Source organism: Pristiophorus japonicus, chromosome 9, assembly GCF_044704955.1.
Source record: "Pristiophorus japonicus isolate sPriJap1 chromosome 9, sPriJap1.hap1, whole genome shotgun sequence".
Classification (NCBI taxonomy): domain Eukaryota; kingdom Metazoa; phylum Chordata; class Chondrichthyes; family Pristiophoridae; genus Pristiophorus; species Pristiophorus japonicus.
Genome location: NC_091985.1, coordinates 21,149,048 through 21,293,226, shown reverse-complemented (window position 1 = coordinate 21,293,226; position 144,179 = coordinate 21,149,048). Strand labels below are relative to the sequence as shown.

Genomic DNA, 144,179 nt, shown 5'->3' with positions numbered 1-144,179 from the left:
AGCCACTGCACATACTGCTCAGAAAAGACGACAACTGGGTTTGGGGTTTATCTCAAGACAGGGCCTTCGAGAAGGCGAGAAATCTGTTTTGTTCCAACAAATTGCTGGTACATTACGTCCTGTGCAAGCGTTTAGTATTGGCCTGTGACGCTTCATCACCTGGGGTTGGTTGCGTGCTCCAACAATCCAATGAGTCGGGCAAACTACAACTCGTTGCGTACATGTCGAGAAGCATCTCTAAAGCAGAAAGAGCCTACGGCATGGTAGAGAAAGAAGCTTTAGCCTGCGTATATGGGGTTAAGAAGATGCACCAATGTCTGTTTAGGCTTCGTTTCGAGCTTGAAACCGATCACAAGCCGCTCATATCTTTGTTTTTAGAGAATAGAGGTATCAATATCAATGCGTCGTCCCGCATCCAGAGGTGGGCGCTGACATTATTTGCCTATGATTATGTCATTCGCCATAGACCTGGCGCCGAGAATTGTGCCGATGCATTGAGCCGTTTACCGTTGCCCACGCCGGAGGTGGAAACGCCAGAGCCTGCAGACCTATTGTTGGTCATGGATGCCTTTGAGAGTGAAGGGTCGCCTGTCACTGCTCAACAAGTTAGGACCTGGACCAGCCAGGATCCGATCTTATCGGTTGTAAAATGTTGTGTCCTTAGTGGTGATTGGTTGACCATTGCCAGGGAAGTGTGTAATGAGACCAGGCTCTCGCTTGTCCACCCTGATCTTAACGATCACGTTGAAAACAGATGTCAACATCAGCAGTGGTATCATGATCGCACTGCCGTGTCACGCGACATCTCTATTAATGATCCTATGTATGTGCTAGATTATGGTCAATGCCCCAAGTAGGTCACTGGCACTGTTACGGCCAAGGAGGGTAACAGGGTGCTTATTGTCAGGCTCACTGATGGGCAAACATGCAGGAGGCACATTGATCAGACGAAATTGCGGCACACAGAATAACCGGAACAGCTTGAAGAAGACACCATCAATGACCAACCGATTCATATTCAGCCATCAGAAGACCCTGCTGTTGTCAATGAATCTGGACCTCAATCCCCGACACGGACAGTGCCACTCCCATTAGATCGGTTACCCAGCCTCAAGTCATGAAGGAATTGGAGAACTCACCCAGATCTGGAATTGAACTGAGACGATCAACTAGGGAGCGGAAAGCCCCGGACAGTCTCAATTTGTAAATAGGACTGATACCTAGATCTTAGGGGGGAAGGATGTAATATATGTATGCCTGGGTTTACCTGCCACCGGGGGGAGCGACCGTCAGAGGTCATTGGGCCACAGACACACACGTGCAGCCCTTGTATATAAAGAAAGCCTCCATGTTTAATCCTCACTTTGAGAGCTAATAAAGTAGAGTCAGGTCGCACCTGATTGAGTTCATGGTACTAAGCCTATTGAGTTATTGCATACGCAACAACAACCCTCTGGTTTGGTTGAGCAATACTGTGTCACATTTACAAACAGGAATATATCTGCCAAAATTAGCAGATATAATTTGCAGCAGATAAATAACAATCACGTGCCAGTAACCCTTTGGCAGCAGGGAGCGGGGCAGCCTGTTTATGCATCATTTTATGGCAGCATTAGATGCAAAACAAAGGCTACATTGTTTCCATGATTGTCACTTTTGCATCGAAATTTATGCTGTTTTCAACAAATTAGCGGCCCATGTCCTACGTTATTAGGAATCTAATGTTTCCCACATTACAACAGTGACTACACTTCAAAAGTACTTCATTGGCTTTAAAGCGCTTTGGGACAGGTATAAATCACTGGTTCGGCCTCAACTGGAATATTGAGTCCAATTCTGGACACTACACTTTAGGAAGGATGTGAAGGCCTTAGAGAAGGTGTGGAAAACATTTACGAGAATGATTCCTGGGATGAGGGACTTCAGATACGTGGATGGACTGGAGAAGCTGGGGATGTTCTCCTTAAAGCAGAGAAGGTTGAGAATGTGCAAAAATGTATAGCAATAGAGACAGTGAAGTGAACAAAGGATTCATGGAAGAATAACCAAAAGAATGTCAGACTGCAAATGTTACAACATTGGCACAAATAGCAGACTTGCTCAAGGTTTTGGTTACTAGTCACGCCAGTAAAATTGTAACAATAACAAGGGTGAAAGGCTCTTTGTGTAAAAACAGTTGCTATTACACATAACCACTTGCCCGTACTTAATTGGGCAAGGAAGGCCAGGTGTCGGCTCATGAGTGGACAAAGGGATGGAGGGATCACAAAAGGATAGGGTGAACTGAATGTCACTCAATTGTATTACGTACCGAGAGTGTATAACCGTTGCGCCCCTACATTGTAACGGGGCTTGTCTGAGGGGAGTGAGCGCACTCTGAGGGAGCGCGTTCCTTTGTTCTGATAAGTCCCAGCCGGTGAAACAATTAATAAAGTCTGCTTTGTTATAAGCGGCTACGGTGTTCGACTCAGTGTATTCGCTGAACCAGATTGAGGGAAAAGAATCCGTATTAACATTTGGTGTCAGAAGTGGGATCTCAACAGACGACTGCCGAAAACTTGCGAATTAAGAGCCAGACTAGCCTTGGACGAGACGGGAGGAAAGTGGCCACTGGAGTGAGTATACTTTAAATACCACTTCAGTTTCCTTCAGTTCTAAAAGTCTGAGGAAAGTTTGGCCACTCGCTGGTTCTCAGGTAGCATCTGAATGAGATCCAGGTCAATCTGGCGAATACCTTCTAAACTTAGGATAGGGAAGGATAGATAATCGCGCGGCGACGTGAATCGCGCGGCAACGCGGAAGAATAGGGAAATCTGGAACCTAGAACAAATTAAGTAAGGCTTAGGTTAGGGAAATCTGGAACCTAGAACAAATTAAGTAAGGCTTATCGAGCGGCGACATGAACAGGAAAACCGCGGGGCGACGCGGAAGAAAAAGGAAATAGACAATCGCGCGACCACGCGGTGACACGGAGGATAGGTAATTAGGTAAATTAAGCCGCGGGGCAACGCGGGACTGTGTAAATTTAAAATTGTACTTATGCCAGGTACGGCGCGATCTTGTATATCACTTGGTCCGCCTAGGCTCTGGATAAGATAACTTAAACCACCGCGGGGTGACGCGGGGACAATTGGGACTAATTAGGACCCTGATCCTATGCGGGGCGACGCGAGGAATCGGGATTAATTAGGACATCCTACGCGGGGCGACGTGAGGATGGGTAATCATTTAGATAAAACTACGGATACCGGTAGTCCACTACAAAAGTTATGTGAAGAATTCCCTGAAAGAGCTGGACAATTTAGACTGTTATCTGGAACCTTGAACAAATTACTAGAGAATGATCAATGGCCACTAGGGGGCACTAAAAGCGTGGAGGTAGCAAAACGGGCACAGGGATTGATTTGGAAAAGGGGACGAGGTAAAGGGGATAGGGATCTAATAGCCGCATGGAGGCATTATTGCCAAAAGCTAAAAGATGCATCACTTCTGTCGAGTTGGAAGGAGACCGCCACTAAATTAGGATTCTCATTGACAGAAGGAGGACATGTTAAAACTGTAGACGTCTTAAAGAAAGAGTGCGCGCACGAGAAACGTACTAAGAGTTCCACTGGGACCTCTGTGAAAGGTATTGACCAACTACGTAGTCAAATGGTTGGCTTTGCATTGACCGAGGCTGATGAGGAAATTGATGAATGGTCACTGACTCGGCACCCAACGGTGCCTCCCACAGCCCCTGGCCCCTTACCACAGTCCTCTTCCCGTAAACCTCCACCTTACACTCCGGCAGTAGGAGGTAAGGATAACCATAACCCCACACCAACGAACCGACAAGCCCAGACGGACCCTTCATCCTCGGATAGCGACTCAGATCCCCAGTTCACGAGCCATGTAGCCGAGAGGACCAGATCTCACACCTGGAAGGGCAGATCTACATCTCGAAAGCACAGGCAGTCCCGTGAATCCGCTAGACAGAATACCAGTCGTGAAAGGCAAAACAGACCCTCCCGCCGATCGGGATGCGGAGGTGCTGCGCAGTCAGACAGCTCCGAGCCACCCTCCAACCAAGAAACGTCTTCCGAGGTTGACGCCCCCATCCCAAAGCCCCGGCAACAATTCCCAGTCCGACCAATGCCAAACCCTGATGCACAACAAGCTGCAAACCACCCCACCATAGATGGCTATGTGCCTTGGAAACCAAACGAAATTATGGCCATTCTGGCCACCATGCCAGATCGAAAGAGAGAACTGTCAAGTTTATAGATCATCTTCGAACTACCATCGCAGTTTATAATGCAGAGTCAAGGGACCTGTGGGCCCTGGTACAGCAGACCCTGAGCCCAACTGAGCATGCCCGATTTCTAACTCACCTAAGACGTGCAACCCATGATGCATTGCTGGCTGCACACCCGAACAATGCCCAGGACCGCCTAAACGCTGTTTTTACCGCTCTCGGCACGACCCTTCAGAAGCCCATCAGTATGGCCGCAGTATTAGAAACTAAACCCAAACGAGACGAAACTGCCGACGAATTCATGGAAAGATTTATTGAAATATACGGAGGTCAATCAGGAGATAATGCCTTCAGGGTGGGAGATGATTCACCTCAATTCTGCGCTATCCTACTTCAGTGCCTGCCCCATTCGATTGCTCACGCTATCCGGACCAATAATATGAATTGGGCAGATAACAGTAAGGCTCAGATGGAAAGGGCGGTGAAATATTATTGGCAGGAAAGGAAAGGAGAGGAGGGAGGTGCGCCCCCAACCCGGGTCAAGGCTGAATACGTGACTAGAAACGAAGAGCCTCCTCGAGGGGAAAGACCGACACCCGACCCAAGAGGATATCAAATGGAACCGCAGTACTGTGTAAGGGGTTGGGTAGATAACCAGGGATATGGGTATACCCAACACCCCAACGGTCCCGGCCCTGCAAACTATGGACCATCACATGGTCCTCCCCGATTAGGAAGGGGAAGCGGTCAGGGCTGGGGAAGGAGGGGGCAATGCTTCAATTGTGGGCAAGACGGACATTGGACTAGAGAGTGCCCCTCCGATCGGCACGAAAGAGGAAGAGGAGGAAGAGGAGGGGGGCAAGGGGGGAAGAGGACGGGGATCTTACACTAACTTCTCCCAGAACAACTCCTTTGGCCAACCGTCCCCCGATTTGTATTGACCACGTAGCTTGATTGTACAGGGAACCTCCCCGGATCATGAACCGATGATATCGTTAAAAATTCGGAATGAGTGGCAACCCTTCTTGATAGATACGGGAGCCTCTATGTCTTCTGTACAGTCAAAGCTTAAACTCCCCACCTCCACTGAGATACAGGGACTGTCAGGATTCCTGGGACAAGTCTCGACATTCCCGGTGTCAGAACCAGTTAAAGTAGGTTACCAGGAAGAATCGGTGGAACATCGATTTGTTATCACAACCAATCTGGACTGTAACTTGATGGCTAGAGACCTCCTCTGCAAATTCCAGTTGCATTTGGAGTGCGGAGATGATGGGATTATTGTAAAACAGGAAACTCTTAAGCGATATTATTATACCACTAGGACCCCTCAATGATGGTCTCTGGACCTGCCGCAGGCACCTTATCATGTGACCCTAGCATACGATCCCAGCGGCAAGAATCAGGATCTCCAGAACCTTTATCAGAATCACGAAGGGGAAGAGAAGGAAATTCTCTTAAGGGCCAGAGTGACTGGACCGGAAGGGAAGGCAGATTTTGTGGAAATGGATAAGAATCTGTGTAGACAGCCTCCGACGGTGGCACCACATGTTACTCGTGAAGTATTACCTCCCCACCACGCTAAAGATTTAGGAATTATGGTGCGCCAAGCTATAGACGAGGCTGACCGTACCAGCCTGGATTTGCAGATTGTGGGACATGGCCGGATGGTCCAATTTCACAGGCATTCCCAAAAAGGTCCTGATGGTACTATGCCACCACACCGGTACCAATACACCCGATTACGTGGATCCTCACATATGGGCAGAGGACTCCTCCCAAGTGGGCTATACTTCAATTGATCCGATTGAGATCCTAGTACAGGACAATGTGGACTGGCCCTCCATCCGTCAGTACCCACTGAAACCACAGGCAATACCAAGTATCCACCGATTGATTAAGGGACTAGTGGAACAGGGGATTTTAGTCCAATGCCAGTCCCCGTGTAATACCCCTATACTGGCAGTCCCCAAGCCGGGCAAGCCAAACGAGTACCACTTAGTCCAAAACTTTCGAGCTATCAATGCTATTGTCCAGCCCCTGCACGCTCTGGTTCCCAACCCAGCACAGATACTGTCATTAATCCCAGCAAACGGCAAGATCTTCGCAATAATAGACCTCCAACACGCCTTCTTTGCTTTGCCGCTAGCCCAGGCGAGTCAGTACCTATTTGCCTTCACTTACCAGGGACAGCAATATACCTGGACTAGACTTCCCCAAGGGTTCATCCACTCCCCGACCTTATTCTCAAGATGCCTGCAGAGACAGTTACAGTCCCTCACGCTGACTAAGGGATCCACTTTGATTCAGTATGTGGACGATTTACTGGTAGCCAGCGCAGATGAACCAAGTAATCGGGAGGATGCTAATCAGTTACTTGTCCTCCCTGGGATACATAGTTTCCCCATCAAAGGTCAAAATTGGCCAGTCTCAAGTCAAGTTTCTTGGGATCATTTTATCAGGCACCCACCGAGCCTTGGAGGCTAGCCGAGTCGAACCCATTTGCCAGTTTCCAGTCCCTAGCACGGCTAAACAAATGCGGCAGTGGTTGGGGATGATCAATTACTGTAGATCCTGGATCCCTAATGTTGCCCTGATGATTAAGCACCTCACACTGTACACAAACAAGGAAGGCAGCTTTAAAATAAAAACCGCAGACGTCCAAGCCTTTAAGGAACTAAAGACAGCCCTGCTGCAAGCTCCGGCTTTGGGCCGGCCCCTCTATGACCGGCCCTTTCAACTGTATTGTACGATCCTGAAAGACTGTGCTACCGCTGTCTTAACTCAGAAACACGAGGATAATCATAGGCCTGTTGCTTACTACTCTTCCAAAATAGACCCCGTTGCCTTGGGGCACCCTGTATGTACTCAAATATTAACCGCCATCTACAATAGCCTTCAATCCGCCACCAACCTTACCCTCCAGCAGGATATTGTTGTATATACCTCTCACTCCGTAGCTGCCCTCCTGGGTCAACTGCAGACTCAACACCTTACCATGGCCAAGCAAAGCAGATATGAGATCTACCTACTAAATAATCCTAAGCTGATCTTTCGGCACGGTACTGCCATTAATCCGGCCTGTTTTCATACCGAGCCACCCCAAGATGAGGAAGAACCAAGTCATGACTGTTTATCTTTAATTCAAGAGGCCACCTCGGTTAGGGAAGATTTAGTTGATGTACCAATGGAGGACCCCGACTGTATTATGTATGTTGACGGAAGCTCTTCCATTGACCCAGAAGGCGGATGAATTTCGGGATACGCCATAGTAAACCAGGAGAATCAGGTCTTGGAATTTGCCGCCTTTGAAACCGCCTATTCCGCCCAACAAGCTGAACTATTCGCCCTCATCCGAGCCTGTATCTTGGCTAAAGACCTCAAGGTCAATATCTATACCGACTCTAGGCATGCCTTTGGGGTAGCCCATGATTTTGGACAATTATGGAAAAATAGGGGATTCCTAACCTCACATGGGAATGAGATATCCCATAGGCAACTAGTATCTGACTTGTTGCAAGCCCTCATGCTCCCCAAGCACATTGCCATTGTTAAATGTACCGCCCATACCACCGGAAAATCTCCGGTTGATATAGGAAACTACTGTGCTGACAGAGGCTAAACAGGCCTCTCGGACAACAAATGGTAGTGCCCAGAATGATGAGTCAAACTAAAAATCCTGCAAAGGATAAGTTAGCCTCGGAAAAACCAATGCCAACCATCCAAGATGTCATTAAAGCACAGGAGGACACTCCTGAAAAAGATAAACTGTTGTGGAAAGATTATGGATGTACTTATGACAATGTTTCTAAACTCTGGACCACTCCCGCGGAACAGACTTGCATGTCTGACGAGTTGGTCCAATGGGTTATTGAATGTATGCACTTTGCTACTCATTGTGGAGCAAGGACAACAAGTGACACGCTTTTGGCCACTTGGTGGCACCCTAGACTCCAGGCGCTGGCCCAGAACATTAGTAGTCGCTGCTTTGTTTGCCAACAGCATAATCCAGGGAAGGGAGTCCCCTGTGATTGGGGTAAGACGGCCCTATCAGAAGGTCCCTTTGAGACCTTGCGTTGGACTACATTGAGTTGCAAAGAGTTCAGTGTTACAAATATGTGTTAGTAATAGTAGATGTGTTTAGCAAATGGATCGAAGCCTACCCTACCCTGGACAATAAGGCTCAAACTGTGGTTAAGGTGTTAATGAGGGAAATTGTTCCTAGATATGGTATCCCTGCTCGACTGAGTTCCGATAATGGCCCTCACTTTATTAGCCAAGTTAACAAAGAATTCTGTTCCCAGATGCGCATTAACCAGCAGCTACACTGTGCCTACCGACCCCAAGCTGCGGGACTAGTTGAACGTGCTAATCAAACTCTTAAAACCAAGCTTGCAAAACTGGTAGCATCAACCGGACTCAATTGGCTCAAACTCCTTCCCATAGCCCTATTCCAGATACGAACTACTCCCACCGGTAAGGCTAGACTGACCCCCGCTGAGGTCATTTATGGTAGGGCCCTTAGGACCCCCTGGAATCAGAATGTCCCCTCCACTGTCCAATTCCACCACATGACTGAGGAAATGACCACCTATGTTCTTTCTCTGACTCAGGCTCTGCGAATAGCCCACAACCAGGTTCGAGAGGCTCACCTCGACCTCCCAGTTTTACCCGAATCGGCCCTCGTGGCACCAGGGAAGTATGTCCTGATTAAGAAATGGATTCGGAAGGGATTAGAGCCACGATGGGAGGGGCCTTTTCAGGTGTTACTTACTATCCCCACTGCAGTTAAGGTTGAGGGGAGAAGTGCCTGGGTTCACCTGCATCACTGCAAGCTCACCGAACCCATTTTACTTGTTATCCTAACTCCTGTTTCTGTTCCAGACTTCCTCTTCTCCATAGCTGAATAAGGTCCTTCCTAGGAGCGTCCCGACTAACCAAGTGGGTCCCGAGGAGAACAGTTTGAACCCCTGCCTGTAGTGATAGACAACCAGCTACACCGACGGTGACCTGAGAAGAGAGGCGAGAAAACCGAACTCTTTGAATCAGCAAAATATTCGGACTATTTATCCTTGTCCATAGAGACGCTACAAGAAACATTTTGTTCTCGAGTAATTGTTAACCTAGAGCGATAAGATGAAACTGTCTCTGTGTGCCACAGTCTGTATAGTAGCGTTGGTGTACGTCAGGTGCAGCGCATGGGAAGTGAGACTGAAGCGAGAGCTCCATGTAAAGACCTTTTTTGTATATGTCTTATGTTTATGCGCAAAATGGGAACTTTTCTAGTTGCTGGGTGTGCTCACATATCCCTATACATTCCAAAGGGGGAATTCCTTTGCGCCCTGTTCCACTGACCCTAACTGAGACTGTCAAGTGGCTTCTGAGCCAGACTAACATGAGAGGAGGGGGGCCAATGCAAATACGAAAGATACCGTTACCGTGTGGACAACCACGGGGACGTCACCGAGTGGGAGAGTGCTGGTACCTCATTAGTCAAACGTTCCAAGGATGGTAACAACCACTCTATGACCCTAAAAAGGAACCCCCATTCTTAGTCCTGACCAATACCTCGGGGATCGGGAGGCCAACCGGGACCATCGACAAGGGGGATCAGGAAAGAGAGTGCGAACAGCTGAATGCGATACTCCTGGAATAATCCTAGAGATTATTATGGAATGATAAAAGGGGGGAATGAGAATGTGCGAAAATGTATAGCAATAGAGACAGTGAAGTGAACAAGGGATTCATGGAAGAATAACCAAAAGAATGTCAGACTGCAAATGTTACAACATTGGCACAAATAGCAGACTTGCTCAAGGTCTTGGTTACTAGTCACGCCAGTAAAATTGTAACAATAACAAGGGTGAAAGGCTCTTTGTGTAAAAACAGTTGCTATTACACATAACCACTTGCCCGTACTTAATTGGGCAAGGAAGGCCAGGTGTCGGCTCATGAGTGGACAAAGGGAAGGAGGGATCACAAAAGGATAGGGTGAACTGAATGTCACTCAATTGTATTACATGCTGAAAGTGTATAAGTGTTGCGCCCCTACATTGTAACGGGGCTTGTCTGAGGGGAGTGAGCGCACTCTGAGGGAGAGCGTTCCTTTGTTCTGATAAGTTCCGGCCGGTGAAACAATTAATAAAGTCTGCTTTGTTATAAGTGGCTACGGTGTTCGACTCAGTGTATTCGCTGAACCAGATTGAGGGAAAAGAATCAGTATTAACAAGGTTGAAAGGAGATTTGATAGAGGTGTTCAAAATCATGAAGGGTCGAGAACCAGAGGACACCGACTTAAGATGATTGGCAGAAGAACCAAATGAGGAAAAACTTATTTTATGCAGCGAGTGTTTAGGATCTGGAATGCACTGCCTGAAAAGGTGGTGGAGGCAGATTCAATTGTGGCTTTCAAAAGGGAGTTGGATAAGTACCTGAAGGAAATAAATTTGCAGGGCGAAGGGGAAAGGGCGGGAGAGTGGGACTAGCTGAAGTGCTCGTGCAGAGATGCTCATGCTCGGCACGGGCTCGACAGGCTGAATGGCTTCCTTCTGTGCTGTAACTGTTCTATGATTCTATGATTCCATGACACCCTGAGGTTGTGAAAAGCATGATATAAAGGCAAGTCTTTTTTTTTAGGGGTGGACTTTCTCGCCTTTCTCAGAATTCCAGATTGGAATTGCTTTCCCCAAGCCCCCTCAATCTATTAGGGCACATTTGCAAACTGCTCCAATGGCAGCTATTTGATCCTGAAAGGTCCGAGACACAGCATCGGCCACCGTTTGCAAGTTGCGCTCCAACCTTCATCCCCTATTTCTTCCAGAGCTGCAGTGGAGAACTTGGATACTCGCTGGCTGCCTCTTATCTGGAGACTAGCTGCTGTTTGCAATGAAGCTGCCGCTTGCTGCAATGGTGCCTGCAGGGAAGACCATACTTCCAAGATGTGGCTGCAAAGGATGGCTGCAGTCTCAGGAGTCCCGCTTGTCAGTTGCCTATCCATCTTGGGAGATGTTCCTCAGGGCCGTATCACGTACCTCAAACATGCTTATTTTTCAGGTGAGTACCCATGAGTTCAGGGTCCTCTGAAACCATAGGCAACCTCCTCCACATCCTTCCTCACTCCTCCACATCCCAGTGCCAATTCCTCACCACCACCCAGGGGAAAGTCTCTGAGCTGGAGCCGGAGGTGGCAACTGGAGGGCTTCGGGGCAGAGGTGGATGGGGCGGGTTGAATCAGGTGGACGCGTGGCCTGGGCTGGTCTTCCTCCTGCTCAGCATCTCGACGGGGGAAAAGGGTCCCAGACCTCCTCATCAGCACTGTTTCCCTCATTCAGCCCCACCCCCTCTCCCATTGCTGTTGTGGATCTGCAATAAGAAGAGACTTGCATTTATATAGCGTCTTTCATGATCTCAGGATATCCCAAAGCTCGTTACCGCCAATGAAGTTCTTTTTAGGCAGATAGTCGCTATAGTAATGTGGGAAATGTGACAGTTAATTTGCACACAGCGAGCTCCCACAAACAGCAATTTGATAATCTGAGTTTTTTTTTTGCAATCTTGATTAAGGGATAAATATTGGAAAGCACACCGGGGAAAACTCCCCTCCTCTTCTTCAAATTAGTGCCACGGGATCTTTTACATTCACCTGATAACGCAGATGGGGCCTCGGTTTAATGTCTCAACTGAAAGACGGCATCTCTGACAGTGCAGAGCTCCCTCAGTACTGCACTGCAGTGTCAGCCTAGATTTTTGTGCTCAAGTCTCAAGTGGGACTTGAATCCACGACCTTCTGTCTCAGAGGTGAGAGTGCTACCCACTGAGTCACAGCTAACACCAAGCACGGAGGAAGAATGATGAGTACGACCCCCTTGGGATAAAGGAGACCTAGAGAGGGGATGGAAGTCAAAGTGTATGTGTGTATTACTACAGAGGGCAATGTCAAAGGGGTTTGGTTTCTAACCTGCTGGGGCAATTTCCTGCAGACCTCAATATGTGCTGCAACAATATCATAGACAGTCCCTCGAAATCGAGGAAGACTTGCTTCCACGCTAAAAGTGAGTTCTCAGGTGACTGAACAGTCCAATACAGCAATTACAGTCTCTGTCACAGGTGGGACAGACAGTGGTTGAAGGAAAGGGTGGGTGGGGAGACAGTGGTTGAAGGAAAGGCTCCTTCCGCTGCCTGCGCTTGTTTTCTGCATGCTCTCGGCGATGAGACTCGAGGTTTCAATAGCTGCGTACGTGTCCACGAGTTATATGGCTTGTCCTTAAAGCGGCGCAGGGTGAGGGCGGGGGGAGGGGGAGCGGGGGTTAAGGGGTTTGAAGATGCGAATGCCACCTTCCATTGACCTATCTGTACCGGCCATTGAGGGCCAGCTGCTTGTATCCATTTTGCACTGGTTTTACACCTCAACTTGTGCCAAAGGCGATACAAATGAGCATCGAAGCATTGACCACACTCGATCAGCTCCATTGGACAGATCACATCGTCCGCATGCCCGACACGAGACTCCCAAAACAAGCGCTCTACTCGGAGCTCCGACACGGCAAGCAGGCCCCAGGTGGGCGGAGGAACTGCTTCAAGGACACCCTCAAAGCCTCTTTGAAAAAGTGCAATATCCCCACCGACACCTGGGAATCCCTGGCCCAAGACCGATCAAAGTGAAGGAGAAGCATCTGGGAAGGCACTGGACACCTCGAGTCGCTTCGCCGAGAGCAAGCTGAAGCCAAGCGTAAAAAGCGGAAGAAGCGCATGACAACCCAAGAACCCACCCGTTCCTTCAACCACCATCTGCCCCACCTGTGACAGAGACTGTAGGTCCCGCATTGGTCTCATCAGTCACCCGAGAACTCGTATTAGTGTGGAAGCAAATCATCCTCAATTCCAAGGGACTGCCTAAGAAGAAGAAAGAAAAGCTTACATGATCCTGGGCTTAATGAATAGAAGTATAGAATACAAAAGCGTGGCAATTATGAACAACCTTTATAAAACACTGGTTTGGCCTCAACTGGAGTATTGTGTTTAATTCTGGGCATCGCACTTTAGGAAGGATGTGAAGGCCTTAGAGAGGGTGCAGAAAAGATTTACGAGAATGATTCCTGGGATGAGGGACTTCAGTTCCGTGGATAGACTGGAGAAGCTGGGGTTGTTCTCCTTCGAGCAGAGAAGAGTGAGAGGAGATTTGATAGAGGTGTTCAAAATCATGAGGGATCTGGACAGAGTCGAGACGGGCGAAATTGCCCCTTTTAGCGCCAGCCATTAGCGTCTCCGAGAGGCACAGAAAGACACAGACAAAGGCACAGGCAAAGACTGGCAGCAGCACAGGGAGAAACACAGCAAAATGTGGCCAGAGGAAGAAGGTGCCACAGGACTGGCAGCAGGAGGCCTTACTCGCAACGGTATTTCGGCAGCAGTTCTCCAACATCAATTTCACTGAGGAACAGTGTGTGCGAAGGCTGCGCTTCAGCAAGGATGTGGTCACAGAGCTCTGCAACCAGACCTTGAGCCTCATACCAGGGTGAGGACGGCTCTCTGGCAGTCCAGGTCACCATCGCACTTAATTTCTACACCAATGGATCCTTCCAGGGAGCGACAGGAGTCATCTCCAACACCTCCCAGTTTGCTGTCCATTGCTCCATCCACGAGGTCACGAATGCTCAGAAGGAGGAGGGACTATATTTCCTTCCCCGTGACCAGAGAGAAGCAGCACGAGCATGCAGGTGGCTTCGGCAGGATAGCGGGCTTCCCCATAGTACAGGGTTACATTGACTGCACCCACGTCGCTTTGCAGGCACCGCATCGTAATCCTGAGATCTTCCGTAACCGCAAAGGCTTCCACTCACTGTGCAACCACACACTCAGAATCCTCCCCGAGAATGCCGGCTATTCTGGCAGCAGCCACGATGCTTTCATCCTGCGCCAGACTGGTGTGCCAGCTCTGTTCCAGCCACCACATCAAGCTCGCGGCTGATTGCTTGGAGACGAGGGCTATCCGCTTCCAACTGGCTCCTGACTCCCCTCCACAACCTCACCATTCCTACCCAGCACTCATACAATGAGAGCCATGCTGCCACCAGGAACATCATTTAGCAGACCATTGGAGTGCTCAAGCAATGATTCCGCTGCCTTGACCGCTTGGGAGGAGTCCTCCAGTACTCGGCTGAGCGGGTGTCCCTATTCATCGTTGTCTGCTGCATGCTGCATAACCTGGCCATCATGAGGGCACAGCCATTGACACCAGGCATAGCCGCAAAACATAGAAACATAGAAACATAGAACATAGGAGGACGAGGATGAAGAGCAGGAGCAGCACATGGGGGTCCTTGTGCATGAAACACAAAAGTTTCACACAAAAAGTTAGTATGCAAGTACAGCAAGTAATCAGGAAGGCAAATGGAATGTTGGCCTTTATTGCAAGGGGGATAAAGTATAAAATCAGAGAAGTACTGCATACAGTTTTGGTCTCTATATTTAAGGAAAAATATACTTACATTGGAGTCTGTTCAAAGAAGGTTCACTAGGTTGATTCTGGAGATGAGGGGGTTGACTTATGAAGATAGGTTGAGTAGGTTGGGCCTATACTCGACAAGGTGGATGCAGAGAGGATATTTCCACTCATAGAGGAAATTAATTGTAGGGGATATATTCTTAGAATAAGGGGCCGCCCATTTAAAACTGAGATGAGGAGAAATTTCTTCTCTCAGAGGGTTGTAAATCTATGAAATTCTCTGCCCCAAAGAGCGATACAGATTTTTGAGTGATAAGGGAATAAAGGGTTATGGGGAGCGGGCAGGGAAGTGGAGCTGAGTCCATGATCAGGTCAGCCATGATCTTATTGAATGGCGGAGCAGGCTCGAGGGCTCAAATGGCCTACTTCTGTTCCTATTTCTTATGTTCTTATGTTCCATTGCAAAGCCCCAAAATTGAAATGAGAGACAACAGCAATTAAACATTCCAATCAACATTTATATCATAATAACAACAAAGGCTTACATAATGTATTAACTAATCACCCTTGTGCATTTCCTTATATCCCCCCTTTGCTTTAACTAATCTAGTACGCCTCTGTAGTGTGTCCCTTGTGACTGCAGCACGGCTGGTGGAAGGCTGCTGTGTGTCAGGCCCAGAGACTACAGATGTCCTTACAGGACGCCCTCGATCAGCTCTGGGCCTGGAAGGCCTGACTGCAGGCTGCGCCACCTCAGGCTGGCTGGGTGACAGCCAGCGACAAGTGCAATGGCAGGGTGGCAGTGGTTGTTATGTCTTTAGATGCTCTGATAATGACTCCACGAGGCAATGTATAGTACTTGAACTGTAGTGACCTTAGTTCATTTAATGTAACTCCAGAGTGAGGATCAAACATGGTGGCCTGCCTTTTATACTAGGCCTGGCACACCTGTACAGGTAATCTACAGTCTTCCACTACAATGCCCTCTGGTGGCACACTCTAGTGAACAAACAGCTGATGTACAAGTTTCCCATAGTAGTGCCCTCTGGTGGCACATCAAAGTTAATAGCAGTAAACATGCAGTACAAGCAGTAAACATGGTTGGATACATGACATCACTCTCCCCCAAGTCCTTAGTGTAAATTGCCTTCATGCATTGACTGTGCTTTAGGCTTAGCTCTATCTGGTTGACCCTTGGAGGATCGTTTCCATCCTGGGTGAGTAGGTGGTGTTTCGTTGGCAGTCGAGGTGCTGGTGGTTTCTCTGCCCCCACATATAGATTATGCCGGTGGCTCATTACATTCATATACATTCAAGTTCAGAAAAAAAAATTTTGCATTTACATCATTACATTTGTGGTACAGTTGTGAGGCAAGTACATTTGACTGGTGAGGTACATACTTGATACATACTTGGAGTCAGTGCTGGGGTCAGCAACGGTGCGTGAGGACAAACTAGTACCAGAACTGCTGGATGGTGTCCAGGTAGTCTGGTGGCAGTGCAGTGCCCAATGCTGGCAGTGGGAACCCAGTTGGCTCAAGTTGCCTGCTCTCGGGGCCTTTGCGTTGCTCCTAGCGTTGGGCAGGTTCACAGATGCCTGTGACCTCCCTGTCCTCTCCTTGCGCCCCGGGTCGCTGCTGTTCCCTGAGGAGCAGTCGTCTGGCAGTGCGCAGGGAACTGCTGACTCGCTTGCCCGGGCGTTATTTGGTTTGGGATCCTGGCTGGTCCCGGTCCTAATTGGGAGAACCGTTGCAGGTGACCCTTCATTCCCGGGTGTAGCCTTGGTGGTGATAGGGTCTGGGAGCTGCGCCTTAGGTCTTTCAGGCTCATGGTGGTTGGTGCCATCGGGTGCCTGAAAGGTGGAGCCAATCAGGGGCAGGGTATCGATACTGGTGCCGTTGCCCTCCTGAGATCGCTTGCTCTGCAGCCTGTCTATATTAGCTGCTTGTGGCCACACTCCATGGTGCATCACTCTGGTCCCAGGGACGCAGGCTAGAGCATTGGGTAGCTCGCTGGACCTGTGCGCTCCCGATGGGTGTTTGCCCGCTAACTAAATGCATTTGAAATCCTACATCGCACAACGGTTCATTACTCATTGTAGATAAACTGTAACTCCAATCGCAATCGCACGACTTTTCTTTGCTTATTACATGTATAAAACTCTGATCATCAATTACAAGCTTTACATTTAGCTCACAGTTGCTATTACATTGATTGAGAATGTGGACCTGTCCCTTTAAGTGTGGTGGGTTGCAGGCCTCCTTTAAGAGAGCCTTGCTATCTTTACCCCAATCCTCTTCTTCGCTTGGTGCCACGTGTTGCTCCATCAGCGCTGCACCTCGTGATCTGGCCGCCGCCATCTTTTTCTTCAGCGCTTCACCTTGTGGTTTGGGTGCCATCTTTCCTCCATCCATGATGTTGACTGCAGAGATCCTCTTCTCCCTGGTTTCTGCCACCGAAGCTGGGAAGTCGCCTTTGGATCGGATTTTCTTCCTCCGGAGTCCTGCCACTGGAGCCTGGAAGGTGCGTTCAGGTCGACCCAGCTGGATCATCTCCACGCAGTAGTGCTGAGCGGTCTGTGCCTCGGGTGCTGTGCTGGCCTGCTCTCTGGTGCCGGGTCCACCCTCAGGTGAGGGCTTGCTTTGCCTCTGAGAGCGGGGGACGTCGATCGTTGGAGGGATGAAATCTTCCCAGCTCCAATGGATCTTCTCCATCCACCTTCTTCCGAGTAGTGTTGGTCCATCACCTGCAACAATCCACAGTGGTAACTTGTGCACCGCGCCATCATGGAGTACCTTTACATCCACACTAACAACGACTGGGATAAGTTCATCGGTGTAGGTGCGCAGCTTTGCCTGAACCGGGACCAACTCGGGTCGTTCAGCTTGATTGTCACATAGCCTCGCAAAGGCTTCTTGATTCATTACTGACTGGCTCGCCCCCGTGTCCACTTCCATGAAGACTGGAACGGTGTTTATCTCGACTTCCATCCTCAACGGGGGACATTCTGTGGTGCAGGTAAACATGCTATATACCTCATTGTGGGGCTGAGTTGCCTCTCTGACTATCGCTTCATAATCCGCGCTGGATTCATGGCCACCTGAAGACTTTTCATCAACACAGTTAGTCATATTTCTTTTACACATTCGCTGGAGGTGGCCTTTTATGTTGCAGCCTTTAAACAAATAGTCCTTAAAATGGCACTGGTGAGTCCTGTGATTCCCTCCGCAACACCAGCATGGTGCTACGATTAGCCCCCCTCGGCGGACTCTGAGTTAAGGGACTCGGGGGCCTGTTCTCCCTCCCCTGAGGTGATTCACGTTCTATAGTCCAGCCTCTAAAAGGCACTATTCTGTGTACAGTACTTGCCGAGTTTGAGTCCTGAGGATGAGTCATCCACCTAGAGCCGCAGGTCGAGGTCATGAATGTCTGTCTCACGGAGATGGCCTTCTGCAGTGTGACTGTGGTATCCGCAGACAGTAGCCTGTGAAGAAGGCCCTCGTGGCCGATTCCAATGACAAAGATATCCCGCAGCGCTTCGGTGAGGTGGTCGCCGAAATCACACGGTGCCGCCAGCCTCCTGAGGTCTGCAGCATATTTCGTGATTTCCTGGTCTTTGGGCCGTCGGTGTGTATAAAACCGGTGTCTGGCTGTGAGGATGCTCTCTTTGGGCTTGAGTTGTTCTTGGATCAGCGTTACAAGCTCCTCGTACGTTTTAGTCATTGTCTTCACTGATGTCAGCAAGTCCCTGACGAGGCCATAGAAGGTGGGACCACAAATGGTTAGCCGGATAGCTCTGCGCTTATCAGCCAGTGTGGCCGGATTATCGCCTGCCAGGTTGTTTGCTGTGAAGAAATGGTCGAGCCTCTCCACAAAGACGTCCCAATACTCACCATCGGCGAACTGCTGCAATGTACCAAGGCTAGCCATTTTCCCAAGTCCGCAATCTCGTCGCCAATTGTTATGTCTTTAGATGCTCTGATAATGACTTCATGAGGCAATGTATTGTGCTTGAACCGTAGTGACCTGAGTCCATTTAATGTATCTCCAGAATGAGGATCATACCTGGTGGCCTGCCTTTTATACTAGGCCTGGCACACCTGTACAGGTAACCTATAAGTCTCCCACTGCAGTGCCCTCTGGTGGCACATCATTTGTAATAGTACAAGCAGTAAACATGTTTGGATACATGACAGTGGTGGTCTCAGGAATGCTCTTATGCTGAGAGAGGCCAGCAGGTTCCTGCTCCACTGACCCAGTGCCACTTCCCCAGGGTAGCACCTCAGCATCCCCACCAATCTGCTGGAGCACAGTTTGCTGGGCTGCTGTGATACCGTGAGATCCCCGGTGGACTGTCGTGGACCCAGCGGCAATGGCAGCAGTCAGAACTCACGTGGCATCCAGCTGAGACTGCATGGGAGCAGTCTGAGCTTCCATGCCACCCATTGTCTGCATTACTGCCTGTGCTGCATTGGAAACTGTCACGTCGCCCATGACACGCGGTATGAGATCTTGATCCGCACGGTCTCCCTGGGAGTCCACCATCATCTGCAGACTGGCAATGGTGGGGTCCATGGTATGTGCAGAGCTCTGTACAGTACTGCAGGCAGACTCCTCCACGCTCCGTACCACTGCTGAGAGACTCTCGGGCACCCTTGCCATTGCACCTATGATGTCAGAGTGCATGGCCATCACCCTTTGTGCGAATGCCTCCCCATTGAGGTCCTCATCTGAGTCCTGTGCAGCAGAACTCGCGCGCGAGCTCGCCCTCCGGGGAGATGGCTCCAGAGCTACCCTTTCCCCTTGGCCTTGTTGCAGTCCGCTAGGCCCTGGAGCAGCACCCAGTGCAGACCCCTCTATTAGCCTAACCTCTAACCAACGCGTAGTCCCAGTATCTGAGCTGGTGCTTGCGGGTGAGAGAAGCAATGACACAGTGCTCGGCCCCTCCTCTTCCTCTTCCTCCAGAATCTGTTAGATGGGGCTCAGGTGCAGGCTGCACAGCTGCTTCCTGGTTATCTGAAAGCATAAATGGCATTAGACTCACATTAAGGTGAGGGCAGTGGGGCAGGAATTGAGCAAGGAATGCTGGAAAATGATCAAAACCTTCCTGGTGTGAGGGGGAAGTGGTATGAGAGAAGAAGAGGGGATTGGAAAGTGATAAAACCTTCTGATATGGGGTGCGGGGAGAAGTGGTATGAGAGAAGAAGAGGGGATAGATTGCTATTCCCATTTTTACCTCCTCTAGACCTATCTTTTGTTTCTTTACTTGTCCCATTACCATCTCCTTTTGATTCGCACCACCATCCCTTTTGTCATTTAATCTCTCCTGCCTTCCACCCTATCACAGACCTTCCCTTTTGATCTTTCCTCCCCTCCCTCCTTTCACTGCCTCTGAACTTGTAACATCTCTAACTTTTTCCAGCTCTGACGAAAGCTCTGTCTCTCCTCCACAGGTGCTGCCTGACCTCCTGAGTATTTCCAGCATTTTCTGTTTTTATTGCAGGAATGCCTCGCTGTTCTAAAATGAGGACCACATTTATTTCCCTGCCACAATGATGATGTATTGCTGAGTTAATTGCAATGGTGCTTTAGCTTCACCACAGTCTCCCTGCTACTTAAACTTTCTTGGTATTCTGCGGTGTTCTGATATTTGCAGTATTCTGGTGAATCAAATATTTAATGGCCTGATTCGCCATCAAGTCAATGTATTACTGGCAAATCCACATTTGAGGAGTGCATGGAGGAGTATTTTGCTGGTTCCAGTAATCAGAGAACACATCTGCTTAGAAATAGATGTTAAGTTGTTCCTGCCAGAGATATGTATTAATTTTTCAGAAGCATTGCATATGCTATTTTTTTTTAATTTGTTGATATAATGTATTATCACATGGTTTGTCACATGGTTTAGTATGAGCGTGCTTAGTTCGCTCTGGCCTAATAAAGCATTTGGACCATCAAATCATGGTGTCTCTGTCCTTCATTTGTTCTACCCCCATATATTACACTTTGGCGACGAGGATGGGATTCCAAAGCCATTTGTAGGTATCACGGAAGGACACAGTGTTCAACATTCGAGTGGACAAGTTTAAGGTACACGGGTAGCATGCTGAGTCACTGTTTGAGGGGATCGGGATAATCATGGCCGCACCCCTGGGATTTGTCGGAAGCCTCGGCATGTATGATCAAGCTTGCAAACTATTCACTTCTTGCATTGAGCGGATGGAGATGTTTTTTAGGGCCAATAACATTATTGAAACCGAAGGTGCAGATGAGAATGTTCAAGCTCAAAATAAAGTAATTCGTGAATGGAAGAAAACTATTTTTCTAACTGAGATCAGTCTACGGAACATAGACAAGCCATGTGACAATACATTACAGTCCACGGGATGTGGGTGTTGCTGGCGGGGCCAACATTTATTGCCATTGAGAAGGTGGTAGTGAGTTGTCTTCTTGAACCGCCGAGGTCAGTTAAGAGTCAACCACATGTCTGGAGTCACATATAGGCCAGACCAGATAAGGACAGCAGATTTCCTTCCCTAAAGGACATTAGTGAGCCAGATGGGTCTTTAATGACAATCCAATAGTTTCATGGTCACCGTTACTGATACCAGCTTTTTAATTCCAGATTTATTTAATTAACTGAATTTAAATTCCCCAGCTGCCGTGGTGGGATTTGAACTCATGTCATGTTCCTGGATAATTAGTCCAGTAACATAACCACTATGCAACCGTACCCCTATTGGGTGGACATATCCTGTTAATATGCTTTGTTTGATTCTCAGAACCATCGTCCAGTTGCATGCAATGCAACATCCTTTCTGTGGATCTCAGACATAATGCAAACCATCAATAAGTGCCATTCAAGGTGACATGTGTGCGAGGATAAGACTGTGGTAAGTGCCAGACTGGTCAGGTTACAATAAATCAAACATTAATGCAACTGCAGCAAACCTGTGAAAGTAAAGTAGTCAGTCAAGGAAGGAAGAAGTTTGGCCTATTCTTCTCGGGTATTAAAATAAGGACGCTGGAACTAGTGTTTTTCTGAATGTACCAAATATTCTATGTATAAAGATTCATACATCATAGAAGGAGGCAGTTCAGCCCATCATGCCTGTACTCGCTCTTTCAAAGAGCTATCCAATTAGTCCCATTCCCCCGCTCTTTCTCCATAACCCAGCAACTTTTCCTTTTCAAGTCTATATCCAATTCCCTTTTGAACGTTACTATTGAATCTGCTTCCTCCACCCTTTCAGGCTGCGCATTCCAGATCACAACTCGCTTATAAAAACATTCTCCTAATTTTCCCCTTGGATTTTTTTTTTGCCGGTTATCTTAAATCTGTGTCCTCTGACTACCGACCCTACTGCCAGTGGAAACAGTTTATCCCTATTTACTCTTGCAAACCCCCTCATAATCTTGAAGACCTGCATTATATCTCCCCTTAACCTTCTATGCTTTCAGGAGAAAAAGCCCAGCTTCTCTTTTCAAGAGAATAACTCCAGGACAGATACGTAGAAGCTGAGAATCTCATCTCCAGTCTGGTTCTTTTGCCAATTATTTATAAGTACCCTGTATATACCAAGTTTTCGAAATGAATGTTTATATGGCAAAACTAATAGACTGGGAGCAGCCATCATCTGTTTGATACAGGTTGAATCTCCCTTATCCAGGACTCCCTTATCTGGCATCACCCATCATCTAGCACCATTCCCAGCCACTCCGTCATGAACAAATTGAAGTCCTTCCTCGCTGCCAACTCTCGCAATCGCTGGCCTGACCTCGCGATCCACCGCGCCACACCTCCCCCGCCCCCGCCCACGATCTCTCTGCTGCACTCCCAGCCCCAAGCCAGCCAGCCCCGATATCCCCTTGCTCAGTACCTGTACCATTCAATTTAACGTGACCTCCCCTCATCCGGCAAAATCCCTTATCCGGCACAGGCCAGGTCCCAAGAGTGCCGGATAACAGCGGTTCAACCTGTAGTATGTTTTGTGCTTCTAGATAGCAAACTTATTATAGATTTAACTTACATCTCATAGTAAAAAAAAAATGCATAAACTTGAAGGCAATATACAAGCAAGCAAATGAAGAATAAAATAATTTTCACTGTTTTAGTTGATTGGGGAATGCTCTGTTTTTTAAATGGAGAGTGTTATATATGTGGACTTGCATTTACTCTGTTCAGCCACCAAAGGGCTCATTTCCCAGAGTCCCAAGGGATCCCATAATCCCTTGGGAGCACATTTATTTAAGAAGGCTTCACAGGTTGGAGAGGCACTCTGGAGACCTGCAATAAAAGACTACGGTCTCACTTTACTTTGAGCTCACAGTGTTCAGTCTGACTCTCTCTCCATACACTACAATTGGCGACGAGATACAGATAGCAAACCCAAAGATGCAGAGAACAGTGGGCATCCTGGAAACATTTTCAGAGGGCAATGATGGGGAAACTTTTGTGGAGCAACTTGACCAATACTTCATGGCCAACGAGCTAGATGGGGAAGAGAACACTGCCAAACGTAGAGCGATCCTCCTCACCGTCTGCGGGGTACCAACGCGTGGCCTCATGAAGTATCTGCGAAACCCATGGAGAAATCGTACGAAGACTTGTGCACACTGGTCCGAGAGCATTTGAAACTGAACAAAAGCGTTCTGATGGCAAGGTAGGAGTTCTACACCTACAAAAGGTCTGAAGGCCAGGAAGTGGCGAGTTATGTCGCCGAGCTAAGACGCCTTGCAGGACATTGCGAATTTGAAGGACATTTGGAGCACATGCTCAGAGACTTTTTTGTACTTGGCATTGGCCACGAAACCATACTTCGCAAACTTTTGACTATAGAGATCCCAATCTTGAGTAAGGCCATAGCGATAGCCCAGGCGTTCATTGCCACCAGTGACAATACGAAGCAAATCTCTCAGCAAACAAGTTGTTTTCGAATCGTAAAGTACAGGACAGGTCACACATAGCTGCAGCTACACGTCCGCAGATGTCTCAGAATCCACAATCAAGGGTGATGAATGCAAGGCCATTAACATCTTGTTGGCGCAGCGGGGGTGATCATCGTTTCCATTCATGCTGATTCAAAGGATACATTTGCAAGGGCTGTGGGACAATGGGGCACCTCCAACAAGTGTGCAGGCGAGCTGCTAAGCCTGCTAAACCTGCAAATCACCACGTTTCAGAGGAGGACAGATCCACGGAGGATCATGATGAACCAGAGCCTCAGATAGAGGAGGCAGAGGTACATGGGGTGTACACATTCATCACGAATTGTCCCCCGATAATGCTGAATGTTGAACTAAATGGACTCCCGGTGTCAATGGAGCTGGACACGGGTGCGAGCCAGTACATCATGGGCAAAAAGACTTTCAAAAGGTTGTGGTGCAACAAGACCTCAAGGACAGTCCTAACTCCAGTTTGCACAAGACTAAGAACTTACACTAAAGAACTGATTCCTATAATCGGCAGTGCTACCGTAAAGGTCTCCTACGATGGAGCGGTCCATTCTGTGTGGTACCGGGTGATGTTCCCACACTGCTCGGCAGGAGCTGGCTAGGAAAGATACGCTGGAACTGGGACGACATCCAAGCGCTATCCGAGAGATCGAGCTAGACCTGCTGCAACGAGAGGGCATCATTTCACCGATTGAGTTCAGCGAGTGGGCCAGTCCTATTGTCCCAGTCCTTAAGGGAGATGGCACCGTCAGAATCTGTGGCGATTACAAAGTAACTATCAATCATTTCTCCCTGCAGGACGAATACCCACTATCAAAAGCCGACAACCTCTTTGCAACACTGGCAGGAGGAAAGACGTTCACGAAGCTGGATCTGACCTCAGCCTACATGACACAGGAATTGGAGGAATCATCGAAGGCTCTCACCTGCAGATGCCTGTTTGGAATTTGATCAGCGGCGGTGATATTCCAGAGAAACACAGAAAGTTTACTGAAGTTGGTCCTGCACACCGTGGTCTTCCAGGACGACATCTTGGTCACAGGTCGGAACACAGTCGAGCACCTGCAGAACCTGAAGGAGGTTCTTAGTCGACTCAACCATGTGGGGCTCAGGTTAAAACGCTCGAAGTGCGTTTTCCTGGTGCCTGAAGTGGAGTTCCTGGGAAGGAGGATTGCGGCGGATGGATTCAGGCCCACCAACGCGAAGACAATCGAGAACGCACCGAGGCCACAGAATGTGACGGAGTTGCAGTCGTTTCTGGGACTCTTAAACTACTTTGGTAACTTCTTACTGAGTCTCAGCACACTGTTAGAACCACTGCATGTCTTACTACAAAAAGGGGGTGAATGGGTTTTGGGGCAAAAGCAAAACCCAAGAAAATATCTTTGTAAAAGTGAGAAAATTGTTATGCTCAAACAAATTACTTGTGTTGTATGATCCATGTAAGCGTTTGGTACGAGCATGTGATGCATCATGATATGGCGTCGGGTATGTATTGCAACAAGCTAATGATTTCGGGGAACTGCAACCGGTTGCTTATGCATCCAGGAGTCTGTCTAAGGCCGAGAGAGCCTACAGCATAATTGAAAAAGAAGCGTTAGCGTGTGTCTATGGGGTAAAGAAAATGGATTAATACCTGTTTGGGCTAAAATTCAAATTGGAAACTGACCATAAGCCACTTATATCCCTGTTTTCGGAGAGTAAAGGGATAAATATCAACGCATCAGCCCACATCCAGAGATGGGCGCTCGCGTTGTCTGCATGCCATCCGCCACAGGCCAGGCACAGAAAACTGCGCCGATGCTCTCATTACGCTGCCATTGCCCACCACAGGGCTGGAAATGGCGCAGCCCGCAGATCTAGTCATGGTTATGGAAGCATTTGAGAGTGAGCAATCACCCATCACTGCCCGGCCTATCAAAACCTGGACAAGCCACGACCCCTTACTATCTCTAGTCAAAAGCTGTGTGCTTCACGGGAGCGGGTCCAGTGTCCCAGTGGAACTACAGGAAGAGATAAAGCCGTTCCAGTGGCACAAAGATGAAATGTCTATACAGGCAGACTGCCTTCTGTGGGGCAATCGGCAACCAAGTAGCGGTCCCCAAGAAGGACTGAGTCACCTTCATCAATGACCTCCACAATACCCACCCAGGCACCGTAATGATGTAAGTGATAGCCAGATCCCACGTGTGGTGGCCCGGTATCGATGCGGACTTAGAGTCCTGCGTTTACAGATGTAATACATGCTCGCAGTTAAGCAATGTACCCAGGGAGGCGCCGTTAAGTTTATGGTCTTGGCCCTTCAAACCGTGGTCTAGGGTACACGTCGACTATGCAGGCCCGTTCTTGGGTAAAATGTTCCTTGTGGTTGTAGACACGTACTCCAAGTGGATTGAATGTGAGATAATGTCGGCTAGCACGTCCGCTGCTACCACTGAAAGCCTGCGGGCCATGCTTGCCACACACGGCTTACCCGATGTCCTGATGAGCGACAACGGGTCATGTTTTACCAGTGCTGAGTTCAAAGAATTCATGATTCGTAACGGGATCAAACATGTCACATCTGCCCCGTTTAAACCAGCGTCCAATGCTCAGGCAGAGAGAGCAGTGCAAACCATCAAGCAAGGCTTGAAGAGGGTAACTGAAGGCTTAATGCAGACTCGCCTAGCCCAAATCCTGCTTAGCTACCGCACAAGACCACACTCACTCACTGGGATCCCACCTGCTGAACTGCTCATGAAAAGAGCATTTAAGACAAGGCTCTCATTAGTTCACCCTGATCTACATGAACAGGTAGAGAGCAGGCGGCTTCAACAAAGTGCATACCATGATAGCGCAAATGTGTCATGCGAGATTGAAGTCAATGATCCTGTATTTGTATTAAATTTTGGACAAGGTCCCAAGTGGCTTCCCGGCACTGTCATGGCCAAAGAGGGGAGCAGGGTGTTTCGGGTCAAACTTTCAAATGGACTCATTCACCGGAAACACTTGGACCAAATCAAACTCAGATTCACGGACTATCCTGAGCAACCCACCTTGAACCCTACCTTTTTTGATCCCCCAACATACACACCAGTGGCAACCGGCACCACGGTTGACCACGAAGCAGAACCCATCATCCACAGCAGCCCAGCAGGACCCAACACACCAGGCAGCCCAGCAAGGCCAGCTGCACAGCAGCCCAGCGAGGGCCCAACAAATGATTCAACAACACCAGCTTTCACACCGAGACGATCAACCAGGGCAAGAAGGGCCCCAGATCGACTCACATTGTAAATAGCTACACTATTGACTTTGGGGGGGAATGTTGTTATATATGTGGACTTGTATTTACTCTGTACAGCCACCATAGGGCTCATTCCCCAGAGTCCCAAGGGATCCCATAATCCCTTGAGAGCACAGGTATTTAAGAAGGCTTCACAGGTTGGAGAGGCACTCTGGAGACCTGCAATAGAAGACTAAGGTCACACTTTACTTTGAGCTCACAGTGTTCAGTCTGACTCTTTCTCCATACACTGCAGAGATAATCTGCAGATTTTGTACAATTTGCAGCTCAGAAATATCCCGGCTCTCGCCACTCCACCCCACTCCCTCCCCCCCCCCACAAAAAAAATCTAATGGACAAGTAACTCCACACACATCCCTGCAGCCAAATGCAATGATCTGAGGCACCAACATCGTTGGGCTTGTTATAGCTTTAATGATTGGTCGTGCTTCGAGGGTTCACAGGTTAGTCTGCAGTAATTTCGCTTAAGATTAATGAGCTGTTACTATTTTACCATAACTGGTACTGAGGTCACTGCACTGTATAACACTGTACATTACATCACTGCAATTGGGACTAATCCATTGGAGTACTATACCGTCAACTGACAGACTGACATCTACCAGATGTTGAAAATGCCGAAGATTTTCATTGTAGAATTGAATTGAAGGGCTGAACTGTTAAAGGGGTGGTGACATCATATGCAATACATAGAATTACATAGAATGTAATAATAATAATTTTTATTTATAATCTGCCTTCACAGCAGTGTTACAAGACAAAACAGATAAATTTGACACCGAGCCACAAAAGAAGAAATTAAGGCAGATGACCAAAAGCTTGGTTAAAGAGAGCTTTTAAGTAGCATCTTAAAGGAGGAAAGAGAGATAGAGAGGCAGAGAGGTTTAGGGAGGGAGTTCTGGAGCTTAGGGCCCAAACAGCAATTATAATGAGGGATGTACAAGAGGGCAGAATTTGAGGAGTGCAGACATCTTGTGGGGTTGTGAGGCTGAAAACAATTACAGAGATAAGAAGGGGCAAGACCAGAGCTAGGTCTTGGTCAGGATTAACCAAGACGACTAGAATTCAGCTCTGCTGACGGACCTAGTGCACACACATGTTGCAGTGTGAGCTGGCCCGTGCTGCCCATGGCCCTCGCCTCTTCTGGGTCCCAAACTCACGCCTCTCCCGGGCCCTGATCACATCACTCCATGATCTCTTGCCGCTCCTGCTGTACCTGCCCATGCTCCAATCAGCGACCTGGATTATGGTGATGTCCAATCCAACCCAGCTCCAAGTTGTCGCCCTCCTGCACCAGCTCGCGCTGCTCCCTGATGTGCTGCAGATGTTCCTTGCAAGTCGGGGCCGTGCTGAATGCTGGTCCGCCACTCCTTTTACAGTAAATACACACACTTGCAAAACTGGGCATCTTGCGAAGGCATTCCAACTGAAGAGTAAACCAACTGGCAATGCTAGAAGTAGAAATCACCAGACACTATATAGCGTTCAAGAAAAGCAGCAGGACGAGGAGTTCCTGGAGATTCATGTCATAAGGAGCACGAAGGTGTTTAACACCGATTCGCGCACTATTGTCATCCAAGGAGACTTCGCAGGAATCAGGATATCCATGGAAATCAACACTGGTGAGTGTAGAACCGTGATTTTCGACTAGAGAATTCGAAGATAGAGCTACGAGGCTATGCAGGAGAGCTAATCCCTGTAGTAGGAAGTGTCACCATACTGGTGAAATACAAGGATCAGTATCAGAGCTTGCCTCTCATATCATTGGCAGGAGACAAGCCTGCCTTGATAGGTAGAAATTGGTTGGGATCACTGAAGCTGGTTTGGAATGAGATTTTTCGTGTGGAAGCGAAATTTGCATCGAGAGATGATGTCATCAAGCAGTATCCGAAGGTATTCTGTTAAACAGGCAGTCCGATCCAAGAGTTCAAGGCGAGTGTCAGAGTGCAGAAGGACGCTAGACCAGTTTACTGCAAGCCACGTGCCGTACCATGCGCAAGAACTCAAAAGACTAGAAACTGAGAACATTATCTCTGAGGTAGATCTGAGTAATTGGGCTACACCCATTGTTGTTATATCTAAGTCAGATGGTAAGGTAAGGTTGTGTGGTGATTATAAAGTAACCGTAAACCAGGTTCTCGAGTGTAATCTATGCAATACATTGCCAAATGTGGAAGATTTGTTCACAATGCTGACAGGTGACCAGATCTTTTCAGTTAGATCTGACAAACACCTACCTACAACTTGAGTTAGATGAAGAGTCCAACTCATGCTTGACTATAAATACTTACCTCGGCCTATATCAGTGCGATAGGTTACCATTTGGAGTGTCTTCCCCCCCTGACATATTCCAGGGGGAATGAATCAAATTTTGAAGGGATTGAAGGGGTACTGTGTTATTTTGATGACATACTCATTTCAGCACCAAACAGGCAAATGCATGATAAGGTGTTGAAGGAAGTGTTCAACAGCTAGAGAAGCACGGAGTACGAGTGACTGCTCACAAGTGTGAGATGTTTCAAAACTCAGTGGAGTACTTAGGGCACAGAATAGACAAAGATGGTTTATATCCAACCAAGGGAAAGCAGCATGGAATCAGAAATGCACCCACTCCCAAGAATGTCTCTGAACTTCGATCATTTTTGGGACTTTTGAATTATTATAGAAAGTTCCTCCCAAATTTGCCTCGAGTGTTACATCCGCTGAATGAACTGTTGCGAAAACAGGTCCCTTGGAAGTGGTCAAAAGAATGCTACACGGCATTCAAAGAGTGTAAAAGCCAGTTAGTAGAGAGCACCATGCTAGTTCACTATGACTTATCAAAGGAAATCAAGCCAGCGTGTGACGCCTCTCCATACGGAGTTGGGGCAGTGATCTCACATGTACTAGATAGTGGGGAGGAGAGACCAATTGCTTTTGCTTCACGCACTCTCAGTACCAGTGAGCGGAATTATGCACAGATTGAAAGGGAAGCTTTGGCATCGATTTTTGGGGTCAAGAGGTTTCACAAATACTTGTTTGGTGGTAAGTTTACCTTAGTTACTGACCATAAGCCCCTGACAGCAGTCCTCCATCCAGAGTCCCCATTCCAACCTTAGCTAGAGTCCGAATGCAGAGAAGAGCTTTGATTTTTTTCAGCATATATGTATGACATTGAGTACAGACGATCAGCTGATCACAATAATGCTGATGCTATGTCCAATTTACCATCCCCATCTCAAATTACGCCCAATAGGGAAGTGCTCTATTTCTCATACATTGATGAGCTGCCAGTCACAGGTGATGAAATTGATAGGGCAATCAAATGTGAGTCAGTTATGTCAAAGGTATATGATTACATAGCAAATGGATGGCCAAGCCAGATATCAGAGGAAGATATTCATCCATACGTCATTCGTAGGAATGAATTGTCAGTGGATAAGGATTGTATCATGTGGGGAGCAAGATTGATTATCCCAAATAGGTTTAGGCCCAAATTGTTAGGAAATCTTCTGGGAAGTACCTGGGAATATGCTTGACCAAGAGATTTGCATATAGTTACTTATGGTGGCCAGGTTTAAATAAAGAGATAGAGTACATCATCAGTCAGTGTACAACATGTCAATCAGTGAGCCAGAAACCACCATCAGTACCATTACTGCCATGGAAATGGACTCCCAGGGTGTGGCAAAGGTTACATTTTGATTTTACTGAGCTAGAAGGACAACAATTGTTCATCGTGGTGGATAGCCATTCGAAATGGGTAGAGGTGTTTCCGATGTGGAAAATAACAACAAGCAAATCACTAGATAATTTGCGAAGCTTGTTTTCTTCATATGGCCTCCCAGAAGAAATTGTGTCTGGTAATGGGCCGCAATTTTGTTCAGATTAGTTTGCACAGTTCATGAGCAGAAATGATGTGAAACATATCAAAGTTCCACCCTGCTTCAAAGGTGTAGCAGAGCACACAGTGCAACTTGTCAAACTTGCCCTCATCAAGCAAATGTTGGATCCAAATCCAAAGAAACGTCAATTGTCATTGGACCAGAAACTGACAAATTTTCTGATTACTTATTGGAATACTCCTCATACCACTACTGGTCAAAAACCAGCAGAGTTGTTTCTCAAACGACAGCCACGAACCAGGTTCTCATTGTTAAAGCCAAACTTGGCACAGTCAGTAGAAAAGAAATAATCAAGGCAGAAAGAGAGACATGATAAAGGTAGAGTAAGAGAGAGAAGTATGAAATTGAATCAGAAGGTTAAATTGAATAACCATCACCATAAATTGTTAAAGTGGTTACCAGGAAGAGTAGTGAAGACGTGTGGCCCTTGCACATATTTGGTCAAGATGTTTGATCATGAAACGGTTAGGTTTGTTCACATTGATCATATCTTACCTACAGATGTGGAAGGAGTCGAAAGTTGGGATGATTCAATTTATTCTGATGAGTCAGACAGTCTTGTTACAAGTAGAGTACCAGTAGCAAACCCTGCATCAGATGTTACAGAAACAAGTCCAAGAGAAAGTCAGAATTTAAGTCTGAGTCCGAGTCAGGCAGACAGTCTGAAAGTGTGGAGAGTCCAAATGTAGATGAAGGTCAGCCCTTGGAGAAAAACACTCCTCCGGCTCAGTCTAGAATGTCAACATCATTCAACAAGATCAGAAAGTTCTGTTCAACAAAGAAGGTACCCTCTTTGAAACAGAAATCCAGTGGTTAAGTTTAATATGTAAGTATGGAATGTAAGTTCATATTTTTCATTTGTGTTACAGAATTCTATAGTAGAATTTGGAAGCACAAATTGGGTTCCATTTAAGAAAAGTATACCAAGAGTTGTGCATACCGTGCAAGTCGTGTACAATGATTATTTGTTATGATTAACTTCTTCAATAAGGAAAGAGAAGTATTGTAGAGCCACCTAGTGGACTACTGATGTAATAACAATAAAGCCATGTGCTCTGCACAGTTCTACCTGGAAGCCATGTTGTGCAAGTGTATGTATTTACTAGGTCTCAAGATATCACAGAACTGAATAATGCCAACTAGTTTGCACTGAATTCCAGCTAGACATCATCAGAACTTTTGTCTGAAATATGTTGGGTTACATGTTCTGGTCACCATATTATAAAAAGGATATAGAGGCACTGGAGAGGGTGCAGAGAAAATTTACAAGGATGATACCAGATATGCAAGAGTATACAAATCAGGAAAGGATGAACAGGTTGGGTCTTTTTTCTCTTGAATAAAGAAGGCAAAGTAATAGAGGTCTTTATGAAAAATTTTGATGGAGTGGATACCGAGAGGATGTTTCCACTTGTGGGGAAGAGTATAATTAGAGGCCATCAATATAAGATAATCACCAAGAAATCCAATAGGGACTTGAGCACAAAATTCTTTACCCAAAGAGTGATGAGAATGTGAATCTCGCTACCACAGGGAGTGGTTGAAGCGAATAGTATTGATGCATTTAAAGGGAGGCTAGACAAGCATATGAGGGAGAGGGAATAGAGGGTTATCCAAATAGATTTAGATGAGAAAAGATAGGAGGAAGCTCGAGTGGAGTATAAACAACGGCATGGACTAGAACATAAGAATATAAGAAATAGGAGCAGGAGTAGACCACCTGGCCCCTCGAGCCTGCTCCGCCATTTAATAAGTTCATGGCTGATCTGATCATGGACTCAGCGCCACTTCCCTGCCCGCCCCCCCCATAACCCTATATTCCCTTATCACTCAAAAATCTGTCTATCACCGCCTTAAATATATTCAATGTCCCAGCCTCCACAGAATTCCATAGATTTACAACCCTCTGTTGGAAGAAATTCCTCCTCATCTCAGTTTTAAATGGAAGGCACCTTATTCTGAGACCATGGGCTAGAACCTCCACTTTTTTTGCATGCTTAACGCCCACAACGTGCATTTTACTGCTGAAATTACATATAACGCCCATATATCGCCCATTTTGGCACAAAATGGAAACATTTTTAGGAAACTTATCGCCGAGTGTTACTTTCCCCATGTCGTGAATAGCACGTTTAGTGAGTTGGTCACACCGCAGGTAAAGATTACACAGAAGAATGAGAGGGGATCTCATAGAAACATAAAATTCTGATGGGACTGGACAGGTTAGATGCAGGAAAAATGTTCCCAATGTTGGGGAAGTCCAGAACCAGGGGTCACAGTCTATGGATAAGGGGTAAGCCATTTAGGACTGAGATGAGGAGAAACTTCTTCACTCAGAGAATTGTGAACCTGTGGAATTCTCTAACACAGAAAGTTGTTGAGGCCAGTTCATTAGATATATTCAAAAGGGAGTTAGATGTGGCCCTTATGGCTAAAGGGATCAAGGGGCATGGAGAGAAAGCAGGGATGGGTACTGAAGTTGTATGATCAGCCATGATCATTTTGAATGGTAGTGCGGGCTCGAAGGGCTGAATGGCCTACTCCTGCACCTATTTTCTACGTTTCTATGTAAGTTCCACCCTCCCTATAGCCCCTTGATTATCCAATATTGGGATGTTTTTAGTGTCTTCTACCATGAAGACCAATACAAAATATTTGTTCAACGTCTCTGCCATTTCCCTGTTCTCCATTATTAATTCCCCAGTCTCATCCTCTAGGGGACCAACATTTACTTTAGCCACTCTTTTCCTGTTTATGAACCTGTAGAATCTCTTACTATCTGTTTTTATATTTTGTGCTAGTTTACTTTCATAATCTATCTTCCCTCTCTTTATCATTTTTTTAGTTGTTCTTTGCTAACTTTTAAAAGTTTCTCAATCCTCTGGCCTCCCACTGGTCTTGGCCACATTGTATGCCCTTGTTTTCAATTTGATACCATCCCTTATTTCCTTAGTTAGCCACGGATGGTTATCCCTTCTCTTACAGTCTTTCCTTCTCATTGGGATATATTTTTGTTGCGAGTTATGAAATATCTCCTTAAATGTCTCCAATTGGGTTGGGCCGAATGGCCTGTTTCTGTGTCATATATCCTATGTAATCCTATGTAATACATTCCTTCTGACAGGATGGAAGTTTGTTATTCTTAAACAGAATTGTTCTATTTGGGACTGGATTTGTCTGGTTTTGATACATTTAGCTGCAATGGTCTTGTGGTTATTAATGATACGGTAGTTTTCATTTCCTTTATTTTAAAAAGGTTAACAACCTTGTTAAAGTAGTTCCAACTGGAATTTAACATGCTATAAATAGCGCGCAGAGGAAATTAAAACCCCAGGCTTTTTTTTTGTTCCCTCCAATTTTTCTCGCCATCTCTGTTGAGTGCACCAGCTCATGCAGAGTTACAATTCCACAAGTCCTGGCTGGCCTTCAATACCTTGCCCAAATGGCCATTCTGTCATATGATAGCCTTGTCAAGATCAACAACAACAACTTGCATTTGTATATTCCCTATACTTTAGAAGAATGAGAGGTGATTTAATTGAAACATCTAAAATTCTTAAGGGACTTGACAGGTTTAATGTGGAGAATGGGGAATCTGGAGCACAGGGTCACAGTCTCAGAATAAGGGGTCGGCCATTTCGGACTGAGATGAGGAGAAATTTCTTCGCTCAAAGGATGGTGAATCTTAGGAATTCTCTCTCCCAGAGAGACCTGCGGATTCTCAGTCATTGAGTATATTCAAGACAGAGGTCGCTAATTTTTTGGGAATAAAGAGAATTAGATATACGGGAATAATGCGGGAAGATGCAGTTGAGGTCGAAGATCAGTCATGATCTTGTTGAATGGTGTAGCAGGCTCCTATTTCTTATGTTCTCATGTATAGCTCTTTAAAGTAGTAAAACGGCCCATGTTGCTTCACAGAAACATTATCGGTCAATAATGGGACATTAAGCCACATAAGGAAATATTTAGACAGGTGTGGTAGGTTTCAAAGAGCAACTTTATGGAGGAGAGAGAGGTGGAGCGGCGGAGTGGTTTAGGGAGGGAATTCTAGAGCTTAGGGCCAAGACAGGGGAAGGCACTGTCGCTAATGGTGGGGTGAAAGAAATCGGAGATGCGCATGAGGCCAGAATCGGAGTCCTTGGAGGGTTGTAGGACAGCAGGAGATTACAGAGATAGGGAGGAGTGAGGCCATGGAGGGATTTAAATACAAGGATGAGAATTTTATAATCGAGGCGTTACTAGACCGGGAGTAAGTGTAGGTCAGCGAGCAGAGGGGTGCTGGGTGAACGGGACTTGATGTGTGATAGGATGCGGACATCAGAGTTTTAGATGAGCTCAACTTTAGGGAGAGCTGAAAAAGGGAAACCGGCCAGAAGAGCATTGGAATTGTCCTCAATAATTCTTAATTTGTGAGACACACCAAGATCACACATTTGGGTGACTGGATAGTGATCAGTGGCAGAAACCTTGGTTGATTTCCACAGTAGTGACAAGATGCATCATAGGTCTGGGTAGCCATCCATTGAAAAAGATGCCTCTTTTTCACAAATCCCTGGTGATACGCTCATAACAAAGGATGAAACTGTACTGTGTACAATGAACAAGTGTGACCTTAGCTCCTTTAATGAGTCTCCAGAGTGCAGGTACCTCGTGGGTGGTCTGCTTATATACCGTGCGTCCAAGGGATGCTGGGATCCTTTGGGACTCCAACAGGTAGGCCCTCTGGTGGTAGTGTAATACAGGTTGCAAGGGGTTAAATACATAACATCACACCCCCGTGAAGTCAATAGTACACTTATTTACAAGGTGAGACGATCTGGGGCTTTTCGCTTCCTTGTCAATCGCTTTGCTGGGCTGCTGGGGATGATGAGTTCGGCTTCGTGGTCAACCATGATGTCAGTTGCCACTTGTGTGTGTGTTGGAGGGTCAAAGTTGGTGGTGTCTTCTTCGGTTTGTTCGTAGCTGTTGGTGAACCGCAATTTGATTTGGTCCAAATGTTTTCTATACGTTTGTCCATTGGTCAATTTGACCTGAAACACCCTATTCCCCTCTTTGGCTGTGACCGTGCCAGCGAGCCATTTGGGACCATTTCCATAATTGAGTACAAACACAGGGTCCTTGACCTCAATATCACGTGACAAATTTGCGCGGTCATGGTACACACTTTGTTGATGCCACCTGCCCTCCACGTGATCATGGAGATCAGGACAAGAGAGAGCCTTGTTTTAAGCGCCCTTTTCATGAGCAGCTCGGCTGGGGGAACTCCGGTGAGTGAGTGGGGTCTGGTGCGGTAGCTGAGCAGCACTCGGGACAGCCATGTCTGCAGGGAGCCTTCCGACACATGTTTCAAGCTTTGCTTGATGGTCTGAACTGCCTGTTCTGCCTGGCCGTTGGATGCGGGTTTGAACGGGGCAGATGTGACGTGCTTGATCCCATTGCGGATCATGAATTCCTTGAATTCAGCACTGGTGAAACACGGCCCATTGTCGCTGACCAGGACAGCAGGCAGGCCTTGCGGGGCAAACATAGCTCATAGGCTTTCAATAGTGGCCGTCGACGTGCTTACAGACATTATCGCACATTCAATCTATTTTGAGTAAGCGTCCACGACAACGAAAAACATTTTGCCTAGAAATGGGCCCGCATAGTCCACATGGATCCTCGACCACGGTTGGAGGGCCACGACCACAAACTTAGCGGTGCCTCTCTGGGTGCATTGCTCAGCTGAGAGCAAGTGTTGCACTGGCGCACGCATGACTCGAAATCTGAGTCAATGCCGGACCACCGCACGTGGGATCTGGCTATGGCTTTTATCATTACAATGCCTGGGTGGGTGCTGTGCAGTTCACATATGAACGTATCTCTGCCTTTCTTGGGTAAGACCACGCGATTGCCCCACAATAGACAGTCCTCCTGCAGGGACAACTCGTCTTTGCGACTGTGGAACGGCTTAATCGTCTCCTGCATCTCCGCTGGGACACTGGACCAGCTCCCATGGAGGACACAGTTTTTTACCAAAGACAGTAAAGGATCCTGGCTGATCCAAGTCCTGATCTGGTGGGCCGTGACAGGGGACTTTTCGTTCTCGAATGCATCCATTACCATGAGCAAGTCTGCTGGCTGTGCCATTTCCACCCCGGTGGTGGGCAATGGCAGCCGACTGAGAGCATCTGCGCAGTTCTCTGTGCCCGGTTTGTGGCGGATTACATAGTTGTACGCCGACAGCGTAAGCGCCCATTTTTAGATGCAGGCACAGGCATTGGTGTTAATCCCTTTGCTCTCAGAGAACAGCGATATGAGCGGCTTGTGGTCAGTTTCAAGCTCAAACTTGAGGCCAAATAAGTACTGGTGCATTTTTTTTACACCGTAAACGCACGCCAGAGCTTCTTTCTCAATCATGCTGTAGGCCCTTTTGGCCTTGGACAAACTCCTGGACACTTAAGCGATCGATTGCAAAATCCCCGATTCGTTAGCCTGTTGTAACACACACCCGACCCCGTATGACGACGCATCGCAAGCCAGCACTAATCTTTTACAAGGGTTATACAGGACAAGCAGTTTGTTTGAACATAACAGATTTCTGGCTTTCTTAAAAGCAGCCTCTTGTGAATTTCCCCATACCCAGTCGTCTCCCTTGCGCAGTTACGCATGTAGGGGCTCTAGCAGGGTTCCTACCCAGGTAGGAAATTACCGAAATAGTTAAGGAGTCCCAGGAACGACCGCAGCTCCGTCACATTCTGTGGTCTCGGCGCGTTCTTGTTGGCCTCCATCTTGGTGTCGGTGGGTCTGATGCTGTCTGCTGCAATTCTTCTTCCCAAGAACGCGACCTCCTGCACCAGGAAAACACACTTCGAGCGTTTCAACCTGAGCCCACGCAATCCAACTGACTAAGAACCTCTTCCAGGTTCTGTAAGTGTTCGATGGTGTCCCGACCTGTAACCAGTATGTCGTCCTGGAAAACTACGGTGCAAGGAATCGACTTTAGCAGGCTCGCCATGTTCCGTTGGAAGATTGCCACGGCCGACCGAATCCCAAACGGGCATCTGTTATAGATGAACAGAGCTTTGTGCGTGTTGATGTAGGTGAGGCCTTTCGAAGACTCCTCCAGCTCCTGCATCATGTAAGCCAAGGTCAGGTCCAGCTTGGTGAATGTCCAGCCAGGGTCGCAAATAGGTTGTCTGCCTTGGGTAGCAGGTACTGGTCCTGTAGCGAAAAACGGTTAATGGTTACTTTATAGTCCCCACAAATTCTGATCGTGCCGTCCTCTTTATATACCGGGACAATCGGACTAGCCCATTTGTTGAATTTCGCTGGCGCGATGATGCCTTCTCACTGCAGCCTGTCCAGCTCAATTTCCACTTTCTCATGCATCATATACAGTACCGCCCGTGTCTTGTGGTGGATGGGTCGTGTACCGGGAACCAAATGGATCTGCACTTTCGCTCCCGAGAAGCTTCCAATGCCTGGCTCTAACAATGATGGAAACTTGCTCAGAACCTGGGCACATGAAACGTTGTCGATGGACGAGAGCGCTCGGATGTTCTCCCAGTTCCAACAGATTTTTCCCAGCCAGCTTCTGCCAAATGATGTAGGGCCATCCACAGCGGGAGTTCGTGCACTGCTCCATCATAGGAGACTTTGACTTCTGCACTGCCAATTACAGGGATTAGTACCTTGGTGTAAGTCCTTAGTTTGGTGTGAATGGGGCTGAGCTTGGGCCTGTGTGCCTTGTTGCACCACAGCCTATCGAAGGCCTTTTTACTCATTATGGACTGACTCGCACCCGTGTCCAATTCCATCGATACTGGAATTCTGTTCAGTTCAACTTTCAACATTATTGGTGGACATTTAGTGGTGAATGTGTGTACCCTGTACACTCCTCGGTTCGAGTCTCCAAATCAGTCTGATCCACAGTGAACATAAGAACATAAGAACATAAGAATTAGGAACAGGAGTAGGCCATCTAGCCCCTCGAGCCTGCTCCGCCATTCAACAAGATCATGGCTGATCTGGCCGTGGACTCAGCTCCACTTACCTGCCCGCTCCCCAAAACCCTTAATTCCCTTATTAGTTAAAAATCTATCTATCTGTGACTTGAATACATTCAATGAGCTAGCCTCAACTGCTTCCTTGGGCAGAGAATTCCACAGATTCACAACTCTGTGAGAGAAGAAATTCCTTCTCAACTCGGTTTTAAATTGGCTCCCCCGTATTTTGAGGCTGTGCCCCCTAGTTCTAGTCTCCCCGACCAGTGGAAACAACTCTCTGCCTCTATCTTGTCTATCCCTTTCATTATTTTAAATGTTTCTATAAGATCACCCCTCATCCTTCTGAACTCCAACGAGTAAAGACCCAGTCTACTCAATCTATCCTCATCTCCGGAATCAGCCGAGTGAATCGTCTCTGTACCCCCTCCAAAGCTAGTATATCCTTCCTTAAGTAAGGCGACCAAAACTGCATGCAGTACTCCAGGTGCGGCCTCACCAATACCCTATACAGTTGCAGAAGGACCTCTCTGCTTTTGTACTCCATCCCTCTTGCAATGAAGGCCAACATTCCATTCGCCTTCCTGATTACAGTGGATCGGTCTTCCTCTGCAACGTGGTGGTTTGCAGAGTTTGCAGGGTTTGCAGCTCGCCTGCACATTCGCTGGAGGTGTCCCATTGTTCTGCAATCATTGCACGCATCGTGCTTGAAGTGGCATTGATGGGGCCAATGATCATCTCCACAGCTCCAACAAGGTGTTAACTGCCTCCCATTAACAGTTGATGGTGGACTCTGGGTCATCTGAGGTCGGGCAGCAGCAGCCAGCGTGTACGTTCTGCCATGTATATTCCTGCGCGAAAACGACGTTATTTTGTTCACAGCACTAGCCAAAACTTCTTTACTCTGCGAAATCTGTTTGGTGTTGTCGCTGATGGACATAAATGCCTGGGCTATCGTTATGGCTTTACTTAGATTCGGAGTTTCAACGGTTAACAGTTTGCGAAGGATTGCCTCATGGCCAATGCCCAGTACAAAAAAGTCTCTAAGCATTTGTTCTAGGAATCACTCAAATTCCCAATGTCCTGCAAGGTGCCTTAGTTCGGCGACATAGCTCGCCACTTCCTAGCCCTCCGACCGTTAACACGTGTAGAACTGATATTCGCCATCAAAACGCTTTCTTTAGGATTTAGGTGCTCCCGGACCAGCGTAAACAATTCTTTATAGGATTTAGCTGTTGGTTTTGCCGGAGCTAGGAGATTCTTCATGAGGCCATAGATTCTTACCCCACAGACAGTTAGGAGAATCGCCCTTCGTTTGGCAGCGTTCTCGCTCCCTTCCAGCTCGTTGGCCACAAAGTATTGGTCGAGTCTCTCCCTGAAGGCCTCCCAATCGTCCCCTTCTGGGAACTTCTCCAGGATACCAACTGTTCTTTGCATTTTCGCGCGATTGTTCGTTACCTCGTCGCCAATTGATAAGCTCATAATAAAGGAGGAAACTGAGTACTGTGTACAATAAGCAAGTGTGGCCTTAGCTCTTTTAATGAGACTCCAGCATGCAGGTACCTCATGGGTGGCCTGCTTATATACTGTGCTTCCAAGGGATGCTGGGATCCATTGGGACTCCAACGGGTAGGCCCTCTGGTGGTAGTGTAATGCAGGTTGCAAGGGGTTAAATACATAACACCTGGTGTCCTGGCCAATATTTATCCCTCAATCAACATGACTAAAAAACAGATTCTCTGGTCATTAGCACAGTGCTGTGGGAACTTGCTGTGTGCAAATTGGCTGCCACGTTTCCCACATTACAACAGTGACTACACTCCAAAAGTACTTCATTGGCTGTAAAGCGTTTTGAGATGTCTGGTGCTCGTGAAAGGGGCTGTATGAATGCAAGCCTTTCTTTCTTTCTTTCTTTCTTTCTTTCTTTCTTTCTTATGACACAAACATATTCTCTCTGGCTCAGTCTCATTGTCCCTTTGTTGAGAAACAGTTCAGGGGGTTTCCTCAGAATTGATCTATTTCGCAGCTATATCTTTGTGCTACTGAATTTAATTTTTTGACTGTATCATAAATTCCCTTCATCCTATGTTCAAAGTCTGGTTCACAGGTAAAGAGGTGATCCACAAGTGGTTTGCCCAAAGAATCATGGACACCATCAACGGAGCCTGCCTTGAGAGGGCCCTTTCCAGAGTTTGTGGAACAGAAATGTTAGCTGGGAATTTATTTACTGAAACCCTCCTGAGACAATCTGACAAACAAATGTGTGGTGCATTAGCAAAACTGAAGCACATTGAGCTTCTCAAGTTAAGAATTTTCTGTCATAAATTAACGAAAAGCCAAAGAATCACACCACGGCCACTGGCCACCACAGTTCATGATCATATGACTTAGTGCAAAGGTTTCCCTTATCTGAAGGGTGGTGTAGGATATGGCTGCTCTGGTAACTGCAGTATTAGGCTGTACCTGGTCCTAATCTCACTGCTTTCATCAGCATTATCATAGGCAGTCCCTCGGGGTCGAGGATGACTTGCTTCCACACTAACAATGAGTACTCAGGTGACAGATAAACTCATTTTAAACGATGGAAGATGCCTGTGCATGAATTCTTTTAACATGAGGTGGCCGTTGCACACTCACTCTTTAACACGTTCCTTAAAGCCTACCTCTTTGATCAAACTTTTTTGGCCACTTATCCTAATATCTCCTTCTTTGGCTCGGTGTCAGTTTTAGTCTGATTACACTCCTGTGAAGCACCTTGGGACTCTTTGAAAGGTGAAAGGCGCTATATAAGTGCAAGTTGTTGTTATTTTTCACAATAAGGTACTAATCACATAAATTCAAATATTATTTATTTAATGCAGTGAATGAATCAATCATGAATACAATGTTGCCAGACGTAATGGGGTATTGTCAGAAGGACCCTGATGAAAACTTCCCCTATAATTGTGTCACTTTCTTCTTCAGCCCTCTCAGGGTGGGCTGTGAGGAAGAGTAACAGACTTTTAGATGTATGGAACAACAAAAGAGCTCAACTGATGAGAGGACTTGTAGTCATCAATTTGAAGCATGTGTTTCATGTTGCCGATAAAATAGCCGCAAATATCCAGAAATAATCTGCTCGTCATACTTTGCATCCTGGAACACTTAGAAACAGTTTATTAAGTCATTGTTGGATAACTAAAATATTTTTTTGAAGCTTTCAAGATACGCTAGTATTTTCTAAAGTACATCTGCAACAAAAGGATTTTCTTTACATTCCTAATTTTAACTACTAGATAAGAGAAATGTAAGGACTCAACCATGTAACAGCTTTCAATTTAAATGTGTTTTATTTAAACCGCAAGTTAGCAAAGTCACGGGTTCATTCCCTGGAGTGCTATAATTGGCCCAATAGATGTAATGAGAATGCATTTTATGTGTACCATTGGTCTATTGGGCAGCACTAACCTCTAGGCAATTACATGTGGGATCATGCATTCATTGGAACCCAATGTGAAATGGACGGCTAACCTTCTGCATTAAACATTACAGAAAGGAGCCAATGTGCAACTGGGACAGCCTGCCAATGTCCTTAAAATGTCAATGAGCACATTTATCTTTCTAGTTACCCATTGTGATTATTCCTTACATCCAGCTCAAGCGCATGGAAACAGAAAATGGTACAGTTGTAGAAGGGGTTTATCACCTGTAGTGACTCCTTCAGATCCAAAGAAGGTTCCCGTCTGAAATATTAACTTCTCTCTTTTGGATGCTGTGTGCTTGCAGCGTTTCATGTTTTTATTTCAGGTTGCCACATGAGTGCTTTTTTTTTGCTTTTTATCTAATCCGAAATAAAGCTTGCTGCAATATTGATGCACTGCCACTAGATGCCAGTGCTGATGTAATGACCAGCAATCCCTGCACTCCCAGCTGGCAGACCATTCTCTTAGGAAGCACTGGTACTACAATGTTGTAGTGTCAGGTCTCCAACCCAAGCTCCTTTCCAGTATGGCTTCCCTCTGGGACCGCAGGAACAGTACCCTCCCCACCCACCCCCACCCATCCCCCCCCCCACCCCCCCACACACTCACAGTTACAAGGCATGCTGAAGAGCGAAAGAAGCAAAACATTTTATTTTGTTAACTGCTTGTCCATTTTGATGACCTGAGTGCAACATTCTGAATGTCTGAATGGGCCCTCAAGTTTGAAAGTCCAACACCTAATGGTGTCTGGTGAGGTTTGGCAGTCTGATTAATGAAGACGTCATCAATATCCTTTCCTTTAAAGCTCAATGGTCGTTTTCTCCAGTGAGGTGATGTTTTTTTCATTCGTTCATGGGATGTGGGCGTCACTGGCAAGGCCGGCATTTATTGCCCATCCCTAATTGCCCTCGAGAAGATGTTAGTGAACCGCCTTCTTGAACCGCTGCAGTCCATGTGGTGAAGGTACTCGTGACGGTGTGCCCATGTGATGCAGCCCCATAACTTGATATTGGAAATTTTTGAAAAGAGAAGCTGGGATCGTTCTCCTTAGATCAGAGAAGGCTAAGAGGCGATATAATAGAGATGTTCAAAATTATATGGAGTTTTGTTAGAGTAGACAGGGAGAAACCATTTCCACTGGCAGAAGTGTTGGTAACTAGAGGACACCAATTTAAGATAATTGGCAAAAAAGTCCAGGGGTGTGTGAGAAGAAGATTTTTTGGCAAGCGAGTTATGATCTGGAATGCCCTGCCCGAAAAGCAGATTCAATAGTCACTTTCAAAAAGGAATTGGATATATACTTGAAAAGGAGAAATTTGCATAACTCGGCGGAAAGAGCAGGGGGAGTGGGACTATCTGGAGAGCTCTTTCGAAGAGCCAGGACAGGCTAGTAGATCCGAGTTATACTGACGACTATTTATACACTGAGCTTAGCAACAAAGGAGCTCTGCCTATGCGTGCTTGAAAGAAAGAAAGAAAGACTTGCATTTATATAGCACCTTTCACGACCGGACGTCTCAAAGAGCTTTACAACCAATGAAGTATTTTGGAGTGTAGTCACTGTTGTAATGTGGGAAACGCGGCAGCCAACCTGCGCACAACAAACTCCCACAAACAGCAATGTGATGATGACCAGATAATCTGTTTTTGTTTGTTATGTTGATTGAAGGATAAATATTGGCCAAGACACCAGAGATAACTCCCCAACTCTTATAACACGCATGTGAAGCGCCTTGGATGTTTTACTACGTTAAAGGTGCTATATAAATACAAGTTGTTGTTAGGTTGTTGCTCTTCTTCGAAATAGTGCCATAGGATCTGTTACATCCATTTGAGGGGACAGATGTCTCGGTTTAACATCTAATCCGAAAGACGGCACCTCCGACAGTGTCACCCTCCCTCAGCACTGCACTGGAGCGTCAGCCTAGATATTTTATGTGCTCAAGTTCCTGGAGGCGAGTGTGCTACCCACTGAGTCGAGTGTGTTACCCACTGAGCCACAGCTGACACTGGACACTGATGCTTGTGCGAGCACGCGTTGCTCCTCCCTTTGGGGAGGGTCATTACGTTCAATACTGCGAGAGGGATAATCAGCTCTTCTCTAATACATTTGAAACATTGTTAAAATAAGTTTAGCAAGTTCCCAGGAGGACCAGTAGACCACTTGGACATTTTTGAACTGCAACGTTGCACCTAATTGGTACGAGGTGGTCTCATGTCTCTGGTTTTGGGGTGCTCAGGGGTCATATCGACAAGCCATGTCCCGAGCTGTGCTGCCACATTTGTGTCAATGTGCACCTGAAGCCTTCAAAAAGAAAGTGGCAGTATAACTGCAGCCAGAGACCCTTAAATACAGCAATGGATCCAGGCTGGGGACAATAGGCAACGGAGGCAGCAGGATGCCACTGGAGTTGAAGGGGTTGGATTTCTCCGGGGTTTTCCACCAATCTTTGGCTGAATTTCCAGCATGGGGAATTAGGAGAAACCCCTGTGGAAGTTTTATCTGGAGGGGATATTTCAGGATCTGACTGGGGAGATGCAATGGCTCCACAGAATGTCTCGGGAGTTAGGCAGGAAGGGGTGGCTGCAGGCGTGACTTTGGAGTCCAATCAGGAATGGGAGGTGGATGCAATGGATGTTTAAAAGATGGAGTGGGTAAATGTGTGTGTGCTTTTGGGTGTGGTGGAGAGAAATATACAGAGCTGGGCTCAGAAGCCCTAAGGTTATAATGGATCCTCAGAGAAGCTGCCCACAATGTCAACAGCTTCATTGATATTACGTAGAATTACATAGCTTTTTACAGCTCAGAAACTGGCCATTTGGCCACCAGGTCCATGCTGGTGTTTATGCTCCACACGAGCCTCCTCCCACCCTTCTTCATCTCACCCCATCAACACATCTTTCTATCCCTTCCTCCCTCATGTGCTTATCTAGCTTCCCCTTAAATGCATCAATGCTATTCGCTTCAACTACTCCTTGTGATCGGAGGTTCCACATTCTAACCACTCTTGTTGGTGCTCTCCTGCTCTCCTCCCATCCAGAAGGCCATCAATTTCAAGCTGGGTGCCAGACAAACTTCTGTGCTGATTTTTGGAGTTTTTTCTTTTCTTTTTTTTACAATTGTTTGCCTTCAGTAATTTTAAATTATTGCAATAAAGGTTAACATTAGGTTGTGATCTCTATAAAAGCTAAATAAATACCTATATGTACAGCTACACATAGTTGATAGTGATTGAGAAATTTTGAACTGGAAGATTCAAAGAATTATGAATCTGTCTCAGATGGTATGACTCATGTGGCTTCCTGTAGAATGTTCTTTAATGCAGCCACAATTGGCTGGAACTGATAAACTATTTTATTGCTACATATTTCATACACCCAGAATAAATCATTGCCGGGTCGGTCTCAAAACAGAACCAAGAGGACAACAGGATTTACAAATGGAATTTTTCCCACTTTCCTATTTTATGGATAACTCATCTGACAGAAAGTTATAATCATGATGTTCCTATTAAAAGTTAGAGTTACTTACGAAGCCGAATAACTCAATGTTACCTCCAAGATGCAGTTGAAGTATGACATGGAGCTCTGGTTAATTTTAGACAAGCCTGGCTCTGGCCCATTTCAGTCAGGTTGTGATGCACAGTTCTAATCCGGGATGTCCCAATCCACTTTGATGTGTGCAATCCTAACCAGTGAGTAACCTGGATTGATTTAAATGGTAGACATGGGGAGTGGAGGTGAAAACTAAGTCATTAGGTTTGAACATTATCTTTTTTTCATCTGGGACATAGGTTGAAGCCCAGCTCAGAATGATGGACTACATAGAATTTACAGCACAGAAACAGGCATTCGGCCCAACTGGACTGTGCCAGTGTTTATGCTCCACATGAGATTCCTCCAAACCTACTTCATCTATCAACCCTATTTTTTCTGTTCCTTTCTCCCTCATATAATTTTCTCGCTTCCCTTTAAATACATCTAAGCTATTCTCCTCAACTATTCCATGTGGTAGTGAGTTCCACATTCTAACTACTCTCAGGGTAAAAAGATTTCTCCTGAATTACTTATTGGATTTATTAGTTATTTTTATGGCCCTTACTATTAGTCTCCCCTCACAAGTGGGAACATTTTTTCTACGTCTATCCTAGCAAACCATTTCATAATTTTAAAGGCCTCTATTAGGTCATATCTGAGCTCTCTCTTTTCTAGAGGGATTGCAAGTTGCCTCTCTCAGCCAACTTAACGAAAATGAGCCTGCGTAACTCCTAACCCAATTCCTTGCAGGCACAGGCCCACGGTATAAAACTGCCCCATAATAAGTACAATTTGGCTTTAAGCTAACAATCTAACTCATAAAGAAAGCTGATGTGGGAAATGTAAAATTCGCACTGGCGCCGCCAGATGTACTTCTGAGGCGGGCTGCTATTCTGCATCTGACCTGTGCAGTACCTGATCTGGGAACACTTTGTTGCTGATGGTGTTTGCCAAACTAGAAAAATGTTGAGTTCCTCAGCCCTTACGTCCCATACCTTGACAAACAGAACATTTTACCACCTTTCGCCCCCCCCCCCTACCTCCTCCGCAAATTAAATTACAGGAATATGAAAGTGGGAGGAAGTTTTAGCTCATGCAGGTTTTAGAACATTGTCTTGATGCAGCAGATGTGACATCCTGGTTGTGTAGAAAATAAGACTTGCACTATCACTCCAGCCTGGAGCAGAAAACAATGTCTTTTCTCTCCAAAATAGAGAATTAACTCCTTGAATTGAGCAATTCTCTCTCGACTGCCGAACTCATTGCAAATAAGCAATTGTCTGCTCACCTTCAGTCGCCATCAGGCTCGAGTGGAGCATGGACTGGTTGGGCTGAATGCCTGTTTCTGTGGGGGCAATTCTAATGCTCCTCGCTCAGCAGAAACCTGGCAGGTGGGCAGTTAAAATCTCCTTGGTTCTTCTTACCTGTCCAAAAACCATCATGATTACAACATCTGCAATTTTAATCTGCACTCCTGAGCAGGCAGCAAGGAATCGTACCCGGAGTCAATAGATTCCTACTTTACATATATGCATGTTGCTGCCCAATGACATCATTGAGACCCAGGCCTGAATGTGGAAGCCACCTGGAGTTAAAATTGCGGTCTGTCAGAGTTAGGCTCACTGCAAGAGAACATTACCGGATACAAAGAGTTCGTTCAATGAAGCAAAAAGTATTAGATATAAAACAAGAGAACCAGAAATGGAAAGGAGTCCCATTTTACAGTCTATTCTCAGTTCAAAGTTGCTTCATTCATATTATCTGATAACTCAACATTTTTAGCACTGGATTCGCACTTTGCTGTTATTTTCATTGCTTAATTCAAATAATTGGATGAATCAAAATGTTTTAGCACAAACACAAACTGACATTGAATTATCAGGAGTGGGTTAGACAGTAGAGTGGGAGAAATTCTGTTATATACAGTGGGTCAGGATGGACACTATAAAGCCTGGATATTGCAGCTAGAAATATTACTGGACCAATGCTCACTGCTTCCATGGATGAGTTAAACCAGTGTGGAGGTGTTAATCCAGTGAAGGTGTTGATCCAGTGGCATTGTTAATTGAGTGGTGGTGTTAATCCATTGGATGGTCAATCTAGTGAAGGTGTTAATCCAGTGGCTGGGATAATCCAGTGTAAATGTTAATCCAGTGGCGGTGTTAATTCAGTGGCTGGGATAATCCAGTGGAAATGTTAATCCAATGGCTGGGTTAATCCAGTGGAGGTGTTAATCCAGTGGCTAGGTTAATCCAGTGGAAATGTTAATTCAGTGGCTGGGTTAATCCAGTGACGGTGTTAATCCAGTGGAAGAGTTCACCCAGTGGAGGTGATAATCCAGTGGCTGGGTTCATCCAGTGGAAATGTTAATTCAGTGGCTGGGTTAATCCAGTGACGGTGTTAATCCAGTGGCTGGGTTAATCCAGTGGAGGTGTTAATCCAGTGGAAGAGTTAACCCAGTGGAGGTGTTAATCCAGTAGAGGCATTAATCCAGTGGAGATGTTAACCCGTTTAAAATTAGGGCTAATACACGCGCGCGTCAGAACGGACGGAAGAGACGGAGTATGAACCAATTTGCCGTTACTATCACCCTCTCCCAGCCATTTCCAGGTTTAAAGCTGCCTGAATCGTATCTGCATACAGTGTACATTCCTGTATCAGCTCATGGTCTATCGGGGCGTCCCCCATCCCAGCCCAGTGTCAGCAATCCGCCCAATGCGTTTTGGAGGGGAGGAGAAGGGAGGGGAGGAATTCATGCTTGTTTTAATTCTTTACAGCCTATGTGAAGGAATTTCCCTTTATAACAAATCTGCTTTAATATTTTAAATTAATATTCCACATTAGCCACGGGTGCATGTTGGTAATTAATATGAATACTTAAAACAATTTCCACTTTTAAAGCGCTATATAAACTTTTTTTAAAAGTCTGTGAGAGTAATCCAGCCTCCACTTTAACTCCGCACAAGAAAGTTTGAAAGCAAAAAAAAAATGCAGAGATCTGCTTTAATATTTTGCATGGAATTTTCATTCAACCGGGCAAAAGTTAAATGCACTTGGGAACAAATAGATGTTTTTTTAATGCTGCCAAAGAAGGCGATGTGTGTGTGTGTGTTCACAAATAGGCTTAAACTGAATTCTCCCATTAATCCGACTACTGATATATACATTTCCAACAGATGGCTGACTGGGAGAGCTCAATTTAAGGCTGCAATGCTTCATGTCTTTCTCTCCACGTGGTAAAGATCGGTACATTCCGCGCAATCCAATGCGTTTTGTTATTAATTTACAATAGTCACATTCATGTCAGACTGTATGTCTACCCTTCACACGCGAGGGCTGCACACTCGCTCCTCGCAGCCTCTGTCCACATTGTAAAGGGGTCGGATTCAGGCGGGAGGAGGGGAGTTGGCAGGAGTTGCAACGCGGAGTAATAGGAGGCTGTAACCCAGGTTGACTCCCCAGGTAGCTGCAGCGAAAGCTTGGAGCTGCGGATGAGGCGGTCAGGGTGGGTGGGAGAGGATTATGTAACTCCTCTGGAGGGCTGAATGAGCAGCACTTCCTCTCGCCTGATTGACAGCACCCTCCATCAGTGTATAAAAAGAGCGGGGCGAGGTGCGCTCCGGCTATTTCCAGTTGCTAAGCAGAGCAGTGCCACACATTCCCCCCAGTCAGTGCAGGACTGGCCAGTTTGTGCACACACAGTCCCTGCGCTCAAAACACGACACTTCGCTGCGTCTTCAGGAGTTCCAACGCCAGGTGAGGCATCCGTTATATTTGTTGCATTTTTGCTTAATATATAAACTCGCAACATTTAAAAAAAAATGTTTCCCCAGTGCAGTTAATTTTTTGCCTAGTTGAATGAAAAATATTATAGCAGCTTTTCAGACTTTTTTGGTGCGAAATTAAAGTTGGTTTACTGTGCAACAAAAAAAGATTCCTGTCCTTATGTAGCGCTTTTTTTTTTAAAAGTTCACATTGTTTCAGATTAATGTGCACTCGCAAATAACGTGGGGTATTGAGGTAACATGAGCAAAACAAGGGGGTCTGCGTGGAGTTGTAGAAAGTGGGAGACCCGTGAGCTTTTAGCTTCTTGTCCCGGGTTGAAGAGCTGGTTGAAAAGCGCTGTCCTTGTCTTTGCAGGGCTGATGGTGCGGGGCAATGGACTGCGGTGGCTTCTGTCTGTGCTGCTGGGACTGGGAGTCAGGAGCCAATCTCTGGGTAAGGAATACACTCTTGCTTGTCCCCATCCACTTGAAGTGCCAGCCGGCTGATTAACTTAAACACCTCCCCAGTCGGTTGGGTTAACCCCCTCTGATGATTGTCTTGTCGTGGCCGGGTTGTTTTGTGTGTTATTTAATTTTTGGTGGTTTTTTTTGCCTTGTTTGTTTTGTTTATGTTTTGTTTCTAGACGTCGGCCCCGAAGAGGAGACTGTCTTCGACCTGTTCGAGATCAGCAACGTGAACAGACACACCGCGGGGGTGAAGCTCTTTCGAGGTCCCGACCTCAAGACCCCGGCTTTCCGCTTCTCCAGATTCGACAAGATCCCACCGGCCTCGACCGAGCAGCTGCGGGAGATCGTCCGGCTCATGCAGTACCAGGAGGGCTTCATCCTGGTGGCCAGCCTGAGGCAGGACAAGAAAAGCCGGGGCACCTTGCTGGCCATCGAGGGCCCCGGCTACAAACGCCAGCTGGAGATCATATCCAACGGTCTGGCCAACACGCTGGACTTCCAGTACTCGGTGGAGAAGTCCCAAAGCCTGGTCTCCTTCCAGGACGTGGACATCGCCGATTCCCAGTGGAAGAACATCACCATCCAAGTGAATGGAGAGAACGCTTACTTGTATGTGGGTTGTGAACTTGCCGACAGCTTCATCCTCGATGACCCTTTTTATGAGCAGCTGACTGCAACCAACAGCAAGCTGTATGTGGCCAAGGGACTAACACCAGGGAGGAACTTCAAGGTATGTAAGCCCCTAGTGGACCCTAACCTACCTCCAGGAATCAAACTCTTGGTTGGAATTAGTAATAATATAATTCTGATTATTACACATGATGAGGAAAAACTTTTTTTAACGCAGCGGGTGATTATGATCTGGAATGCATGGCCTGAAAGGTGGAGGCAGACTCAGTTGTGGGTTTCAAAAGGGAATTGGATAAGTACCTGAAGGAAAAAATTGCAGGTCTACATGGAAAGGGTGGGGGACCGGATGAGCTGAAGTGCTCTTGCATGGCCATTCTATGATTCTATGATAAATATATCCATTCTTCAATAGTTCCAAATATCAGTGTTGTATCTACTGATAAATGCTATTGATATATGTGTGACTGTTTTGGTTGCTCACAGCCAATTGTAATAAATTAATTGTGTTGCTATTTTGTCCCCAGGGCTTCTTGCAGAATGTACAATTTATATTTGGTACTTCTATGGCGGATATTCTCCGGAATAAAGGCTGCCTCCAGCCAGGTAAGGTTGAATTTACAGTCCACTCGTAAGGTGTGTTTAGTGAAGGTGGTTTGAATTGTTTTTTTTTGCAGTTCAGTTTTGTTCCATTCTGAAATATGCTAGAGATAACACGGAACCTCAAAATTAAATTGTTCCCCACAAAGGGTGGTAGAAGTTTGGAACTCGCTTTCGCAAACGACAATTGATGCGAGTAACTTTAAATCTGAGATTGATAGCTTTTTGTTAACTAAAGGTATTAAATGATATGGGCCAAAGACTGGTATATAGAGTTAGATCGCAGATCAGCCATGATCTCATTAAATGGTGGAACAGGCTCGAGGGGCTGAATGGCCAACTCCTGCCCCTATGTTCCTATGCTCCCATTTCCCTTTAATCACAGAGGTCTCTATCAAGTAACGTTTAGGGTGGTTGTTACGTGGGGTATAACAGGGAGCATAGTCTGCTGTCAGATTGGATGGAGCCTCTTGCCTTGGTCACACGCAGTGACCTGACAGCTGCTATTATAGAACATCAATAATAATACATTTATTTTTATTTCACAACCAAAGGGAATCGGAGAACATTTTCAAGTTGGGGTTATTTTGGGAAGTATTGCAGAATTAAAGAATGGAAAGTGCAGCCTCCAGATCGGAATCAATGAATATGATTGACAGGTTTAAGTCGCTTGAGAAGAGATTCTGCAAACAGGAAAAGCTGGCTTTGATCTTTAAATTGTTACGTTTTGTTTGAAGACACGGAGTCGAGAGATCTGTGTGGGCAGATTGCAGTTTTTAAAAATTCTGCATGTGGAGAATTTGATTGGAATAGCACTTGGCAGAAATATGGGTGACAACTATCAAACATTCTGATATACATGTCAAAATATTCAGTGTTGACAGTAGACTATAGAACGGTACCATAATCCAGCAAAGTACAATGTATGTATTGTAGAAAACTCCAGCTATTGCAAGTGTGAAACTTCAGGAACAATCTTCGTAGCCACAATGGCCTTGCTTAGATGTCAATAAGGGAAATATTGACAGCTATAGATGGTGGGATAATCTCCATTGGCAAAGTGTGGGGGTGGTGGGAGGGGAATGATTCTTGAGGTAGGAGATCTATATTACATTTCTGTTACCCAACTCACACAGGTCTTCGAGCAGGACCTAGCTTGGATTTATTTCATCTACCCGCTCCTGTAGTGAGGACCTCAGTCACTGGTCTTCCCATTGGTTCAGGAATTGGACCATTTTTTTTAACTGGTTTAACCTTTCAGTGCACTAGGTGGCAGACAACACCATAAATACAAAGCACCATGCTGCCGATGCTGAAATAAAAACAGACAGCTTCCGTGGCGAGAGGAAGGTAGGATTAACATTTCAGGTCAATTTCTGCCGAAAGGTCATCGACTTGAAATGCTCTCTCTCTCCGCTGATGCTGCCTGCCCTGCTGAGTGTTTCCAGCATTTTCTGTTTTTATTCCATAAGCAAATCCTGATGAGAAGTAGTTGGACTTTAACTTTGGCTCAAGCTTTCATTAGTTCCTTTCGGCTTCATATCATTTCAAAAACTTAGACCATGTTCCCCCTCAGAGATTTTTTTTCCCCAATGTGGATAAACATAACTACCTTTATTCATAGAATCATACAGCACAGAAAGAGGTCATTCGGCCCATCATGCCCATACCAGCTCTTTGAAAGAGCAATCCAATTAGTCCCACTCCCACCTGCTCTTTCCCCATAGCCCTGGAATCATTTTATAAACAGCTGAATGTGGTTGAGGGGCTGGATGTTCTTTCAAGATGGTTGAACTCCCTCAGCCTATGCATCTATCATGAGGACTTGTGATTATAAATGGTTAGCTGTGTACATTTTCATGGGCTGCATTATTGTTGCAGAATTCACTAAGTTCTAAGATGTCAAAAGCGGGAGGAGGTCAGGCAGTGATTGTCAATGTCTTCGGGCTCGAGGAGCTGATTGGCCTACTCCTGTTCCTATGTCCCCCTAAAATAGCACAACATGCTGTAGAATTCACTGGTGGATTTTGCAGGGACTCTCAGGAGAACAAACCACTCTAGAGATGGTTTGGGGTATGTCAGTACTGCAGTAGTACTCGGTTTATGATCTCAACAGAATCCATTAAGTCGCAACATCCTTAAAAAAAACTCCCAGCTATCTATTATTCTCCAGACAAGAAATATGACGTGTTATTTCCCCACAATATCAGTGAAATGGTTCCAAGTTGTTATGCTGCAGAAGCATTTGCTGCCGTTATTGTTTTGGTTAAATATCACCAATTGCTGCATTCACCTGAATGATATTTCTGTCAAAGCCACTACAGTGAAGGAGCAAACGGTAAAATGCCAAATAAGAGGAAAAAAATTCACCAGAAGTACCAACTACAGATATCCTCAATCCCATTAAATGTTTTATTTTTCTTGTAAAACTATTGCCTCGTCTGACTTGAAAACACATGGAGCGGAAAATCTGCATCATCATGAAACTGCTCCTCCCCTATAGGTAGACACCAGCACTTGACCCGCAGTCAAAACAAATTTCAGCAAGTAGCTGAATAAGGCAAACCACCTGTTAGAAAATACAAAGAATTGGATTCAAAGAATTGGAGACATAGGCTGCGATTTCGGCAACAGTGGGGAGACCGGTGTGGCCGGCAGTGGTGGCGTGTGGGGAACGCACTCCCAGCTCTATCCCTCCCTCTCAACACAATCTTCCATCGATGGGCTTATTAAGCCCACCCTGCGAGGTTCCAGCCAATTAACAGGAAGCCAGTCTGATGACGTCATCTGATGACGCGTCATCAGCCGGTTAACTTAAAGGGACCATGGCCAACATTTTTTTGACAGTTGTTCTATCAGTGTTCTGCAGCATTGAGGTGCTGCAAACACTGCACAAAGCTGCTCGGCTGCACCCAGGCTCTTCCATGACTCTGTCCAGATGCTTATAGAGGGAGTCACAGCATGCAGGAAAGTTCTCTTCCCTTCCAATGGATGGAAGAGACCTCCCCAGGACATCAACACAGCCTGGTTGCACATTGCACAGGAGGGCACACGCAGGGCTGTCATCCGAAGGACCAGGCTGCAGTGGCACAAACCTTTCAATGATCTCAGTAGATCACGAAACGTTACTGCAAAGCCACACTCAACCTCATCCTGTTGTGCCACTCATCACATCCCCATCACTCTGCCTTCCCTACCCTACACATGCACATCCTTACTCACACCAACTTACCTTGCACCCATCCCTCTCTCCTCTCCCTACATTATCACTTCCCCATCTCAGTAGCCACCCTCACACTCACCCTCATCCTTATCCAATCATACCAACGGATAACACACAAGGGTAGGCACTTGGGTGTTTTAGCCAATGTTCATGTTGAGTTTCTGATAATGTATTGTCAAACATTAAAATCTTTATTTTGAACACTTTGTGTTCTTGGACAGATTTGTGTGCACCTTTGGAAGTGGCTTAGTGAGTTGTAGTGAATGGTCAGAGATAAGGATACCCTGCACAATGGTGATGAGTGTGAAAGGAAAGGCTTGGGCATTGCAGGGATGTTTTATGGTGCTGGTGTGGGGTGGTACCAACCTGGCACATCATGTGGCAGCCAGGATGTACAGAGTCAAGTGAAGTAAATATGGGCATGGTATGGCCATCCCTGGCCTCCCAGGCAGCAATGTGGTTGGGTACTGATGCCCTGTGTCCTGTGCAGCATCAGGTGATTGCAGGGAAGGTTGGTGGTGTTGGTGGTGATGCTGGTGTGTTTAGTGATGTTGGCGTTGGGGCTGATTGTGGTGGGATTCTGAGGACCAAAGAGATTTTATTCAAGGGCACCGATGCTGCTGAAATAGGTGGCAGGTGAGGTTGAGATGACAGAAGCGACTTGTCATTGGTGAGAGAGGTTGCTGCAAGGAGGTGACATGAATAGAGAGTTCACTGCAAACACTTCCAAACTGCAACCAGCTCAAAAGTTTCTTCCAAATCCTGAAGGCTTATGCTTCTGACATTGGAAAATGAACAGCTGTGAAAATGGTAGCTTTTATACCACTTCCGCAGCTGTCAATTAGTCAAAGCAATGGAGAGTCAGTGAGAACCTGACACACCTACCTGGCGTGAAACCCGAGGGGCGGCAAACCCGTTGAAAACTTTACAAAATGCGAAGTGCCTGGGTAAAATCCTTTTGAATACCTTTAAATTACCTATTAAGCACCTTAATTGACTGGCCCACCGTTTGCAATCGGGTCTGCGATCCGCATGCAGACCCAACAGTTGAGAAAGTTACACGGAAGCAGGTTCAGAGCGGATCTCCAACCCGCTGTCACTCAGGGCCATTTTGACAGCTGGCCCGCCTCCAAACCCACACTCGCAGGGCTGGGATGATTCCAGCCATTGATCCCAGCTTGGGGCTCAGATGAAGTGCTTCAACCCAAACTGGACCCTCCTGGGTTACGATTCAGTCGAGTGATTTTCTGGGGCACGATGTCCAGAATTTCAGCACTTGCAGTAGAAAGCTGCAAAAGTACATTGATAGATTAAGTGAGTGGGCAAAACTGTGGGGAAGTTTGAGGTCATCTACTTTGGACCTGAGAAAGACAGAGCAGAGTATTTTCTAAATGGTGAGAATCTATGAACTGTGAAGGAGCAGAGAGATTTAGGGGTCCATGTACAGAAATAACTTAAAGCTAATGGGCAGGTACAAAAAATAATTAAATGGCCAATGGAATGTTAGCCTTCATCTCAAGGGGGCTAGAAGGCAAAGGTGTCGAAGTTATAATACAGTTGTATAAAGCTCTGGTTAGAGCGCCTCTGGAGTACTGTGTTCAGGAAGGATATATTGGCCTTGAAGCGGGTGCAGCGCAAATTCACCAGAATGATACCGGGACTCAAAGGGTTAAAGTATGAGAATGGGTCGCAAGGACTAGCCTTGTATTCCCTTAAGCATAGAAGTTTAAGGGGTGATCTAATTGAGGTGTTTAAGATGATAGGATAGATAGAGATAAACTATTTTCTCTGGTGAGGGGAGTCCAGTTCTCTGAGACAGTACCCTTAAAATTAGAGCTAGGCTGTTCAGGGGTGATGTCAGGAAGCACTTCTTCACACAAAGGGTAGTGGAAATCTGGAACTGTCCCCCAAAAAGCTGTTGAGGCTGAGGGACAATTTAACATTTTAAAACTGAGATTGCTAGAAGTTTGTTAGGTAGGGGTATTAAGGGATATGGAACCAAGGCGGGTAAATCGAGTTAAGATACAGGTCAGCCATGATCTAATTGAATGGTGGAACAGGCTCGAGGGGCCGAATGGTCTCCTCCTGTTCCTATGTCATGCTGTGAAGCGTTGCCTGAGTACTGCAATTTTGCAGAAAAGGTCCCAGGGACAGCGAAATGCTGCCCGATGATTCTGAATGATAATGGACCACTTTCTGCAATCAATTGCTTGCTCTTAATTGGCTGGGAATTTCCTCAGAGCTGTTCCCACTCCACCTCGTAACTTTACCGGAAGTCAACCCTGTTGGTGCGCATGAATGGAGTTTCCGTCGCACTTCCGGCGTAGTTACAACTGCAGGGCAGGATCAGCCCTGAGGAAACTCCGGGCCATTATCTCAGCTCAGTCTGGCCGAGCCCATGCCTTGTAACCTCACTCCATGACATCTATGAAGTTCTAGATTCATTCCACTTGCATCCGATCGCAAATGCATTCCAAATAACACAATTTGCATAATTGACATTGTAACTCATACAATTTTTAAACAAGGCAGTCAGGTGATTCCTAACTTCCCTGAGAAACCTTGGGGTATTGAGGGAACTTCATTGCAAACCACATTGGAACTGTCAGGTGTCTGGGAATGTCATGGCAAGAACTTGTGAGCCCATTGACTCTGCTCTTTGTGCTCCCTTTCAGGCAACCAAGTGTCAAACTCTGTCAATTTTTGCCAAGCATCACAAGAGTTGACAAAGTAGAGAAAAAAATTGTACAGAGTTGAGCCGGTGTTTGTGTTGTTTAGTATTAGAATCCCAGCAAGGTAAGTCTGATAAATCTACGTTTAACTGCAGCGCCAGCTTTGCCCAGATGGAAACAGCCTGGCCCTGAAATCCCCCTGTTCAGACGGACAACGGCTGCGTATAATATTGCGGCAGGTTCCTCGCATCTGAGGTGTCGACCACTGTTGGCGTTGGTTGTGAACTTCCGCCGTAATGTGAATTGTCAGGCTGATCCGTGAGGTGGGCGATGAGTGTGACAGCATGTGGGTTTGTTAATGGGCAGTTCCCAGACATTGTGCAGAATCCCATTGCCTTACCTATTTCGGGGCCTGTGTGAAAATCCCTTATAATAGCAGTTAGCGTAAAAGCTGTGTTCACAGCTGGCTGAGTAACTTCAGGAGTTGTATCGGTTTGTGCCTGGTGCTTATAGATTTGTTCTCCATCTCTAGCTGGTGCTACTTTTCTCTTGTTTTTTTTTTGCGCTCTGTTCTTTCTTTAGTGATTGTATTCTGCGTCGATGGTGCTGTGTTTTCCCCCCTCCCTATTTCTCCTATTGATTTAAATCTCCCCGCCTCAGTTTCCACTCCAGAGACTTGACCACAAAGTCTCCAGTGCAGTACTGAGTTCCGCTTTCCAAGGCCCCGCCTGCCCTTTCAGGTGGACGTAAAATATTCCAGGCCACAATTTTGAAAGAACAGGGGAGTTCGGTAAGTATTTAAGCAGAGGGTGATAAGCAGCTGGAAGAGATTTCTATGAAGGATGGTTGAGGCCAGAATATTCGACTTGTTCAAGAAACAACTAGATACAGGAAGAGTGCACGATTGATGTCCTGGAAGGACATGATCAAATGGGCCTTCTTGACTCAACCCATCCTGCAATCTTGTGTTGTGTATTTTCTCCTCCTAGTCCACGTTTGTGGAAGCCAGTAGTAGCATCCATCTTGCCTAAGATCAGTAACTCTAATGTCCCCTAAACGCTCTGGTCTGCACGGTTCACTTCCACGTCGGATGGTGCGCTCAGCAACTGAGCTTAGTGACATTGTTGGAACTCACCAAAAACAAATCGCTTCGACTGCACTCACTGGCACTAACCACAGTGCTATGCTTGAGTGTTGTTGCCAGGATCCCATCATGCACACATGCAAATGAAGGAGACACCAGTTGTTGCCAACGATTACCCAATGCTATTCATTGAGGATAACAGCAGCAGTTTGTTTTCAGCTCGTGTCTCAGCTGTGGTACCCGGGACGCTTCACACTACAAATTGGATCGTGTGCTTACCACACTCGCTGAAAGTGGAGCTGTTCCTCTGGCAGTGTGGGAATGTAAGACAATACTGTATAATGCTGTGCGTGGGTTCCACTGATGGAACTCATGCCAGGAAGAGATCACGGTTGCTTTGTGTTTTTTTGCACTGGTGCCACTCCAGTGTCTGGGTCAAAATGCGCTGCTTAACTTCAAGAAGTTAATAAAAGGAAATTACCGGGAGGGAAAGCCCATTGGAGATGCATATCACAATGGCATCCTTCCTCTCAACCAATTACCGACCCATGTCCCATGTCTCTAATTCCATGCGCTTTTATTTTTGCTAATCATCTCCCTGTGCAGAACCTTGTCAAATGCCTTTTGGTAGTCCATATAGATAACATCGATTGACACTCCGCTATCCACCATGTTAGCGACCTCCTCAAAACATTTTGCATGATTTACCCTTCACAAATCCGTGCTGCCTCTCCTTGATCAGCTCACACCTGTCCAAGGGCTCAGCAACTCTGTCCTTGGTGATAGATTCCAGTAACATCCCTGCAATTCCTGCGAGGGGGAAAGGATCCAAAGCTAGAGATACCTGGATGACTAAAGACAGAAATTAAAATGAAACAGAAAAAGGAGGCTTATGATAAATGTCAGGCTGAATGCAAAAAGTACAAAGGAGAACTGAAAAAGGAAATACGAGGGGCAAAGAGAGTGTATGAGAATAGATTGGCAGGTAACATAAAGGGGAACCCAAAAGTCCTTTATAAACATATAAATAGTAAAAGGATAGTCAAAAGTGAGGCTAATTAGGGACTAAAATTGAGATCTTCTACTGAAGGCAGAGGGCATGGCTAAGGTACTAAATAAGCTTGAAGATAGCAGAAGCTCTGGCCACAATCTTCCAATCATCCTTAGACATGGGAGCAGTGCCAGGAGACTGGAGGATTGTAAATGTTACACCCCTGTTCAAAAAAAGTGGAGACGGATCGACCTGATAAGTACAGGCCAGACAGGCTAACGTCGGTTGGAAACAATTATCAGAGATAAAATTAATTGCCATTTGGAAATATATGGGTTAGTAAATGCCAGCCAGCACAGATTTGTTAAAAGCAAATCGTGTTTGACTAACTTGATTGAGTTCTTTGATGAAATAATGGAGAGGGTTGATGACAGTAGTGTGGTAGTGCTGTGCATATGGACTTTCAAAAGGCATTTGATAAAGTATCACATAATAAACATTTGCAAAATTGAAGCGGCAGTAGGAGCATGGATGCAAAATTGGCTCAGGGACTGAAAGCAGAGAGGAGCGGTGAAGGGTTGTTTTTCAGACTGGAGGGAGATTATATAGTGGTTCCTCCCAGGGGTCAGTATTAGGACCAGTGCTCTTTTTGATATATATTAATGACCTGGACTTGGGTGTACAGGTCATAATTTCAAAGTTTGCAGATGACACGAAATGTATTAAATAGTGAGAAGTGATAGTAACAGAGTTCAGGAGGACATGGACAGACTGGTGAAATGGGCAGACACACGGATGGTGACATTTAATGCAGAGAAGTGCGAAGTGATGTACGTAGAATGAGGAGAGGCAATATAAACTAAATGGTGCAATTTTAAAGTGGGTGCAGGAACAGAGAAACATGTGGATATACGTACACAAATCTTTGAACTTGGCTGGACAAGTTGAGAAGGCTGTTAAAAAAGCATACAGGTAGCAAACAGACATGGAGTACAAAAGCAAGGAAGTTATGTTAATCCTTTATGAATCACTGTTTAGGCCGCAGCTGGAGTATTGTGTCCAATTCTAGGCACCGCACTGGATGTCCAGGCCTTAGTCAGGGTGCAGAGGAGATTTACTAGAAGGGTACCAGGGATGAGGGACTTCAGTTACGTGGAGAGACTAGAGAAATTGGGGTTGTTTTCCTTAGAGCAGAGAAGGTTGAGAGGAGATTTAATAGAGGTTTTCAAAATCATGAAGTGTTTTGATAGAGTACCTAAGGAGAAACTGTTTCAAAGAGCCGGCTCAGACACGATGGGCCGGGTAGCCTCCTTCTGTGCTGGGTCACTCTATGAATTGATGTTAGCTTGACATGTTTGTAATTGTCTGGTTTCACACCTCCACCCTTCTTAAATAATAGAGTAACATTTGCAATTTTCCAATTCAAAGGCACAATACCCGAATCTAGAGCTCTGGAAAATTATGACTGATGCAAATGTAATGTTTTCACCTATTTCTTCTAATACACTGGAGCTCTGGTAGATTTGTCTAGCTTAAGTCCCATTATTTTCTCCATTCCCATTTTCTGAGCAGCTTAGGCCACTCAACACCTGTATAGACAGCGGAGCGTAAGCCGCGCACACTCTGCCAGTGTGTCCCTTAAAATTGCAATCGGGGTCCCAACTATGCCATTGGGACCCCAATTTGTGTGGGTAAGAGGCCTACCGTCCGATTCAGGCAGTTGCTGCAGCCGCTCGGGGATCGTCCCCTTTCAAACTGGCTGCCGCCAGCGAGTCAGCATTAACGGAACGGTAAGTCTACTACTTGTGAGACCCTTACTGCCTTGGCAATGCCGGTTTTTTCAGGTTAAAGTCGACCCCAGGGCACAAATTGCCCATGACAAGGAACCCCACTTTCAGCCATTTCTTTCACGATCAAAATTTATGGTTGCACAATCAAGCACCTTGGTTATTTTGCAACGATATATGATTTTGATTAATCAGTACATTAGTTTGTCACAGTGTAGAATTTAGAAAGGCAGCTACAGCTTAATTACTATCTCATGCTGCCCCTCACAATGTCATTTTAACAACACACAGAAAGATACTCATTGGTAAAAGGATTGGTAATGCAGGAGTGCACTTATAGTGCCTGGAAATTACAGACTAATTTTGAATCCTTAGGAATTTTTCCCTCCCCATAGTTGCATGCCTCACTGATTTTTTTGAACTGTTGAACCTTTATGATCCAATTCAGGATAACTTTAGAACAGAGTGTCGTTTCTTAATCTCGCCTCTGAGTCAGAAGGTTGTGGGTTCAAGTCCCACTCCAAAGACTTGAGCATAAAAATCTCGGCTGACACTCCAGTGCAGTGCTGAGGGAGTGTTGCACTGTCAGAGGCACCGTCTTTTGGATGAGACGTTAAACCGAGGCCCCGTCTGCCCTCTCGGGTAGCAGTATATAGATCCTGTGGCACTATTTCAAAAAAGAGCTGGGCAGTTATCCCTGGTGTCCTTGCCAATATTTATCCCTCAATCAATGTAACAAAAAACAGATTATCTGGTCATGATCACATTGCTGTCTATGTGAGCTTGCTGTGCACAAATTGGCTGCCATGTTTCCTATTTTACAACAGTGACTACACTTCAAAAGTACTTCATTGGCTGTAAAGCACTCTCAGACATCCTGAGGTCGTGAAAGGCGCTGTATAATAGTAGAAAGGCAGATAGGTTTAGGGAGGGAATTCCAGAGCTTAGAGCCTCGGCAGCTGAAGGCACAACCACCAATGGTGGAGCGATTAAAATTGGGGATGCATTACTCCAGAATATTATGATTACCCCAGGATATTGTGATATTATCAATTCGCCAAGATATTATTCTGATATACATAGAAATACATAGAAGTTACAACACAGAAACAGGCCAGTAGACCAATTCTAGCCCATGTTTGAGCAAATAGTTCCAATCAAATTTACTCACCCAGTTCATATATACTTTCAATCCTTTTCTCTTCATCCACCTAGCCAATCTAATCTTCAATGTTGGCATAGGCGTGGAGTTTCCTCAATGCTGCCCCATCCCTATCCTCGTGAAGCAGAAACCCGTTTGCGGTGGAGCAGGAACAGCTCCCTGGAAATTCCATGTCGGAGATTCTGCCTCAACCATTAACCCTGGAAGTAAATTTTACTTCCTCAGAACTGTCTGTGTGAAGTTCTCTTACATCGAATCTTGTATCTGTGGTCACTCGCTCTACATCTCTCAGCTAATAGAAACAGTCTGCTTCTTACTACCCTGTCCAATCTTTTCATCATTTTAAAAGGTTCTATCATATTGTTCTAATAAAAAAATATACCATTTTTCGAGTTTCTGTGTTTAGATTTCTAGTGTTTCTTATGAAACCTTGATATTATCAGTCCCCCAAATTATCATTGTGATATTATCAACCCCCAGGATATCATTGTATTATTTGTAATGTTTCCTACAAAAGCTACACTTCAAAAGTACTCCATTGGCTGCTAAGTGCTTTGTGAAGTCCTGTGGCCGTGAAACATAAGAACATAAGAAATAAGAAGTACGCCACCTGGCCCCTTGAGCTTGCTCCGCCATTTAATAAGATCATGGCTGATCTGATCATGGACTCAGCTCCACCTCCCTACCCGCTCTCCATAACCCTTTATTTCCTTATCACTCAAAAATCTATCTCCGCCTTAAATATATTTGATGACTCAGCCTCCACAGCTCTCTGGGGTAGAGAATTCCACAGATTTACAACCCTCTTAGAGAAGAAATTCCTCCTCATCTCAGTTTTAAATGGGTGGCCCCTTATTCCGAGACTATGTCCCCTAGTTTTAGTTTCCCCATGAGTGGAAATATTCTCTCTGCATCCACCTTGTCGAGCCCCCTCATTATCTTAATATGTTTCAATAAGATCGGCTCTCATTCTTCTGAACGCCAATGAGTACAGGTTCAACCTATCTTCATAAGTCAACCCCTCATCTCCGGAATCAATTTAGTGAACTTTCTCTGAACAGCCTCCATTACAAGTATATCGTTCCTTAAATACGGAGACCAAAACTGTACGCAGTACTCTAGATGTGGCCTCACCAACACCCTGTACAGTTGTAGCAGGACTTCTCTGCTTTTATACTGTATCCCCCTTGCAATCAAGGCCAACATTCCATTTGCCTTCCTGATTGCTTGCTGTACCTGCATACGCTATATAAATACAAATATTTTTTTCTCTTATCATTCCCCCCAGATTTTAGTTATAATATTATAAATTCTCTAGAGTATTATTGTGACATTATCATCCACAGAGTATTAATGTTATATTATCAATTCCCCCAGAGCATTATTGTGATATTATCCTCCCCAGAGTATTTAAAAAAAAATTGTTCCAGGATGTGGGCCTTGCTGGCAAGTCCAGCATTTATTGCCCATCCCTAGTTGCCCTTGAGAAAGTGGTGGTGAGCCGCCTTCTTGAACCGCTGCAGTCCATGTGGTGAAGGTACTCCCACAGTGCTATTAGGGAGGGAGTTCCAGGATTTTGACCCAGCGACGATGAAGGAACGGCGATATATTTCCAACTCACAATGGTGTGTAACTTGGAGGGGAACTTGCAGGTGATGGTGCACCCATGCGCCTGCTGCCCTGGTCCTTCTCGGTGGTAGAGGTCACGGGTTTGGGAGGTGCTGCCGAAGAAGCCTTGGCGAGTTGCTGCAGTGCATCTTATAGATGGTACACACTGCAACCACAGTATGTCGGTGATGGAGGGAGTGAATGTTGTAGGTGGTGGATGGGCTGCCAATCAAGCGGGCTGCTTTGTCCTGGACGATGTCGCGCTTCTTGAGTGTTGTTGGAGCTGCACTCATCCAGGCAAGTGGTGAGTAATCTATCACACTCCTGACTTGTGTCAGGAGGTGAGAAACTCACCACAGAATACCTAGCCTCTGACCCGCTCTTGTTGTATTTATGTGGCTGGTCCAGTTAAGTTTCTGGTCAGTGGTGACCCCCAGGATGTTGTATGGTGGGGGAATCGGCGATGATAATGCTGTTGAATATCAAGGGGAGGTGATGTATTATTGTGATATCATCTGCAGTGTATTATTGTGACATTATCATTCCCAGAGTATTATTGTGATGCTATAAATGGAGTGACTATTGATCGGAAATGACAACTTCCGTTTCAGTCCATGCTCTGGGACTCCCCAGCCACCTACTATGACATCAGTCCAGCCGATTACACGCATGCGCGGGACTCCTTTCTGACGTCACCCTTGCCACTCATGCACACTGCGCTGGGTCTTCCGAAATCAACTCACTGCTGTTTTAATCGGGACCCTCTCATTGCCAGTCTTAAATCGGGCCATCTGAAATCAACTCTTATCTGAACTCGGGAGTTCGAGTGCTGTATGTTCTCTGAACTCGGGAGTGTGAGTACTGCATGTTATCTGAACTCTGGAGTGTTCGCGCTTTGTGTTCTCTGAACTCGGGAGTGTTCGCGCTTTGTGTTCTCTGAACTCGGGAGTGTTCGCGCTTTGCGTTCTCTGAACTCGGGCGTGTTCGCGCTTTGCGTTCTCTGAACTCGGGAGTGTTCGTGCTTTGTGTTCTCTGAACTCGGGAGTGTTCGCGCTTTGTGTTCTCTGAACTCGGGAGTGTTCGTGCTTTGTGTTCTCTGAACTCGGGCGTGTGAGTGCTGTATGTTCTCTGAACTCGGGAGTGTTCGCGCTTTGCGTTCTCTGAACTCGGGCGTGTTCGCGCTTTGCGTTCTCTGAACTCGGGAGTGTTCGCGCTTTGTGTTCTCTGAACTCGGGCGTGTGAGTGCTGTATGTTCTCTGAACTCGGGCGTGTGAGTGCTGCATGTTCTCTGAACTCGGGCGTGTTCGCGCTTTGCGTTCTCTGAACTCGGGAGTGTTCGCGCTTTGCGTTCTCTGAACTCGGGAGTGTTCGCGCTTTGCGTTCTCTGAACTCGGGCGTGTGAGTGCTGTATGTTCTCTGAACTCGGGCGTGTGAGTGCTGTATGTTCTCTGAACTCGGGCGTGTTCGCGCTTTGTGTTCTCTGAACTCGGGAGTGTTCGCGCTTTGCGTTCTCTGAACTCGGGCGTGTGAGTGCTGTATGTTCTCTGAACTCGGGCGTGTGAGTGCTGTATGTTCTCTGAACTCGGGCGTGTTCGCGCTTTGTGTTCTCTGAACTCGGGAGTGTTCGTGCTTTGCGTTCTCTGAACTCGGGCGTGTTCGCACTTTGTGTTCTCTGAACTCGGGAGTGTTCGTGCTTTGCGTTCTCTGAACTCGGGCGTGTGAGTGCTGTATGTTCTCTGAACTCGGGAGTGTTCGCGCTTTGCGTTCTCTGAACTCGGGCGTGTGAGTGCTGCATGTTATCTGAACTCGGGCGTGTGAGTGCTGTATGTTCTCTGAACTCGGGAGTGTTCGCGCTTTGCGTTCTCTGAACTCGGGAGTGTGAGTGCTGCATGTTATCTGAACTCGGGAGTGTGAGTGCTGAGTATTGTCTGAACTCGAGAGTGTTCGCGCTGTGCATTATATTGTTAATTGCTCCATGTGGTGTCACTAAACACAGCCTGTTACAAACTCCCCAGTGTGTCATTGTAATAATCGCATTCCTTCAGCATATTATTGTAATATTAACATTACCCCAGAGTATCATTGTGATATTATAATTCCCTAAAGTAATAGTGTTATATTATTATCGGCCAAAGTACTATTGTGACATTATCAATTCCTCGGAGTATCATTGCTTTTCTTGCAAAGTTGACATTCCCACGTTTCTTTTCCGGATATATCCATTCACCATCGCAAAACTGGAGCTTTTCTTTGACATTTGACCCACTGCCATTGAAGAAGCCGGAAATGGGGGAGCAGTGTTTGGCTTGTTACAGGGAGAGAGAAAATAAACCTTTTTCAGGCGTTATATTGGACATTATATCACATCGGAGGCCTCCATGTGTACAATGCAATTCTTTTAACATCGCAGCAAAGCTCACGAAGGCTGGAGGAACAGAAATTGGAACGATTCTTGCAGGAAGAAGCCGTGGCCCTTTGAGTGCAGATGATCAGGCAGTGTGAAAGCTGCGGGAATGTGAATTGGGAAAGATGATCAGAGAGCAGCACGGGAAACACTCCACAGTGTGCCCCAAACTAGAAGAAAGGACTGGATACGGAGGTGGATTTAATGGAAGAAACAGTAACGAGGTGCACACTATTGAGGAAGTACAGCTGGTTCTGCCCGAAACACACGGAGCTCTGGAGACGCTGTAACTGAGAACTTCGAAACTGACATGAATGCAAATGGATAATAGTTATCGCTCTTTCGGCTGACATAAGTAGCTGCCTGATTTAACCATGGACATTATAAGCGTTGGGGACTGTATTATCAATTCCCCAGTGTATCATTATGATATTATCATTCCCCCAGCATTATCATCATTATCATCATAGGTAGTCCCTCGAAATCAAGGAAAACTTGCTTCCACTCTAAGGGCCAAAGTTCCGGCTGTACCGCAGAACGGCGCACCTCCTAGAGGCACGCCTATTTTCTGGAATGTAAAGTGCGCCTATTACTAAACTCGGTATTCTCCGATATTTTTCGGGCCGCTTCCAGGTCGGCAGGGGCAGGGCCAAGGCGTTGCGATGAAGAACTGCCGGCAGGGGGGCGAAGCTAGGGCCCAGCGTTATTTTTAGTGCCGGCAGCCTTGCGCATGCGCGCTAGAGTGTGCGCACATGTGCAGTAGCTCCTCGCAGCCCGAATCTCTGCGACGCTGCGTGGGAGGGGCCCAAAGCACGCTGCCCCTAGCCCTGGCCGAATGGGCTCCCCAGGCATTGAAGATGTGCTTAAATAGTTATCGAGACTCGGGCGTCCTAGAAACACCCACACCGATTATCGCTGGGATGATGATCAGTAACGGGGCAGAAAACTCACACACAGCCCCATTTAACAAGACTATGTTCTGGCTGTGAGAAAACACTCCAGGTAAGTGGCTGATACGGACTCGTGATATTGACGACTCTGAGCTGGGATCCATGTCTTTGAACATTCTCTGACAACCACAGATTTCGGCAAAGTAAGGAGATGACACTTCAAGACCGTATCCACGGGGAGCGTGCCTAGACTGGGGGAGTAACGCCCTGCTTTTATTCCGGACTGTTTGGAATTCCAAAAGTGGAATCTTGCAATCTGGAAGCACCAAATTAATAAACACCTAAATTAATAAGTGTCTCGGTACAAAATACGCCAATGCCGGTCCGTGCTCCAGCAAGGTAGGACTTCTCATTTTTATTACTTGATTTAATGTTCATTTATTGTTGTTTAAAATTATGGTGGTTTCTATGCATCTTTTTGGTTAAAAGTGAAGTGTTTAATGCTTTGTAAAATCCCCTAACTTCCCTTCCCCCCATCTCTCGCTGTCTGCGCCTAATTTATAAGGTGTAGGCAAGGTTTTTGTGAGCGTACTCTTACTCCATTCTCAGTTAAGTTTTCGCTGTATAAACTTGCAAAACAGGCGTGACTGGTTGGTAACACCTCCTTTTGAAAAAAAAACTGTTCTAAAATGAAACTATTCGAACTAACTAGAATTAGAGCAAACTAAATGACGAGAATTGCAATTTCTAAGATACTCCATATTAAACTACTGTATATACTCGCGTATCCTACGATCTCGCGTATCATGCGACCCCTAAATTTTCGTCCCCTAAACATGATTTTATCATATATCTCATGTATCATGCGAGCCACTTTTTTGAAACATCGAGTGGATTCTGTTGTGAAAGCTGTTCGCGAATCGAATACCGATACAGCAATCATTCCAGCTGGCTTGACTAGCGTCGTTCAGCCACAGCCTCTACTGTGTTTGCGGGTAAAAGAAGCATGGGCTGAGATAGATGGAGCCTCTAATAATGCAGCAAACTTCAGAGGGAGTTGTGGGTGGCGATCTCTAGACCACAGCAAAGATACAGTACAAGTGACAATAGAGGCTGCAATCCAGCCCAGGAGATACCTGCCGAGATTCAGCATGGATATGGTCTGCTTAACAGACTAACAGCCTAATCTTGGCCAGCACTTCACAGCCGCAAATTTTGTATCTCGCGTATCATGCGACACCCCAAATTTAGGTTACAATTTAGGTCTTCAAAAGTCGCATGATACGCGAGTATATACGGTAGTTGCAAAAAAATAGGAGCAACTCGAGCTAAAACTTGAGCCCTAAAAGTGAGTTCTCAGGTGACTGTACAGTCCAATGCAGGATTAGAGTCCCTGTAACAGGTGGGACAGACAGTGGTTGAAGGAAAGGGTGGGTGGGGAGTCTGGTTTGCCGCACGCTCCTTCCGCTGCCTGTGCTTGGTTTTTGCATGCTCACAGCGATGAGACTCGAGGTACTCAGCACCCTCCCAGATGCTCTTCCTCCACTTTGAGCGATCTTGGGCCAGGGATTGCCGGGTGTCAATAGGGATGTTACACTTTATCAAGGAGGCTTTGAGGGTATCCTTGAAGCGTCTTGTTGCTTCTGCCCACCTGGAGCTCGCTTGCCGTGTAGGAGTTATATTGCGTTATATTAGCATTCCCCAGGATATCATTGAGATATTACCATTCCTCCTGCTTATCATTCTGATATTAACAATTCCCCAGAGTACCATTGTCATATTATCATCCCCAAGAGAATTATTGTTATACTATCATTCACCAAAGTTATTGTAACATTCTCAACCTATCATCATCATCATAGGCAGTCCCTCGAAATCGAGGAAGACTTGCTTCCTCTCTAAAAGTGAGTTCTTAGGTGACTGTAAAGTTCAATACGGGAATTACAGTCTCTGTCACAGGTGGGACAGACAGTTGTTGAAGGAAAGGGTGGGTGGGACTGGTCAACCTATCAGATTATCATTGGGATTTTCCAGAGTACTATTGTGATATTATTTCCCCAGGATATTATTGGAATATTATCATTTCCCCAACATATCATTGTGATAATATTATTCCTGCAGGGTCGAATTTTGATAGTCTGACTTATTATCAGTTATAATCACTGAAGATGCTAGACATACAGCCTTGGTTGTTTAGCACGCAGAAAAGTAAAATAAGTTGTGGTTTTGAGTGCATGCCAGTTTGACTTCTCTGTTTGCCTTCACATTCTGTTTGCAATTGTCTAAACTCCTTTTATTGCTGGTAAGGCAGTGTCATTGATGAAGCAAATGACTTGGTCCAGTACAACAGTCAGTGGGGGAGCACCAGCAAAGTCTGCACTTAGCACGTGTGGCACGATCGTTCATTCAAATTTCACAATCTTGTCAAAAACGTCCCGGGGGAGGTATAAATGGCAGTCTCTGAGCGGACGACAACTCGGTTGCCAAGCTGTTGCGAAGAGATTGCTGGTATTCTCAGCACTACCTGAATTTTAATTTGCTGAATCTATAAATGATCAGGGTTCATCCATAGGTTAGTTGAGAATAAGAGGAGAACCTCGGCATTCGGCCCAGTCTATCTTCTGGGACTGTTTAGAGTGTTTTCCCATAACCTCACTGACCGATTGTACAATGTGAAATGATACGTGTGTATTTTTCCTGTCACTGGCATTATCCAGTGCCAATATGCCCTCATGAATCCCACACTTTAATGCGGTGAATCACTTCTTGTATGACAGTCAACAGCTGGTAATTCTTAAGGACTAAGTCGGCGAGTTTTTAATGAGCCTTGCCTGCCAGCAGTGGAAATTTGAGAGTGTTGGCGAATTCTTGGGCAGCCCGGGTTTCTGCCATGCATTGCAGGTGGGTGAGGCAGAAAGCTTGGCCAAAATGGCAGCTGGACCTGAGCAGGAGTAGGGAGAAGAGTCAGTTGTGGTGAGCAAAGGCCCAGTTAAAAAGGAGGCTTTTGAACATGGAGGATTGTGACAAGGATGTGTTAAGTTCATGTCGCGTTGTTGCGAAGAGATGGCCAGTAATCTCAACACAACGTGAATCAACAGAATCTATAAGTGATAAGGGTCACTAGGGAAGGTGATAGGTTGGTTGAGAGGGAAATCTCGACCAGTTCCTCAAAGATCACATTCGGTCCAATTCAATCTCTTTGAAACATATAAGATTCGGAAGGGGGATTGACAGGGAAGGTTGTTTCCTCTCCCTGGAGAGACTAGGGGTCACAGCCTCGGGATAAGGGGTTGGCCATTTAGGGCTGAGCTGAGAAGAAATTTTATCACTCGGAGGTTTGTGAATCTTTAGAATTCTCTACCCCAGAGGGCTGTGGATGTTGGATCGTTGAGTATATTCAAGGCAGAGATCAAAAGATATGGGGATCGGGCAGGAAAGTGGATTTGTGGTCAAAGTGGAGTTGTGGCAGAGCAGGCTCCAGGGGCTGTATGGTCTATTCCTGCTCCTAATTCTTAGGTTCTTGTGTTCTTAATTGGTGGGGGGGCACGGTGTTTTGGAAGGGGGTTACAGAGTGTCAGGAGAAGTGACTGAAGGTGATATACAGTAGACCAAAGCCTTTGAGCGGGATGTAGAGGTGCCAGAGATTTCAGGGGTCTGGAGCAAGGCTGAGGGCGGAGTTATAATTGATGGCAGGGATTTTGAAAAGAATGTGCATGGGGAGCCTGAGGAGGTCCACTCACAGTGACAGACTTGTGCTTACCAGTGCATCTCACTCTCCAAACACCACTCAAGTTGAGAAGGGCAGAATCTAAAATTGTGCTGTGGGGTGTTTTCCACTCGATGAAGATTTTATCTGCCCATCATTAACGAACTCCCAGCGATGATGCATGTTATAACACAGTTGGTATTAGCAGTGCAGTCAGTGTGGTCTTTATAGAATTATGAACTGATCAGAAAGAACTGTCTTTAGAAAGAGTTTCATTTATATCGCACCTTTCTCGACCGTGGGCCATCTCAGAGCGCTCTACAGCCAATGAATGACTTTACGAAATGCAGTCACTGTTGTAATGTGGGAAACACGGCAGCCAATTTGCGCACAGCTAGCTCCCACAAACAGCAATGTGATAATGACCAGACCATCTGTTGGTTGAGGGATGAAAGTTGGCCCAGGTTTAGGCCCTTTTATATTGATATCAATGCGATATTTGTGTCAGCACTTCCTGAAGTGCGGGTCTTAGGCTTCAAGCTAAATGTAACCCTCCAGGACTGACCCAGACCCGCGGCAGGGAAAGGCCCATTGTTAGTGGACTTCACGAGTCGCCGTGATTTTGCATTGGTCTGCAGCTTGCTGCCGGAGCCCTGTGTTTCAGCAACTGGCAGCACAAACAGCCCACTGACACCGATATGAAAGGGGCTTCTTACTCAGTCAGACTAACTTAGCATTCCTCTTGTCTCGCTGTCTGCTTCCAGCTCCAAGATGGAGCATAATTCTTTAGTAATAAGTCAGCATTTCTTAGACTATGCCTTAAGGCTGTCTACTTAATACGTAATCAGCTTGGCAGATATGGTCCATTAACAATCAGGATAATGCATTTACTCTATGCTGCATGTTTTTCCATTTAGCCTGTTGAAATTGGCTCCATAATCACATATGGAGAACTGAGCAAGTCACCGAGTTCACTATTAAGTGACAAGTTGTATCATCCTTTGGAGCATAAATAAAAAGAAAAAAAGCCTTGTATTTATATAACGAATTTCACGTTCTCAGGACACCCCAAAACGCTTTACAGCCAATGAAGTACTTTTTTGAAGCATAGTCACCGTTGCAATGTGAGAAACGTGGCAACCAACTTGGCAAGCTCCCAAAAACAACAAAGTGATAATGACCAGATAATCTGTTCTTTAGTGATGTTGGTTGAGGGATAAATATTGGGCCAGGACACCGGAGACAACTCCTGTACTCTTATTCAAGTAGTGCCGTGGGATCTTTTACATCTGCCTGAGAGAGCAGCTGGACCCTCGGTTTAACATCTCATCTGAAAAGCGGCACCTCCGACAGTGCAACATTCTCTCAGTGCTGCACTGGCAATGCCAGTCTAGGGTTTTGTGCTCAAGTCCCTGGAGTGGGGAATTGAACTCACCACCTTCTGACTCAAAGGCAAGAGTGCTACTCACTGAACCACGGTTACCATTGTGTTTATGTTTTAACGAAAGGGTAGACTTTACGAATTAGCACTCACAGCCCAGAGCTTCCTGCAGTAAAAGCCATTTTGGGAATTCCACAGGTCAGTGTGTCCCGTACCATTTTCTTTCCATTGGAATTAGGAACAGGAGCAGGCGATTCTGCCCTTCGGGCCTGTTCTGGCAGTTAGATCATGGCTGATCTGTATCTTAGTTCCATTTACGCGCCTTGGTTCCTTAACCCTTACTACAGTTACCTAACAAAAATCTATCAATCTCAGATTTTGACATTTTCAATCTACCTCCAGCCTCAACAGCTTTTTGGGAGAGTTCCAGATTTCCACAGATTTTTTTGCGAATAAGTGCTTCCTGACATCACCATGAACGGCCTAGCTCTAATTTTAAGATTATGCCACTTGTTATGGACTCCCCCACCAGATGAAATCGTTTCTCTCTATCTATCATATCAACTCCAATAATCAGCTTAAACACCTCAGTTGGATCACCCTCATCTTCTATACACTGATGTCATAAAGCTCAACATTGAGAGAGCTGGTACATAACATAATCACATATTTATACAAATGCAATATTGAAAATGCTATAAAAACGTAGGCATGTCAAGCAGAAAACGAGACTCAGGATTAACGTTTCAGGTCGGTGACCTTTCATCAGAACTGGAGGATGTTGGAGATGAATTATGAGGAGTCTTGATAGAGTAAATAGAGAGCTACTGTTTCTACTGGCAGGGTTGGTAACTAAAGGACACCGATTTAAGGTAATTTGATAAAAGAACCAGAGGGGGGATGAGGAGAAATGTTTTACTCGGTGAGTTGTTATGATCTGGAATGCACTGCCTGAAAGGGCAGCAGAAGCAGATTCAATAATCATTTTCAAAAGGGAATTGGATAAAGGGGAAAAATTTGCAGGGTTATGGGGAAAGGACGGGGGAGTGAGACTATTGGATAGCTCTTTAAACGAGCCGGCACAGGCACAATGGGCCGATTGGCCTCCTTCCGTGCTGTATGGTTCTCTGAACAACTTTTAAGCAAATACAGAGCCAAGAAAAATGAGGCACGAAAATAACAAAAGGGAGTGGTCTCTGATAGGGTTGGAGGGAAGGAGATGATTCAGTGACAAAGGGATAATGGTGGGAGGCAGAAGGAAGCAATAACGCTAAGGCTGAGAGCGATAGATTGTTGGACTCTAGGGGAATCAAGGGACATGGAGATTAGGCGGGAAAGTGGAGTTGAGTTCGATGATCAGCGATGATCTTATTGAATGGTGGAGCAGGCTCGAGGGGCCGTATGGCCTACTCCTGCTCCTCATTCTGACGTTCTGATAATGGAACAAGTATAGAAAGAAAGGATGGGTCCAGTAGAGTTACAGCAGAATAGCAGAGGGGAGGGAAGCATGGAAAACCTGGCTCCCATGGCCCGGATGAGAGGATAAGGGGACACAGAATCTAAACGGTGATGGGTAAATGTGGCACTGATTCCAGGAGGCAACGTTCTCACACAGAGCGATCTATGCATGGAATGAACTCCAGGGTAGAGGTAATCGTGAGCAAACCCCTGGAATCATATAAAAGAGAGCTGGATGCCATGATGGGAGCACAAGAAGCCATTCTTGATGGGATGGATGGAATAGCCTTTCTGATCCATTTTTATATCGTGTAGTTTCATTTTCAGTATTTAGTGCTATAGAATTAAAGAGTCTGGTGTGGAACTGACTCAAAGATATTAATCTTGGCTTAATAACGATCGCCATACATAAGGATATTGATGAAAAGGTTTTCCTTCTCTCCAAGGGGGCTCAGCAGCAATAAAGTAATATTTTGTCCGTGGCAATATTTCAGATTTTGCAAGGGGACTGAAGTGTCGAAAGGATGGTGTGTGTTGGGTTTCCAGCCGTTGGCAAAGTAACAGTCCACATCTGGACTGTGCTTCCGTAACAGCATTTGCCATCATTTTTCCATCATTATTACACTTTCCAGACCCCAACAGTGATTATTTTGGCTACACGCTGATTCTGGAATCTGTTCCCTAATGGTTCTGCACCTAATGCGAAAATTTTATTTATGAAGTTAGGTGGTTTTGATCGCCAGCAGAGACTGGCGAAACTGTTAAGTCCATTAAAATTCTGCTGATTCGGTTCTTGGGCCTGTTCGCTATTGCCCAGCAACTCGAAAGAAAACGTCAGCAACTATTGCTGGGAGGCCATTTTGAAATCTCGACGCTCCCTGTCTTCGCCCCGCCCCTTCCCCATCTCCAGCTTTGACACAGGTTTTATTGCAACATGTGACGAGCCAATAACGTGACTCTGTTGTTTCATTTTCATTGCACAGCTGCATTAACCAGCAGCCGTGAAAGCCAGGAATTTGGCGGGGTCAGTCCCGCGATCAAGAGCGATTTCATCGGCCACAAAACCAACAAAGTTGTGGATTTCTGCGACCACTCCTGCACTGACATTGGAAACATGTTTAAGGAGCTGCATGGACTGCGAGTTCTTGTCAGCAATCTGGCCGATGGACTCGTTAAAGTGGTATGTATTTTAGATCACAGAAGCATGTTTTTCTTTTTGAAACAAACTATATCTTGCATTGTGTACAAAGGATAATACAAACACACAAGAATATACCTTGCACTGTGTACAAAGACTACTACAAACACATGGGAATATACCTCGCACTGTGTTCAGAGGGATCTGGGGGTCCTTGTTCGTGAAACACAGAATGTTATTATACAGGTACGGCAAGCAGTTAGGAAGGCAAATGGCATGGTGACCTTTGTTGCAAGGGGTTTGGAGTACAAGAGTAAGGAAGTCTTGCTACAATTGTACAGGGCCTTGGTGAGACCACACCTGGAGTACTGTGCACGGTTTTGGTCTCCTTATCTGAGGAAGGATATACTTGACTTGGAGGAGGTGTAACGAAGGTTCACTAGATTGATCCCTGGGTTGAGAGAGTTGTCCTATGAGGAGAGATTGAGTAAATTGGGCCTATACTCTGGAGTTTAGAAGAATGAGAGGTGATCTAATTGAAAGTTATAAGATTCTGATGGGGATCGACAGGGTAGATGCTGAGAGGTTGTTTCCCCTGGCTGGAGAGTCTAGACCTATGGGTCACAGTTTCCCAATAAGAGAGCAGCCACTTAAGACTGAAATGAGGAGGAATTTCTTCACTCAGAGGGTAGTGAATTTTTGGAATTTTCTACTCCAGAGGACTGTCGATGCTGAATCGTTGAGTATATTCAAGACTGAGATCAATAGATTTATGGACTATCGGGGAATCAAGGGATATGTGGATCAGGTGGGAAAGTAGAGTTGAGGTAGAAGATCAGCCACGATCTTATTGAATGACTCGAGGGGCCGTATGGCCTATTCCTGCTCCTGTTACCTTATACCTCACAATGTGTACAAAGGAGAATATGAACACACAGGAATATACCTGCCGTTAGATGAGGAAAGGTGCGAGGGGCTCATGTGGCCAGTCTGGGCCAGTTGGGCTGAATGGCCTGCTTTTGTGCTGTAAATAATAGTATGTAAGTAATGCATTGTACAAAGTGCTTTAATGGGAACAGTGTTATACAGTGTGTTGTGAGAAAGAAATGGTAAATGCCGATGATACAATAACACTGCTGTACCCGGAATATCTTTTACAGACGGAAGAAAATGTAATCATTCGTGATATCCTAGAAGATACTCTAAAGAAGGTGCGGCCAGGCCAGTGCTGGCACAGCGGGCGTCTCTTTGACAACAAGGAGGAGTGGACAGTGGACAGCTGCACCAAGTGTACCTGTCAGGTGAGCACAGAGTTCGCAAGGTCCCCTGGCTCGGTAAACGATTAGTTTGATGATAATTATTTCTCTTCCACAGTTAATATTTTGTGCAATTATATTTCCTAAATTGATGAGGTAGAAATTGTCCAAAGTTTGTGAGGTGTAATCACAATTAGAGTTCATACTGCAGCCAGGAACTGTAACTGTTTTTTGTAAATTTTATTCAGTCGATGCAAAGTATTTGACAGTATTTTTTTAATATTATGTCAAATGTATTATAACCACCGGGTAAATTCATTTACACAATTCTTTAGGGGAGCACTGTTCTCAGGACAAAAGCTTTTAACTGAGATCCCTGCCGGTTCCTTTGGTAAAGGGTGTTTGTCTCCTGGTCTATGCTGAGTTAGCCGGGCTCGGCAGGGTTCTATAATTAGCCTCAGTGTCTCTAGGCTCGGGAGGGTAGGGGAGGGGGGTGGGGGTGGTGACGGAGAGAAACATCAGCCGAGGTTCCCGGAGAGTGTACTTGTGTGGCGATCAGGTGGAGACAGAATTGGGCTCAGTTGTGACACAGTCAAACAGCCACCCGGCCCTCACTGACTGGTCATGAAGCAGGGTCACTTGGGAAAGGTGCACTGAGCAAAGAGTCAACAGCCCCGGGGGAAGTCAAGACAAACCACAACAGGCATGATCCGTTATCTGTGAAATGGTGGATAAGTGACAGGGTTGAATGACACCGTGTGGCATTTTGTCAACAATCGGGGCTGTGGGGAAGAAAAGATTTGCCAAACATATTTTTCCATAATGGCCAGGACCCTTTAAGACCATCAATGAGAGTCGGAGAGTTGTGATTCTGGAAGGCCGATTAAAGGTTCTGACTTGCCAGAACATGACCAGCCACAGTTTGGTGTCCAACACATTCTGAGACTCTTTCATGCTTTCAGTAAGGAATGGTATATTGGCCCTGACCTGTAGGCTGTAAAGTGCTTTTTACAAGACTAATAACATGCAAATAATCACAGAAAGTACAAGCCGTGGTCACTGGGCTGGTTCCGATTAATGGTGCTGTTAATAATGCTTTCCTGCATGTTTGCCAAACACTCTCTATCAAGCCAATGTGAGAAAGTTCTTCATCAGGATTATATTATGAATAGTGTTTATGCCTTCTTTAATGGTTTTCGCTGCTTACTGACGCACCACAAATGTACATGAACTGGGGAGATCAATCTCGCTAGCTGGGATCAGGATGTGCCATTTCCCCTCTCCAATACAATCCTATTATCATTAATACTCATATATTCATAATAACACTGTTCACCTTAAAGCATTTCATACAATGCATTACTTACATGGTATTACATAGTATTTACAGCACAGAAACAGGCCATTCAGCCCAACAGGTCCGTGCCGGTGTTTATGCTCCACATGAGCCTCCTACTCTTCATCGATCACCATCAGCGTATCCTTCTATTCCTGTTTCCCTCATGTGTTTATCCAACTTCCTACATTGCAACAGTGACTACATTCCAAAAGTACTTCATTGGCTGTAAAGTGCTTTGAGACGTCCGGTGGTCGTGAAAGGCGCGATATAAATCCGAGTCTTTTTCCCCTTAAATGCATCTATGCCAATCTCCTCAACTACTCCTTGTGGTAGCGAGTTTCACATTCTAACCACGCTCTGGATAAAGAAGTTTCTCCTGAATTCATGGAATCATGGAATGGTTACACCACGGAAGAAGGCCATTCGGCCCGTCGAGCACTTCAGCTAGTTCTGCTTCCCCGAAATTCTCTATTGGATTGATTAGTGAATATCTTACATTTATGGCCCTTAGTTCTGGTCTCCCCCGCAAGTGGAAACATCTTCTCTACATCTACCCTATCATAAGACCTCTATTAGGTCACCCCTCGAGAAACAAGCGCCAGCCTGTTCAATCTTTCCTGATAGACACCTGTACAACCTCTCAGTTCTGGTATCATTCTAGTAAATCTTTTTTGGGCCTTCTCCATTGCTTTTACAATAAGGAGACCAGAACTGTTCACAGTGCTCCAAGTGTGGTCTAAACTAAGATTCTCTACAAGTTTAACATAACTTCTCTGCTTTTCAGTTCGATCACTCCAGAAGTGAACCCCAGTGCTCTGTTTGCTTTTTTATAGCCTTTAATGATTTTAGTGATTTGTGTATCTGTACCCCAGATCCCTCTGCCCCTCTACCCCATTTAGATTTTCCAAGAGGTATGTGGCCTCCTTATTTCTCCTGCCAGTGCCTGCTGTTTGATTGGAATAACGTGGCAGCCATTCTGAACCAGCAGCATTCCATAAACAGCCACGAGTTGAATGAGCATATTTACTGGTGTTGGTGGAGGGGGGAAACGTTACCCAGGGATATTTACTGGTGGAGGGGGGGGGGGGGGAACGTTACCCAGGGATATTTACTGGTGTTGGTGGAGGGGGGGAACGTTACCCAGGGATATTTACTGGTGGAGGGGGGGGGGGGGAACGTTACCCAGGGATATTTACTGGTGTTGGTGGAGGGGGGGAACGTTACCCAGGGATATTTACTGGTGTTGATGGAGGGGGGGAACGTTACCCAGGGATATTTACTGGTGGAGGGGGGGGGGGAACGTTACCCAGGGATATTTACTGGTGTTGGTGGAGGGGGGAACGTTACCCAGGGATATTTACTGGTGTTGATGGAGGGGGGGAACGTTACCCAGGATATTTACTGGTGTTGGTGGATGGGGGGCGGGGGGGGGGGGAACGTTACCCAGGGATATTTACTGGTGTTGGTGGATGGGGGGCGGGGGGGGGGGGAACGTTACCCAGGGATATTTACTGGTGTTGGTGGAGTGGGGGGTGGAACGTTACCCAGGGATATTTACTGGTGGAGGGGGGGGGGGGGAACGTTACCCAGGGATATTTACTGGTGTTGGTGGAGGGGGGGAACGTTACCCAGGGATATTTACTGGTGTTGGTGGATGGGGGGCGGGGGGGGGGGGGAACGTTACCCAGGGATATTTACTGGTGTTGGTGGAGTGGGGGGTGGAACGTTACCCAGGGATATTTACTGGTGGAGGGGGGGGGGGGGGAACGTTACCCAGGGATATTTACTGGTGTTGGTGGAGGGGGGAACGTTACCCAGGGATATTTACTGGTGTTGGTGGATGGGGGGCGGGGGGGGGGGAACGTTACCCAGGGATATTTACTGGTATTGGTGGAGGGGGGGAACGTTACCCAGGGATATTTACTGGTGTTGGTGGAGGGGGAACGTTACCCAGGGCACCAGGAGAGCTCCAGGCTATTCTTCCAGATGTACCATGGGATCTTTTACCATCCCCTGGAACAGACAGACCGGGCCTTGGCTTAACATCTGGTCTGAAGGATGTCACTTGCAACAATGCAGCACTCCCTCTGCTCGGCACTGGAACGTAAGCCTAGGATCATGAGTTCGACACCTGGAATGGGTTGAATGCCCCAAATTTCTGACCGAGAGGAAAACAGTTCTATCAACTGAGCCAACCTGGCACCATGTTACTTTGCATGCAAACAATGTCAAGAAGGTGGAGATCTGCGGGTTCTGTTGCAGAATCCTTAATTGTCTCCTTCCAATGGGAATCACAGTGTGTTCTCAGCCACTTGGACTGTTTCAGTGTGTCAGTTTGGCTCAGTTGGTAATGCTTTTGGTTCTAGGTCAGAAGATTGGGGGGTTCAAGCCCTACTCCAGAACTTCAACATGTAGTTCAGATCGAAGCTATCTGGGAAATTTCCTCCAGCCCTACATTCCAGCCCCACCCACTGCTCCTCGAATTCTACATTACTGATGATTTGTCCCACTGCCCACCACCGACATCCATGGCCGATCCACCCATCACAGCCTTTGTCATTCTCTCAGAACAGCTTCCGAGAAACATATCTCTTTGACCATGCCTTCATTCTAACCCTCTGCCCCCAGCCGCCACACCACCACCCAAAATTCCACACCGTGAGAGTCCTGTACTCTCCCTCTCTGTGGTATTCCTGTAATCCCCCCCCCCCCACTCTGTAATTCCTGTAACCACCCCCCCACTCTGTGATATTCCTGAACTCTCCCTCTCTGTGATATTCCTGTAACCCCCCCCACTCTGTGATATTTCTGTAACCCCCCCCCCCACTCTGTGATATTCTTGTAACCCCCCCCCCCCCCACCCCCAGTCTGTGATATTCCTGTAACCCCCCCCCCCACTCTGTGATATTTCTGTAACCCCCCCCCACTCTGTGATATTCCTGTAACCCACCCCCACTCTGTGATATTCCTGTACCCCCCCACTCTGTGATTCCTGTACCCCCCCACCCCCGCCCCCAGTCTGTGATATTTCTGTAACCCCCACCCCCCCAGTCTGTGATTCCTGTACCCCCCTCTCCCGCCCCAGTCTGTGATATTTCTGTAACCGCCCCCCCCCCCACTCTGTGATATTCTTGTAACCCCCCCCCCCGCCCCCCCACCCCCAGTCTGTGATATTTCTGTAACCGCCCCCCCCCACTCTGTGATATTCCTGTAACCCCCCCCCCCGCCCTCCACCTCCAGTCTGTGATATTTCTGTAACCTCCCCCCCCCCCCACTCTGTGATTCCTGTACCCCCCCCCCCCCCCCGCCCCGCCCCCAGTCTGAGATTCATGGCCTTGCACCTTCTCTGCTCTGTGTCTTTCTTTGTCTCCCCTGTGGTGTATTCCTTCTCTTCTGTAAAGTTCTGAATAGTCCCATATATGTGTCAATCCAAATAATCACCATTTTTTTCACACAAAGAATTATCAGAACACTTAATGCAACAGGTGTCCAAGTAAGCAAATACTTCATTTTGAAGGGAATAGGATGGGTTTTTGAAAGGGGAGAATATTGAAATGTTGAGAAAGGGCAAAGAAATGGGATTAGTTTAGACAGGTCTGGTTGTGGAACCAGCACTAGCACAGCCTGGATAGGCCATCTGACCTCCTTCTGTGCTCCAATTTGTATGAATCTGTGTCTCGTTAGATCGCAGGCTGTTGGGCCGTTTCCTACTCTCCCTTCTGTTCCACCCTCCACCCTCCTGTTCCATTTTATGTATCCCATCACCCATGGACACTTTTCTATTTCCTTCAGAAATTCAACTTGAGAAGTTATGTTAAACTTGTATCGAACTTTGATTAGTACGGTGCAGTTCTGGTCGCCATATTCTAAAAAAGATATAGAGGCACTGGAGAAAGTGCAAAAAAGATTCACAAGGATGATACCAGAACTGAGAGGAAATAACAGGCTGGGGCTCTTTTCCTTTAGAAAAGAGAAGGCTGAGGGGTGATCTGATAGAGGTCTTTAAAAATATGAAAGGGTAGATGTAGAAAGATGTTTCCACTTGTGGGGGAGACCAGAACTAGGGGTCACAGAAACATAGAAAGATAGAAAATAGATGCAGGAGTAGGCCATTCAGCTCTTCGAGCCTGCACCACCATTCAATAAGATCATGGCTGATCATTCTCTCAGTACCTCTTTCCTGCTTTCTCTCCATACCCCTTGACACCTTTAGCCGCAAGGGCCATATCTAACTCCCTCTTGAATATATCCAACGAACTGGCATCAACAACTCTCTGCGGTAGGGAATTCCACAGGTTAACAACTCTCTGAGTGAAGAAGTTTCTCCTCATCTCAGTCCTAAATGGCCTACCCCTTATCCTAAGACTGTGTCCCCTGGTTCTGGACTTCCCCATCATCGGGAACATTCTTCCCGCATCTAACCTGTCCAGTCCCGTCAGAATCTTATAAATTTTATGAGATCCCCTCTCATCCTTCTAAACTCCAGTGTATAAAGGCCCAGTTAATCCAGTCTCTCCTCATATGACAGTCCCGCCATCCCGGGAATCAGTCTGGTGAACCTTCGCTCAATAGCAAGAACGTCCTTCCTCCGGTTAGGAGACCAAAACTGAACACAATATTCCAGGTGAGGCCTCACGAAGGCCCTGTACAACTGCAGTAAGACCTCCCTGCTCCTATACTCAAATCCCCGAGCTATGAAGGCCAACATACCATTTGCCTTCTTCACCACCTGCTTTACCTGCATGCCAACTTTCAATGACTGATGAACCATGACACCCAGGTCTCGTTGCACCTCCCCCTTTCCTAATCTGCCACCATTCAGATAATATTCTGCCTTCGTGTTTTTGCCCCCAAAGTGGATAACGTCACATTTATCCACATTATACTGCATCTGCCATGCATTTACCCACTCACCTAACCTGTCCAAGTCAGCCTGCAGCCTTTCAGCGTCCTCCTCACAGCTCATACCGCCACCCAGTTTAGTGTCATCTGCAAATTTGGAGATATTACACTCAATTCCTTCATCTAAATCATTAATGTATATTGTAAAGAGCTGGGGTCCCAGCACTGAGCCCTGCGACTCCACTAGTCACTGCCTGCCATTCTGAAAATGACCCGTTTATCCCGACTCTCTGCTTCCTGTCTGCCAACCAGTTCTCTATCCACGTCAGTACATTACCCCCAATACCATGTGCTTTAATTTGCACACCAATCTCTTGTGCGGGACCTTGTCAAAAGCCTTTTGAAAATCCAAATACACCACATCCACTGGTTCTCCCTTGTCCACTCTACTAGTTACATCCTCAAAAAATTCCAGAAGATTTGTCAAGCATGATATCCCTTTCATAAATCCATGCTGACTTAGACTGATCCTGTCACTGCTTTCCAAATGCGCTGCTATTTCATCTTTAATAATTGATTCCAACATTTTCCCCACTACTGATGTCAGGCTAACCGGTCTATAATTACATGTTTTCTCTCCCCTCCTTTTTAAAAAAGTGATGTTACATGAGCTACCCTCCAGTCCATAGGAACTGATCCAGAGTTGATAGACTGTTGGAAAATGATCACCAATGCATCCACTATTTCTATGGCCACTTCCTTAATTACTCTGGGATGCAGACTATCAGATCCCGGAGATTTATCGGCATCAATTTTCCAAACACAATTTCACGCTTTATAAGAATATCCTTCAGTTCCTCCTTCTCACTAGACCCTTGGACCCCCAGTATTTCTGGAAGGTTATTTGTGTCTTCCTTCATGAAAACAGAACCAAAGCATTTGTTTAACTGGTCCATCATTTCTTTGTTTCCCATTATAAATTCACCTGAATCTGACTGCAAAGGACCTACGTTTGTTTTCACTAATCTTTTTCTCTTCACATATCTATAGAAGCTTTTGCAGCCAGTTTTTATGTTCCCAGCAAGCTTCCTCTCATACTCTATTTTCCCCCTCCTAATTAAACCCTTTGTCCTCCTCTGCTGTATTACAAAATTCTCTCAGCCCTCAGGTTTGCTGCTTTTGCTGGCCAACTTATATGCCTCTTCCTTGGATTTAACACTATCCTTAATTTCCCTTGTTAGCCATGGTTGAGCCACTTTCCCCGTTTTATTTTTACTCCAGACAGGGATGTACAGTTGTTGAAGTTCATCCATCTGAACTTTAAATGTTTGCCATTGCCTATCCACCGTCAACCCTTTAAGTATCACTCGCCAGTCTATTCTAGCCAATTCACGTTTCATACCATCGAAGTTACCTTTCCCCAAGTTCAGGACCCTAGTCTCTGAATTAACTGTGTCACTCTCCATCTTAATAAAGAATTATACCATATTATGTCACTCTTCCCCAAGGGGCCTAACACAACAAGATTGTTAATTAGTCCTTTCTCATTACACATCACCCAGTCTAGTTGGCCAGCCCTCTAGTTGGTTCCTCGACATATTGGTCTAGAAAACCATCCCTAATACACTCCAGGAAATCCTCCTCCACCGCATTGCTACCAGTTTGGTTAGCCAGTCAATATGTAGCTTAAAGTCGCCCATGACAACTGCTGTACCTTTATTGCACACTTCCCTAATTTCTTGTTCGATGCTGTTCCCATCCTCATTACTATTGTTTGGTGGGCTGGACACAACTCCCACTAGCATTTTCTGCCCTTTGGTACTCCGTAGCTCCACCCTTACAGATTCCACATCATCCAAGCTAATATCCTTCCTTACTATTGCATTAATTTCCTCTTTAACCAGCAACACTACCCCACCTCCTTTTTCTTTCTGTCTATCCTTTCTAAATGTTGAATACCCCTGGACGTTGAGTTCCCAGCCTTGGTCACCATGGAGCCATGTCTCCGTGATGCCAATTACATCATACCCGTTAACAGCTATATGCGCAGTTAACTCGTCCAGCTTATTCTGAATACTCCTCGTATTGAGGCACAGAGCCTTCAGGCTTGTCTTTTTCACACCCTTTGCCCCTTTAGAATTTTGCTGTAATGTGGCCCTTTTTGCTTTTTGCCTTGGGTTTCTCTGCCCTCCACTTTTACTTTTCTTCTTTCTATCTTTTGCTTCTGCCCCCATTCTACTTCCCTCTGTCTCTCCACATAGGTTCCCATCCCCTGCCATATTAGTTTAACGCTCCCCCCCAACAGCACTAGCAAACACTCCCGCTCGGACATTGGTTCCGGTCCTGCCCAGGTGCAGACCGTCCTGTTTGTACTAGTCCCACCGCCCGCAGAACCGGTTCCCATTGTCCCGGGAATTTGAATCCCTCCCTTCTGCACCACTCCTCAAGCCTCGTATTCATCTGAGCTATCCTGCTATTCCTACTCTGACTAGTACGTGGCACTGGTAGCAATCCTGAGATTACTACTTTTGAGGTCCTACTTTTTAATTTAGCTCCTAGCTCCCTAAATTCGTCTTGTAGGACATCGTCCCCTTTTTTTACCTATATCATTGGTACCTATATGCACCACGCCAACTGGCTGTTCACCCTCCCTCTTCAAAATGTCCTGCACCCGCTCCAAGACATCCTTGACCCTTGCACCAGAGAGGCAACATACCATCCTGGAGTCTCGATTGCGGCCGCAGAAAGATCTATCTATTCCCCTTACAATAGAATCCCCTATCACTATAGCTCTCCCACTTTTTTTCCTGCCCTTCTGTGTAGCAGAGCCACCCACGGTGCCATGGACTTGGCTGCTGCTGCCCTCCCCTGATGAGTCATCCCCCTCAACAGTACCCAAAGCGGTGTATCTGTTTTGCAGGGAGATGACTGCAGGGGACCCCTGCACTACCTTCCTTCCACTGCTCTTCCTGTTGGTCACCCATTCCCTATCTGTGTACCCTTTACCTGCGGTAAGACCAACTCACTAAACGTGCTATTCACGATATCCTCAGCATCGCGGATGGTCCAGAGTAAATCCACCCGTAGCTCCAGTGCCACAATGCGGCCTGTCAGGAGCTGCAGGCGGATGCACTTCCCGCACATGTAGTTGTCAGGGACACTGGAAACGTCCCTGACTTCCCACGTATTACAGAAGGAGCATAAGTCGTGTCTGAGCTCTCCTGCCATGACTTAACCCCTAGATTAACTTAGTTTGGCAACAACAATGCTAAAAGGTTACTTACTGATAAAGAAAAAGAAAAATGAAAAACTACTCGCCAATCACCAGCCAATCACTTACCCACTTGGCTGTGACGTCACCTTTCGATTTCTTTCTACTTTTTTGACTTCTCTCCCTGCACCGGCTAGCCTCCTCGACGAACGCTGGGCCTTTATAGGCCGCTCCAACGTCCCCGGACTCCCGCTGCTCGCACTGCCGCCTCCTCGATGAACACTGGGCCTTTATAGACCGCTTGGATGTCCCCGGACTCCCGCTGCTCCCACTCCCGCCTTATCGACGAACGCTGGACCTTTATAGGCCGATCGGACATCCCCGGATTCCCGCTGCTCGCACTCACGCCTCCTCAACGAACGCTGGGCCTTTATAGGCCGATCGGACGTCCCCGGACTCCCGCTGCTCGCACTCCCAATATAAAATCGTCACCGACAAATCCAATAGGGAATTCTTGACCCAGAGTGGTGAGAATGTGGAACTCGCTACCACAGGCCGTGAGTGAGGCGAATAGTACAGATGCATTTAAGGGGAAGCTGGATAAGCCCTTGCGGGAGAAAGGAATAGAGGGTTATGATGATAGGGTGAGATGAAAAGGGTGGAGCATAAAACCGGCATGGACCAGTTGGGCCGAAGGGCCTGTTTCTATGCTGCACATTCTGTGTAACTGTTCGATGATATCCGAAACCTTTCCCCTTGAATGACATTCCCTCTTCTTGTTGCCAAAGCTGTGTTTCCGACATGTGTTTCATGCTCAGTTATGAAGTCAATAAGTAGGCAATAATTGGTTTCATCTGAACGATAGGCCAGGCTCCTTGGAGTTTGAAAGATCCACTGAGAAGCTAGAGCCGAAAGGCACAGTCGGTGTAATATGCAAAACGCCAGCTTCTGGGCTGGAATGGAAACCGCAGCAAAGAGTGAATAATGACTTTTAAAATCAGATTTATTATAGATGTAATTGTAGTCTGTGAACGGTTTTGATCATGATGGTTCTAATCAGCAGGAGCAATTTTCAAGAGCCCTGGCAGAAGGCAGTCCTTTAACTGAATGTGTCTTTAATCACTGCTGGAGCGGAATTCTAAACGCCTTAAAATCTTCTGCTCCCGGTGTTCTGGCCGATATTTATCCCTCATCCGACATCACTAAAAAACAGATGATATGATCATTATCTCATTGCTGTTTGTGGCAGCTTGCTGTGCAGAGAATAGTTGCCGCGTTTTCCTACATTACAACAGTGACGACACTTCAAAAAAGTACTTCATTGGCTGTAAAACACTTTGGGATGTCCTGAGGTCGTGAAAGGCGCTATATAAATGCGGATTCTTTCTTTTTCTCGTTATCCCCTGTGGCGTCAAGCCACAGTGTGCAAGTGTGAATGAGACTCTCCTCACGGAATCGATAGCTGCCGTCCGTCTTTGCTTTCCGTGGGTAAGAGCAGTGCCGGGATGTGGCAGCAGGAAGCTCCCCTGCCGTGATTTCATTCAAGAAATCTCCAACCAGCCTGGCGAGCGCTGATATTTTTATAGCCTTATAAAAGTATCAGCCATGACTCAATGGGTGGCACACTCACCTCTGAGTCAGAAGGTTGTGGGTTCAAGACCCACTACAGGGTCTTGAGCAAATAAATCCAGGCTGACAGTACAGTGCAGTATTGAGGGAGTGCTGCACTGTCGGAGGTATCGTCTTTTGGATGAGACATTAAACCGAGGCCCTGTCTGCTCTCTCAAGTGGATGTAAAAGGTCCCATGGCACTATTTCGAAGAAGAATAGGGGAGTTATCCCCAGTGTCCTGGCCAATATTTATCCCTCAATCAACAAAACAAAAACAGATTATCTGGTCATTATCACATTGCTGTTTGTGGGACCTTGCTCTGCGCAAATTGACTGCTGTGTTTCCCACATTAGAACAGTGACTATACTCAAAAGTACTTCATTGGCTATAAAGTGCTTTGAGACATCCAGTGGTCATGAAGCGCGCTATATAAATGTTTCCTTTCTTTAAAGTTGTGCGTGGAAAAGGCTGAAGAAATGTGGAAAAAGTCAACACTGCTATCATAGAATCATAGAATGGCACAGCACAGAAGGAGGCCATTCGGCCCATCATGCCTGTGCCAGCTCTGTGACAGAGATGTCCAATTAATCTCATTTCCTGCCCTGCTCTTTTCCCGTTGCCCTGCAAATTTTTCCTCTTAAAGCATTTATCCAATTCCCTTTTGAAAATTCCGAATGAATCTGCTTCCACTGCCCTTTCAGACAGTGCATTCCAGATCATAACAACTCGCTGCGTAAAAATAACTTCTCGTCTCCACTCTCCATGCAATTTCCTTGCAAGTGGGGAACGTGAGCACCTTTCCTGTTGTAAAATGTCCCTGTTAGACTGACTTCAGTAAGTGAACAGCAAGCACACATACAAATGCGTCGAAGGAGCAACACGCAAACGGGCCATTCGGCCCAACCATTACGTGTCAGCGAGCTCTAATCCCACTTTTCCTGCCCTGTTGCCATCTCCCCTTCATCCAGAGAGCAATGTCAAAACCTCTACCGTGGATCCTCTGTTGTCTGAATCTCTGCCCAAGTCTTCACCAGATGGGGCCTTGGACAAGATGTCACCCCATGACACTGGCCACTAACACCATTCTCCTCCTGTCTGATCTAAATCAAGGTCACTGCCCAAGTGTTTTGCGATTCAGTTTATGTGATTTGCATCACGCTCATCTTCACTCTTGAGCTGACAGCGTTGCTGCACCTAACTGGCAAGAGCAAAACTTGCAGACTTTCAATTACATAAGAACATAAGAAATAGGAGCAGGAGTAGGCCATTTGGCCCCTCGAGCCTGCTCCGCCATTCAACAAGATCATGGCTGATCTGATCCTGGCCTCAACTCCACTTCCCTGCCCACTCCCCATAATCCTGAACTCCCTTATCGTTCAAAAATCTGTCTATCTCTGCCTTAAATGTATTGAATTATTGGGCCAACTCCATTATCCTTACAGCAGGCAATGGAGATTCCATTATTCAGGACAAACATTATGGCCTTGAATTTCCTGTGTGGGCAGATCCCGAAATTAAACCCATAAGTGCGGCCATTCCCACGCCCATTTTTCCCAATCATACGCTGCCAATCTAATTAGTAAAAGTGGGCCTAAATCAGAGTGAACAATCGGTACCCAAGAAAAGCGCTGAACTCGCATGATATATTTCTTCTTTAAGTTAAAAGTTTCAATTCCTTCAACCATCAGTCATGCACATTTGGCAATACAAGTTTAAGAATCCGGGAAGCTTTTGAATTTTTAACGTGGCTCATAGTAATCTCATAAAAATTCATTCAAAGAAACAGATAATACATAGCAGGTCTCTGAGGCTAAATTCAAGAAGAAAATACTCAAAACAACTGCAATAAAATGACTATTTCCTGTCGTGCCTGAAAATCTGGTGTTAATTTGGGGAGAGACTTTGAGCAAGTGCGTATCAGGCTCTAACTTGGGATGGGGCCAATTTAATGGGCGGAGATACTTAGGGCGAAAGGATTGATAGACGGCCGTAAGAGATGGAGGAGGTTTGAGTGTATTGTACCTACACACGCAATTCACTTGCGCCCAAAATTCCGCGATCTTTTAGGCCACGTATTTGGTTCGCACCCAGAATGCATTTGATTCCGGGCGGAGCTACGCAGGAAATTTGGGCCACACAAGTTGTACAGAGACGGTGTATATTTGCTTTTAAAGTTGTGCTCTTTCAGCCATCCCGTATCAGCATCAAGAACCTCCAGGTCAGTTATAGTGCAGTCAGATGCAGCGTAATAACTCCCGCTGTTGTGCTTCCAACAACATGCCTGTGCGCCAACCTCATGGGCATCCCGTATTGAACACGTGTGACACGGGTTTCCCCCATTTCCCACACTAGCCATCCCGTGGCCTCTCAACAACAATAACAACAACTTGTATTTATGCGGCGCCTTTAACGTGGTAAAAGGTCCCAAGGCGCTTCGCTGAGCCATATAAGGAGATATTAGGGCAGGTGGCCAAAAGATTGGTCAAAGAAGTAGGCTTTAAGGAGCGTCTTAAAGGAGGAGCGAGTGGAGGAGAGGCGGAGAGGTTTAGGGAGGGAATTCCAGAGTTTAGGGCCACGACTGCTGATGGCAGGGCTGCCGATGCTGAAGCGATTAAAATCGGGATACTCAAGTGGCCAGAATTGGAGGAGCGCAGCGATCTCAGATGGTGGTCGGATTGGGGAAGGTTACAGAAATGCGGGGGTGGGGGTTGAGGGTGGGGCGACGCCATGGAGGGATTGATGAGAATGTTTAAATTGAGGTGTTACCAGACCGGGAGCCACGGTAGGTCAGTGAGCACAGGGGTTAATGGTGTGAGTTAGGACACGGGCAGCAGAAAATAGAAATAAAGCAAGGTGTGCTCCCCACAAATCATGATAAATCACAGAGTGCAAAACTGCATTACAACCTACACTGCCAAGGGGAACTCTCTGCCTATTTCAGCATCAAAGTGTTTCTCCATTCATTAGCAGGAGGGTGACTGATCTTTCTTCCCTTCACGCAGGATTTCAGCATCATCTGCCGCCGGATTACCTGCCCGCCCGTGTCATGCGCCAGCCCCTCTTTCATCGAGGGCGAGTGCTGCCCCTCATGCCTCCGTAAGTATACCCCAGTTCATCATTTTAAATTGTGTTGCCGTGTCTTTTAATCTGTGTGACCTTATAGGGATCAGAACCAAATACTCCAGGGTGGGTTGGTGGGGGGAGGATAGGGGAGAAACTGCTGGTTCAATCTTACGGCAGTGCTGCCCAATTAAGTGACCTTACTAGATGTGACATTAAACCTCTGCCCTCTCAGATGAATGTAAAAGATCCCACAACACTATTTCGAGGAAGAATACATAGTTCGCCCCAGTCTGGCTAATATTTAATCCCGCAACCAACATCATTAAAAGAGATGATCTGGTCATTTATCTCTACATTACAATAGTGACTACACGTCAAAAAGTACCTAATTGGCTGTAAAGCACTTTGGGACATCCTGGCATTGTGAAAGGCGCTATATAAATGCAGTTCTTTCTTTCTTTCTTTCTTTCTTTCCTTCTTTCTTTCCTTCTTTCTTTCCTTCTTTCTTTCCTTCTTTCTTTCCTTCTTTCTTTCCTTCTTTCTTTCCTTCTTTCTTTCCTTCTTTCTTTCCTTCTTTCTTTCCTTCTTTCTTTTCTTTCTTTCTTTCTTTCTTTCTTTCTTTCCTTCCTTCCTCCCCACTCTGTGAGATTCCTGTATCCTCTGAACTCTGTGAGATTCCTGTTTTTTTAGCTTTTCCATTTATTCCATTCAAATTATATGTTCCAAATTACAACACATGTGCAACTTGAAAAATGCCGCTCTGTTCTTTTTCTGATTAAGTTCTTGTAATCTATGTACAGGTTTCATAGGAGTTTATTTTCATTGCATTAATAAAAGGTGGTGGGGGAATCAATGTAGGTCAGGGCGAGTCTACGGAGATTGTTGCTGTGCTGGCAGTTTTGAGGGTTTTTATATTCCTAAGTGCAGTTTCTGAGCCGGGGACTCACGGAGAGCGGGTTATGCTGGAAGCGTTCCCTGTGTTTTATCAACTCGTGAGCCACAGAGGACTAGTCAGGAAGCAGCTGAAAGAAAATGGGAGAGGAGAAGACAGTGAGAAGAGAGGAATCCAAGCAAAGTTCGGAACGGATCAGAGAATGGACACAAGAAGCTGTAAATGCTATGGAACAATGGATAGAAAAGCAAAGTCCTAGGTGCAAGGTGCAAGGAGGTGACAGAGAAGCAGGCTGCCAAAAAGCCAGGAAAGAGAAAAATATCTTGTGTCTGTAGTTTAGGAATGTGCACAGTTTTGTGGCATTTATCACTTCCTGATTCCACCCGATACATTTTCAGTCAGCAGCCTGGGATGGCCAGAGCTGCCTCCATGGTGATAATGGATGAGCCTCGGAAGGCAGGACAAGCACTGTCACTCTAGAGTTGGAGCACTGGACTGTGGTAATAAGCTTTTCGATATCCTGAGCAACAACGGGGTCCACGGACCACGGACAGCCTCCAAAGCCCAAGCAACAGTCCTATTTGGACTTGTGTTTCTTACTCACTGATTTGAGATTTATAAGCTGAAGGTTTGGAAAGTACTGTTCTTAACGCTGGTGGCTAAATGCTGCAATAGAACATCAGGACCTATTGATATTGGGAGCTTGAGATATTTGCAATGCCTCGGAGATACCTGGGAATATGGTCGTATCACCGCCTGGACTTGGAACCTCACCATTGTTGGGATGAGGAGGCAGGGAGGAGAAAGGCTGGTGCCTTGGAAATCGGAAGCCTGAAGCACCTTAAAATGACAGGCAGCCTCCACAAAGAAATCCATGCCACTGCCTTCTATGCCACTGGGAAAGAAACAAAGTACCTGCATTTATACAGCGCCTTTCACGACCTCAGGACATCTCTTTACAGCCAATGAGGTACTTTTGAAATGTTGTAATGTAGGAAACGTGGCAGCCAGTTTGGTGCACATCAAGCTCCCACACAGAGTCATGAGATAAATAACCAGATAGAAAAACTTGCATTTACATTTTCAGATCATCTGTTCGGTGGTGTTGGTTGAGGGATAAATATTCGGTCAACCGTAACCGTGGCAAACTCCCCTGCTCTTCTTCGAAATAGTGCCATGGGATCTTTTACGTCTACCTGAGAGAGCAGACTTTTGGTTTAATGTCTCATCCAAAAGGCAGCATCTCTGACAGTGCGGCACTCCCCCAGCATTGCTCTGAAGAAAGCTCATCAGGTTCAGCCATTTAAAGGCTCAGTTTTGGGTTACGGTTATGACCAAAAATGGTTGCAGTGTAGGGCACATCAAAGCCTTACAAAGAGCACTTGGCTGTCTGACCAGCCCATGCTATCGCTGAGGCAAGCAAATCATTAATAACGTGTACTACGGCTCATTACCCACAGAAAGCCTAAATACTGTCAAAAAACAACATGCTTTGAAATGATTAATGACTTCATGCATAATGGGTGACATAGCTGGTGAGATTGAAACATTCTAGAAATAAATTTGTGATTATACAATCGAAACCATTAGCGCGTGGGCTGATTCGTATCTCAAACCCTGATTGGACAGACCTGCAGTCATTAATTATTGTCTCAGATACTTGGATTGGAAAGCAATTTCCAACTTTATAAGCAGCCGACTTGAAAGAGCAAGAGGGGAAAAAAAGGAACCTTTTGAGGGGCCAATGCCAAATTCCAAACTGTCAACAGAAAGATTGCAAGTCCATCTTACAATGAAAGGAGAAAGCGCTGATTCTATCCCATGCACTAACGGCTGTAGTGAATGATCTGGCACTTTCCCGACTGGAGTAATGCCTTTGGATTTCCGCTTCATCTCTTGTTCTATCCTCCAGCTCACTCTTCCTTCTCCCTGATCCTCAATGTTGCCATGAAGGGTCGTTGGACGGTCTCCCACACTAACCAATCCTTTCTCGGGATCCCAAAACTGCATAACTCTTTTATCTCCCTCAACCTTTCCTCGCTCCTGCAATCTTCAAACCCAAACTAAGCATGGCGTAATCCCGAACTTCCTGATTTGCCTCTTCTCATTTACTCCATTCAACTGGGGTAGTGTCCTGCACTGCGACCCTTGGCCTTTCACCTTGCTGTCTCAGTATAAAATAAAATGGTGCAGTGTAATTGTTGAGTTGTTGTATTCTCTCTCCAGTTAAGGACAGTGAAGACAGTTGGTCTCCTTGGTCCGAATGGACAGAATGCTCTGTGTCTTGCGGCATTGGAACACAGCAGCGGGGAAGGTCATGTGATCCCACCAGCAGTCGTTGCGAGGGCCCGTCCATCCAAACCAAATCTTGCCAGCCAGCGGAATGCGACAAACGAAGTAAGTCTCGGCCTTTTGACGGATGTCTCTTAGGGAGTTGGTCGTTCTGACTGTAAGAACGAAAGAGGTGTGGTAGATTTCCCAACTGCACTAACCTTAGCGTCTTTCAGAACCAAATCAGTGTGTTATATGTTTACCATAAACATATTACGCTCACAAACAATAACTAATGAGCTTGCCCAAAGTCTCGGCTGGGAAAGGCATTGTGCCAAATTTTCGGCAGCAACTCTCAAACCCACGCCCTCCACCTGCAAGGGTAGTGGGTGTATGGGAACACCATCATCTATAAGTTCCTCTCCAAGTCACACACAATCCCGACTTGGAAATATGTCGGCTGTTCCTTCATCCTAACAGCACTGTGGGAGCACCTTCACCACACGGACTGCCGCGGTTCATGAAGGCAGCTCACCACCACCTTCTCAAGGTGCAATTAGGGATGGGTAACGCCCAGCTCCTGACAATGAATAAGTTTTTTTTTTAAACTGAGCCATTCAAGCCACCAGATCCCAGGAAGAGTTCCTGGTCTCTGCTGAGTCAGCCACCTCAACCAGGTTGGCAGCCGGGCTATGGTGATGAAAGATCAACCAAGGTTCTCGCATAGTGGAGAAGCTCGTCTGGGCTCATCCATGAGGAATGGCCACGCTGGCGAGGAACCAGAGAGTGCCCGACAACCTCGAAATTGTACCCTAGCAAAGAGTCCATGTCACGTAAAGGAGAGGGGAAAAAGGGGAGGATGTTGGGAATGCAAAATGCCTGGGGTAAATCTTAACTTTGTGCGATAGTGTAAAACAGGTTGTGGCGAGTCGGCAGCCTGTTCTACATCTCTCACAATATTTATTTCCATTGAAGTCAAAGTAGAGAGATATCAAACGGGCCAGGATCTACCCTGCCTTCTGTTTATTCTCAATGCAAGCTCCTTACCTTTCCTGTCAGGTTTAATCGGAGCATCTGATGAGTTTCAGTTTGGATAGCAGTGTGGTGTCCTTGACCTTAGCGGAGGTGTGAAGAGCCCGAGGCAGCTGTCAGACACTGAGGCTAAATTAAGGCAGCTGCTGCCTTTCGCGTACCACTGAGCACAGTTCTTGTGAAAGACCTGATTTGGAATGTGACCGAGGTGTCAGATACCTCCCAGAGCTCCCTCCCTGCTTCGGTTATCTCTGTGTCTGTACGTCAAGAATGTATTTAACTCTCAGTTGTGAAATGAAGGTGCTGTTGGCATTATATGTAATGGGAGTTTAACATATTCGTGTTGGCGTGGAAGCCCGTTCTATAATTCACGTGACTTGAAAATGCAAATGATCGTAATCATATTAAAATGCAACAAAAATTGTCTTGAAGTTTCAAAAAGACGGGAACCATTGTTTTACGTTATGGTGGGTCTCGAGGGGCTGAACAGCCTACTCCTGTTCCTGTGTTCCTGATCTCCATTCTCCAAATATCCAACTTTTCCCAGGACACAGCCCTAATTGACACATTGGGGGTCATTTTTATTTTGGACGCAGGCGGTAAACGGGTGTTAGCGGATCTGCCAGCTGTTGTACAACCCACCTGATATTCCATTCCATTGACTTTGGTGGGCAGAAAGATCGGGCGCGGTGTACAGCGAACGGCCAATCCGCTAACTCCTGTTTTTCACCACAGCCGAAAGTTAAAATCAGGCCTGTTGTATCATTGCAGCAAACTGACGCCAAACTCCTCCTGTGTACACAGGAACATAAGAATTAGGAGCAGGAGTAGGCCATTCAGCCCCTCAAGCCTGCTCCGCCATTCAATGAGATCATGGCTGATCTTCGACCTCAACTCCACTTTCCTGCACTATCCCCATATCCATTGATTCCCTTAATATCCAAAAATCTATCGACCTCTGTCTTGAATATACTCAACGACTGAGCCTCCACAACCCGCTGGGGTAGAGAATTCCAAAGATTCACAACCCTCTGAGTGAAGAAATTTTTCCTCATCTCAGTCCAAATTGGCCAACCCCTTATTCTGAGACTGTGACCCCTGGTTCTAGACTCCTCAGCCAGAGGAAACAGCCTCTCAGCATCTGCCCTGTCAAGCCCTGTAAGAATGTTATACGTTTCAATGAAATCATATCTCATTCTTCTAAACTCCAGAGTACAGGTCTACTCAATCTCTCCTCATAGGACCACCCCCTCTGACAGAACACGGCCCACGAAAGAATCAATTCAGTTTTTTTTATTATACATTCACGGGATGTGGGTGTCACTGACAAGGCCAGTATTTATTGCCCATCCCTAGTTGCCCTTGAGAAGGTGGTGGTGAGCCATCTTCTTGAACTACTGCAGTCCGTGGGGTGAAGGTACTCCAGTAGTGCTGTTAGGTGAGCGACGATGAAGGAACGGCGATATATGTTCAAACCAGTGCAGTTTATTTGTATTGCAACTGTCTTTGTGCTCATGTCCAGGTTATTGCTGTACCATATGATTAAGATCAAAGCTTGGGGAGTCACGCTTATCTGCCAATTTCCATTATCCAATGATTTATCTGTTATCAGCCGCATATTGCTTTAGATTTGGAGAGCACAGTCATTTCTCACTGTCTGATTCTAACTGCAATGTTCTTTCGATTTATACCTGACTGAATTCTTTCGATCCTTGTGCTGACGCTAAATTTTTGTGCCTTCAGTTCGTCAGGACGGTGGCTGGAGCCACTGGTCGCCTTGGTCTCCGTGCTCGGTCACCTGCGGAGACGGCATAACCACCCGCATCCGCCTCTGTAACTCGCCCGTGCCGCAGCTCGACGGCCAGGACTGTGAGGGTAACGGACGGGAGACGAAGCAATGCATGAAGGCTCCGTGCCCCAGTAAGTCCGCTCCGCCACAATCACGTCTCAGCTGGCCGCGGCAACTGCCGCTTCTCTTCATGCACCCGCGCCGAGCCAGCGGGTTGGTTTTCGCTGACGTACTCTGCCACGGCCCGGAAGCTAACCAAATTACGGCTGTTATCACCTTCTTAGCTGCGGGTTGGAGAGTTTGCACTTCAACCTGTGGGCACGTTGCCCCAATTCCGGGCACCACACTTTAGGAGAGGTTGCAGGGGAGGCTTACCAAAATGGTACCCGGGATGAGGGACGTCATTTTTGTGGAGAGGCTGGAGAAGCTGGGATTGTTCTCCTTGGAGCAGAAAGGGTTAAGGGGAGATTTGATGGTGATGCTCAAAATTATGAACGGTTTTGCTAGAATAGGTAAGGAGAAACTGTTTCAACTAGGGGGCGGGTCGGTAACCAGAGGACACATGTTTAAGGCGATTGGTAAAAGAACCAGAGGCAACATGAGGAAACATTTTTTTTACGCAGCGAGTTGTTATGATCTGGAACACACGGCCTGAAAGGGCGGTGGAAACAGATTCAATAATAACTTTCAAAAGGGAATTGGGTAAATACTTGAAAGGGAAAAATTTGCAGGGCTGCGGGGAAAGAGCAGGGACACTGGGACTAATTGGATAGCTCTTTCACAGGACCGGCACAGGCACAATAGGCCGAATGGCCTCCTTCTGTGCTGTATGATTCTATGTCAGAAAATGCTGAGAAAACACAGCAAATCTGTCAACATCTGAGAAGGGAAAAAGCAAGGTCAGAATTTTGGGCAGATTTCTAACATTCATAAGAAAGCAGAGTGTAGGAAAAGTCAAGGACAAGGCAAGGCCAATTGAAGATAATCCTCTCATCCTCATATTTGCATCCAAATATGATTTGGAGTTTCTGCAGTCTCTTGCTCCCTGCCTGGCAGATGGTTCCAGATATCTGCCCCCTTTGGCTTCTGGCCTTCATTTACTTTTCATTCGTTTAGACTTATGAGCATAGGAATGCGAGCATTCGGGGGACGAGGGGGAAACAGTAGTGGGTTGCGATTACAGTGGGAGGGCTACGATTTGGGGTGCAGCACAGATCTGCGGGGGCTCCACTCCTATTGAGTTCTACGACAAATTGCTCTGGGGTGCAGGGTGGTGAGAATGCCATGACTAGGCCCCAACTGCAAAAGAAGGCTTTGACTTTCATTCCCAGCCCTGCAAATTGCGCCCAGCTCACGACTGATAGGCCCAGTAGGACCAGTGCCCGCTGAGATCGGCAGTAGATCCCATTGTGGGCCTACTGGAGGTCCCATCGCGGCAGCAATGCAAAGCGATGATTCCCATTACCAGCTTGGCCCCTCTGATACCTCAGGGGCAACAACAACAAAAACTTATATTTATATAGCACCTTTAACATAGTGAAACGTCCCAAGACGCTTCACAGGAGTATTATGAGATAAAAAATTTGACACCAAGCCACATAAGTAGAAATTAGCACAGGTGACCAAAAGCTTGGTCAAAGAGGTTTTAAGGAGCGTCTTGAAGGAAGAAAGAGAGGCGGAGAGGTTTAATCAGGGAGTTCCAGAGCTTGGGGCCTAGACAACAGAAGGCACGGCCACCAAATGGTTGAGCAATTATAATCAGGGATGCTCAAAAGAGCAGAATTAGAGGAGTGCAGATGGGGCGGGGGGTTGTGGGGCTAGAGGAGATTACGGAGATAGGTACGGGCGAGGCCATGGAGGGATTTGAAAATAAGGAAGAGAATTTTTTAATCGAGATGTTGCTTAACCGGAAGCCAATGTAGGTCAGCAAGCACGGGGGTAATGGGTGAGCGGGACATGGTGCGAGTTGGGACACGGGAAGCCGAGTTTTGGATCACCGCAAGTTTACGTAGGGTAGAATGTGGGAGGCCAGCCAGGAGTGCGTTGGAATAGTCAAGTGCATGCCGGTTATCTTGGGCCTGATTCAGGTCTTGACAAGGGTTGCCGCTCTGATTCCCGGACTTTTCAGCGGGGCAGTCATCTCCGTTGCACCGTTGAAGGCAGGGGGGACGCTCATCCCTTGATACACTAACGACCGCATCCCCAGGATTGGGGGCAGGTTCAGCATGCGCTTCCTGTCCCCGCGCACCCGTCTGCCAGGTCTCGGTCCAGAACGCATGGCGAACCCCGTCCCTTTCTGGAGGGCCAGCTGACTGACTGACTGTCTCTTCCTTCGCAGTTGACGGGAACTGGAGCCCGTGGTCTCCGTGGTCAATCTGCACGGTCACGTGTGGGGGCGGCCTGCACGAGCGCAAACGGAACTGCAACAGCCCAGTGCCCAAATACGGAGGGAAGAAATGCCTGGGGGACATCAAGGACAGTAAAACATGTAACAAAGAGCTCTGTCCGATAGGTAGGTGAAAGCATGTAAGGTATAACCTTATTTGTTGTAAAGTATAACCTTATTTGTTGTAAAGTATAACCTTATTTGTTGTAAGGTATAAACATTTCTTATAAGATATAACTGTATATTTTGTAAGGTATTATATTCTTTGTACGGTATTGTCATTTTTATAATGTAGAACTCTTTTGTTTATAAGGCCTTGTTTTTGTACGGTATAATTGTATTTTTTATAAGGTATAACCTTATTTTTGTACGGTATAATTATATTTTTTGTAAGGTGTAACCATATTTTTTATAAGGTATAACCTTATTTTTTGCATGGTATAATTGTACTTTTTGTAAGGTATGACCTTATTTTTTTGTACGGTTTAACTGCATTTATTGAAAGGCATTCATTGCCCATCTCCTCATGGGCAATCTTCTTGGGTCACCCGCTAGGCCACTTCCGAAAGCAATAAAGAGTCAATCACACTGGTGTGGGACTGGAGTCAGGTTTCCTTCCCTAAACAATATTAGTGAACCAGTTGGGTTCTTACGACAATCCGACAAAGTTAAGGGGATGTTAGAGAAGGTCCCCTGGCTTCAGTGAGATTCTGGTAATGATACCATTCTCTAATGTTAGCCCTGATTACTGTGCTGTCACTAAAGCTTCTTCCCTTTGTCACTTGGCAGATGGGTGCTTGTCCAATCCATGCTTTGCTGGGGTAGAGTGCAGCAGCTCTCCAGACGGCTCCTGGGATTGTGGCCCATGTCCTTCTGGTTACCGGGGCAATGGCACGTTTTGCAAGGACATCAATGAGGTACCAGGACATCCATAGATTGGATTCTAAACATTGTGGTCAAAGATCCCTTGCCGACCTTATTTATTGTGCTTCTCTGTTGCTAGTGTGAAGAAGTCTCTGATGTCTGCCACCAAGTGAATGGAGTTCAGAGGTGTGCGAACACTGAGCCTGGCTTTCACTGTCTGCCCTGCCCACCACGCTACAGAGGGAATCAACCCTTTGGTCTTGGGATTGAATCAGCCAAGAAGAACAAACAAGTAAGGAGCACATAATATGAGACTGTTAAGGATGAAGTTAATCCTCAATTTACAGTCGCTTAGATTAATATGGCCTAGAAATTGAACGGTGTTGCACCCGTTTTCAGGCACTAAGCAGCTTACTAAGTCCCCAAAAATGGTGGGAAGGATGCGTGCGCACGTTTCCAAGCTGACGTGCGTCTCCCGCTGTACTGGGTAAGGACAAACCAGCTTTGCAAAAAAGGGGCCTCATGTCTTTTTGAGGTCTCCTCTCCCAGATTGGTTTGCCCTGAGGTATGTACCCTACATACCCTGTTTGTGGGAGCTTGCTGTGTGTGAATTGGTTGCCGTGTTTCCTACATTACAACAGTGACCACACTTCTAATAGTACTTCATTTGCTGTGAAGCGCTTTGGGATATCCTGAGGTCATAAAAGGTGCAAAATAAATGCAAATTCTTTCTTTCTGTCTTTACTCAATAGGTATTTCATGCCTAATGGATACTGATCTCTGCAGGTAGTGTTTCTCTCTCTCTTTCTTTCTCTTTTTCCCTTCCTCTCAGTATATAGATAGTGGGTCGGGGGCTGGGGGTCGGTGCGGGTGAGGTTTGCTACGCGCACCTCTGGAACCGGACCCCAGCAAGAATCAGTGTGTTCAGGAGGCAAGGTAATGGAGAGAAGACTGCAATATAAACATATGGAGGCTGTGCCATTCTAGTTACCAATGTGTAAGATCACGCCCCCCTCATTCGGTCTCGGTTTTTAATGCATGTTTGACTGTCTTGTACTCTGTCACTCAGGCTGGCATTTTTCAGAATGTAAAAGGAGGGCTCATAGGTTCAAATGGGTGAAAGCTCAATTCAGGATTGATGTCAAGAAGATCCTCTTCATACTAAATGGCCAACATTTGGGCTGGGTTTCTGGATAGCGTGGTGCAAGCAAAAGCTTTAGATCCATTTATTATCCAGCGGATGATATGATGATGGGATGGGGGCGGGGTGGGGGGCAGGGGGGGTGTGGTGAATGTAAGTTGTCTTTTTCCCCTCAGACGGATGAGCTAAGAACATAATAAATTGGAGCAGGAGTAGGCCATTTGGCCCCTCAAGCAGGCTCCGCCTTTTAATAAGATCATGGCTGATCTGATCTTGGGCTCAGCTCCACTTCCCTGCCCACTCCCCATAACCCTTCACTCCCTTATCGTTCAAAATAAGATGGCCTCTCCCACCTGTATTTAGATTGTGTCATTGTTACCTCCGGACACAACTATACCAATGCTCCCCTGGCTAGCCTCCCATCTTCCACCCTCCGCAAACATGAGCTCATCCAAAGCTCTGTTGCACATATCCTAACTCGAACCAAGTCCCGTTCACCGATCACCCCTGTGCTTGCTGACCTACATTGGCTCCTGGTCTGGCAAAGCCTTGATTTTAACATTCTCATCCTTGTTTTCAAATCCCTCCATGGCCTTGTCTCTCCCTATCTCTGTAACCTCCTCCAGACCCCCCCCGAGATATCTGCACTCCTCCAATTCTGGCCTCTTGTGCATCCCTGATTTTAATCGCTCCACCATTAGCAGACCTGCCTGGGCCCTAAGCTGTGGAATTCCCTCCCTAAACCCCTCTGCCTCTCTACCCCTCTCTCCTCTTGTAAGATGCTCCTTAAAACCTACCTCTCTGACCAAGCTTTTGGTCACCTGTCCTAATTTCTCCTTATGTAGTCTGGTGTTAATTTTCTTCTGATAACGCTCTCGTGAAGCACCTTGGGGATGTTTTATTTTGCTAAAGGCGCTATGCAAGTTGTTGCTGTTATCGTGACCCTATGCTGTTTTCCCCCGCAGGTGTGCGAGCCGCATAACCCGTGTAAAGATGGGTCACACAACTGTCACAAGTACGCCAGGTGCATCTACCTGGGCCTCTTTAGCGACCCCATATACAAGTGTGACTGCCGGATAGGATACGCCGGAGACGGTATCATTTGTGGAGAAGATTCTGATCTGGACGGCTGGCCCAACGAACATCTGGCCTGCTCAGCCAACGCCACTTACCACTGTCAGAAGGTGAGGAAAAGGAACCTCGGTAACCCAGGATATTCAACGGACAAGAAGACCTCAATAAACTTGCAGAGTGGGGTTGTCAATGGCAAATGAATTTCAATATAGACAAGTGTGATAGTGAATTTTGGGAGGAGGAATAAGAAGGCCACCTATTCCTTGGCTAATAAGAATCTAGCGGTATGGTAGCATAGTGGTTATGTTACTGGACTAGTAATCCAGAGGCCTGGACTAATTATCCAGAGATAAGAGTTCAAATAGCAGCTATGGAATTTAAATTCAGTTAATTATCAGTAATGTTGACTATGAAACTTGGTGAAAAAATTAATGTCCTTTAGGGAAGGAAATCTATCACCTTACCTGGTCTGGTCTATATGTGACTCCAGACCCACAGCAATGTAAGTGACTCTTAAATGCCCTATGAAATAGCCTAGCAGGCCTCCCAGCTGTATAAGGTGGCTCACCACCACCTTCTTGAGGGCAACTAGGGATGGGCAATAAATGCTGGCTTTGCCAGTGATGTCCACATCCCTTGAATGAGGAGCAAAGGGATCTACGGGTATAGATTCATAAATCATTAAAAGCAGCAATGCAGGTTAGCAAGGCCATAAAAAATGCAAACAAAGCTCTGGGGTTCATTTCTAGAGAGACAGAATTGAAATGCAGAGAAGTTGCGCTAAACTTATATAGAACCTTAGCTAAACCAGAGTACAGTTCTGGTCTCCATAGTACAGAAAGGATTATAGAGACACTGGAGAAGGGCAATAAAAATTCACAAGGATGAGACCAGAACTGAGAGGAAATACTTATCAGGAAAGACTGAACAGTCTGGGCCTCTTTTTTTTCCAGAAAAGAGAAGGCCGAGGGGTGACCTTCTCGAGATTTTTAAAATTATGAAGGGGTTTGATAGGGTAATTGTGGAGAAGATGTTTCCACTTGTGGGACAGTTCAAAACTGTGGATCATAAATAGAAGATAGTCACCAGTAAATCCAATAAGGAATCCAAGAGAAACTTCTTTACCCAAAGAGTGGTTAGAATGTTGGAACTCGCTACCACATGGAGTACTTGAGGCGAACAGGATAGATGCATTTAAGGGGAAGCTAAATAAGCACATGAGGGAGAAATGAATAGAAGGATATGTTGATGGGATTAGATGAAGTAGCGTGGGAGGAGGCTCGTGTGGAGCATAAACACCGGCACAGACCTGTTGGGCCAAATGGCCTCCACCTGTGCTATAAAATGTTATGATACTGCATCAAAATGGCAGACAAAGAAATTTCACATGAATGCACTCAGAAAATGGCGCACGGATATTCAAAGAGCCGAATTCCAAGGCGTTCATGGCCAGCTGTGGGGTGCTGCACATATTACAGAGTCAGAATCGTACTTGATGTGTGTTTTGGAATTATATGCACAGATTAAGCTCGGGGCTAGACATTAACTACAAGATGCTCGGTCTTGACAGTGAACATTCTTCACTGAAGCACACACGCACTCACAGCGCCTGACCTTGACCCAACTGCACGAGGTGGAATTCTAGAGAAGGTCATTAATAATAGAAAAATTCAACAGATTTGTTTCTGGAGAAAAAAAATTTACTCGGAAGATTGAAAAGAGAGTGCATAATCTTTTTGTTATTTTTGGGGAGGAGAATGTGTTCTAAATATGTTCCTAATTTGAATGGAGAGTTTTGACCTCAGTCACATCACTGGAGAATCTCACAGCCGGCTCACAAATCTTCCTTCAGGCAGTAATCTTACACTCTGCAGTTACGTCAGGAAAAGCGAAACTGTGCACTAGCACGATTTAAAAAAATATTCTTCACTCGTTTTTTTTTCACCTGTTAATGATTATGTCTCTCTATCTCTCTCGCTTTTTCTCTATCTTTCCTTTTTGCTCTGTCTATCTCTTGCTCTATCTTTCTCACTCTATCTCTCTCCCTCTTGCTATCTCTCTCCCTCCCTCACCTTCTCTCTATTTCTCTTGCTCTCTATCTCTGTCTCGCTCTCTCATGCTCTCTATCTCTCACACACTATCCCTCTCTATATCTCTCACCTTTCCCTTCCTCTCTCACTCTATCTCTCACTATCTCTATCCCTCTTGCTATCTCTCTCTCCATCCCTCCCTCCCTCACCTTCTCTCTATGTCTCTCTATCCCTCTTTCTCTAGCTCTCTATCTCTCTCTCACTCTCTCTATCTCTATCTCACTCTCTCCCTCCCTCTCTCACTTTCTCTTTATTTCTCTCTGTCTCTCGCTCTTTATATCTCTCACTGTCTCTTTCTCTCTCCATCTCTCACTTTCTCCCTCCACCTCTCACTTTATCTCTCTCAAGATATAAATGTGTTCATGCATGTTCAGCTCCCCCAGTTGACTAGAACAAGAAGTCAATGCTGCCGATGTTAACCTAAGCATATTTAATGAACTGACGTGTGTTCCTCTCTGTTTTAAGCCACACTGCACACCAAAGTGATCACTACCCTTTAGTCTTTCACTGGTAATATTTATGAAGGGGATTAGATCAAATGTCTCCAGTTCAAGATCCAGACATAAGCACAACAGGCTGAATGGCCTCTTTTAGTGCTGCAGTTTCTATGAATTCTGCTGTAAACATAGCTTCTCTTGGTTACTCAGTTTAAAAAAACAAAATCTGGAAATAAAAAGCTGGGATCCGTAAAGGTGAGCATGAAGCTGTCGGATTGTCGTTAAAAACCGAACTGGTTCAAAATGCTGTGCTTACACCCGGCTGGACTATATGTGCATCCAGTCCCACGCCAATGTGGTTGACTCTTAACTGCCCTCTGAACTGGCCTAGCGAGCCACTCCGTTGTATCCAGGGAAACTAGGGATGGGCAATAAATGCCGGTCTTGCCTGCGACGCCCGCATCCTGACAATGAATTTTTGAAAGAATACTTTTTCAGTGGCTTCCAGTCGACTGCAAATGGGTTTTACAACAACTGTTTCCATACAGCATTTGGCTTTGAACTTTGACATGTGCAGCCAGATGAATGTCAGGTGTAGAAGGAAGCGTCAGAAGAAAGGGACTTCATGATCAGCTGATCAGCAAAAATAAACCGCTGGCACGTTTCATTGACAGATTATCAGATATAGCTTTGTTGTTAAGATTGACAAACTGCGACATTTTCCCATTTGAGGAAGGGAGGATGTCTATGGATTGTATCAAAGCTGAGGTTTAGTGTCTGAAGGATGGCACAGGGCCATGGCTGTGTATTGGGACTTAAGCCTCCTCAATCCATAATAGCAAGCACTGCAGATAATGGCAGCAACAATCATGCATTAATATGTCACCAGTGTTGGAATGCTCCTGGAGTTGGGCAGTTGGATAAAGAAAACTGTTATAGTGAAAGGTTCCCAAGTCAGTTATTTTTCGCTGGGCTTACCAGAACAGTTTGGGCAGAAATTAGCAAATCACAAAACGGGTCTGCAGAACTTTATTTCAAAATGAGACAATGTTCGGGCTATTTCCCAACTCTGTCACACCGTGACTGGCCCTGATTTTAACTCTGGGCCGGTTTTGGGCTGGTGCTGAAGTCCTTGCTAGATCACACTTGGAGTACTGTGTACAGTTCTGGTCTCCATATTACAGAAAGAAACGTTTAAAATTCTGACGGGTTTAGACAGGTTCGATGCAGAAAGAATGTTCCCAATGTTGGGGAAGTCCAGAACCAGGGGTCACAGTCTAAGGACAAGGGGTAAGCCATTTAGGACCGAGATGAGGAGAAACTTCTTCACCCAGAGAGTGGTGAACCTGTGGAATTCTCTACCACAGAAAGTTGTTGAGGCCAATTCACTAAATATATTGAAAAAGGAGTTAGATGTAGTCCTTACTACTAGGGGGATCAAGGGGTATGGCGAGAAAGCAGGAATGGGGTACTGAAGTTGCATGTTCAGCCATGAACTCATTGAATGGCGGTGCAGGCTCGAAGGGCCGAATGGCCTACTCCTGCACGTATTTTCTATGTTTCTATGATACTGGAGAAGGTGCAAAAAAGATTCACTCTGCCCTCTGCTCCAGAAATCAGGGGCAGGGCTATTACAACTCACTTAAATCTGGATGGAAAATCGCAAGGCCTCACTGGCCGCTCGCCTTTAAGATGTTCCTCACTCAGAGCTCTCACCTTTGGGAAAGGGGAAGGGGAGTCCGCAGTAGGGAAGGCCTCAGCTTCTCTCAGGCACTTCTTCTCCTCCTGGTCCCATCAAGAAAGAACAGAAAGTGACCTGTTTGAGCCTCTTCTGCCACCCCTCACCCCAGTTCCTCCTCCCCGTTGCCTTCACCTGGCGAGATGTTAAAATTGCAATGACGTCATCAGGACCCGATACGCATATGTAAAGAAGGACCCCATTGGCTTCGGGTGTCCTTGCTGCCTGCTCAGTAAAGCAAGCTAAAATTCGGGGCAGAGAAGTCCTGGCGGCTTTCCAACGGATAAGTAATTGTAAATGTCCGACCGATGGGTTTGCGCCGGGCTGATAGAGTTAAAATCACTCCTGGTATCGCTATTTGAGGAACCATTGGGAAAGAAAGCATTTGGTGCATGGAGTGGAGCAAGGAATCCTTCTCTAGTATAACTAGTGACGAGAGAACAATCTCAGATTCACACCTGGACAGCCCAATAGAAACAAAATTAGGGGACCTGTTCCATCATGGCTTCAGCGTTTAAACTGCCTGAGGCCTCCTGGAACCCAGTGGCAGAAAACCAAATCAAGTGTAGAATGTTGTCCCCAGTGCCACGGGGCCAATATTTATCCCTCAAGCAATATCACAAAAAAAACTGATTATCTGGTCATTATCTCATCGTTGTTTGTGGGATCATGCTGTTCACAAATTGGCTGCCACGTTTCCTACACTACAACACTGACTATACTTCCAAAAAATACTTCATTGGGTGCAAAGAGCTTTGGGACATCCTTAGGTCGCGAAAGGTGCGATATAAATGCAAGTTCTTTCTTTCTTTCCAAATACAAATGTGGGGCTCAATTTTCCCCAAAGCTGTTTTTTGGCGCACTTAAAGAGTTACGCCCGTTTTTCGGGGGGCCCAAGTACGCCAAAAAAAATCATACAAGTTTCCCCATTTGAATTCTTCATTTTGCCGCCGCCTAGCCTGTTGTTTAGTTTTGGGGGTGGGGCCCAAGATCTACGCCAAAAGGACCGAGTTGCCACGGTAACCAGGGACACAATGCGAGCTGAGGCTGGAAAGTGAAACATACAGCCAGCTCACAGCAACCTGCACAAGAACATAAGAAATAGGAGCAGGAATAGTCCATATGGCCCATCGAGCCTGCTCTGCCATTTAATACGATCTTGGCTGATCCGATCATGGACTCAGCTCCACTTTCCTGCCCGCTCCCCATAACCCCTTATTCCCTTATCGGTTAAGAAACTATCTATCTCTGTCTTAAATTTATTCAATGTCCCAGCTTCCACGGCTCTCTGAGGCAGTGAATTCCATAAATTTACAACCTTCTGAGAAAATAAATTTCTCCTCATCTCAGTTTTAAATGGGCGGCTCCTTATTATAAGATTATGTCCCCCTAGTTCTAGTCTCCCCCATCAGTGGAAACATTCTCTCTGCATCCACCTTGTCAAGCCCCCTCTTAATCTTATACGTTTCGATAAGATCACCTCTCAATCTTCTGAATTCCAATCAGTAGAGGCCCAATCTACTCAACCTTTCCTCATAAGTCAACCCCCTCATCTCCGGAATCAACCTAATGAACCTTCTCTGAACTGCCTCCAAAGCAAATATATCCTTTTTGTAAATATGGAAACCAAAACTGCACGCAGTATTCCAGGTGTGGCCTCACCAATACCCTGTATAGCTGTAGCAAGACTTCCCTGCTTTTATACTCCATCCCCTTTGCAATAAAGACCAAGATTCCATTGGCCTTCCTGATCACCTGCTGTACCTGCATACTATCCTTTTGTGTTTCATGCACAAGTACCCCCAGGTCCCGCTGTACTGCAGCACTTTGCAATCTTTCTCCATTTAAATAATAAGCACATTAAACATTGCAGCAACTTAGCTCCATTAAATTATTAAAGTACCTCCCCTCCCGATGCAGGTCCCAGTCCCTTCTCCTATCCCAGGCCAAATGGCCTCCTCCCTCCTGATCCTCGCAACTATCCCTGGCTGAATGGCCTCCCGATGCCGGTCCCCGCACCAATCCCAGGCTGAACGGCCTCCTCCCTCCCGGTTCCCGCTTCTAACTATGCCCGAAGGCTTCACCCCCCCTCTTCCCACTCTCTCTTACCTCTCCTGCTACTGATGCCCGGGCATCTGCTGTGCTGATTTATTTACCTGCGCTGATTTTCTTAACTCACCGGAAGGTTTTTCTACAGAGGCCACATACGTCGGCCTAAGAAGAACTGTAGTAAATCGGAGCTGGCCAAACTTGCCTAAATGGCCAGAATTGGCGCAGGTGGCAGGTTGCGCTCCCCCATGGCTCAAAAAAAACTAACCTAAAAAAATTGTAACTGAGTTACGCTGGCGCACATTGATTGGGGAAACTTGTATTTTTTAACTTAGGCCAAAAAAAGCAGCGTGCACCAAAAAAAAAGCACAAATCACTGGGGAAAATTGAGCCCCTAGTTTTTTTTTAAAAGAATGAGGATGTTCACGGGAATCGTAAGCCAGTGCCACAGCGGGAAGGGAAAACGATGAATAAACTGAATACAATCGATGTTTTGGGAAACGCTGGAGAGGCGACATATGCTGTGTGTTAGAAAAGGAATCTGGCCTGTCTCGTGTGCAAGTTCTGGCCATTTGTACCGTCGCAGTACTTGACGTCCTAGTAATTGTTTTTTTCTTTTCCTTGGACAGGATAACTGCCCTCACCTGCCCAATTCTGGACAAGAGGACTTTGACAGGGACGGAGTGGGAGACGCTTGCGACAAGGATGATGACAACGACGGCAGAAATGACGAGGGAGTGAGTTCCGGAACCATACATTGTTTCTCCCCCCCCCCCCCACCATCCGCCCCCGCACCCTTCTCCCAAAAAACAATACATCGCAACGTGTCCAACAAACAGGCTTGAATAGGCAGGAATAAAACAGGGACCATCTCTCTACGTTTTTTTTTCTTCCAGGACAATTGCCCTCTGCTCTACAACCCGCGGCAGAGCGATTACGATAAGGACGATGTGGGTGACCGCTGCGACAACTGTCCGTACGACCACAACCCGGCACAGATCGACACCGATGGGGACGGGGAAGGGGACGCCTGCTCAGTTGATATTGATGGCGACGGTGAGTGTGACGGTGGAATCACATGCTAGGTGTGACGGAGCCGAGCCGCCCCTCAGATCGGTGTGGCGTGCAGACTCTGGACACTGTAGCAACACTGTGTGGTTGTCGCTCGGTGAAGGAGAGAAAGTAAATCCAATCCAGACAATTGATACCAGAACTGAGTGGCTGTATCTATTGGGAAAGACTGAACGGGCTGGGACTCTTTTCTCTAGAAAAAGAGAAGGCTGATGGGTGAGCTGATAAAGGTCTTTAAAATGATGAAGGGGTTTAATAAGAACATAAGAAATAGGAGCAGGAGTAGGCCACACGGCCCCTGGAGCCTGCTCCACCATTCAATAAGGTCATGGCTGATCTGATCATGGACTCAGCTCCACTTCCCCGCCCGCTCCCCATAACCCCTTATCATTTAAGATACTGTCTATTTCTGTCTTAAATTTATTCAATGTCCCAGCTTCCACAGCTCTCTGAGGCAGCGAATTCCACAGATTTACAACCCTCTGAGAGGGTTTGATAGGGTAGACGTAGAGAAGATGTTTCCACTGGTGGGGGTGTCAAAAACTATGGGCTTAAATATAAGATAGTCATTAATAAATCCAGTAAAAAATTCAGGAGAAACTTCTTTACTCAGAGAGTGCTGAGAATGTAGAACTTGCTACCACAAAGAGCGGTTGAGGCAAACAGCAGAGATTCATTTAAGGGGAAGCTAGATAAGTACAAGAGGGAGAAAGGAATAGGATATGCTGATAGAGTTAGATGAAATAGGGTGGGAAGCGGCTGGTGTGGAGCATAACCACCAACACTGACCAGTTGGGCCGAATAGCCTGCGTCTGTGCTGTACATTCTGTGTAATTCTATTTAGGGCTCATCACAGTGAGGAATGGGGAGTGGAGCGTGTTCCCATTTTGTGCACTGCTATCAAGATCAGACACTCTCAGAGACAGTACACAAACAAACACTCCGAGCACCATACCCCAATAATGTACAATGTGCCTTATCCCCTACCTCAGTAGAGTACCTCTTTCTGTACTGGTTTTCTTGACTAATTCTTCATCACACAAAGAATGATCATCACTTGGAAAGGACTCCAGGCGAAAACCCTGGAATCATTTAAGATTCGTTTGCATAGAGTGAGAAGGGAGGGATAATAGGGTCTTTCTGAATTGATGTGCCAGGATGGGCCGATTGGCCTTCCTTATCTGCACCTAATCTGTGCTCTGAAGTTATATTAAAATCTTTAAACTAGTAAGGTGGGGAGAAGGGATCTACAAGAAACGTAACCAGCCTAAATATAAACAAAACAGGAAAAGAGAGCATAAGAAAGAATAAAGTAAGGGAGGGCACTGATGGCAAGGGAATAGAGTTAGAGAACTGGAGTCTAAAAAGATGGTTAAAAATAAGGTGAGAGGAAATCCTATTAAAAATGAGTTAATCTGTCTGTACAGCAATGCACACAGTGTCTGTAATAAAACAGGGGAGCTGGAGGCAATCATGCATTGCAAGGAACCAGACCTTGTAGGAATTACTGAGACATTGCCACAGGAAAATCAGGACTGGAAATTAAATATTGCAGGGTATAATATATTTCGAAAAGATAGAGAGGGGAAAGGGGAAGGTGGAGTAGATGTACTTATTAGGGATAACATAATGGCAGTAGAAAAGAGTGATGCAGCTATTAGCGAGACAAAAATAGAATCAATATGGATAGAGATAAACGATAATGAAGGATCAATCACACCAATAGGCCTAGTCTACAGATCACCTAATAGTGGGAGGTAGAGGAGAAATATGCAGACAAATTAGGGAAATTAGTAAAAAACATAGAATAATAATCCTGGGGGATTTCTACTACCCCAATATTGATTGGACAGAAGAGGTAAGTAAAGGGGATAAGGGAATGGAGTTCCTACAATGTGTACAGGACTCCTTTCTAACCCAATATGTAAAAGGCCCAACAAGGGAGGATTCACTATTAGATCTAGTAATGGGGAAGAGCAGATAAAGGAAGTAAAAGTAGGGGAACATCTGGCAAGAGTGACCATAATATAATACGCTTTAAGATGATAATTGAGAAGGACATAAGTATGATGAAAACCAGGTTAATAGATTGAAGAAAAGCTGATCTTGAGGGGCTGAGAATAAAACTTGAGAAAATAAAATGGGCAACAATATTGGCAAACAATGATGTAGAACAGCAATGAGAAACATTTAAAATGGTGTTCAACAGAGTGCAAGAACAATATATTCCACTAAAAGGAAAGAACAAACTAAACACTAATGAGATTCCATGGATCAAAGGGTATGGAGAGAAAGCAGGAATGGGGTACTGAAGTTGCATGATCAGCCATGATCATATTGAATGGTGGTGTAGGCTCGAAGGGCCGAATGGCCTACTCCTGCACCTATTTTCTATGTTTCTATAAGGGAACAATTGAGGATAAGGAAAGAGACAATACATTAAGCATATGGACAGCAGCGGAGTGCATGATAAGGGAGAATACGAAGAGATTAGAAGAGAAGTAAAAAAAAACCGAGGAAGGCAAAGAGGAACTATGAAATTAAATTATCAAGGAACATAAAACAAAATAGTAAAATATTTTTCAAGCACATCAATAAAAAAATGAAGGTTGGGATGGGAATAGGGCCATTAAGGGATAGACAGGGTTATACCACAGGTAGCGATAGAAAGATGTCTGAAATATTAAAGAATTATTTTGCTTCAGCATTTACCAGGATGATAGAACAGGCTGACATGACATTGGATGATGAGATTAGTAATGCAATAAGTACATTTAAAATGAAACAGGGGATATATTAAATAAACTAATCAAACTCAAAGTGGATAAAAACCCCTGGTCCGGATGGATTGTATCCATGCATTTTAAAATAATCTAGGGAACATATGGCATTGGCATTACTACACATATTTATTACTTTGTTAGAAAAAGGTGTAGTGCCAGATGACTGGAGGATAGCTAACATAATACTTATATTTAAGAAGGGGGTTGGAACATTTCCAGTGAATTATAGACCAGTCGTAAGAACATAAGAAATAGGAGCAGGAGTAGGCCATTTGGCCCCTCGAGTCTGTTCCACCATTTAATAAGCTCATGGCTGATCTGATATTCCCTGCTCGCTCCCCATAACCCTTATCGTTCAAAAATCTGTCTATTGCCACCTTAAATATATTCAATGCCTCTGCAGTTCTCTGTGGCAGATATAACCCTCTGAGAGAAGAAATTCCTCCTCACCTCAGTTTTAAATGAGTGGTCCCTTATTCTGAAACTATGTCCCCAAGTTCTAGATTCCCCCATGAGTGGAAACATTCTCTTTGCATCTACCTTGTTGAGCCCCCTCAGTATCTTATATGTTTCAATATAATCACCTCTCATTCTTCTAAATTCCAATGAGTATAGGCCCAATCTGCTCAACCTTTCTTCCTAAGTCAACCCCTTCATCTCAGGAATCAACCGAGTGAACCTTCTCTGAACTGCCACCAATGCAAGTGTATCTCTCCTTAAATAAAGAGATCAAAACTATATGCAGTACTCTAGATGTAGTCTCACCAATACCATGTACAGTTGTAGCAGAACTTCTCTGCATTTATACTCCATCACCCTTGCAATAAAGGCCAACATTCCATGCTGAATATCAGTGGTGGGAAAAGTAATGGAATCTCTACTAAAGAAGAAAATAGAATTGAAACCAAAAATAGAATAATGAATAATCAGCACGGATTTCAAAAGGGAAAGTCTTGCTTGGGACTGGAAGAAATTTAGAATTCAACAGAGGAGGACGAAGGGTTTAATTAAGAGGGGGAAAATAGAGTACGAACAGAAGCTTGCAGGGAATACAAAAACTGACTGCAAAAGCTTCTATAAATATGTGAAGAGAAAAAGATTAGTAAAGACAAACATAGGTCCCTTGCAGTCGGATTCAGGTGAAATTATAATGAGGAACAAAGAAATGGCAGACCAGTTGAACCAATACTTCGGTTCTGTCTTCACGAAGGAAGATACAAATAACCTTCCGAAGGTACGAAGGGACAGTAGGTCTAGTGAGAAGGAGGAACTGAAGGATATCCTTGTTAGGCGGGAAATTATGTTAGGGAAATTGATGGGATTGAAGGCCGATAAATCCCCGGGGCCTGCTAGTCTGCATCCCAGAGTGCTCAAGGAAGTGGCCCTAGAAATAGTAGATGCATTGGTGATCATTTTCCAACAGTCTATCGACTCTGGATCAGTTCCCATGGACTGGAGGGTAGCTAATGCAACACCACTTTTTAAAAAAGGAGGGAGAGAGAAAACGGGTAATTATAGACCGGTTAGCTTGACATCGGTAGTGGGGAAGGTGTTGGAATCGATCATGAAGGATGAAATAGCAGTGCATTTGGAAAGCGGTGACAGGATCGGACCAAGTCAGCATGGACTTATGAAAGGGAAATCATGCTTGACGAATCTTCTGGAATTTTTTGAGGATGTAACTAGCAGAGTGAACAAGGGAGAACCAGTGGATGTGGTGTATTTGGACTTTCAGAAGGCTTTTGACAAGGTACCGCACAAGAGATTGGTGTGCAAAGTCAAAGCACATGGTATTGGGGGTAATATACTGACGTGGATAGGGAACTGGTTGGCAGACAGGAAGCAGAGAGTTGGGATAAACGGGTCATTTTCAGAATGGCAGGCAGTGACTAGTGGAGTGCCGCAGGGCTCAGTGCTGGGACCCCAGCTCTTTACAATATACATTAATGATTTGGATGAAGGAATTGAGTGTAATATCTCCAAGTTTGCAGATGACACTAAACTGGGTGGCGGTGTGAGCTGTAAGGAGGACGCTAAGAGGCTGCAGGGTGACTTGGACAGGTTAGGTGAGTGGGCAAATGCATGGCAGATGCAGTATAATATGGATAAATGTGAGGTTATCCATTTTGGGGGCAAAAACACGAAGGCAGAATATTATCTGAATGGCGGCAGACTAGGAAAAGGCGAGGTGCAACGAGACATGGGTGTCATGGTTCATCAGTCACAAAGTGGGCACGCAGGTACAGCAGGCGGTGAAGAAGGCAAATGGTATGTTGGCCTTCATAGCTAGGGGATTTGAATATAGAAGCAGGGAGGTCTTACTTCAGTTGTACAGGGCCTTAGTGAGGCCTCACCTGGAATATTGTCTTCAGTTTTGGTCTCCTAATCTGAGGAAGGATGTTCTTGCTATTGAGGGAGTGCAGCGAAGGTTCACCAGACTGATTCCAGAGATGGCTGGGCTGTCATATGAGGAGAGACTGGATCAACTGGGCCTTTATTCACTGGAGTTTAGAAGGATGAGAGGTGATCTCACAGAAACATACAAGATTCTGACAGGACTGGACAGGTTAGATGCGGGAAGAATGTTCCCGGTGTTAGGGAAGTCCAGAACCAGGGGACATAGTCTTAGGATAAGGGGTAGGCCATTTAGGACTGAGATGAGGAGAAACTTCTTCACTCAGAGAGTTGTTAACCTGTGGAATTCCCTGCCGCAGAGAGTTGTTGATGCCAGTTCACTGGATATATTCAAGAGGGAGTTAGATATGGCTCTTACGGTGAAGGGCATCAAGGAGTATGGAGAGAAAGCTGGAAAGGGGTACTGAAGGAATGATCAGCTCTGATCTTATTGAATGGCGGAGCAGGATCGAAGGGTCGAATGGCCTACTCCTGCACCTATTTTCTATGCTTGACCAATCTCATTGAATTTTTTGAAGAGGTAACAGAGAGAGTAGACAATGGTAATGCAGTGGATCTAATTTATCTAGATTTTCAAAAGGCCTTCGATAAGGTACCCCATAATCGATTGATGAACAAGGACAGAGAATGCGGAGACAGGGGACAAGCAGCAGAATGGATAGACAGAAAACAGAGAGTAAGGATAAAGGGTAGCTATTCACAGTGGCAGAAAGTGGGTGATGGTGTTCCACAAGGATCAGTGCTGGGACCACCATTGTTCACAATTTATATTAACGATTTAGACTTTGGAATCGAACACAATTTCTAACTTTGCGGATGACACCAAATTGGGAGCCAATACTGAGGAGGACTGCAACAAATTACAGGTGGACATTAATAAACTTGCAGAATGGGTAAATAATTGGCAAATAAAGTTCAACCCTGATAAATGTGAGGCATTACATTTTGGTAGGAAGAATAGGGAGGTCACTTATTACTTGGAGGGTGAGAGTCTGGGTGGGGAAGAGGAACAAAGGGATCTCAGAGTACAAATACACAAATCACTAAAAGTTGCGACACAGGTTAGCAAGGTCATAAAAAAGCAAACCAAGCACTCGGGTTTATATCTAGAGATATAGAATTGAAAAGTAGGGAAGTTATGCTAAACCTGTAACGAACCTTGGTAGATCACACTTAGAGTACTGTGTACAATTCTGGTCGCCATATTATTAAAAGGATATAAAGGGCGTTGGAGAGGGTGCAGAGAAGATTTACAAGGTGGATACCAGAAATGCGAGGGCATACATATCAGGAAAGGATGAACAGGCTGGGTCTCTCTCTACTCTTGAAAAAAGAAGGCTGAGGGGTGACCTAATAGAGGTCTTTAAAATTATGAAAAATTTTGATAGAGTGGATACAGAGGGAAGAGCATAACTAGAAGCCATCAATATAAGATAGTCACCAAGAAATCCAATAGGGAATTCAGAAGAAACTTCTTTACCCAACGAGTGGTGAGAATGTGGAACACTCGCTACCACAGGGAGTGATTGAGGCGAATAGTATCGATGCATTTAAGGGGAGGCTGGACAAGGATATGAGGGAGAAGGGAATAGAGGGTTATGCTGATAGATTTAGATGAGGAAAAACAGGAGGAAGCTCGAGTGGAGCATAATCGCTGGCATGGACTGGTTGGGCCGAATGGCCTGATTCTGTGCTGTGTATCCTATGTAATCCTACGTATGTAATCCTACGTATGTAACCTGAAGCTGATTTAATCTTTAGATTAAGCTGGTGCATAATGTCATTCTTATCCTAGTAATCTTGTTCCTGTGTCACCAGATATCTTGAATGAGAGTGACAACTGTCCTTATGTTTACAACACTGACCAGAGGGACACCGATCAGGATGGGGTTGGAGATATGTGTGACAACTGCCCCCTGATGCATAACCCTGACCAGGTAAGGAAGAACAGGTGCTGCTGCTGCTTTACCTAGAATGGCAGTATAATGCAGGTAGGCCGTGGCTCGAGTGAGCCCCACTCAACAACAGCACTTCACCCATACTAACAGGCTTGGCTGTTTCCCTCCACAATTCAACGTGTCTCTGGGCTCAGGCAATGCTGTTTGTGGAAACTTGCTATGCACAAATTGGCTGCCGCGTTTTCCTGCATTACAACAGTGACTGCACTTCAGAAAGTAATTCATTGGCTCTAAAGCACTTTGGGACTTAGAGGTCGTGAAAGGTGCCTTGGAATGCAAGTCCTTTCCTTTACATGTGAATCTAGTCCCCCAACTACACAGTCGCCTCTTAATGCCCTCAAGGGCAAGCAGGGGTGGGCAATTGCTGACATCCCAAGAAGAAATAAAAACAGATTTCATCTACTTTACTACTAAACCAGCAGCCTTCCCCAGACTAGCTCTGATTACGTGTTAGCCATGGCTCAGTGAACAGCATCCTCTGCTCTGGGTCAGAAGGTTGTGGGTTCAACCCCTCCAGAGACTTGAGAATAAAAATCTAGGCTGACACTGCAGTACAGTGCTGAGGGATCACTGCACTGTCTGGAGGTGCCGTCTTTCAGATGAAACATTCAACCAAAGACCCTATCTGCTCTCTCAGGTGAACGTAAAAGATCGCATGGCACTATTTCGAAGAAGAGCAGGGGAGTTCTCCCTGGTGACATGGCTAATATACATCCTCAATCAACATCACTAAAACTGGTCATTATCACATTGCTGTTTGTGGGAGCTTGCTCTGCAGAAATTGGCTGCACGTTTCCTACATTACAACAGTGACTACATTTCAAAAATACTTGCTGTAAATTGCTTTGGGACGGTCAGTGGTTGTGAAAGGCACTATATAAGAACAGGAGTAGGCCAGATGGCCCCTCGAGCCTGCTCCGCCATTCAATAAAATCATGGTTGATCTGATCTTGGCCTCAACTCCACTTTCCTGCCCGCTCCCCATAACCCTATAGTTCAAAAATCTATCTATCTCCACCTTAAATATATTCAATGACCCAGCCTCCACAGCTCTCTGGCGTAGAGAATTCCAAAGATTCACGACCCTCTGAGAAGAAAAATTCCTCCTCATCTCCGCTTTAAATGTGCGACCCCTTATTCTGAAACTATGCCCCCTAGTTCTTCATAACATAACATCTTAATCTCTGGAATCAACCTAGGGAACCTTTTCTGAACTTCCTCCAATGCAAGTATATCCCTTCTTAAATAAGGAGACCAAAATTGTATGCAGTATTCCAGGTGTGGTCTCACCAACGCCCTGCACAGTTGTAGCAGGACTTCCCTACTTTTATACTCCATCCCACTTGCAATAAAGGCCAACATTCAATTGCCTTCCTAATTACTTGATGTACTGCTAACCTTTTGTGTTTCATGTACAATGACCCCCAGATCATTCTGTACCGCAGCATTTTGTAGTTTCTCTCCATTTATTTTGCTATTTTATTCTTCCTACCAAAGTGGATAAGCTCACATTTTCCCACATTATACTCCATCTGCCAAATTTTTGCCCACTCACTTAACCTATCTATATCCCTTTTGCAGATTCTATGTGTCCTCCTCACAACTTGCTTTCTCACCTATCTTTGAATCATCAGCAAATTTGGCTACAGTACATTCGGTCCCTTCATCCAAGTCATTAATATAGATTGGACATAGTTGATGCCCCAGCACTGATCCCTGTGGCACCCCAGTTTGCCAACCTGAGAATTACCCTTTTATCCCGACTCTCTGTTTTCTGTTAGTTAGCCAATCCTCTATCCATGCTAAAATATTACCCCCAACCCCGTAAGCTCTTATCTTGTGCAGTAACTTTTTATGTGGCACCTTATCGAATACCTTCTGGAAATCCAGGTACATGACATCTACTGGTTCCCCCTTATCCACCCTGCTCGTTACATCCTCAAAGAACTCCAGCAAATTTGTCAAACATGATTTCCCTTTCATAAAACCATGCTGACTCTGATTCACTATGATGATTTTCTAAATGTCTTGCAACTGCTTCCTTAATAATGGACTCCAGCATTTTCCCAATGACAGATGTTAGGCTAACTGGTCTCTAGATTCCATATAAATGCAAGTTCTTTCTTTTTTACGATGGGGAGGTTATTCATGTGATGTTGTGCCTTGTCGTGCAGGAAGACTCTGACTCGGACCTGGTGGGTGACCAGTGTGATGACAATCAGGATATCGATGAGGACGGACACCAGAACAACCTGGATAACTGTCCGTACGTCGCCAACTCTAACCAGGCTGACCACGACAAGGACGGGAAAGGAGATGCCTGCGACCCTGACGATGACAATGACGGTGTCCCTGACGAGAGAGACAACTGCCGCCTCGTCCCCAACCCTGACCAAGTCGACGAAGATGGTGAGGGTTTTTAAAAATTAATCTTTTGAAGGATCCGATAACAGTCTCAGAAATGGTATCGGTAGATGGCAATTGGCCCGCTGACACTTTGACAAGGGGTCCTACCACTGGGCGGCCGAAGCACCTGCCTGTTTCAGGCAGTAGGCCGCTTTAAATATGCAAATTAGGGTTCTATGATGTACGCAAGTATTGAAATCGTCTGCTGAATACTCAGCGTCTAGACCAATAGTCTGTCTGGGGTCAGGCGCAGATGTTGGTCACATGCAGAAGGCGTACAGGAAAAGAGTAAAACGATTAAAGATCATAGAATCATGCAGCAGTGAAGGAGGCCATTTGGCCCATCGTGCCTGTGCCGGCTCTTTGAAGAGCTATTCAATTAATCCCACTCCCCTGCTCTTTCCCTGTAGCCCTACAATCTTTTCCCCTTCAAATATATATTCAATTCCCTTTCAAAAGTTACTCCTCAATCTGCTCCCATCACCTTTCAGGCAGTGAATTCCAGATCATAACAACTCACTGCGTTTAATTTTTTTTAAATTCTCCTCATCTCCCCTCTGGTTCTTTTGCCGATTATCTTAAATATCTGTCAGCTGGTTACTGACCCTCCTGCCAATGGAAACAGCATCTCCCTATCTACTCTATCAAAAACCCCTCATATGTGTGGATTTTTTGTCCTGAAATGACTCCGTTGATTATCAGTATGCAGATAACAGTTTCTAACAACATGTCCTACACATGCGCTAAGTATTCATTCCGCTGGGCCATTGTGAAGTCTTTAGCCTTTGAAGCCTGTTTCTCATCTGGTTGGCCATCGCTGCAGGAATTAACCGCTTTCGAATGTTCCTGGTAGGTGACGGCAGAGGGGACGCCTGCAAGGACGACTTTGACAACGACAGCATCCCAGACATTTACGACGTGTGTCCCGAGAACAGCGCCATCAGCGAGACTGACCTGAGGAAATTCCAGATGGTCCACCTGGATCCAAAGGGGACGGCGCAGATCGATCCTAACTGGGAAGTGCGTAATCAGGGCAGGGAGCTGCTGCAGACAGCCAACTCTGACCCTGGCCTGGCCATTGGTAAGCAACAATAAGGAGACAGTGCAGCCAATCTGAGGCGCATTAGGTGCCTGTTCCCCGTGCTACTGAACACCGAGGCTTGAGGCCTACTTGGCAACCCATTTGCCTCGAACACGCCAATGTGACTGGCCAGCACATTGTGGGTGGTAAGTTGTGCAGCGTCATGTGTGCCAGGGTCATGGAGCCCTTAGAGCTCATAGTGCTGCTTCAGCAATGCTCCAGTCACTCAGTTACCATTACCAACAGGCACCGAAGGAGAGGCCCGAGAAATTGTTTTCTCCTGGGCGGCCTTGACTTTGCCCTATGAACCTTCCCTTCCACCCCCCGACCCCCCCCCTCCCCCACCCTCATCCAACGACCACCACTGCCAGTCTCTCTCCTATTGCATTGCAAGACTCCATTTCCTGCCCCCGCCCCCAGCACCCTCTGACAGTGCTTTCTACTTTAGATGTGCTATTGGAGGCTCGAAATCCCAGCTCTGCAAACTCAGCACACTCAGTCGTGTCATGTGTTGTCCGCTATAAACACATTTTTATACTATATTGAGCCACCCTCGCATCTCCAGACCAATCATCACCCAATGTCGCACACCTTGGATGGTATTATTAGCTTCAGTGCATGTGTGTTAGTTCTTCGTGGCTTAGGCATCCCCAACAAACCACTGGGTCAAAATTCTGGAACCATCCCAACCCACCACCTACTTAACAGTTCTGGAACCATCCCAACCCACCACCTACTTAACAGTACCTGTGGGAGCACCTTCACCGCACAGACTGTAACGGGTCAAGAAGAAGACTCACCACCACCATCTTCTCAAGGGGCAACTAGGGACGGGCAATAAATGCCGGCCTTTCCAGTGATCCCCGCATGCCATGATTTAATAAATCAAGCTTCACCCTTTTTGAAGTTAATATAGCGAAATAATCTATCCTGCTTCTTGAGTTGCAATTACCCTGAGGGGGAACATCTCCTTTTAACAATCCACAGGCTTCGATGAGTTCAACGCCATTGACTTCAGTGGCACCTTCTACGTCAACACGGACCGCGATGATGACTATGCCGGTTTTGTCTTCGGTTACCAATCCAGCAGTCGGTTCTACGTGGTGATGTGGAAACAGATCACCCAGACCTACTGGGAGGAGAAGCCATCTAAAGCTCACGGTTATGCTGGCGTTTCCCTGAAGGTGGCGAACTCCACCACGGGCCGGGGAGAGCACCTGCGGAACGCACTCTGGCACACCGGGAACACCCCCGGACAGGTAAGACACTGCCGAGTTACAATGGGCTATCTGTGACCTTCAAGGCTTCACGTCACTCGCCGGTCCTGCACAGTTGGAGGATTATGTTTCGTAGAATGAGGATGAATGGGACCATGCTGGTGTTTATGCTCCACACAAGCCTCCTCCAACCTTACTTCATCTCACCCGATCAGCATAACCTTCTATTGCTTTTCTCTTCAAGGCATTTATGCTATTCGCCTCAACCACTCCATGTGGTAGTGAGTTCCTCATTCTAAACACTCTCTGGGTAAAGAGCTTTCTCCTGAATTCCAATTGGATTTATATATTTATGGACAATGTTCCCTCTAAGTGGCTGCGCACTAATGGGAAAGGTTCCGTGCAGGCCGCTCACTGGCTTTTCCATTGTAAATATCACACATGCGCAGAAATTTAGAGGGTCCGCACGGTTAAAGGCTGGGCAGAACAAAGTGCAGCTAACAGGGACATTGTTTATGGGCCCTCGTTTTAGACTCCTCCTCAAGTCGAAATATCTTCTCCACATCCACCCTATCGAACCCCTTCATAATTTTAAAGACCCCTATCTGGTCACCCCTCCGTCTTTTTTCTTAAGAGCCCCAGCCTATTCAGTGGCCACGGCTGAGACTACGAAAGGCGCGAGCAAGTTTTAGTTAGTGTGACTTTTGCCAAACGGTTCTGTCCATAATTCAAACCCTAAGGTAACTTGAATGGAAACTGGGGTCCGTGCAGCATGTGCTGGCTCTGCGAAGCAGATTTGGAATACAAAAGAGTGGAAGTTATGTTACTGCGCCTCTACTGGTTAGTGCACCGCTGGAGTACTGTGTTCAGTTCTGGGCACCGCACAACAGGAAGGATATATGGGCCTTGGAGGGGGTACAGTACAGATTCACCAGAATGATACCGGGGCTAAAAGTGATCAGTTATGAGGACTAGGCATATTCCCTCAAGTATAGAAGATTGAGGGGTGATCTAAGTGAGGTGTGTAAGACGATCATAGGATTTAACAGGGTAGATAGAGAGAACTATTTCATCTGGTGGGGGGAGTCCAGAACAAGGGGACATAACCTTAATATTAGAGCTATGCCATTCAGGGGTGATGTCAGGAAGCACTTCTCCACACAAAGTAGTGGAGATTTGGAACTGGCTCCCTCAAAAAGCTGTTGAGGCTGAGGGTCAATTGAAAATGTCAAAACTGAGATTGCTAGGTTTTTGTTCGGTAAGAGTAATAAGGGTTATGGAACCAAGGTGGGTAGAGGTGAAGAGTTGAGGTGTAGATCAGCCATGATCTAATTGAATGGCGGAACAGGCTCGAGGGGCTGAATGGCCTCCTCCTGTTCCTGTGCAGACCGACCCACTTATGATCGTTGCTTGAGCAAGTGCTGGAGTGGAGCGAGGAGAAGAGACAGCAGCTGTTTTGGGCTAAAGGCTGCCTGAAGGGGCTACTCTGCGGAGGAATGTTCCACATAGAGACCTGGAGGAGGGGCACGTCCAAGCGTGTTAGCTCCAGAGTCGAGCAGCTGTAGCCTGGCTTTTGCTATATGAGAATATAAGAATTAGGAGCAGGAGGAGACCATACGTCCCTCGAACCTGCTCCGCTATTCAATAAGATCATGGCTGATCATCATCCCCAACTCCACGTTCCTACCCAATCTCCATATCCCTTGATTCCCCTAGAGTCCAAAAAGATATCTATCTCAGCCTTGAATATACTTAACGATTCAGCATCCACAGCTCTCTGGGGTAGAGAATTCCAAAGATTCACAACCCTCTAAGTGAAGAAATTCCTTCTCATCTCAGTCCTAAATGGCCGACTCCTTATCCTGAGACTATGCCCCTTAGTTCTAGACACTTCAGCCATGGGAAACAACAATATTAGAGAGAGAAAGAAAAAGATGACAGAGCAACCAAGACACCATTAGTTCCTCGCGGCTAATATCTCTATCGGGAATAAACAAGACTTTAGCAGGGCTAAAGGCTAATTTGTAGCAAGGCTTTTTATTTGATGTAAGAGCTAGTACCCAAATGACACTGAGGTGGACCTAAAAGATCTCGTGGTACTATTTCGAAGAAGAGCAGGGGAGTTCGCCCCGGTGTCCTGGCCAATATTTATCCCTCAATCAATATCACAAAAACAAATGATCTGGTCATTAGCCGGCGACGCCTTGATATTTTCAAATCCCTCCTTGGCCTCGCCCCTCTCTATCTCTGTAATCTCCTCCAGCCCCACAACTCTCCGCGATCTCTGCGCTCCTTCAATGCTGTCCTCTTGAGTATACCCGACTTCCATCGCTCCGACATTCAGCTGCCTAGTCTCTAAGCAGTGCAATTTCCTCCCTAAACCTGTCGACCTCTCTACCTTTCTCTCCACTTTAAAGACTCTTCTTAAAACTACGTCTCACCTGTCCGAATATTCCTTTAAGGAACTCGATGTCAAATTTTGTTTGTTAACACTCCTGTGAGGCGTCTTGGGATGTTTTACTACTTTGAACGCGTTATATAAATGCAAGTTGTTGTTGCTCAGGCACATGCAGACACACAAAAAGGTGTTTGTACGTGCACGGCAACTCGTTCTAAAACAGCAATCAAAAGAAAATAGGTACCATCCTGTTTTTAGTGAACAAAGTTATGCTCAATAAAGGTTTGTTTGTGAGTGTGAAAGTGGTCCCATTCACCCATCACCCTCTGTGCTCGCTATCCTACATCGGCTCCTGGTCTAGCAATGCTTTGCTGTGGCTCAGTGGGCAGCACACTTGCCTCTGAGTTTATAAGGTTGTAGGTTCAAGGCCCACTCCAGGGTCTGGAGCACAAAAATCTAGGCTGACACTCCAGTGCAGTGCTGAGGGAGTGCTGCACTGTCGGAGGTGCTGTCTTTCAGATGAGATGTGAAGCCAAGGCACCATCTGCTCTCTGAGGTGGATGTAAAAGCTCCCACTGCGCTATTTTGAAGAAGAGCAGGGGAGTTCTCCCCTGTGTCCTGGCGAATATTTATCCATCAAACAACGTAACAAAAACAGATAATTTGGTCATTATCACATTGTTGATCATGGGAGCTTGCTTTGCGCAAATTTGCTGCCGAGTTTCCCACATTACAACAGTGACTACACTCCAAAAAGTACTTCATTGGCTGTAAAGCGCTTTGAGACATCTGGTGGTCGTGAAAGGCGCTATATAAATGCAAGTCTTTCTTTTTATTGGTGGTCCATTGCTCCGAAGGAGAATACAGGAGGTGACTGTGGGTAGTGCCAGCCAGCCAACATCGCAATTTTAGAGAACATTCACTTAATAGAACCATCCTATGTTGTAGCTTAAAGCCACTCTAACTGTAAGGGCACAGGTCCATCATTATAATTTATCCTTGGGATGCGGCCAACACCAGCAGCATTTATTGCCCAATCCTAGTATCCCTGAGAGTCAACCGCATAAAGTGGGACTGAGGCCAACACTTTGGCCAGACTGAGTAAGGAGGGGCATATTACCTCAATAGATTTGGTTCTTAATGTCATGATCGTTCATTTGGTGTCAACCCACAAATTACCACGCGTATTAAATGCACTGTCACAAGTTGGCATGGGGGCGGGATTTGAACACATGAGCTCTGGGTTCCCATAATTGCTGGGCTACCGTAGCCTTAGTTTCAACCCCACTCTGCACTGAGTTAACTACATAAGAACATAAGAATTAGGAACAGGAGTAGGCCATCGAGCGCCTCGAGCTGCTCCGCCATTCAACAAGATCATGGCTGATCTGGCCGTGGACTCAGCTCCACTTACCCGCCTGCTCCCCGTAACCCTTAATTCCCTTATTGGTTAAAATTGGTTAACTGATCTCAGCTGGAACGGCCTCAGCCTCCCTCCCTCCCCCCATATGAGGGATATATTGGGCCAGTCAGCGAGTGGTGCTGGGGAGCGGGTGAGTGTGGGTGTACATCAGCTGAGGACAGGGTGTAATATCTCCCTACCAGCACTGCCCACCCCTCCAATGCCATCAATGTAAAATTGGTCACAGGTGAGGAATGGACACTTGGGTATAGGTTATCACTGCCCGTGTAACCACACGGCAGGTTCCATGCTCCTGGTGCGGAGTAGTGCCTGCTGGGATTCTACAAGGGGGTGGAGTGCGAAGCGAGAAGCACAATCTTCCGCCTGTCCATTTTAACACCATCTACTCCAACAAAAACTCATAATGTTGAGCATCTCTATTAAATCGCCCCATAAGCTTCTCTGCTCTACGGAGAACAATCCCAGCTTCTCTAGTCTCTCCATATAACTGATGTCTCTCATCTCTGGTCATCATTATAGGCAGTCCCTCAGAATCAAGTAAGACTTGCTTCCGCTCTGAAAGTGAGTTCTTTGGTGGCTGAACAGTCCAATACGAGAGCCACAGACTCTGTCACAGGTGGGACAGATAGTCGTTGAGGGAAAGGGTGGGTGGGACTGGTTTGCCGCACGCTCTTTCCGCTGCCTGCGCTTGATTTCTGCATGCTCTCGCCGATGAGACTCGAGGTGTTCAGCGCCCTCCCGGATGCACTTCCTCCACTTAGGGCAGTCTTTGGCCAGGGACTCCCAGGTGTCAATGGGGATGTTGCACTTTATCAGGAAGGCTTTGAGGGTGTCCTTGTAACGTTTCCGCTGCCCACCTTTGGCTCGTTTGCCGTGAAGGAGTTCCGAGTAGAGCACTTGCTTTGGGAATCTCGTGTCTGGCATGCGAGCTATGTGGCCTGTACCATTCTGTAAGTCTCTTCTGCACCCTCTCCAAGGCCTTGACATCCTTCCTGAAATGTGGTGCCCAGAATTGCTATAGAAACATAGAAACATAGAAAATAGGTGCAGGAGTAGGCCATTCGGCCCTTCGAGCCTGCACCGCCATTCAATGAGTTCATGGCTGAACATGCAACTTCAGTAGCCCATTCCTGCTTTCTCGCCATACCCCTTGATCCCCCTAGTAGTAAGGACTACATCTAACTCCTTTTTCAATATATTTAGTGAATTGGCCTCAACAACTTTCTGTGGTAGAGAATTCCACAAGTTCACCACTCTCTGGGTGAAGAAGTTTCTCCTCATCTCGGTCCTAAATGGCTTACCCCTTATCCTTAGACTGTGACCCCTGGTTCTGGACTTCCCCAACATTGGGAACATTCTTCCTGCATCTAACCTGTCTAAACCCGTCAGAATTTTAAACGTTTCTACGAGATCCCCTCTCATTCTTCTGAACTCCAGTGAATACAAGCCCAGTTGATCCAGTCTTTCTTGATATGTCAGTCCCGCCATCCCGGGAATCAGTCTGATGAACCTTCGCTGCACTCCCTCAATAGCAAGAATGTCCTTCCTCAAGTTAGGAGACCAAAACTGTACACAATACACCAAGGCCCTGTACAACTGTCGTAACACCTCCCTGCCCCTGTACTCAAATCCCCTCGCTATGAAGGCCAACATGCCATTTGCTTTCTTAACCGTCTGCTGCACCTGCATGCCAACCTTCAATGACTGATGTACCATGACACCCAGGTCTCGTTGCACCTCCCCTTTTCCTAATCTGTCACCATTCAGATAATAGTCTGTCTCTGTTTTTACCACCAAAGTGGATAACCTCACATTTATCCACATTATACTTCATCTGCCATGCATTTGCCCACTCACCTAACCTATCCAAGTCACTCTGCAGCCTCATAGCATCCTCCTCGCAGCTCACACTGCCACCTGCAAATTTGGAGATACTACATTTAATCCCCTCGTCTAAATCATTAATGTACAATGTAAACAGCTGGGGCCCCAGCACAGAACCTTGCGGTACCCCACTAGTCACTGCCTGCCATTCTGAAAAGTACCCATTTACTCCTACTCTTTGCTTCCTGTCTGCCAACCAGTTCTCAATCCACGTCAGCACACTACCCCCAATCCCATGTGCTTTAACTTTGCACATTAATCTCTTGTGTGGGATCTGCTACGTAAACATTGAAACTGATGGACATAAAGATTCCACAGGCATATTTGAAGGAGTAGTGTCCTCCAGGTATCATCCCTCAAATCACCACCACCAACACAGGTTATTTATCTCATTGCTGTTTGTTTAACCTTGTTGGTGCAAATTGGCTGCTGCATTTGCCCACATAATAATGATTTCACTTCAAAAGTAATTAATTGTCTGTGAAGCACAATGGAATATCCTGAGGATATGCAAGGTATTATATAAATGCAAGTTCTTTTTTTGTTGATTACTTATTAGATAAATGCACCATCCAGTGGGGTAATGAGAAATGGAGATCAGGAAGGTTTCAGGCTCGATTCCTGGCCTCTGCTGAGTTAACTTGTGTTCTAGCTTAAAGCCATGCTGAGTGTAAACTCACAGGTCCACTGTTGTAATTTATTCCTGGGATGCGGCCAACACCATTTATTGATCAGCTGAGGCATAACCAGTGATTTATGAAGGTTTAGCATAACTTCCTTGCTTTTGCACTTGATGTCTCCATTTATAAAGCCAACGATCCTGGAACCTTCTCCCCAAAAAGGCTAGGTCAATTGAAAATGTAAAGACTGAGATTGATAGATTTTTCTTAGGTAAGGGTATTAGGGATATGGAACCAAGGCGGGTAAATGGAATTAAGATACAGATCAGCCATTATCTAATTGAATGGTGGAACAGGCTCAAGGGGCTGAATGGTTTCCTCCTGTTCCTAAGGCCGGTTTCAAACACTGTAACAAGGCCTCGTTAATTTATGAATCTCCTGCTTCTTTTTTTCGTGGAATCCCCAAAATTAATGCAGATCTGTTTTGATGTTTCAGGTACGAACCCTATGGCACGATCCCAAGAATATTGGCTGGAAGGATTACACCGCCTACAGATGGCACCTGATCCATCGGCCCAAAACTGGCTTCATCAGGTAACTGGTGCATTATAACGGCACTGCAGCATGGGAAAAAGAGAGAAGTTACTGAGAGTTGTGGCGGTTACAGCAAATGCCATGGACATCCAGGACATTTTCTACCTAGATAGCTCAGAGGTTGCATGGGGCAGGGGGAAGGGACAGGTGTTAAGGTTTGGGGTAGTTACCCCATGCCGGGACAGGAGAGACGTGGGCCAGTCAGGTCCTGTTCTTTTTCATAAGATCATAAGAAATAGGAGGAGTAGGCCATAGGGCCCCTTGAGCCTGCTCCGTCATTCAATAGAATCATGGCTGATCTTCTACCTCAACTGCATTTTCCCGCCCTATTCCCATTTCCCTTGATTCCCTTAGAGTCCAAAAATCTATCTATCACAGCCTTGAATATACTCAATAATTGAGCATCCACAGCCCTCTGGGGTAGTGAATTCCAAAGGTTCACATCCCTCTGAGTGAAGAAATTGCTCTTCATCTCAGTTCTAAATGGCTGACCCCTGACCCCTAGTTCTAGACTCTCCAGCCAGGGGAAACAACCTCTCAGCATCTACCCTGACAATCCTCCTCAAAATCTTAGCGGTTTCAATGAGATCACCTCTCATCCTTCTAAATTCCAGAGAGTATAGACCTAATCTACACAATTCATAGGCTTGTTAACAATTTTATCAGGAAGAATGAGAGGGTGCAGAAGAGACTACCAGAATGGTACCAGGAATGAGGGACTTCAGTTATATGAAGAGACTAGAGAAGCTGGGCTTGCTCTCCTGAGAGCAGAGAAGGTTAAGAGCCCCTTACTATCTCTGTAATCTCTTCCAGTCCTACAATCTTCCGAGATATCTGGGCTCCTCCAATTCTGGCCTCTTGAGCATCACCGATTTTAATTGTGGTCGTGCATTCAGCTGCCAAGACTTCATCAGCGAATTCCCTCCCTAAACCTCTCCGCCTGTCTAACTCTCTTTGCTCCTTTAAGACGCTCCTTAAAACCTACCTCTTTGACCAAGTCTTTGGTCATCTACCCCAAAAACTCCTTATGTGGTTTTGTATATAACTACAAGTTGTTATTTTTGTTGTTGATTTAATAGAGGTGTTCACAATTATGAGGGACATTCATTCGTTCATTCAGTCTGTCATTCAGGAAGAATGAGAGGAGACATAGGGCAAGTGGCAAAACTTTCAAAGTAGTAGAAGAGTAGCTACGCTGATATTAAAAATGAGAGAAGTTGATGTAATGGTTAACAAAAAAGCATGTGGGACCCTAAGAACATAAGAAATGGGAGCAGGAGTAGGCCATTCGGCCCCTCAAGTCTGCTCCACCATTCAATAAGATCATGGCTGATCTTCTACCTCAACTCCACTTTCCTGCACTATATCCCTTGATTCCCTTAATATTCAAAAATCTATCGATCTCTGTCTTGAATATATTCAACGACTGAGCCTCCACAGCCCTCTGGGTTAGAGAATTCCAAAGATTCACCACCCTCTGAGTGAAGAAATTTCTACTCATTTCAGTCCTAAATGGCCGACCCCTTATTCTGAGCCTGTGACCCCTGGTTCTAGACTCCCCAGTCAGGGGAAACATCCTCTCTGCATTTACCCGGTCCAACCCTGCAAGAGTTTGTTATGTTTCAATGAGATCACCTCACATTCTTCTAAACTCTGGAGAATATAGGCCTAGTCTACTTAATCTCTCCTCATAGGATAGTCCCCCCATCCCAGAATCAGATTGGTGAATCTTCATTGCACTTCCTCTGTGGCAAGTATATCTTTCCTTAGTTCTAGTGAATACCTAATAATATGTGAATAGAGTACAAAAGCAAAGAGGTATTATAGAGACATAGACATAGAAAATAGGTGCAGGAGTAGGCCATTCGGCCCTTCGAGCCTGCACCACCATTCAATGAGTTCATGGCTGAACATGCAACTTCAGTACCCCATTCCTGCTTTCTCGCCATACCCCTTGATCCCCCTAGTAGTAAGGACTACATCTAACTCCTTTTTCAATATATTTAGTGAATTGGCCTCAACAACTTTCTGTGGTAGAGAATTCCACAGGTTCACCACTCTCTGGGTGAAGAAGTTTCTCCTCATCTCGGTCCTAAATGGCTTACCCCTTATCCTTAGACTGTGACCCCTGGTTCTGGACTTCCCCAACATTGGGAACATTCTTCCTGCATCTAACCTGTCTAAACCCGTCAGAATTTTAAACGTTTCTATGAGATTCCCTCTCATTCTTCTGAACTCCAGTGAATACAAGCCCAGTTGATCCAGTCTTTCTTGATATGTCAGTCCCGCCATCCCGGGAATCAGTCTGGTGAACCTTCGCTGCACTCCCTCAATAGCAAGAATGTCCTTCCTCAAGTTAGGAGACCAAAACTGTACACAATTCTCCAAGTGTGGCCTCACCAAGGCCCTGTACAACTGTAGTAACACCTCCCTGCCCCTGTACTCAAATCCCCTCGCTATGAAGGCCAACATGCCATTTGCTTTCTTAACTGCCTGCTGTACCTGCATGCCAACCTTCAATGACTGATGTACCATGACACCCAGGTCTCGTTGCACCTCCCCTTTTCCTAACCTGTCACCATTCAGATAATAGTCTGTCTCTCTGTTTTTACAACCAAAGTGGATAACCTCACATTTATCCACATTATACTTCATCTGCCATGCATTTGCCCACTCACCTAACCTATCCAAGTTACTCTGCAGCCTCATAGCATCCTCCTCGCAGCTCACACTGTCACACAACTTAGTGTCATCCGCAAATTTGGAGATACTACATTTAATCCCCTCGTCTAAATCATTAATGTACAATGTAAACAGCTGGGGCCCCAGCACAGAACCTTGCGGTACCCCACTAGTCACTGCCTGCCATTCTGAAAAGTACCCGTTTACTCCTACTCTTTGCTTCCTGTCTGCCAGGTTTGGGATAAGGTAAATCGGGAAAGACTATTTTCACGGGGGAGTCAACAACCAGAGAGGATACATTTAAGATCTCCATCAAAATAACAAGAAGAGGAGTTAAGAGAATTTTTTTTACAGAGGGTTGTTGGGATGTGGGGTCACAGTCTCAGAATAAGGGGTTGGCCAGTTAGGACTGAGTTGAGAAGAAATTTTTTCACTCAAAGGGTTGTGAATCTTTGGAATTCTCTACCCCAGAGGGCTGTGGATGATGAGTCATTGAGTATATTCAAGACAGAGCTCGATACATTTTTGGGAACTAAGGGAATTAGGGATATGGGGATAGTGGAGGAAAGTGGAGTTGAGGTAGATCAGCCATGATCTTATTGAATGGCAGAGCAGGCTCAAAGAGCCAAATGGCCTACTCCTGCTCCTATTTCTTGAATCAATTCAGGACTGATGGAACAACTGCTGTAGTTTGAAAGAATAAAGTTTTTAAGGACTTATGGTGTGTGAACATTAACAATCTATAAATGCAAGTTCTTTCTTTATTTAATAAATAAAACCTGACACAGTCATATGAAATTCCTCTGTCGCTATTTTAATGGAGGTGTTCACCTGTTGATTTTAAATAGGTTGACAGCTCTGTTGAAATAGTGGACAGAGGAATCTCATAGGAATGCGCTAAATACTCACATGCCACAATTCGCACCGCATAATTTCAAGGGCCAAGTATCAAAGGTGAAAGTATCAGTCATTGCCCAGAAAGTAAGCAAGTGGAGTTATTATTATTTGATAAAAAGGGTTTTGAAATCTGAAACAAATCAATAAAAAAAAATGAGGTGAAGCGCGAAGTGAAATTGTGCTTGAAGCCTGCACATTGTGAACAAGCCACTATGGTGTGCAACACTCAAACGGGATGAAGGGAGGAGCCCCCTGTTTGTACCCAGTTTCCTGACTTCTTGCAGAGAAACTACAAGCTGCCGACATCAGCAAATGAATCTTTAATACGTTTTTCTGCTCTCTACTTTCACGCTGTGTTGGGCCATTTCATTTAAACCGGTTAAGATCACGGGAAAGGGATGTCATCCTAATACATTATGGGGTAAATCTTCTGCGTATGCGCTGGCAGTAGGCAAGGGTCATTGCCAACAGCTCGCATTTAGTCCGCTGTGTGTGTGAGCGTGAGTCCGCTCGGATCACCAGCATTACGTTCTAGGCTAAAACTAGAACACAAACTTCAAATGCTGGAAATCTGAAGCAAAAAGTACACTTCAGGTCCATCAGTTTCTGAAATGAGGGGGGCAGAAAAATGATGGAGGCTTTCCTTGTCAATATCAATGGACTACAAACCAGTGAAATGTCAGTATTCCCTTTACAGGGGAAGTACAGTCAAGAGACTTTGCTCAAAATACTGCCCTAAGTCTATGCATCTCCATATATAGAAAATATACAAATAGCATATCTAGTGAACATTTCCAGTCCTTTGTACTTCTTTTCATCTTGTAACACTTCAGATGTCACATTCAATTAATATACATAATAATTCTGAGATATATATATGTATATATATACTGTAAGATATGCACACATATATATTCTGAGTTATATCTAAATTCTGACATACACATATATACTGATATATATATATATATAGTCTGAGATGTACATGTATGTAATCTGAGATATGTATATAATCTTTGAGTTATATATATATATGAGAGGGACATCTACATTGAACTTACACAGTCTAATCATCTGTATCACGCAGTTCACTACAGAAATGCAGATGCCTTTATGTATCATCCAAATATGGTTGCAGGTATTTGAAATCCATTTCATGTTGTAGATGACATTTGTAAGTCGAGCCATGCTTAGGAGGGATCCTCAGTGCTGCTTCTGTTCCCACAGAGTGGTGGTCTACGAAGGAAAGCAAATTATGTCCGACTCTGGTCCAATCTACGATAAGACGTTAGCCGGCGGACGACTAGGGCTCTTTGTCTTCTCCCAAGAGGCGGTTTACTTCTCTGACCTCAAATACGAGTGTAGAGGTAAGTCTGCCTGCCACCTTTTGTTTCTGCATGTCCACATTTTAATGCGTAACATGCACGGGAGATTCTGTATCGCTCTAACTGCAGCACCACTCACAATATTCAGTTCAACCCGGGTGTGTCGTTCACAAGACCCTCAACTGTCACTGTCCATCACAACAGTTAAAGCAACCTGGATAAAGCTGGAATAGATTTTTGCAGTCTATATTCCATAGATATACATTATATAAATGGACACATACACATACAATGTAATATTTATTTCTATATATTTTGATTTCTTTATAAATAATCATGTGTATGTGTGTGAGTATACGATGTTTTTTTTTATTTGTTCGTTATTGCCCATCCCTAATTGCCCATGAGAAGGTGGTAGTGATCCGCCTTCTTGAACCGCTGCAGTTCATGTGGTGAAGGTACTCCCACAGTGCTGTTAGGTAGCTAGATGGCAAAGAAAATATGATAGACTGCAAAACAAATCTATCTAGCCCATTGAGCTTTCTTGTTCCAGTTGTGAATCAGAGAGGAATCTTGTCACGGTTTTTAACGTACCATCCCTTCCCGAAGTAGGATTTGACCGTTAATGGAAAACTCGGCAGCCTGGCTTACGAAGCAGTTAGCCACTTGTGCCACATTCCAACCATAGTTGAATGCCTTGGATAAATGATGTATGAAATAATCTGTGGGTTCTGATGATTTAGGCTTTGTTCACCGCGGTCTATGATTCCATTAGAAACCCTTGGTGGTACTGCAGGCTTGTACACTGAAGCATGGCCATTATTCTACAAGAACGGGGAATCTTAGGAGCCGGTTACCCCCAAAAACTAAGGCACAGCTTTTTTCGGCAATCGATCCCATTTACCATCCCTTACTCTCACCAGAAACACATCTAATTGTCTCTCAGACCCACTGATACAGTTCACCTCAATGGTCGACCTTCCCCCCACCTCCCCCTCCCGACTCAGTGCGCGCTGCAGATTGATCTTAGAGCCTACCCTGTCAGAGGCCTTAAACCACACCAAGCAGTGCAGTTAGCAGCCAAGACCCACTGAGGGAGCCGGAGGCAAATTAATTCTTGTCCACTAAAATGCTTGCAGTCATCAAAGGGCGGACGTGCACTTTTTCTTTTTCGAACTTATAGCACGAATTAAGCTGCCATTTCGTGAAGAAAAATAAGAATCATGTTTTAAAATGGACTCCTCTAACGGAAGGAATTTCAATGCGATGTGACGTCCTGTTTTCACAGATAACTGAGTACTGCCTGCAGCGCACGTCGTGGGTACCCTGTACATGCTGTGCAGCCTCGTCACCTCAATCGGACTGGTAGTCCCGACATCCGCCCACTTTTTCCTCGCTGTCTTCCTGAGTGTAACCTTTGACCCCCCTCCCTCCTCCCCCCCCCCCCACTCACTCCCCCCTTCGGCTGACCGTGGTGACTCAATCTCGCTCTGTGCACCAGCTCCCTGGACGGCCCGGCACAAAGGCGGCAACTGAGACGCTACCGGCAGGAAGCTGACTGCATCTCCACAAGTCTCACACCGTGACTATACCTAGATAGAGGGATTAGTGATCATTTAACAAACTTATCATGCTACAATATAAGTCTGCCATTACTATTTTCTGTTGTCAAGCAGCAGACTGTTTTTTTAAAAAAAAAAAATCTGATTTAACAATGTTAAAAATTTTCTGGGAAACAAGAATGAATTACAAAAAAAATGTTTTAAAACCACTTTGTTTATAACTTTTTCTATCACATTTCATTGTCTGTACATAGAGGCTTCCAGCTAGTGGTATTACCAGATAGCACAGCTATTGCAGTAATGGCATAGAAATCCTATAGACACTCTCTTATGTACCATTTAATCTATCAACTGACGTGCCAGTTGCCTTGTGCTCAACTGGGTAAAAACTGCGACTGGTCTCCGGGGGCTGGGGGCGCAGCAATCAACAACTAATAATGTATCGGCTTCATCTGAATATATATAGATATATATTCTATACATCGTATATCATTTTCGAAAATCACTTTGTTCTGGTTTTTCCGCACGTTGCAGAGTCTTTCAATGTTAGTGAAGTCTATAAGAAACTCTTTCTGACTTGAGAAGCAACCGACCCCTTCCTGTGACCTTTGACCTGTACCTCTCCTCCCTTACCCCCAACCCCCGTCCCTTCCCCCCAATTTGGACGAGGAAGATCCGAGTGGTTCCGCAGGTCGTCGCAAAGTGCGAACATCTTTTAAGGGAAAAAAAACATAGCATGTGCAGAGGGGGAAAAGATGTGAATATTTAGATTGTATCATATTTTCCTATTTAATTTATTTATGTTTTTTTTCTCTCTTTCTTTCTTTTAAAAAAAAATTGTTTGTGGGAAGCAGTGAATTTTGCCAAAGATTGTAAATAATTTATTTATTTGTTTACACTGAAATAATATCGAAATTTGAAAGAGAAACTTGGCCGACAAACCCTAGTCTTTATTTTTGAATAATATTACTACCAAAAGGCTCAAACAGTGTTCTGTGAGTTAAACCAATTTGTATTTATACACCGTATTCATTAGTTAAATAAATTTGCTCTACCTTGTTTCCTTTAAACTGTAAATAGCACTGGTGTACTGTAAAGCAGGGGCATCCAAGGCTTTTTTGCTGGTCTTGTGAATCCCTTGGGTACCATGGAGCCCCTCAGGCCACATATAGCATTAAAATTGACATCCCCATTAATCTGCTCTGTATCTCAAGCAGATGGCCCTAACTGAGCTTGGCTGTTCTGACTTAGTATTTCCTCAAAGAACAAGCCACTTTCCAAAACCTCCGGGCCTCCCCCTGTCAAATTCAAACGAGCCAGCCAGTAACGATTGGGCTTCGTTGGACCAGACCACTAGGCCTCGCAGTCCGCCCGTTGGACCATTGATCATGGTTTGGACCCCCACCCCTGCCGTCGACAATCAATTCCCACATTTTCCATCACTCCACTCTAATGCATTCTGTTACCTCAAATACTTCACAACGAGTATACGGGGAGTATTCCTCCTTAGAACAGCGGGATAATGGTGTTGCCTGATCCGACATCTTGCCACGTCAGTGCATGTCTTCACATTGTATAGCTGTTGAGTACTACAGGATAATTTGTTTTCTTTTATCAGGTTTTGATGCTTGTCATGTTTGTTGTGTTTTTAAAAAAAAAATATATATATATATATATATACGCGCACACACAAGGTTATCGTATTAACTGTACATAGCTAAAGGGTGCAGTTTGTTAATGAAGCATATAATAAAAATACTCAGCTTTACGTTTCAGTATTCTTGTATTAGAGTTACAGCAGACGGCTGCAAGAAATGACTGTGGCTTTCCTAGAGGGTCTCTCCTGTACTGCAATGCGTTCGAATCAGGTGATAAACCAAACACAGGCCAATCAGTATTGTTTTCTCCCCCAGACTGAACTCTTTGCATTTACAACATATTTCCGTTATTAGGCCAGTCAGTGCCTACAGAATGATCGAGAGAATACCGTACAACAGAATTGCAGCAAATGTGTCGATAGCAGCCGCTAAAGGTTTAAGAAAAAAGGAAGAACTTGCATTTATATAATGACCCAAAAGTACTTTACAGCCAATGAGGTACTTTCTTGACGTGTAGTCACTGGTGTAATGGAGGAAATGCGGCAGCCAATTTACGCACAGAAAGGTCCCACAAACAGCAATGTGATAACGACCAGATAATGTGTTTTAGTGATGTTGGTCGAGGGATACATATTGGCCAGGACATTGGGGAGAACTCCCCTGCTCTTTGAAATAGTGCCATGAGGTCCTTTATGTCCACCTTTGAGGGTAGCTGGGGTCTCGGTTTAATGTCTCATCCAAAAGACAGCATCTCCGACAGAGCAAGACCCCTGCAATACTTCACTAGGAATGTCAGCCTAGATTTACTAGCTCAAGTCTCTGGGGTGGGACTTAAACCCACAACCTTCTGACTCACAGGTGAGAGTACTACCCAGTGAGCCACAGCTGGCACTTCTCATAAGTCTGTGTTGGAACATAAGTGCCTAGAAATACTGGTTTATAACATTAGTGTACCTGCGCTGAACATATGATATTCCTTTGCAACGAAAGTAGTAACTTGTTCATTTTAAATAGCCCCATTGAAGTAAAGAATGAAGGAAAGCAAAATGAATGCGATATCCTCCAATGCTACAGTTACTTCTACAATTAGAATTTCTAGGCCTTGAAGCCCAACAAAACCTGTCCTTCGAAGGTCTATCCTATCAACCCTTATTTTCACCCTATCTCTCAATCCTTTATCCAAAACCATGTCCAATTGTTTGTTGAATTGTGTCTGCTTCTGTGCTAATTTATTCCATCATTCTGTTTCCTTCCGAGGAAGAAAGTTTCTTTCGTAGTGTCAAGAGTCTTTTGAACCTCTCCCTCCAATTATTTGAACCCTTCATCATAGATATGCTGATAGGATTAGGTGAAGAGGGGTTGGGAGGAGGCTTGGGTGGAGCATAAACACCGGCATGGACCAGTTGGGCCAAATGACCTGTTTCTATGCTGTACATTCTAGATAGTGAACAATAGCAGCCATCACAGTAAGAAGATATTGATAGTTGACTGTTATCATTATTTTCCTTTGAAAAAATTGCCAGGGACAGGAATTAAGAAACGCAAGTAAAACAAATTCAATCTGTGTGTAAATATGCAAGCATCTGTGATGGTAAATTAAAAACAAATAAATAGCATAAAGTGCATGTTGACTGAATTGTGCATTTGGAATGAATTACAGTCTGCAGGGAAATACTCTGCCAAAAATACCCAGGGAGAGATGAAGAGAATTTTTAAAAAGTTAATAAATTGCTCCCTAGATTCTCTAGAGTTCAGAAGAATCAGCGGTGATTTAATTGATACGGATAACATTCTTAAGGGGCTTGACAGGGTTAATGCTGAGAAAATGTTTCCCCTGGCTGGGAAATCTAGAAGATGGGGTCAAGTCTCAAAATAAGGAGTCGGCCATTTAGGACTGAGATGAGGAGAACTTTCTTCACTCAAAGTGTTGTGAATTTTTGGAATTCTCTACCCCAGAGAGAATATACTCAGTCATTGAGTATATTCAAGATAGAAGTCGATAAATTTTTAGGAACTAAAGGATATGGGGATAGTGCAGGAAGGTGGAGTTGAGGTAGAAGATCAGCCTTCTTCTTGGGCAGTACCCTAAGACTGCCTAAGAAGCCATGATGTTGAATGGCGGAGCAAGCTCGAAGGGCCAAATGGCCTACTCCAGCTCCTATTTTTAATGTTCTTATGTTACAATCTAGAAGGTACTGCCTGAAAGGGTAGTGGAAGCAGATTCTATAGGAACTTTCCGAAGGGAATTGGATAAATGCTTGAAAACAAAATATTTGCAGGGCTATGGGGAAAGAGTAGCGGATTGGGACTAATTGGATATCTCTTCCAAAGAATGGCCTTGTTCTGTGCTGTATGATTCTATGGTACCTTATGCCAATCCTTGAAACCAGAGGGTGGATTTTAACTCCTGGACAGGAAGCTGAGGGGGAGCCGAAGGCCTTCCCACCAAGGAGTCTCCGTGGGGAGCAACAGGGATATTTGCCCAAGTCAGGGACAGGAGGCTGAGTGATGTGAAGGGGGGACTTGGAGATGATGTTGTCCCAGTGGTATTGCGAGCTGCCCAAAGCCAGATGGCAGACAGGATCTTGATCAGTAGATAAAATTAAAGCTTGAGCTCTGAGCTTGGAATGAATCTGGTGAGTACGACATTAAGGAGGGTCTCTGCATGTTCCTTTGGAAAGTACGTCAGAACATCCTACCCCGTCATGTTGAGCAGCAACAACATACCCTTGGATTGAGCCTCTGACAGTCCCAGTAAACTACAATGTTATGGAATGAGGGGATTGCTCTTTGAAGAGAGAGACTAGGCCTATATTCCCCAGAGTTTAGACGAATGAGAGGTGATCTAATTGAAACATATAAACTTCTTATGAGGGTTGACAGGGGAGATGCTGGGAGGATGTTTTTCCCTGGCTGGTGAGTCTAGAACACGGGATCACAGTCTCAGAATAAGGCCATTTAGGACTTCACTTAAAGGGTTGTGAATCTTTGGAATTATCTACCCCAGAGGGCGGTGGATGCTCAGTTGTTGAGTATATTCAAGACAGAGATCTACAGCTTTTTGGATACTAAGGGAATCAAGGGATATGGGGATAGTGTGGGAAGATGTAGTTGAAGTCGACGATCAGCCATGATCTCATTGAGTGGTGCAGCAGGCTCGAGGGGCCGTATGGCCTACCGCTGCTCCTATTTCCTATGTTCTTATGGTCTATAGTGAGAAGGACATTTGGGAATAATGGGGGAGTCTGTGTTAGGTAAGTTCGGCTCTAGATGCATCTTAGGCAACCATCATCTGGAGCTTGCTTTATCCAGGAGGAATTTCTCCCTGAAGTTGGCCCAGACATTAGTGGTCGTAGAGGTTGGGGAGCGAGTACAGAAGCTCACACAGGCAAGTGGATGGTCCAAGCACTGATTGACCTGACAATCTTTTCTAGGTCTTTCTCACCTTTGTAGGATCTGAAAACCATTGAAAGCTTTAGCAAAACTAATAGCAAAATATCTCCCCGTCATGAGGCACAGGAGTGGGAACGAGTGACTTCTGTTTAAACACTCGGTGTTTGGTTTATATTTTAGAACTTATCCACTCAAAAAAATAAAACTGGATGGTCCAGGCCCAAACTGGGTTAGAATGTGACTCTCCTCACAAGGCCTCCTGCACCTAACTGTGATCCTGATGGACCACTCAGACATAGCTTCATTTTACGTGGAGTCATTTCCTTCTGCTCTGCCACATTTAGGGCTGGGAGCCCAACTTGGCATTTCTGCCCTGTCCTGCAGTGCCATGCTAGTAATACAAAGCTACAGTGTCCAGCAACTTCCTCTTCCCACAATGGGAAGATCCTGTAGGCGGCTCGCCTGTGCCAGCTTCCTAAGAATCTGTTTGCTCTTGCGCCTCTTTTCAGCTCAGCATTGAGAAAGACAAAAGAAAGAAAAGACTTGGATTTATATAGCGCCTTTCATGACCACTTAGACGTCTCAAAGCGCTTTACAGCCAATGAAGTACTTTTGGAATGTAGTTATTTGTAATGTAGGAAACGCGGCAGCCAATTTGCGCACAGCCAGCTCCCACAAACAGCAATGTGATAATGACCAGATAATCTGTTTTTGTTATGTTGATTGAGGGATAAATATTGGCCAGGACACCGGGGATAATTCCCCTGCTCTTCTTCGATGGAATCTTTTACGTCCACTTGAGTAGACGGGGCCTCAGTTTATTTTAACGTTTCATCCGAATGACGGCACCTCCAACAGTGCAGCAGAGGCTCCCTCAGCACTGCACTGAAGTGGCAGCCTAGATTTTTTTTGTGATCAGTTCCCTGGAGTGGGACTTGAACCCACAACCATCTGACTCAAAGGCGAGCCAATTCCGAATATTACCCACTGAGCCACAGCTCAAAAACAAAAACGGCCTCGTTAATTAGGAATGAAAACTGTAGGATAGTGTCTTCCGATGGGTTTTCAGCTCTCTGCAGCCAAAGCAAAAGGCATCCTTCCTTTGGTGTGGCAGGATGCTATAGTCCATCGTCCAATCCCTGATGTGAGAAATGGTGGAGGAGCATCCAGGAATAACAAAAACCTGGTCCAACTCGCGTCTGAGGTGTGATTAATGAGGGCAGGAGAGAAGAAAAGAGCAACATTGGAAAGTCATTAAGACATGCTGGAGTGACTCTTCAGCATCAAATGTAGTCCCCACCTGCCCTGACTCACTGCCACGGAAATCAAGCAGCAGTTGAAGTAAAGTCTAATTTGATGACCATTAACCCGCTCAGTGTACATTTATACGGCTTCAAAATGGATGTAAAGAAAGGAAAGAAAGAATTAGCATTTATATAGTGCTTTCGCAACCTCAGGACGTCCCAAAGCGCTTTACAGCCAATGAAGCACTTTTGTGAAGTTTAGTCACTGTTGTAGGAAACGCGGCAGCCAATTCCAAATGCTGCCATAAGACATGATACCAAGCAAGCTACAACAACAATTTGCTTTTATATAGCATCTTTAAGGTAAACAAACAACCCAAAGCGCTTCACAGGAGAGTAATCACATAAAGATTGACACCGAGCCAAAAACGGAGATATTAGGAGGGGTGTAGGGTTTGAAGGAGGGTCTTAAAGGAAGGAGAGGTTGAGGGAGGGAATTCCAGAGTTAAGGCCTAGATGGCTGAAGGCATGGCCACCAATGATGGGATGAAAGGAGAGAGTGATGCATAAGAGGCCAGAGTTGGAGGAACGTAAAGCTCTCAGGCATGTATGAGGTTACAGAATTAGCGAGGGACGAGGCCTTGAAGGGATTTTATAAGAATGTACAGCACAGAAACGGCCATTCAGCCTGACACGTGTTTATGCTCCACACGAGCCTCCTCCCACCCCTCTTCATCTAACCTGATAATCATAAACTTCTATTCCTTTCTCCTGCATGTATTTATCTAGCTTCCCTTTAAAAGCATCTATGCTATTCACCTCAACTATTCCTTGTGGTAGTGAGTTCCACATTCTAACCACTCTCTGGATAAAGAAGTTTTGCCTGAATTCCCTATTGGATTTATTAACGGCCATCTTATATTTATGTGTGGTCTAACCAAGGTTCTATACAAATTTAACATAACTTCTCTGCTTTTCAATTCTATCCCTCTAGAAATGAACTCCAGTGCTTTATATGTTTTTTTATGACATTTTAACCTGCATTGCTACTTTTATTGATTTTTGTATCTGTACCCTCTACTCCTCTACCCCATTTAGACTTCTATTGTCCAAGCAGTATGCCGCCCCCTTACTCTTCCTATCAAAATGCACCATCTCACAGTTATCTGTATTGATTTAATTTGCCAATTACATGCCCATTTGAACGCAGGCTCGAGGGGCTAGATGGCCTACTCCTGTTCCTAATTCTTATGTTCTTATGTAAATTTTAAATTGGAGGCCAGCAAACACAGGGGTGATGGGTGAGCGAGACTTGTTGCGGATTAGGATATGGGCAGCAGTATTTTGGATGAGCTGAACTGTATGGAGGGTGGAAGAGATTACACTGAAGAATCCTTGGACAAAAGCACTTAGGAACAACCAGTGGATGAGGAATCATACCCCAGCAAAGAGTCTAGTTCGATAGAAAATTTCAAAACTGAGATTGACAGATTTTTGTTAGCTAAGGGTATTAAAGGTTATGGCACCAAGGCAGATAGATGGAGTTAAGATACAGATCAGCCATGATCTAATTGAATGATGGAACATGCTCGAGGGGCTGAATGGCCCCCTCCTGTTCCTATGTTCATCACTGTTAATACTCACTGACAGCTTTTTCCCTCCAATTTTCTCCCATCCTCTCCTGAAGGCACTGACTCTGTGCTGAGATATGGGATGGGATGGGATCTCGTGTTTGCCTTCAGCCAAGAGCCCATTCTGCATGTGCAAAGCCTGGAGAACAACAACACCAACAACAACATTGCTGGCACTCCCTTTTTGTCCTTGCCAGAGAGATTTCCTCTTTCGATGAAACTAATTCCTTCCACTTCACATTCTTAAGCAGAAGTTTGGTACTTTTAACTTTCACGGAATGCTTTTGATGGTAGTCTTGACCTGACTTGGTTGCACAGATATTTTATCATGGCTGGGTAGTCTACGGAGTTCAATGGAAAAAGTGAGTGGCTCTTCAGTAACTTGCATCCCATGGTGTGCCGTGGGGGTCTCCTGACTTGCTCAGTGAATGATCTGGTGTTTTGACATCTATCCGTCGCAGCTAAATCGCAAATCTATTTCAGAAACCATGAATGATACCCGAGGGAGTTCTGGAAGGATGCCTCTGACTAGGAAACATTTTTTTCATGAAAGATTTATTCTCATTCCTCAGGCTCTAGTGCCAGAAATTTAAATATTGGAAAAAAAGTATGAGTTTTTTAATTTAAAAAATGATCAGTGGAACAGATCATTTGCTCGTAAGACGATATGAAAAGTCCGCAAAGAATTCTATTTATCACTTTATCATCTCAATGTGAACAGGCAGAAAATCACTTTGAAATGCAGTTAGTCAATATGTTCAACAACAACAACTTGTATTTATATAGCGTCTTTAATGTACTAAAATGTCCCAAGGTGTTATCAAATAAAATCTGACACCGAGCCATACAGACAGATAACCAAAAGCTTGGTCAAAGAGGTAGATTTTAAGGAGCATCTTAAAGGAGGAAATAGAGGTAGAGAGGCGGCGAGGTTTAGGGAGGGAATGCCAGAGCTTAGGGCCCAGGCAGCCGAAGGCTGGGCCACCAATGGTGGAGCGATGGAAATCGGGAATGCGCAAGAGACCAGAATTGGAGGAGCGCAGAGGTCGCGGAGGGTTGTATGGCTGGGATTACAGAGATAGGGAGGGGCGAGGCCATGGAGGGATTGGAAACAAGGATGAGAATTTTAAAAGAGAGGCAAATGTTGCGGCCATTTTGCACACAGTAAGAACCCACAAACAGCAGTGAGTTGAACAGTCTGTTAATTTCTTTTTAGTGGTGTTGCTCGACTGAGAATGGGTGTGAAATCAGGAAAATTGACCCTGCTCTCCAGTGTCAAAGGATGTTTAATGTTCACTTCAACCAACAGATAAAAGTAGTTTGTGCTTAAGTTTAATATATCCAAAAACACGAAATTTAGCTACCCGCCCACCTTTCAGCCCAGTGAATGAATTTTTTAAAAACGCCCAAGCCTGTGGGATCCTTCTTTAAATAGGCAGATCACTGGGACTAAAGACATTTATTTCCTTTCTGGGGCCCTGGAGGAGCAGGAACTCTCCTCAGGGTCGCCACAAGGAAAATGTAAGCCTTCCCGGCCCCGCACTCCAATTTGCGCACAGCAAGGTTCCACAAACAGCAACGTGATAATGACCAAATAATAGTGGGGTTTTTTTGTGATGTTGATTGAGAGGTAAATATGTGCCAGGGCACCCCTGCTCTTCTCGCAGAGGTTTCAAGAGGATTTTAAAAGCAAAGCGATGGCATATGTAGTTAGAAAGACAGTTTCCCTGAGGCAGGAAAAAAGTGACTGCCAGTGGTATAGCGCAGGTGCAAGGAATGAGCAGCAGTCCAGTGTCAGAGGACCCTATGGATTCATATTGCTGAAGGTGAGGGTGGGGTGAGGCCATGAAAAGACTCGAACATGAGGACACTAATTTGAGAATTGATCTTTTGGTGTGGGGGGTTACCAGTGGAACCTTGCAAAGGCGGAAGGGGGGCAATGGAAATGATGGAGTTTGCACAATATCGTCCTTCTTAACTTGTTTCACTTTAAATGCATTTATTTGCAAGTCGATAACACTGACTCAAATTACCAATAATGAATTGACATAAAAGTCAAAGTTCTGATTGCCAAGTAAAATCTTTCTTTCATGAACACAAAGAGAAACTTTACGCAAACCAGTGAGGACTTCCAGCAGAGGGACTATTTTCTTTCCAAA

At 45.7% G+C, this 144,179-nt stretch overlaps 1 protein-coding gene across 1 annotated transcript; it reads left to right on the top strand.

The window, feature by feature from the left end:
- The first annotated feature begins 49,403 nt into the window (after positions 1-49,403).
- Positions 49,404-135,922, top strand: thbs2a (thrombospondin 2a). Its single transcript, XM_070889131.1, has 22 exons — positions 49,404-49,545; positions 49,930-50,007; positions 50,198-50,751; positions 51,176-51,254; positions 74,598-74,794; positions 75,913-76,053; positions 90,015-90,108; positions 93,194-93,364; positions 96,014-96,190; positions 98,398-98,571; positions 99,235-99,362; positions 99,449-99,601; positions 101,416-101,634; positions 108,468-108,575; positions 108,735-108,894; positions 115,926-116,044; positions 118,240-118,474; positions 119,325-119,552; positions 120,540-120,811; positions 127,591-127,688; positions 132,495-132,634; positions 133,881-135,922. Exons 2-22 carry the CDS (start codon positions 49,935-49,937, stop codon positions 133,886-133,888), a joined length of 3,528 nt encoding a protein of 1,175 aa, XP_070745232.1. The 5' UTR covers positions 49,404-49,545; positions 49,930-49,934; the 3' UTR covers positions 133,889-135,922.
- Positions 135,923-144,179: the final 8,257 nt, after the last annotated feature.

Coding starts and splice junctions, on each gene's coding strand:
- thbs2a (XM_070889131.1), top strand. CDS start 49,935: ATGGTGCGGGGCAATGGACTGCGGTGGCTTCTGTCTGTGCTGCTGGGA. Junction 76,054..90,014: donor GCACCAAGTGTACCTGTCAG/GTGAGCACAGAG, acceptor CCCTTCACGCAG/GATTTCAGCATCATCTGCCG. Junction 119,553..120,539: donor TGACCCTGGCCTGGCCATTG/GTAAGCAACAAT, acceptor AACAATCCACAG/GCTTCGATGAGTTCAACGCC.